The sequence below is a fragment of the Dryobates pubescens genome, chromosome 7 (genome assembly GCF_014839835.1).
Source record: "Dryobates pubescens isolate bDryPub1 chromosome 7, bDryPub1.pri, whole genome shotgun sequence".
NCBI classification, from domain to species: Eukaryota; Metazoa; Chordata; class Aves; order Piciformes; family Picidae; genus Dryobates; species Dryobates pubescens.
The window spans coordinates 36,132,617-36,276,795 of record NC_071618.1 but is presented as its reverse complement, the minus strand read 5'-3'; the positions used below and the strand labels follow the sequence as shown (position 1 = coordinate 36,276,795).

Genomic DNA, 144,179 nt, shown 5'->3' with positions numbered 1-144,179 from the left:
CTTGCAACTAGATCTTTATAAATATTACAAAAACAATAATTTTGCATCAGTATGGTGAGCAAGTAGCAAAGTGCCTGAAGAATATAAATGGAATGTTCTCTAGAAGAATCGGCAAAGGTTAAAATTCATCATTTTAACTGATAGGCTTTCTTTGGGAAATAACTGATGCAGTGAATACAAAACACTATGATAATGTTGTGTTTCTCCTCAGTTTGTTTTTTTTTTCCTTGAAAAACAATATCTCTTCAATAATAAAGAACACCTTTTGCCATTTATTCTACAACAAAAGTTTCCTACACTGCTCATCTACATACACAATTAATAGTGTGGGGTTTTCACTTTAAATGAAAAACTTTTATCTGAATGAACACTTCTGTCCATTTCAGGAGAGGCTGAAGTCCTATAGGAAATACACTGTGACTTAGATCTTCTTAGGAAAACATTTAACCTAGATATGGTATGATGATGAAACATGATGGTAGAACATGGGTTTGAGGGGTGGACCACTAGATGGATAAAGAACTGGCTTGATGGCTGCACGCAAAGAGTGGCTGTCAATGGGTCCATGTCCCACTGGAGGCCAGTGACAAGCGGAGTCCCTCAGGGATCAGTCCTGGGACCAGTCTTGTTCAACATCTTTGTCAGTACCATGGACAGTGGCATTGAGTGCACCCTCAGCAAGTTTGCTGATGACACCAAGCTGTGTGGTGCAGCAGACACACTGGAGGGAAGGGATGCCATCCAGAGGGACCTGGACAGGCTGGAGAGGTGGGCACAAGCCAGCCTCATGAGGTTCAACAAGACCAAGTGCAGGGTCCTGCATCTGGGTCGAGGCAATCCCCCACAAGGATGATCAGAGGGCTGCAACACCTCTCCTATGAGGACAGACTGAAGGAGTTGGGGCTGTTCAGTCTGGAGAAGAGAAGGCTCCGAGGTGACCTAATTGTGGCCTTCCAGTATCTGAAGAGGGCCTACAAGAAGGCTGGGGAGGGACTTCTCAGGTAGTGGTAGGACTAGGGGGAATGGAATGAAGCTGGAGGTGGGGAGATTCAGACTGGACGTGAGGAATAGGTTCTTCACCACGATAGTGGTGAAGCCCTGGAATGGGTTGTCCAGGGAGGTGGTTGAGGCCCCATCCCTGGAGGTGTTTAAGACCAGGTTGGATGAGGCTCTGGCCAGCCTGATCTAGTGTGAGGTGTCCCTGCCCATGGCAGGGGAGTTGAAACTAGATGATCTTTGTAGTCCCTTCCAACCCTGACTGATACTATGATAAATACCACATTTACTACCACAGTTTCCATAATGATTTTCAGACTGTAGCAGGCTGGAGGCCAAACTAGAAAAACAGGCATAAATACAATTTATGCTAGTTAAAAAAACAGCAGTATTTAGGAGCACCTGTTTGTCTCAGGCACTGCACCAATGCTAGTAGCAGATTATCTTTCCTTTTCAAGGAATTGCTGTCTACTAAGTGAAGCAGAAAGGTACTGCCACCTTTCTATAGTGAGGAAACTGAATTACGGTGAAATTGAATGACATATTTTTCACAGTCATATAGGAAGACTGTCAAAGAAACAACCCAGGTATGTCAAATTTCAGTCCTGGTTATAAAATAGACTTCAGTTTTCCATCAAGTAACTTTATTCCCTTTAACTATTATTCAAACTACAGATTAGACTTCTGTGCTGGTAACCTTTGAGCTCCTGACTTGCAGGTAAATTAAGTATTAATTTGTAAAAATTAGTTAATTCCAAGCAACATTCTTTCTGCCATGTCAGCAATTCTGCTCAGAAAAGACTGTCAGTACATGTGCTTTGTTAGTTTGGAGTGTGAAACAGTTTTTAATTGCTTTACCAATTTAAATGTTACTAGTATGATTAGAATGTGGTAAAATAGGGGCATACAGGGTTCAGTTCTGTAGTAAGCATTGCTGGCAGTCTGACTAATAGTAGTTTGAACATTTCCAAACTTACTCCATTATATGTTTGTCCCCCATTCTGAGTGTCAAGCATCCCCAAGAACATGATCTGTGGCAGACAGACCCCAAAGCTTGGCCTGGACCACTGTTTCAGTGCATTACAAGAGGAGCTACAGCTACATGTACCCAAGGCACATGTGCAGAAACCGCACTGTAGTGCTGTAGGTTAGGAATGGATATTGCATTCTTAATTCACCTTCAGACACATCCCCACTCCCTTCAAATCTCCCTAAAAGTTCACCACAAAAGGCACAATGACTCCAAGTGTGTGTTCGTGTGAAGTTCACCCCTAATCTTTGTATGAGCTAAGAATGATTTCTGTTCCTTTATCTCTTTCTCTTTTCCTTTTTTTTTTTCCTTTTTTCCTTTTTGCAGGCTGTTCAGATAAGGATTTCCATTGTCACTGTTCCCACTTTACTCTGAATAAGTGGAGTGTATGAAAAAGCAAAATTCACAAAAGAATAGCTTGCAAACACTGATGCCACCACTGGACTTGAATTTAAATCTATCACACAAGGACACTGTTAACATTTATTCTCCTCTCTGTAGGCCAACAAATTAAAATATTATTTGAATTCTCAGATCAGTTTCTGCTACAGTGCTCCATTTTGACTGATGTCCTCTATTAATACCAGTGATGCTAGTTAGCTTTAAGACACCCCAAAGGGTACTCAACTAGTTACAACTCCAAATGAACCTCATGCCAGCTGTTTAGCCCCCTGAAAGTTTTTCTGAGCATTGACAGAAGACCTTATCAATCATTACAATTAAGTGCTTTCATACTGTCCCTTCCTAGGGAAGTCAGTTGAAGTACCATCTGCTATTTTGCTTTTAAAACCCACCGGTGTCCTTCTCTACGGCAGCCATTTCACTTTTGAAATGATGTTGCTTTTGCAGTAGAGTGATGGGCTGATGAAGAAAACTTTTTGTTTTAATAATCAGCAGTTTCTATGATGTGACATAATTTTTTGCAGTGCTCAGGGCATTTTGCAAATCAAAAGGAACCCAACTAAAACAGTAATTAATGTCAAATGACTAGTCACATACGGTCCTATTTAATTAAAAAGTTCTGATCTTTTATTAAACCTCCTCACAGGTTCTTGTGACTGCAAACTGTTGTCTGAAAAAGGGAAAGTAATTTGGTACATAATCTATTGTGTCTTCCAACTGACACCTGCTAATTGTCTCGGCAGCAAATGGCAACAATTTAATTTAGAAGGTTAGAAAGTGTATCTTAAATATTCTTGAATATTCACTACAGTATTGTTACAGGATGAAAAACAGGAAGCACGAGCCACTGAAATCACCTCCACAGGAATTCTGGCTAATTCAGAATTTCAGCTGGGGAAAAACTGGTGGCTATAACCACCTTTAGCACTACCACGAAGGACTTCGCCCTCTTTCTCATCCATTTGAAACCGTAGCTTCAGTACTAGCAGTACAAAGAAGACTGTTAAGGCAAGAGTGTCTCAGAAGAAAGAATATGCCTTATCAGCTGTTGTTTTTCTTTTTTCTTCTTTAACTTATCAGTGCAGAATCTAAATGTGATTTAGCAGAAATTATAGTCAGTATATTATGTCTGTGATTACTGCTGCAGTGCTCTTCCTTCCTTAACTTATGGCTAATCTTCCAAATACACTTTTTCCTTTGTTAGTTTGTTTTGGGGCTTTTTTAACTCTGTGTGTGTTTGTCTGCTTTATTGTTTGTTTGTTTTAGTCTTCTATGGCATTATTTAAGGGATTGAGAGCACCCCCCTGTGGAGAAGGATTTGGGGGGTTACCTTGACATGAACCAGCTTCACCAAAAATTTAGAAAGTTCTTTCTCATGTTGAATGAATCAGTCCCAGGGAAGGATAAAACTACTGTCTTTTGATAGCATAAGTTTCAAAGCTCTGCATAATCACCCAAATCAACTGGCAGGTGAAGTATGTCTGAATGTCTCAATGGCTTCAGAGACAGCTGAGCTCTCACACCTCCAGTCAAAAATAACCTACTTGGGCACAATCATTTTCAAGTTTTATGTAACTCCCAAAACATTTGGACCTGCTCCAGTATCTGGAACTGGTATGCTGCCACTACAAAGGGACCATCACATTCCAGTGGTGATTGTGAAGGTGTCCATGTGGGACGGCTTGATAGGCTGGGGGCATCTTCTAACAATTCTGCAGAGAATTCTAAATCCACTGAACAGTATCTATCCTTTTTCCTCTACAAATGTGCAAATAAAGAACTGCTTTCACTGTTTTACAGACAGATAAACTGTAGTACAGCAAACAGAAATAACCTGACCAAGATCACAGGGCAAATCAATGGTAAGAGTCAGCAAAATAAACCTGTCACCTGATTTCCATATTGCTTCTCTACAGTCAAAGTAAACCCCCAGTTATTTATAAATACAGGTAGAGACAGATGACAATATAGATTAGCTTTGTGACTTTTATTACAGTAAATTGGCTGCAGCATGGTAATAGAACAGTAAATAACACAGAAGCCTTGGATACTTTTTCCCTACAAACACATTGCCTTTCAAATGTCCAAATTTCGTCTCTTTGGCTGAGTCATATCTTTTCTCCATCTATGGTATCTTTCTATCTATTTATCTTTTTTCTTCCCTGCTTCACTTTCCTATAAACTCTTACCTGCTGTGACCTCTTAGCTACTGCACCACTTCTCTTTAATCTCCCTCCTCTGGTCCACTTCAAACACTGCAGATAAGGTTATCTTCCTTGTTCACCACGATGATCATGTCATGTCTCAGTCCCTCCGGTGGTTTTCTCTCTCATTACACTACAAGGTCCAATTTCTCCTCTGCAATTTCAGGGCTTTGCAAGAGTCTATGTTAGCCTACCACTGGACTGGGTCCTTACTTTTTCCTTTTTCAGATACAGTCCTACATAATGTGTGTATTCATATCATGTGTATTCATACCTCATTCACAAGAGGACACAGTCTCAAGCTGTGCCAGGGGAGTTTTAGACTGGACGCTAGGAGGAGATTCTTCTTAGTGATTGCCCATTGGAATGGGCTGCCCGGGGAGGTGATGGAGTCACCAGCACTGGAGGTGTTTAGGAGGAGACTTGATGGGGTGCTTGGAGCCATGGTTTAGTTGATTACATGGTGTTGGATGATGGGATGGACACGATAATCTCAAAGGTCTCTTCCAACCTGGTCTGGTCTGGTCTGGTCTGGTCTATTCTATTCTATTCTATTCTATTCTATTCTATTCCCAAACTGTTTTCGGTGCGTCAAATATCCTCTCTGCTCTATCTTGCCAACCAGCTTCACTTCTCTGTTTTAGGTCTCTCTATGTATTCTGGGTAAATTTGCTTATGAGTGATTTAGGGAGAGAGTCTTGTATTTCAGGTGTAACAATGAGGTTGAAGAAGTAGTAATTATGCAAATTATTCTATTATCTTGCATCACATAGAATCATAGAATCAATAAGGTTGGAAAAGACCCCAGAGATCATCAAGTCCAAGTTGCCACCCAAGACCTCATGACTACTAGACCATGGCTTCAAGTGCCATGTCCAATCCCTTTTTGAATACCTCCAGTGATGGTGACTCCACCACCTCCCTGGGCAGCACATTCCAATGACCAACAACTCTTTCTGTGAAGAACTTTCTCCTCAACTCAAGCCTAAAATCACACTGTAAATAAACATAGCTTTATTAGATAAACATAGGAATAGAATAGAATAGAATAGAATAGAATAGATACATTTAAAAGTATTTGGACTAACCAAGCAATGGAAATGTCTCAAATTCTCTTTTCCTCCAGGTTTATACTCAAGCAAAGGAATTGGAATAGTGGTTACTTTGTGTGAATCAGACATACCTGACAAATCTGAGTCACTCATCAAATTGCCTTTCCTTTGAAGGTTGACCACAACCAGGTGACATATATTTAAGCCACAGCTTGAACTTTATGATGGACTAAACCATACTTCTCATTCTCATTAAAACAAGACCCCTGACAGCATGATATGAGCTGTGTGGCTTCCTCAAAAAAGGCTTGAGCCATACTTAATATTGAAACGAATATGCTGCCTTTCAACCAAACAGTTCCTACTGCAAAAATACAGGTACACCTAAATCTGTACACCAAAAAAGAGGAAAGTGGATAATGAAAAGAAATCATAAGCAAGGTCTGTATCAATTAAAAATGCTGGAAAAAGTTTATGACAAGTTTGAACTTTCTCCTCTCTCAAAAAAGGCAAGGAAAGAAAACCAAAACACAGAAAAAAGTGAACCAGTGACACAACAGATTCTTGTATTCCCAGGAGTTCCCTCAGGAAAGGGGCATTTCAGTTTATTTATCATACATATCCTTCCCATAATTCAGCTATCAGGCAACAATATTCTATAATTTATTGTCAGTTAAATGAATGTCTGCAAATCTTTACTCCTGGTCTTACTATCATACCAGAAGCATCTAAAGGTAATTGTTTTCAGTTTTACTCACAGAAGCTTTTAGAAATGGAAGCAAAAACTTGCCACAGTATCTCAGTAACTCCTTCTAAATCAAATGTGATATATATGATCCACAAATTAGCTATGAAAAGAACTAACAGAAGAAATAAAATAATAGTAAAAAACCCCACCTGGTCACACCAGATTTGCATCTTGGTATGTAATTAACTTGATTAATTAACAGCATGTTTCTTAAACTGTAACATGTATATGAGTTACGTGATGAAAAAAAGTCTACTCAAACTGTCTGCATCTGATGCTACTATGGGAAAACAATCCTTCTTCCCAATTTATCAAATTAATTGAAACCACAAAAGAGAGAAAAATGTGTCATCACGAAATGATATAGAAATTAATCTGCTTGAGAGCTCAACATGTTACACTGATCATGAGCTGCCTGAATTCAAATACACTTTCACATTATTTGCGACATATACTCCACACGTCTGGAGACTTAATCTACAATGAATGCCAGCTCTCCATCTCATAATGTTGAGAGAAGTTTGCTTATAGTTCTTTCTTCGAAGCACATTACCAATACTAGAAACACTGCCATATACAATTAAAACACATCTTGTCAAACTTGGTCACGTCAGCAAATGCTAGGTGTGATGGCACTAGAGACTCCACTCTCCACTTTGTGGTGCTAGTGAGTCAGTGTTGACAAAGAGTGTGCCTAAATATTTTGATTGAAAGTATCTTATCTGAAAAAAAAAATAAAATCAAAATCCACTGGAACAGACTATTTTTCTCTTTTCAGCTTCTCTCTGAACCAAATTAGAGCAGTATTTCAGTGTGGCAGCCCAGTATATTTACATACTTAATTTTAAATAATTTATACTACCTTTTACTGGTATAGTCTTAACTCTGGCTGGTATAGTAGAAATCTTATCAATTATTGATTGCAAAATAAATCATTGCTGTGCTCACCTATAGTACTATTTTTTTTTAAAGCATTTTCAGTATTACAGTGTGTACTTTTGCTGTCACAGTAATCAGTGGCAAAATTCTATCTGATCGTAAAGGATGAAGATAATTCTCCATGTTTAAATGCAGCTATCCATCTCCCAGACTTTCCTTTCTAATGAACTGAAAGCATTTATTTCATGCAAATTACTCAAAGTTGTTTATTTGTCTGCAAATAAACAATGTGCAATTGGAAGTGAATTCTCATTTACGCTTTTGCAAAAAGGGTGGTATGGACAGAACAGAGATTCTGGTAGTTTTACTTACAAAATGGGGAGGGAGAAAGAAAATAGCTATGTGCCATCGGTTTAAGATGTGCCAACAGTCACCACTGGTTTAGCTCACAGGTCTCAGTTTCCTTCAGTTTCCTTCTTTCTCAGTTTCCTTCCTTCTCCTTCCTTGCCTGCATCAAGAATAGTGTGGCCAGCAGGAGCAGGGAAGTCATTGTGCCCCTGGACTCTGCACTGGTTAGGCCACGCCTTGAGTCCTGTGTCCAGTTCTGGGCCCCTCAGTTTAAGAAGGACATTGAGACACTTGAATGTGTCCAGAGAAGGGCAACAAGGCTGGTGAGAGGCCTTGAGCACAAGCCCTATGAGGAGAGGCTGAGGGAGCTGGGATTGTTCAGCCTGGAGAAGAGGAGGCTCAGGAGAGCCTTATTGCTTACGTTATTGCAACCTTATTGCTCTCTACAACTACCTGAAGGGTGGGTTTAGCCAGGAAGGAGTTGGTCTCTTCTCTCAAGCAACCAGCACCGGAGCAAGAGGATACAGTCTCAAGCTGTGCCAGGGGAAGTTTAGGCTCAAGGTGAGGAGAAAGTTCTTCACTGAAAGAGTTGTTCACCATTGGAATGGGCTGCCCAGGGAGGTGGTAGAGTCACCATCCCTGGAGGTGTTCAAGAGGGGATTTGACGCGGCACTTGGTGCCATGGTTTAGTCATAGGGTCTGTGGTGATAGGTTAGACTTGATGATCTTTGTGGTCTCTTCCAACCTTGGTGATTCTGTGATTCTTGTTGTGTAACACAGCATCTTCCCTTTTAACATTCAGATATGGTCTCTGTGTGATTTTTAGGTCTGTGGCATTTAGAAAGACTGACAAAACCTCAATACTTTTTGATTCTGCAGGTCAGTACTAATAATTGCCCTGATATATTAGAAATGTTAGCTGCCTTGTTGTTAGTCTTGACAGATGCTATTTGCTCCACAGAAGGAAAGCAGCCCATTTTTATCATCTTTTTTTTCCTAATTGATTGCATAAAAGTGCTTCATACCAGGAAGGGCCTGTTAAACCCAATGAGAATTTGTTTTACAGTTCAGTAGGGTAGAAGTTAAGCCTTGGTTACACTGTAGCCAACTATGAAGCGATTTTATCATTTTAAATTCATGCCAGTCATACACAATAGAAAGTCTCCCAGAGTATTAGTATTTGCCTAATTCTGTTTTTTAACTACCTCTGTTTCTTTCATGTCATCAGGTGGGAACTCTATTGTCATTTTGCTTTTTGGTTCACTGGCTGGAAGCAGTGCATGCACTGGAATCTACCACAAAGTATCCACAGCTTCAATTGTAAATGAGTATACTGAAAAAGAATACTTTCACCAAGCAGAATAAGGAGATTAAATATTAATCTACAAATGAACTTTCATTTCTTCATAGAGACTATACATTTTGTGTATGTGGACATTTAATGCTCTGTGGCTTGGGTCTGTCATCTGTAACTTTGTATAATATCTTATTTTAAATTCCCCGAGTTAGACAGCAGAGACAACAATCTGGTCTCTTTGAGGTCCTTCAAAATCCCACTGTGAATCAACTCTGTATCTTTTACAATGTTTGTTTTATGTTCTTACTGTATGATAAGTGGCTTTTCAGAAGTTTAGGACCAATTCCCAGTGTATTTTAGCCAGTTTTTTTGAGACAGTTGCTGTTTACAACAAGACAATAAACAATGGTCCCTGTTTGTGGACTCTCTCCCATAAAGTCCATAAACAGAAGAAGCTGCTGTATGAAATGCTTAAGAATAGTCACAAGGTTAAATCTAGAGTTCTCACTCATTGGTTAGGAGAAACAGATAAAAACACTGAAAGAAATTGTGATTCAAAATTAAGTCATTAATTAAATGTGCTTACAACCTTAGTTGCTTGGGGAATTACTTGATTTTCCACATCACACAAGCCAAAGGACAAAAAGTTTATCATGTAGGTGAAGGCTTAAATCTGACTGTGCCTTGGTGAGCATTTAGTAGGAAAACTCAACAGGGTAGCTACTTGGTAAAGCTCTGCAAGAGAGTAAAATCAGGAGTACAAACCGTAACACCGCAGAGACAATTTATGTCTGCTGAACAAGTGAATGCTATACTAACATGACTACAGCCTTTAAAGGGGAGAGACAATGATCAGGAATACCACTTTCTCTTAGAGAAGAAAATAGCAAAGCAATTTAAAATGCACTTCTTCAGCAGTTTTCCGTATGATTATATCTTGCAATAAGAGCTCAATAATATCTGAATTCAGACATTTTGGTGACCTAATACATTTCATACAGCTTAGGTCCCTGACACCACATACTAGCAGTGATTTTATCTTACTTCTGGTCATATGCGGTCTCCTCTTCTCCAATATGCAGGTTTTTGATAGATATTCATCACTGCTGTATGAGAACATCTAATATTACTGTAACAATCAGTACAGTATTTGAATGTTGTTCTGCTATCTGTGCTTAAAACAAGTAAGTATGAGCTGCTTCATCTTAATAAATTAGAATAGAATAGAATAGAATAGAATAGAATAGAATAGAATAGAATAGAATAGAATAGAATAGAACAAACCAGGTTGGAAGATACCTTCAAGATCATCGCGTTCAACCTATCATCCAACACCACTAAATCAACTAAACCATGCGACCAAGCATCCTATCAAGCCTCCTCCTGAACACCTCCAATGATGGTGACTCCACCACCTCCCTGGGCAGTCCATTCCAATGGGCAATCACTCTCTCTGTGTAGAATTTCTTCCTAACCTCCAGCCTAAACCTCCCCCGGCGCAGCTTGAGACTGTGCCCTCTTGTTCTGGTGCTGCTTGCCTGGGAGAAGAGACCAACCTCCACCTGTCCACAACCTCCCTTAAGGTAGTTGTAGAGAGCAATAAGGTCACCCCTGAGTCTCCTCCTCTCCAGACTAAAAACCCCAGCTCCCTCAGTCTCTCCTCATAGGGCTTGTGCTCCAAAACCCTCATCAACTTTGTTGCCCTTCTCTGGACATGTTCCAGCAACTCAACTGAGGGGCCCAGAACTGGACCCAGTACTCAAGGTGTGGCCTAACCAGTGCAGAGTCCAGGGGCACAATGATCTCCCTGCTCCTGCTGGCCACACTGTTCCTGATGCAGACCAGGATGCTATTGGCCCTCCTGGCTGCCTGGGCACACTGAAGGCTCATGTTCAGCCTACCATCGACCAGTACCCCCAAGTCCCTCTCTGCCTGGCAATAATTAAAGTTACCAACATATCAATTTTGCTATACATATCCATTAAGGCCAACCAAGTAAAGAGAAAAGCTTTGCACCAAAAGACGCAGCTTTCCAAGGTATAAAATGGTCATTGTTTCTCATGGGATTTCATTCTACTGTATTGAGTCAGTCCACTGAAGGTGTCAGCTCTTTGTCCAGATAAACTATATGGCAGACTGCTCTGCTGGGACAAAAAAACCCCAAACTGTTAGTCACAGTCTTCATGAAGAACTCAGTCTCTTTGGTAATCCTGAATCATTAAGCACCTTCAGATAAGGGTGAGATACTGAATTTGACTGATACACCATGAGACAAGCTTTGTGCTCTCACACATCAGATGGCAGGCACTGCAGCACCCTGTCAGCTGGAGTTTCCCACGCAGTGAGGGTGTATGGCCTTGCCATTACAGAAATTGAGGTATAACCAATGCTGGGCAATCATTCAGCATAACATAATGTCATGTTCTTATGCACCAGAGATGTTTCCATATCCTTAATTTAGGGTGTAAATTAAGTAACCAATTAAAAAGTAAATTTTACTTCTTTGGCAAAATTTTAAACAGCAATCCTCCTAAAAGCATTTAATTTAGGCTTGATAGGAGTTGCAACACATTAAACAGGAACAAGTTGTTAAGAGATACAGAATAATAAAAATCAATTATTTCCTACATCTGTATAAATATCTTTAAAACAACTGTCCAATTTTAGTAACATAACTGACTCATTAGATCAAAATTAAACACCTGTAGTGTAAACCAAATCTTAACTCAAATATTACCCATCTTAATATAGTACATTTGCCTTTACATACTACAGTGGACCCATTTAGTGTAACAGGCAAATGGCAGAAGTTAGCCAATTACATCCCTAATGATTGTGCACATATAAATACAAACTGTCTGCAACATGTATTTTGTAGTGATTTATTTGCAATTCAGATGTTATCTCCAGATGCATGTAAAGACATTAAGTTTGCCAACAGTTTAAGATATGATAATAAAAGAGAAAAACTATAGCAATTCATTCATGTTAATTTATTGACATCATAAATTCTTCAGGGCAGTATCCATGAAGACAAATTCCTGTATAAAACTATATACTATTTTGGTACCTAACATGTAAAACGTAACAGCAGAAATACTACCTAGGATTTATATTTGCATGGATTTTTCTTTTCTGATTCTCTTTATTTTTTTTACATAGGGAATCTAACAATGTGTACTTTATTTGTTTATTTATTTTCCATTTATATTGTCAAGACTTTCAGAGTACCAAGTGATTTTATGTACTCATCCAGAAGATGCCTTGAAAGATCTAATTTCCAGGATATGGACACTATGCAACTAAAAACTAAACTAAACTAAAATAAATCAAGCCTCTTTAAAACATCTTTCATAGAGACAAATAAACTCACTAAGCATTTTTAGTGGTCTCAAAAATACAGTATTTCATAGTTTATTGTTTATAAAAAGTTTTTTTGCTCTGCAGCAGGTTATAGAATTTTGTAAATGTTAATTTTGCACCTTGGTTATTACATTGGGTCCTGGGGTCTTCATAGCAGTGCGTTCTGACTAATGACTTGTGACAAGGCTGTAAGACAACAGTTTGCCTGCAGAAAGTGGGATGCGTAGCAGCACCATCCCAGGAGCAAATGGAGAAGTGAATTATGACTTTTAAAAACATGATTTCCTCTCTTGCTTGCCCCTGGCTGTAAGTGGGGCACAAACTCCTACTTCTCTGTGCTAGTAGCCAACTGTCAGGTCAGCTTATCTCAGATGGCCAGTGTGTTGAGGGGATGAAGCCAAAGCACTGTATGCCCTTGAGTGCTGGCTGCCAACGCCCCATCAAGACAGAGATCAGTGGCCCCTCGCAGGCAGCTGTCATCACTCCACAGCTTTCACTGTGACCAGCAGTCCCACTAGCTCATGCCAGGAAGCAAGCCCTCAAGGCTGCCTTAGATTTTTGCACACTAGGGATAAGAGCATTTCACAACCCTATTTGGCAATTATGCCACTGAAACCAGTATTGAAGCCTCAATTTGGTAGGCAAACAAAGCAAAGCAATCATCTGATCAGGCAAAGAACCCCATCTTGTAATTTCTGTGAGCACTTGCACATTCATCAGAGGTTTGGCCCTCCCTGGATCCTCACTCACCATCAGAAAAGGAAAGGGAGCTTCATACAAATAAATGGGCTATGTAGCAACTACAGATGTGTCAAACTTTTAAAACCTCATGCTCTAGACAGCCTTGCCTTGCTGCTAATTGGTATGTTTTTCTTTAAAAAGTGAAGATTCTAACCTTTTACTTGACAGATAAGTGGGTAAAATGACACATAACATTTTGAAAGCTTATCTATAGTCTTGCTGTTTACGAGTCTTGTTTACGTTGGAGCTCACACAGGAGTACACAAATGAAAAGGGTTAGCAGAAACAAAACTGAATGGTTGGTTTCAAACAGATGTGTAAACTAGTGAAGAAAGGTTTTCACCTACAGAAAGTCTGAAGATGTTGCTCCCTTTTAAAAGGCAATTGTATAAATATGGCACTTGACTCAACAGACTTGCTTTTATTACCATTATTTATTCCTAGACACAACTAGAGCATAGTGTATTTTCATTACCTGAGGTCTTTCTTTCCTTTTTGCCTCCTTTTCTTTTCTCTTTTTTCGTCTTTTCTTTTCTTTTAATTTCTTTTTTCTTTTCTTTTCTCTTTTCTTTTTTTCTCTTATTTTCTTTCCTTTTCTTTCCTTTCCTTTTTTTTCTTTTCTTTTTTCTTTTCTTTTCTTTTTTCTCTTTTCTTTCTTCTTTTATGTTCTTTTCTATTTTCTTTCCTTTCTACTTTCTTTTTTCTCATTTTTACTTTTGTATTTCATTTTTCCCCTTTCCTTTTCCTTTTCTCTTTTTCCTTTCCTTTTTTTTTTCTTTTCTCTTTTTCCTTTTCTTTTTTTTTTTTTTTCCTTTTCCATCTCATTCCTTTCTCTCTCCTTTCTTATGAAATTGCAACTAGGAGAGAATAAATGGGATTTAGCAACAGAACTGTTTACAGCGTTGCAATCAGTCATGTTTAAAGTAGATCTACTAACTGCATGACTGAATGAGGAAACACTTTAGAAACAAAAGGGTTGCATAACAGGCAAATTTAGCCTGTAGAATCTTGGTATGCATTGTATAAGAAGTTCTGTAAACCCTAGGGACAGTGCAATTTTGTCAGTGGGTGCAAAATGCTAGCTTAAGAGAAATAAAATGACAAATTTATGGAAATAACTGACAATGAGAAAGCTGGCTTAATTCCTTTGTCGTTGTTGTTGTTGTTTGGTTTGTTTCCAGTAGTAACTTATCTCCTGCAAATTTATACACAAAAAAGACTTAGTGTTTATTGCTCAGGCTTATTCTCTTCAAGAAACTAAGCACTGCACTTTGACATAAAAAGTTTCAAAGACTATCGCACCTGGGGAACAACTGTAAGAAAAGAGGCAGAGGTGAATTTTTGTGTTCAGGAATAGGTAGTATTTTACACCTAAATTGCTTTGGAGCCTTCCTCAATCCTGTTTCCTGCCAATATATGGAGGTGGTGCACCAGCTCTGAATTTCCACAAAGACACTGGTCTTGACTTCACAAGCAAGTTGCTGATCTGTCTGAAACTAAAGCCTACAACTTCTAAACAGTGCTTTGAGAGGAAGAAGTGATGCATTGAACTCTAATGCAATTCCTTGGCTACTGACAATAAACATTAGCACTGAAGGATTGTAATACTGAAATACTAGAAGAGGGGGAATAATAAAAACCTCTCATTCCCTAAGAAGCAATAATTGGATGCTTAAAAATTGGGAAAATGTTTTGAGTAAGTGACTCAAACCTACTGCAGCTTGAAGGTGTGAAATGTGCAAAGCCTGCAATGTTCAAGTTAAAAAAAAACACAACCTTTTTGGTTCTGCTACTAGTCAGAAATTCAATTTGACTCAACAACAGTATCAGTCTGCTTTCAATAATATTGTAAATTAGAAGGTGCAGGCTTTTTCTTCTTGAAAGACATCCAGTGACACACTATACTGAAATTTCAGTGCATTACAAATTAATAATTTGATTAATACAGTATCTTAATAAGAAATGTGAGAAATATCTATCAGCTTCCTCAGACTCTGATGGGCCAGTAATCTTGTTTGTTTAGTCTCTTTGGTTTTCTTTTTAATGAGGAGCAGGAAACAGATTAACTGCATACCTAACCTCACTGAACATAACCTTAGTTTACTTGGTAGACCATCTTTTTTGCAGTTCCATGCAGCACATGCTTTTACCCTTAGACTGCTCTCATTAAATGCATTTGTCAAGCCTTTCATCAGGGCCCCTTTTTCTTTGGCTTTCCTGACCTTTCATACCATCAGATGTGTTCTTCTTGAAATGTTACTTGAATTTTGGCTTCTCCAACTCTGTCCTCTATCAGCACTCAACCCAGTACTTCTACCTACACAATATATGTCACTTAGCTGGGTCTTTGAGCTGGATCTGCTTCTATCTTTTCCTTAAATTGTGCACTACCACTGTAGTGAATGGTGCTTATGGCCAGGATTGTGCCCCAAATATTTCCAGAACATGCTTCTGTGTGTCTCAAACCCCCTTCACCACAACCACACTCCCAGAAATGTTTAAACCCCCAAAGATCATATTATACTCCAAAACATTCAAGGTGAGAATAGAAAAGGTGTAGATGGACATTCTCTGGCTCATGATGCTGAGGGACATCAGGTCTGCCTGGCTGTGTGCAATTTCAGTACCAGCAGCCCCACAGGTTTGCAGAGTATTACACACAGCAACCTCCCCAAGTTCAAGAGAACATTTTCTTTCCTTCCCATTTGAGACCTGAGTAGCAGCTCTGTTCCCTGCTTTCCTCAGCACTTTCAGGAGTTTCTGCTCACTCTTGTCTTTTTGTTTCCCCCTCCTCTTTCTCCTTTTTTATCCTGCAATTCTCTAAGTTTCTTCACTTCTATATTCTCAGGGAAGGCACAATCTCACCCCTTTCAAGGGTGCAGCCAAACCCAGAGCAGGAAAAGACAACCACCTGTCCTGCCACATCACCTTTAAAAGACATTTGGGACGTTAAGCTACAATAACTTCAGACAAACTTAACACAATCTGCCAAGCCAAGTATATATATTAAAAATAAATTAAAAATATTTAAATCATTATAATAATAAAGAGTGGACATGCTCTAATCTTTAACACACTTGTAACAATTAAAAAAAAATAGATTTTAACCAGTAAAACACTTATTCAGTGAAACAAAACATATTGTTGACTTCTATAGAATTTAACACAATTTACAATGAAAGCCAAAGTGGCTCAGGTTTAAGAAAAATCCATAAACTATTTGCTTCAGAAAAACAAATTCTAAATGCTTCCAAAAATGCATATATTTTCTATCCTATGTTAAAAAATCTAATATCTATATTTAGACAGTATATTTCTATCTCACTGGCAGTATCAGTGCATGCATTGTGACAACATGTCAAATCAGATGATAAGATCATACTACTGTGCCATATTGTATCCCCAGGATCAGCATAATGCTATGAAAAAAAAAAAAAGGCTAACGTTTTAATTTTGTCCTGTTCTAGGCTTTGTAAAAAGTAAGCAAAATATGTAAGTAAACAAACAGGTCACTTCACCATTACTTGACTGTCTCTCTGGTTTTCTGCCTAGAGAATTTCAATTAAATTTGCAAGAGGGATAGACAGTTCAAAGATGGTCACAGCTTAAAGTTCATTCCAGTTGGTGAGCATCTGTGGGAGATGAATTCACACCCTGAGAGAAGGAAAAGTAGCTGTTGTACCTTTCCAGGCAGTTGCTGCCTGGCCTAGCAGCATGTTCCTCTCAGCCAGCCACTCATATCTGCAGGATAACCATCACTGAACACACAAGAGGATACTGGTAGTAGTGGCAGTGGGAATACTGAAAGACACACTTGTAAGAAATAATTTTTCATTAGTTTGATTGCTCTTAAATAAATTGCTTTAGGGTTTTTTGGGTTTTTTTAATCATTAAGAAAACTTCTACTTAGTCTGTTAGAAACATGGTGTGTTTGAGCTGTGTGTTGTTTTCACTGTAATAAAAGAAAAACTGTTTTCTGTATTCTGTGCTAAATAGTCACTATAACATGCCTGAAAAGAAGCATGAGAATTCAAGTCCCAAGCCACTTATTTGTGGCCTAACAAGTCACCCTTCCTGTTAGCCTAATGAATCTTTGTGTGTTTGTTTCTTTGTCTCCAAAATGACACAGATACCACTCTATATGTAATACTTTCCAGATAAATTGAAGTAGGTCTCAGCTGTTTCAGTAACAATCTCAGGCTTATCTCCTGCTTGCTAATTTCCTCTGCCTGAAGTCTTTTTCCATAGCCTTATGCCCCATTTCGGCACCCTTTTCCCTATTTCTCTTTTCTTAGCTACCACCCCCTCCATTAGTCCACTAACATCACTTGCAGACACCTTCTCTTGCCATTAGTGCACTGTTACTCCTTGTTCCCTTTCTCAGCAACTATCCTTTTCACCAAGCCTTGCTGGTGTGGATTCACATTTACATTTCCATAAAACTTTTTATATGTTGAGTGACTAAAGTAAATTTATCTGTTTTCTGTTCAACTTCAAATAAACACTAATAAATGGAAGAAATATCCTTTTAAATCTATGCAACTTGTAATACTTTGCTATTATGGGATCAAATGAAATCAGTGGAAATGTTTCTGGACAGTTCTTCTCTTACATTTCCCTAGATGCCATACAATTTCTATTTTTAATTATAATTGTAATTACTTTTTCTTAGTACTAAATATAAAGCTTGCCACATCATACTTCTTTGATCATGCTTTTTAGTCATTTTAAAAGACAAACAGATTTTGTACCTTTTAATCCTCACACACAGTAACCTACCCTAATGACTGAATATTTTTAACAGATCATTTACTTCCTTTTCAGATTCTGTAGGAAGGCTGATGACTACCATTTAGTTAGATGCTTTAAGAATCTCCCTGTTGACACCTCAGTACACACCCACTTCACATCTCTGTTACTAAAAAAAAGTGGACCTGAGGAAATGTCTTCATTTGGTATGGGTACCAGAGCACAGATTTGTTTTATCTGCAACACTTTTTCTTTTACAGCTGGCTGTGGGAGAACTATATTATAACAGCTGGCCAACTAACAGGCTAGCCAGTTCTGTCATAGATTCCTCATATGAGGAAAGCATATGCCTGGGTTTTATTTTAAACAGGTAGCTCATCCTCTTACATATGGATTCTTTGTTCCTCAGATTTCCTTCTTGCTTTTCCTGATTTTATGTCTTCCTGTCAATTTCAAGATGATTACACTTGGGCTTTCCCAATGATACATTTTAGGCTCAAATAAATATTGAACCTTTAAATTTAAACTTAAATATTTCCCTTGTCTTGCCATCCTGTTTTATTCGTTTAGGTATATTTGTTCTGAGATTTTTGTGCTATGCTTAAACACCCTCCTCACTGAGACTGAATATTGCCATTTCAACACTACTAATTGAGGATTATTTTTTTTTAAAGTAGAATTATTTGCTTGGGTTTTTTTTCTGAAGTGAGAAAGATAGATTATTAGATTTCATTATGAACACTTCCCCCCCACAAATCTGCATACTGTTGTATTACATTCCTGATTAATCACCACTTTCCAAAAAGCTGGGTTTGAGTTGCATCCTGTTACCACCTGCTCTTGGGGTTGATGTCATACTGCAATTTTCCACAAACAAACATTTCAAGTCAATTTTCTAATTCATAATTTAACCCCTCCATATATAGGTTAGTGTTATAATGTTACATTTGACTTCGCTCCTTTGTTGAGCTTCTCCCCTACAATACATTTAAGGTTTGTCTTGATCCATCAGATAACGTAACCCTATGTTTATTCTTATTATTATCAACATTTTGTCCATGTATTAGCCTCCTCACAGTAGTTTTTTCACCAAGCTGTTGATAAGCATTTTAAAGTTTTACTTTTGTTTTATTTTTTAGCAGTAAATATACACTGTATATTTGATACACAGTGACATGGCACAGCATATAATTGACACTCATTGGCATTACCTTAGTACATTTTACTTCTGATACTCCTGTGTTGAAAAATACTGCAAATTCCTGATGAATATATAGAAAATTATGATGCTAGTCAAAGCTAGCAAATATGTAGTGTGCTACAAATTTGACAGAAAAAGTATTTTTGATATACTGCAAAATTATCGAACAAATAAAATATTCATTACTTGCACAGGTGGATTAAAATCAATAAATGCCATTTTGTTGTTATAAACTGTCTGATGTAACAAACATCAGCCTGGCAGAGGCATATACTCACATGCAGATAAAATTTTTTATCTGGCTTCTTAAAGTTAGGCACCTAAGTCCCTACTGGGCTTAAAACACACAGCTTTTAAAGATGTCAAGATTATATGATTTCCAATAAACCATTAGAAATTGCTTGTAATCAGCCATGCCTGAAAATGAATATTAAGGAATAGCTCTGTTGCAGCCAACACTAAAAAACACAGTGACTTGCAGAGCAAGGGGTAAGTGTTTCATTTATGATTGTCACCTGGTAGTCAGCCATAGATCTGAGGATCTAGAGCTAGGGATTCTGATTTTATTTTTCCTCTAAGCATTCCATGCATGTGTAGTCGTTTGGGCCGGCTGCCCCAACCCATTACAGCATGTCACTGGCATCAATGGAATATTGTAAGCTGCAAATGTTTGATAAAAAAAAAAAAAAAAGAAAGCAGATTTTACAAGCAAATACTCCAGTTACTTGGATAAAGGTTTATATAGTGTTCTCCTTATTCCAGAGTCCTGAGTATATGTTTTACAAACTGCAGAGTGCCCTCAAATCTATCGCCTTCATTGTGGAGTCAGAGTATTTATTGTGTAATGCTGAGTCATATAAAAAAAGAAAGGCATTCACTAGGCTAGAGGGGGGGAAAAAATGGAGACACTAGCCTCCTCAAAGAGAAAAAAAAAAAAAAAGAAAGAAAAGAGAAAAAAAAGTCAAATTCATCTTAGATTTTGTGGCTCTTTTTTTTTTTTTTTAACACGAGTAAACCATAAGCAACATTGTCAAAAATATGTTACACAGCATATGCCACTGTAATAGTGAAATTACCGGGTTATCCTGCTGGTGCTCTTCTGCACCCTCAAGAAAGGAAACTTGAGCGACGCTGCGTATGCAGCGACAAACGCGGGGTATATACCCCACATGCAGAAGTACCTTGAGCACGCTAGAGGGAGCCAGCACATAATTGCAATGTCCCTTTTCTTCACCCCACCCCACCTCCCCTTTGCAGAAGTCAGCACAGAAAAGCCCTGGACATCCTGCAGGTCTGAGACAGGCTACGGCGTAAGGAGAGGAAGGCACGGGACTCAAGTTACAGTGAAACTAGGTGTCCTAATAGCTCAGGGGCTTATTCTGGTGTTTGTTCCCTTTTTAAGATCGTGGGGACTTCTCCAAATAAGTGACTTAGCTGAATACGACGATTTTTATCAGCCAATCTGAAGCCCTCATTCAGAAAGCAAAGCCCATTTTGTAAACATATCCTTTACTTCGTCTGTCACGCTCACACTGAAAGTTGTCACGTTTCAGAGTAGTGATTTTACGCTGCCACTAATGTATGTACAGTTTATATGTTTCATTTTAACACAGCATTAGTTTTACAATGGCTACTAGCAGACTCGTTCTGCATGGCAAACTAGCTGTTTCAAAGCTACAAAGGGGTCTTCAGGACGGAAAGATGGGTCCAGAAAGAAGAGTTATTTGAATTTATAAATTTGTACGACTTTCTTTAAGTCAAATGATATTTATGGACATAATAGCTGAGAAAGGGCTGAAGGTTATCCTATTGAGCGAGGCGAAAAAGCTGCTTCCTTAACTGAACCTTTTAACAGCCCCTCCTCAATCGTCAGGAGCGTCTTATAATTGCTCCAAAGTTGATTTTTTCTTTCCCTTTTTATTTTCTTTTTTTTTTTTTTATTTTTCTTTCCCCCCTAAATGATTCATGTTACTTACACGCTCGTCACTCACAGCTCACAAATGGCAGCTTCATTTCGGTACGCACGGGTCGGCTCCGGCATTCCCAGCACTCACCTTTCCAGCTTTCGTCCTCTCCCCGCGCCCGCCGCCCCCGACCGAAAGCCTCCCGCCGCGGCGGGGGGGCGGAGGAGGGCGCCGCGCCGGGAGGAGAGGGAAGGGGAGAGAAGCGCAAGGCGAGGCGCTGCTGCAGCCGCGAGCCCCGCACCGCGGGGCTGCCGCAGGGTCCGCCGCTGCGCCCGCCCCGGCTCCCCCGCATCGCGGCCCCGCGGGCAGTGGGGATGCTACTGCACCTCGAAGAGGGCGAGACCCGCTCGGGGAGGCTCTCGCAAGGCCGGGGCGCGGGTACCTGGGGAGGCGTGTCCCCATCCACATGTGTCCCCCCTGCCATACCTCCCTGAGGCGGCGGGAGGGGTACACTGGGACCCCGGGGGACTTGGGGATCGTACCGCGGAGTCAGGTCCTCTCCCTCCCCATGTTTTGAGGGAGAGGGGGAGTGTCGCATGCCCCTGTCTTCCCCACCCCTCATCATGGAAGACCTGTTAATATGTTTAAAAAATAAATGTACAAAGGGAAGGGTATGTGATAAATAAATATATAACGCATGAACGGGGTGGGGGGAAGGCCAGGGGCGCGGCGCTGCGATGCAAGGCGACGAGACACCGCAAACCAGCCGCCCGTCCGCCCGCCCGAACCCTTCGCACGTTGCGCGTCTACCACCGAACCGATCTAATCAATGACACCCAGCGCCGGCCGCAGCCCCGCCCCCTCTGCCCGCCCGCCTTCTCCCATTGGCGGGTCGGCGTCGGGGCCGGTCGCAACCGCTGCCGACGATTGGCTGGCGGGGAATCCGTATCAATGTTTAAGCCGCGGCGTGAGGTGAATAGAGGCAGTCGGCGAGCGGCGCTGGGTGAGCGCGGCGCGGCAGCCCCGCGAGTGCTGCAGTGAGGGAGGCGAGGCGGAGAGGAGGGGGGGAGAGAGGCAAAGAGCGGCTCCAACTGTTGAATTTTCACTGAATTCTCCACTTACCTGCGGGCGGCTGGTGAAATGGATCTGTTTTATCGGGGATCGGCGTTCATTTCGCGTGCTGTCTGGCTAAGACTGGAGACCGTCTGTTTGAAAGGGGCCACCCATCAATGAGGCAGAGAAGAAATTTTTTTTTTGCTTTTGCTTTTGCAAGCCTCTCCACCACAGGTTGCAGAATTAACTGTGTACTTTGGGTCCGGACTCAAATAAAGGAGAAAAAACAGTGCAGAACTGAGACTTGGAACTAGATCTGTGAGATATGTATTGGGAACCTATGTTTTTGTTGGTTTTGTTGTTTTTTGTTGGTTTTTTTTTCTTTTAATATGAAAGATTTCTGATTTATTTCACACATAACACTGAGGAAAGGTGGTTAAAAACACTCAGCAAAGCAGGAGACAGACGCGCCTCTGTGCCAGTGAGTGGATAACAGCCTTGTTTTCCTGATCCTCAGTCTCCCGGAGAAAGAGGTATAGTAAAAGTGTAGCTGGATCAGCCACCCCCTCACCCTCTCTTACCTTTTTTTTTTTTCTCCCCCTCCCCCCCTTCAGGATACAAATCTGATTAATTTTTCCCCCTGTCTATAGAGTAAGTCAGAGAAGCGTTAGGAAGGAGCTGCAACTAATGTCTGTGAAGGAAGGAACATGAGGCGATAGTGAATGTGATTTGTTCCGCTGGATCTGACTCATCCAGCAGATTGAAACACTTGCATTTCTGGCTGTGCCATTCATTTATTTCTGGTTGTTGAAAAAACCTGAAATAAAATTTAGTTACCCTTCCCCAGTATTTGCCCATACACTGTTTTGCTGGAAAATGTATATCAAAGAGGGGGAACGCATCTGACTTTGCTACCGCTCTTCTCCCCTGTACCAAGATGCCCAGAGAGACTGGTAAAGCTTGAAAAGACTGCAAAAAATGCATCGCACCAATCGCTTTACTGCATATGTTTTGATATAAGTGAATTAGTCGATTAAAAGATTTCCCACTTTTTTCATAGCCAGGATTGTTTTTCCTCTTCTCCCCTCCCCTAAATGAAGAGGACTGGGCGGCAGTGTCATTGGAAGGAGATGCTGAATAGAAAGAAAAGAGAGGCACTTGATAGCGCAGCCCTGTGAATACAGAGACTGTTTCCCTTTTAGCGAGAGACTAAGAGAGAGAGAGTGTGTGTGTGGTGGCTTTTCTTTTTCTTCCCCCCCCCCCCCCGCCCCCCCCCTTCCACCCTGCCAGCCCTCCCTTCTCTCTCTCTTGCTCTCTTTTTTCTTAATCTATGCGTCCAGCCATGGGTTGCCTGTTGATTTCCTCTCGGCTGGAGAGAAAAGCAAACTGGAATTAAACTGCATCGAGAAAAGTGCAGCTCCTTAGACACGCATATGCACACACACATAGATAAACGGAGAGAAAGGATGTGGTGGTGGCGGCGGCTACTGGCCTGTCTTAAGGAAACCCAAGTGTGCATCTGATTGAGTACAGCCTCTGATTTCTCTCAAAAGAAATTACTGCTAATGATGACAGTTAAATGGTGGGTTTCTTAATTCTTCCCCCCTCCCCCCCCCCCCAAGAAAAAAAAAAAAGACGAGTGGGAGGCTGGTAGTAGAGGGAGAGAAAGGAAACTACACATCCGGACACTAGTATTTGCTGGGTTTTTTTGGTGTGCTTTGCCTTCCCCTCTTGCCCTGCAATCCCCATTCCCTTTCCTGATTCAGGAAGGAAACAGTGAGGGTGTACGAGACAGAGAGGAGGGGAAATACCGATGGCAGCGAGATGCAGCTCTCCGCCGCAAGCAATGCAAGATTAGATCTCTAAATGCAGCAAAACACTCCCCGAAAACCAACAACCCCGCGGTGCAATCAGACATTTCACTGCCTCTCACTGCACACGAAGAGGGCTTCAACAACAAGCCGAGACTTTTTTTTCCCCTTCTGTCTCTCTCGTACCCTTCCACTCCATCAGTCGCCTCACAAGCGATGAGTAGCTAACAAGCTTTTCTATCCCTGCTTACAGACCTGTGACCACCCTCTTTTCCTATGTATATATAAATACACATATTTTTTTAAAATCTTTTTGATAATTTTTAGAAAAAAACCAGCCACTGCCGCCGATTTTTTATTATTATTATTATTTTTATTATCCTTTGTACATCTGCGGGGATTCAAGGACCGGGAACGCTTCGCCTGCCCGGAGGAGAGGATCTTTTGCAATTTTCTGATTTTTGAAACCCTCCCGCTGCCGAAGTTGGACAGCCGAAGTAACTGCGAGGGGACTGCAAACACGGCAAGCGCTTGTTAAAACGTTGCCAAAGCTACTCCCCCCATTCCCCTCCCGACCCCCCCGATCGCTCCCTCCCTCTGAGCTACATGGTCTATTTGCTGCCTCTCATCCTGTGTCTCTGCAGATGTTTTAAAGCAACAGGTTCAGGAACTTAAAATACAGGGGTGGGGAGAGAGAAGAACAAAAAAAAAAAAACAAAACAAAACACAAAAAAAACGGAGAAAGGAGAGAGCCGACAGGGGAGGAGGAGGAGGAGGGAGAAGAACAAACCCAGCGCAGGAGGCAGAGAAGACGGGGACAACCCTGGTCGACGCCGCCGCTGCTGCCACCCCCACCCCTGCTCGGGGATGTACCTTTCCATTTGTTGCTTCTTCCTCTGTTGGGCTCCCGCCCTGTCGCTGAAGAACCTGAATTACTCGGTGCCGGAGGAGCAGGGAGCAGGCACGGTGATCGGGAACATCGGCCGCGATGCGCGCTTGGCGGCGGGCACGGCGGGAGGCGGGGTGCTGCCCGCGGAGCGCGGCGCTCCCGGCGGCAGCTCCGGCCGCGGCCCCAAGTCCACCTTCCGGGTGCTGGAGAACTCAGCCCCACACCTCCTGGACGTGGACGGAGAGAGCGGGCTGCTCTACACCAAGCAGCGCATCGACCGGGAGGCGCTGTGCCGGCGCAGCGCCAAGTGCCAGCTGTCCCTCGAGGTGTTTGCCAACGACCAGGAGATCTGCATGATCAAAGTGGAGATCCAGGACCTGAATGACAACGCACCAGCGTTCCCCTCTGACCAAGTGGACATGGACATCTCAGAAAATGCTGCACCGGGCACCCGCTTCCCCCTCACCAGCGCCCATGATCCAGACGCTGGGGACAACGGGCTGCGCACCTACCTGCTCACCCGTGATGACTACGGCCTCTTCTCCCTTGATGTGAAGTCTCGTGGTGATGGCACAAAGTTTCCAGAGCTGGTCATCCAGAAACCATTAGACCGTGAGGAGCAGAGTCACCACACCCTGGTGCTGACAGCTCTGGATGGTGGTGACCCACCACGCTCAGGCACAGTGCAAATCAATGTGCGCCTCATTGACTCCAATGACAACAGTCCCATCTTTGAGGCAGCCTCCTACGTGGTAGAGCTGCCAGAAAATGCACCACTGGGCACTGCTGTCATCGATCTTAATGCCACTGATGCCGATGAGGGTACCAATGGAGAGGTGCTCTACTCCTTCAGTGGCTATGCACCTGAGCGTGTCCGTGACCTGTTTAGCATTGATCCTCAGAGTGGCCTCATCCGTGTCAAGGGCAACTTGGACTATGAGGAGAGTGGCCTCATTGAGATTGATGTCCAGGCTCGAGACCTGGGCCCTAATCCTATTCCTGCTCACTGCAAGGTCACCGTCCGCCTCATCGACCGCAATGACAATGCGCCCACCATTGGTTTTGTCTCCGTTCGCCAGGGAGCACTGAGTGAGGCTGCCCCACCAGGCACTGTCATTGCCCTGGTGCGGGTCACTGACCGTGACTCAGGCAAGAATGGGCAGCTCCAGTGCCGGGTGCTGGGTGGTGGTGGTGGGCCCGGAGCAGTCCCTTTCACCCTGGAAGAGAACTATGACAACTTCTACACTGTAGTCACTGACCGGCCCCTGGACCGCGAGGCACAGGATGAGTACAATGTGACCATTGTGGCACGTGATGGGGGCAATCCCCCACTCAACTCCACCAAATCGTTTTCCGTCCGTATTCTTGATGAAAATGACAATCCACCCCGCTTCAGCAAGAACCTTTATGTGTTACAGGTGCCCGAGAACAACATCCCTGGAGAGTACCTAGGCTCCGTCTTGGCCCAGGACCCTGACCTGGGCCAAAATGGGACAGTCTCCTACTCCATTTTGCCCAGCCATGTGGGTGATGTCTCCATCTACACCTATGTCTCCGTCAACCCCACCAATGGTGCTATCTATGCCCTGAGGAGCTTCAACTATGAGCAGACAAAGCACTTTGAGTTTCGTGTTCTGGCCAAAGACTCGGGTTCGCCCCACCGTGAAAGCAATGCCACGGTGCGCGTCACTGTGCTCGATGTCAATGACAATGCACCCCTCATCGTCCTGCCCGCTCTCATCAATGACACTGCGGAGCTGCAGGTGCCACGCAATGCTGGGGTGGGCTACCCTGTGGGCACTGTACGTGCCCTGGACAGTGACTTTGGGGAGAGTGGTCGCCTCACATATGAAATTGTGGAAGGCAACGAGGAGCACCTCTTTGAGATGGACCCCACTAGTGGTGAGATACGCACCTTACACCCCTATTGGGAGGAGCTCAGCCCTGTGGCTGAACTGGTAGTAAAAGTCAGTGACCACGGCAAGCCCAGCCTCTCAGCAGTGGCCAAGCTCATTGTCAGGGCCTTGGCGGGGCCCCTCCCTGAGGCTGGGGAGCCACAGGTGAATGGCGAGCAGCATCGGCGACCACACTGGGACTTGTCGCTGCCCCTGATCGTGACACTGAGTACTGTCTCCATCATCTTGCTGGCTGCCATGATCACTATTGCAGTGAAGTGCAAGCGAGAGAACAAGGAGATCCGCACCTATAATTGTCGCATTGCCGAGTATAGCCACCCTCAGCTGGGAGGAGGGGGAGGCAATGGCGGGGGAGGAGGAGGCAGTGGCAGTGGAGGGAGCAAGGGCAAGAAGAAGAAGATCAGCAAGAATGACATTATGCTGGTGCCCAGTGAGGGTGAGGACAGCCGGGGCCCCCTCAATGTCATGAACGTGGTGAGCAGCCCATCCCTGGCCACCTCACCCATGTACTTTGACTACCAGACCCGCCTGCCCCTCAGCTCTCCCAGGTCAGAGGTGATGTACCTGAAGCCCGCCTCCAACAACCTGACTGTACCCCAGGGACATGTGGGTTGCCACACCAGCTTCACAGGGCAAGGGACTAACGCCACCGAGGCTCCCCCGAGCCGGATGTCCATAATTCAGGTAGGAGACTTTTAGAAATACCCTGAACCTCACTTTAGACACTGGTTTAACTCTACCTTTTGTCTGCAGTGAAATCTACTGTAAGGCATCACTGAAGGGACCAACATAACTCACTAAAGAGAGGTGGACTTAGGCAAAGTGGGACCAGACTGCATCTGGTGGGTCAGGTTCTGCTGTAACACTGGTGTTTCCTGTGTGATTCAAACATAAATGTCCACCGAAACAGACAGAGTTATGGCAGTGCAAATGAGGTGCATGCAACAGTGCAGGCAGGCATTTAGTACATTTGGGGCACACTGGGGTATTTTCCCAGGAGATCATCCGAGAGTGCTGGGCGCTGCCACAGGTTTCACTTCACTTAGGTTTGGGATGGAGAAGGGGGAGGGTGTTTCTGAAGTAGCTACATCATTTATAGTAACTAACAGGATGCGGGAGAAACTCTACACACTGAGGACATCTATTGCAGCAGTGTATTATAGCCCTCCAAACCTATCTGTAAATATGGACTTTCATTCCAAGATGTATGTTTTTATATATTTTTTTTCTTAAATTTCCTTCTTTAGAATATATATGCATAAATATTTATTTTGTTTTTACACAGAACAGTATCATTGGGTCCCCATTGCCTCCTCCTCTCCCTATAAAAAAAGCAAACCTTCAGCGATGAAATTTCTGCTTAGTCAAACAGAAAGAAAATGTATGTGGTGAATCCCTTCTCCCCTTAAATGTTAACAAAACTCACATCCTGTCATAAAACAGTGAAACAACTAGTCAGATTTCCAGTAGCCTGAGTCAATATTGATGATTGCATTATAGTGAGAGACATACATGCTCTGTCTTCTCAAAATGACCAAAGCTCATATAGAAATTACGGCTGGGCTGCATTCTTCTGCCAGTCATATCCACACTGTCCTCTACCAACTTTTGTGAATGTGAGAAATAGCAGAATTTGGACCATTGGAAATAGGGTGCTAATCAAAGAAAGAATTAATTTTTAGCAGGCAGTTTAAAGTCCAAACTCAGAAGATGTATGCCAGAGTGGTGAACTTGCAGAGTGAAGGGGACGGCAGAATTTGGCTGCAGTTGATTGGCTCCAGTTGATTTAAAGTATTACTTGATGATTAATGCAGCTTAATGCTCGAATGCTACAGGTATGTTCCAAAGTGATTTTTCACGTTTGGATTGAAAGCAGGCTCTGGATAATGACTATTAAATATATTTGAAATGTCATATCTGCTTTGTCCTGTGGTTCTCCTAATATGCTGTTCTGAGTCATAGGGGAATGAGCTGAGTGTATCAGAAGTGACACAGACTCATTTTGTGTATGCAGCAAGTGGAACAGAAGTTGCACTGTAGACACTTGATGTACCAAAAGAAAATTCACAGTACCTTGGAGTTATCATACCCTGCGGTCTGTGAACACTGAATGTTCTAGCTGCCAGCTGCATTTAATGTTTTAAGCTAAATAGAAGTGGCCATTGGTAACTGACAGGTTAAGTAACCAAAATTCCTGTAACTAATGGCCTGTAAATGGAGTATTTATAACTGGGAAATAAAATTAAAAAAAAAAAAGAAAAAAGAAAAGATAAGAAAAGAAAAGGAGAAAACCCCAGACTGTCTGTGCAAGGTCACTGCTGTGAACTAATCCTCAAGCTACTATTGAGCTGTGTCATGGAAACAGTTTCATTTTATGCCTATCATGAATTTGTGTTGCTATCAATTAGGTGAGTGGAGCAATACTTAAAACCTGAAATTGATTCTAACAAAAAGTGACGCTTCAGGAAAGAGTTTAGGTTAGGGCACAACTGGAAATAATTGGATTTATAATTCATGCTTTAAAAGACAAATAACTTTCAATGACACTTGTTTAAGTAATGTCAACTTTTTTTTACTGTAAAATGGAGTTGTCAGAATGCTAAAAAAACCACCCCCAAACAAAACACACACACATTTTTTTTTTCCTACTAACAGGTGTAATAGCTACTAAAAGACAGAAAATTATACTTTTTTAAAGCTATGTAATGTCTATATAAAGCAATTATTAATTCATGTATTGGTGCTACTGAGTAGTAAAGATTCAATTGTAGTATAAAATCCCTATGGAAAATATGATTTATTTATTTTTTTTTACAGTGTTTACTGTATAATATCAGTCATGATTTTTTTTTTTCTCCTGAGATCTATATAAAGTTAAAAGAGGAATTTCCTCCCTTAAAAAAGTGTGTTGTGGTTTCTGTAAGAGTTTTTATTTCGATAACTGTGGGAAATGTTAACCATAACTCCTCATAGCACATACTGCTATATCTAATCTTGTTTTTGCTTTCTTTGCCAACACAGACTGTTTTGGATGTTTAGATGGTCCAGCCAGAAGATGAGGAAAGATTAATTTTCCCCTAGTGAACAACCTGTTCAAACATACTTATTGATGCTATATTTTGTAGTTGCATTGACAAAACAAATGCACTGTATGAAACCAAGTAGTTGGTTTCTACTTAAGAAAGGCACAAACACGGAATAGCTAGATAGGAAAATCTGATCCTCTTCACTGTAATTCTGCATTATTAAAATACATTTTGTGCTCTCCATTCCCACATCCTTGGAGTAAATTTTATACAAAAGTTTTCATTTTGAATATAGATACTACTTTGTGTCTGGTCCTACACTCTGACTCATGTAAAAGTCAGACTGCAGACAGGGAGAAATAGTAAAGGGTCAGCCCTTTCTCTGGGTTTACTGCATCCTTAATCACTTCAGGAAACCTGTGTCTGGAAAAGTAAATTGCACAGTTAGGAATCAAAGCTCCAGCCAGTGGAAAATACCCATACAGAATCCAAACAGTTCCTTCATCATCTCCTTTTATTAGTCAATTCAGAAAAGCAGTTTTCTTTATTGCCTCAGTAAGGAAAAGGTAAATGATGGTGGAAATGTTCTCTAGTGAATATTCACTTTAGTTTTTCTAGATGTATTACTGAACCATGATAATCTCACAGTGTACTATTCACACAACAGAACTCCTTTCCTTCACTCTCATTTTCTCAACAAGTGTTGAATGACAGAGTTCTCTAGTAGGACCCTTTCATTAAAACTTTATGTGTGTGTGTATATATATGTCAACTCTTACATATCTATGGATATGTATATTTATATATACACCTTAAAATTATATTATTAATAAGAACATTCAATGGAATGTATAAATATTTAATATCAAATAAATAACTTCCTTACCAGCAAGATCCAAATTTTCTCACTCTTATTAAGAGTGCCTGACAAGTTCTGTTGGTTTGCTTTGCTTACTAGTAAGAGCTAGAAAAGTCAGCAGGCTTTATGATTCCTTTATTTCTCATTAATAGTATTTTGTTCTACAGATAGCCCAATTTGTAACAAGTAATACTTGTGGAGTAAAATGTTATTTAGAGACTGTGGGCTTCAGACTGACCCAAAATGACCAGCAGTTGAATAAAACACTGCCTAATTTGTGTAAGAGCAATGCAGTCCTGCCTCCTTTTAAGTGACTGGTGTTACACATTAGTCACAGTTTAACAACTTCTGTGTTTACTCACTACTTTCTAGCATCCAGCTGTGTGCTATGATTGTGTGTGTAACACATATGAATCAATGAACCTCTTCACTACCCTAAAAATGAAATTGTTTAAACATATATGCATGCACATATGTATAAAGTTTCAGATGGACAGCCATGGATGCCATGTATTGACACAAGAGTCATAAGGCCTCTGAAATTCTTGGGGCCTCTAAAAATAGACCATTTGTGACATGAGGTTGATGTGTATGAAGAACAGTGCTTAATAGCATACTGGGAAATTACAACAGCTACACTTTAATGTGTTTCCTTGCTTTTAACTTCAGCATTCATATTCTCAATGTACATTGGAAACAGTGCTTTTGAATGCAAGTCTGTTAAAAACTTTGAAATGTAGTCCAGTGATACACAATTGTCATTGCTAGATTCAAAATTCCATGTAATCTTTGAAGCACTTAAGGTCCAAACTGTTATTTTTCACTGGGGAGAAAAAAAGTGGAACGCAGGAGAAAATACAAACTCTACATGGCTGAAAGAAGATTTCTGTTCATTCCAGACCAAATTCTTAAAGACCAAATTCTGTTCCTTTCATTCTGTTGAGTAAATCAAGCTGACCTACTCATCTGACTAAGAGAAGCAAAGTTCAGCTTTATTTTGAGAATCAGAGGTTGAAAAAAGAACTATCATGTGCAAGCATACACATATGCATTCAGGTCTCTCCTAACAAAAAGTTTTGAGTTGATGAGTTTGCTTTTCCTGTAATGTGCAAGTCACAGTATCTTCTTGGAGGTTTCTAATAGATAGAGGTGGATAAAAGGAAATACAAGTAGTGTTGATCATCCTAGAGGTTACTTATTACTATATTTGTGATGCAGCTTGGAGAGGTTTGTAAATGTTTCAGGAATAAGGCAGGCACGAATAAAGGAAACAGTGATCCCAGCTTTTGCTGAAGAGCAAGTAAAAATGAATTACTGTGTTGCGAGAACATCTCAGCCTGGGAATCACTGTAGCTGCTATACTATGCAGTCCTATAGCATTTCAATATAAAGTACAGATCATTCTTAATACTTCAGACACCTGGTGTTTATGATGTGTGAACAGTCAAGTCCCAGTGCAACTTCATTGCCAGGTGTCTAGTAGTACCTAAGAGTCTTCAGGGGAAATATAAAAACATAAGCTGTATTAGTGCTACACTGTCTTTAGATATGTCCATGCTTTGCTCTGAGAAACTTAGCCAAGATTGCAAATAGAAGTCTGAGGCTGCTGCTGTATAAGGAAAAGCATTTTTCCTCACTGCAGTTGCATTCATTTTCAGTGAAGAAAATCCCTGTCTGAAAACTGAGGTATTCAGGGTTTTTATTTTATTGTTATGTTTTCTGCTGCAAATGAAACAATATACTTTCTCACTAGAATGTAGCAGAAGTTGAGATTTTGCTCTAAGAGGATACTGGGGCAGTTCTACACTTTTGCAGTTTGCATAGTCTGTCATTCCCAAAATGTTGTGGCTGCATATTCTAAGGTTGTATCTAAAGATAATAAATTGTCATCAGATGAAACTGCAGAATTACCTGGCTAAGATGCATTATAGTAGTTTTTACAGTGTTTTACAAGGTTAGATATCTTTCACCATATCTCCTGTGAATGTGAATATGTAAATACAGTCTGCAGTTAGCAATATTTTGTGTTACATCACTCTGTAGCTTCAGTTTTACTTAATCAATTAACTCAATACCAGGGTCAACTGTGTAAGAATTTGAGGACAGGTTATTTTTTTTTTCCCCTGTTGTTGTTTTGAAGCTTTTTTTTGGTCAGGATCACTGCATAATACTGTGACATAAAGTACTTGTATTTAGGACTGGATTCGACAACATACTGCTCACTATGGCATATACTCTGGCTGCTGAAGTAAGCAGAGGAAGTAGAATCAGTCTCCTGTTTTCTGTTACATTTGCTCTGGTCTTGAACTGCAGCTCCTTGCCAATATTGGTTATAGCAGCACTATATCAAAAGGATCATTCCCTAAATATAAGTCTATATGAGATCTAAAGAACTTTCCAAGATGAAACACTGTCATATAGAACAGTAAAATTAATGAGTTTGAAGTAGAATATTGATATTATGAGAAAGAAAATGATATTGCCAGAACAGAAATTCTTGCTAACCAAGAATAATAGTCAGGGTAGAACCTGCTTTTTTTTTTTTTTATAAAGTACAAGAGCTGAAGACACTTAATTTAGCAGTTAAAATATATGACATGAAGCAAATCATGCAGGATTTACTGGATCACAGTTCTTGACAACTCAGAGTTTTCCGAGCTTTCCTCATCTTGATGCTCAGTGTCACTGCTAAATGGGAAAATCCACACATATTTGTGATTACCAGTGCAATTTTGATGACTAATCCTTTGAAGAGATATTTTTTTAACAATAAATTTGTTCACATTTCTGTTATCCTTGCACTGATGAAAAGACCTATTCTTACTCGTATTTCAATCAATATAATTTTGACTTCATCAATGATTTCAGTGATTCAAGAGTAAATTGTGGCTAAGAGCCTTAGAGAGTGCAGCTAAAAATAGTATTATTTGGTGCTTTGTTTTTATATTTCACCATTTGGTGATATTTTCTTACAACCCCTTTTCAAACAATTAAGGGTACTTTAATTTAGATGCTCTATAATTTGAACTGCAACATAAAACCATCAAATTATTTAGATTGGAAAAGACCTGCAAGATCATCAAGTCCTACTGTTAGCCTACTATAATCAGGTGTGCAGATGAAAGAAGAAATCAAAGACCCGACTGAACCTATTGTGGAACAAATATTTTCAAGTCTTCATATATTTTTGAAAGTGTGCATAATATAGCATTATCTTAAAACTAAGCAAATAATGTTACATGGGAAACGATCATAGAATCCTAGAATGGTCTGGGTTGGAAGTGACCTCCAAAAGTCATCTAATTCAACCCTCTCTGCAGTAAGCAGGGTCATCCTCAACTAGATCAGGTTGCCCAGAGCCCAGCTGAGCCTCATCTTGAATATCTCTAGGGATGGGGCCTCAATACCACCCTGGGAAATCTGTTCCAGTGTTCCACTACGCTCATGGTAGTGAGGGATGTGTGAAAGATTCACAAATATCACTTGGTATTAAGAAAGCATAGATTCAACTCAGCTTCTCTAGTCAGGCAAAAATGTAATTATAAAAAATAAAATTTCTTCCCAAGTTTTATTTGCCTGTAAGCAAGTTGGGATTTTGTTTTCAAATTAAACAAACAAACCACACAAACCAAACCCAAACCAAACCCTCCAAACAAACAAAAATGCCAAACAAACACACAAGAAGTTTCCCCAATAAACGTTAATGCATTTGATAAGATTTACACATATGGGTTTAAAGATCCTCCTTGGCTTCTCTTTCTTTTGCTGTTTCTCCAAAAGTTAAAATGCCGTCTCATATTAGTTTTAGGTTTCACTATGCAAGACACTTATTCTACCTATATGAGTGTATGTGTAGCTATTGTTTTCTTTCTGAAGAAAACATAGGGTGCATGACAGAGCTCTTGGGCTATCCCTTCAAGACCAAGAGTGCCTGCATGTGTAAGGGAAAGACATTTTGACATAAAACTAGTGTTTTTCAACAGGTAAGAATGTCCTGTGGAAAGAACTTAAACAATGATTTGTTGACTGGAGCAGAAACACCGTTCTGTTTTTATCTTTAAAAGTACAGAAGTGGTCTTTTGATGACAAAAGGTCAGAGCAGAGCGGTTGGGACAAATTTTTCAGCAGATAGCCTGAGAGCTTTATGCTTTCAATTGTACCTCAACTGTGAGAAGTGATGAAATTAATGCTAAAGGGTTCAAAAGTATAGGAAACAAGTGAAAAATCTCAGGGGACTGCAGGCTCTTAACTAAATAGGGGAAAAAAAAAAAGAAACAACAACAACAAAAGGCATCAGAAAGAGAGTGGCAAAATCATTTTGGGGAAAAGTTCCTTGAGTTCAAGTGTTTCATTTGTTACGTTTTTAAGGGGGCAACAAGGAGATTAACTAGTTGCTGCTTTTGCTGATATGGTGAGATGAAATGGAGTAGTCTACAGCCGGCCATAAATCTTAGCCAGGATGTGTTCTAAGCCCTGGTAATATGTTTGTCATGATCTTTTTAGTTCAACCTTTTTTTCTCTGTCTGCTGTAGACATTTTATTTTATTTTTAAATTTTCTTTTCACAGAAGATGATTCTGGATTAATTACTGTAAATCCTAAGAGAAAGAAAAAATAGCTAAATTATGAAGCATTTTAGATAAAATACTCAGTATTAAATACTACATTAAAGAATAACCAAATTCCTATGAACGTCCCTCTTAATTAGAATATTAGGCAGTGCTTTAAATAACCTCCTTGAGCAGTCATATATTTTTCTAGCTAAATTGCAAAGGCTGATGATACAGTTCCTGCTTATTAAGATCACATGAGAACCATCTCTCTCTTCTACTGAATTGCTTCTAATAGTTAATGGTGCTACCTGTAAAGGATAGCAGAAGATCAGTTCATCTCACTTGCTTGAGATGAGAAGATAGCTATTTTCACCTAGTGATGTGTTCTCAAAATTGAGGAGTCCCTCTACATATAAAGATGTAGCTGCATAGTTTCAGCCAATTATTAGTGTTACTTGCACAGAGGGACAGCATAAAGATCAATTTGCATCTCGCTTTTGTAGAGTGAGAGCATATCTCCTCTTTCAGCCCTCAAGACAACCCGTCCCATGCTGATCTATTTTCAATTTAGTACGCTGTAAGCGATCTAGGTGAGCAAAAGCCTTCAAATGAACAGTATTTTATTTTAGCCTTGGACCTTTCAACTGACTTTGTGATGTATGTATCAGATCACAGTTTCTCTGGTTTGTGGAATACTTTTACCAGTAATGGAAAAGTTTCTAATCACATCCTGTTCCCTGCTGGGTGGCTGTGTGCTGCCATCTCTATGGCACGCCAAAGGAGGACTGCAAAGGGGAAAGGAAAAGTCGTGTTACAAGATATAAATGCATAATTTCAGCTGTGTGGGTGGGACCTTTGATCGATGCATTGTAAGTTCTTGCAGTGATAGACATACAAAATTAGTTTCAGGCAGTGTTTCAGACCATCTATTGATATATGTGTGACACGCTTGTATTTGCCTGTACCAGTTCCAGTGACACCATGATTACTGGTATTTTCAGTCCTTGCTCTGGAACACTTCCAGGCAGTTTTATTGTATTGAAATGGCTCTTACAGTTCATTGAACACCCAGCATAACATTGCTGAATATGATTGGCGCGTTTGCATATATTTATTAAAAAAAAATCAAGCAGTTAAACTGCATAATTATGGGAAAACGAATCATAACAATAAAAGACCATTTGAGTTAACAAGCTTTGTGATCAAAGGATAAATACAGGTTGGATAAATGAGACTCTAGATGTAACTAATCTACATAAATAAGCTTTGGTCTGATTAGAGGAAAGGAATATATTAAAATAATCTAAAGGTATTAAGAAAAAAAAAAGTGTTTTACTTCAGTACTTTTATAATGTCAAGTTTTATTTCCTTGCATTTTGAACATTTCTACTCAGCAGAAATAGCTGTGTTCAGCGATAAACTACTTTTATGTTTTTATTCCTTGATTAACAATGTTTACAGCGCAAGGAAAGTCTAAAATAACACAACTAAAAGTAACATCACGGGCTTTCATTCTAGTTTGAATGCATCATGTGTCGAGACCCCTAAACATTTTTTTAATGTCTTAATTTTAACATTTTTAATATTGAAATGTTTTTGATTGATTTTTAATTAAAGAAAAACATTAAAGGGAACATTTAAAGGACAATTTCTTGTTTACTGTCTTTATCAGCAGAGAGCAGCCTTTGTAGTGTTTGAAAGCTGGTGCATTAAAAATCAATTTCAAGTCTTCAAAGCCATAAACTCTTGCTTGCTTTGTAGATATACACCGGTTTTAAAAAGCATTGGAGGCACACTTGACAAATGAATTAAAAACAAAAGGTAAATAATGCCTTCCTCAAAACTTGAAGGATTTTAATGTATTTGTAATAATAGCTAAAGGAATTGTTTAGTTTTTTGTTGTTTTTTTTTACAGACAGCAGACATGTGAATCACAATTTGCAGCCTTTAAATGCATAATTTGTTCCTAATGACAGTTATAGGTATTCTTTTATTAATAGAATTTTGTTTTAATCTTTGGTTGGTGCTATTCTGTTGTTTGCAAGGAATGCCATGATTCAGACACAGAACATGTCAGTCAGTGTCTTTACTTACTATATTTCTGTCTTGTTCTCTGCTGATTGCTAAGCAACCACTTATAATTAAGATTGTTTTGCTACAACTCAGCTTAAAAAAAACAGGTGAGCTGTAGTGTGCTAAACACGTTTTCATTAATTCTTAATGAAAATGTTAAAAAATCTATAAAAGGTAAAGGTGGCAACAGAAAAAAACACCCTCGAATTATTTTAATAATGCACCTCAGATTCAGGACTTGAGTTTTGTTCCTGCCAGTATTCAGGATAAGGCTGCTTTTCCACAAATTTAGAAAGAACAGGATCATGTGTGGTGTCCCTGCCATGGCAGGGGGGTTGGAACTAGATGATCCATGTGGTCCCTTCCAACCCTGACTGATTCTATGCTTCTATGTTTTTAAATCAGTACATAAGTACTTTTGAGGCCTATGGAAACGAACTTATACTATATTCCTGTTATGTCTTTCAAGGCATGATCCTTAAAACTTTTATTCAGTGAGTATTTTAAATTAGGTCAATAGCTCCAATGAATTAAGTAGATCACTTACAGGAGTGGAGCTGCTGATGTGCACAAGCACGTGAGGAATTCAGACCAGGATTTTTCTTAGCTGAACTGCTCCCTGTTGCTTCTCTCCTTTGCTTTAAAAACACTGTAATGCTGCAAAGGCCCTTCGTTTCACTCAGCCTCCAACTGTATTCTCTAGTACTCTATTGAGAGAGTCCTGATGACTGAATATTTTATATTTTTGGTTATTATTTTTTTTTTGGTTGTGTAGACTTACATAATTTGATGTGCAGATTTGAAGATCATCAAAACAATTAGGCTTTGATGATTGTGAGCAAGATTATCCAGCCACAGCTGTAAAGTGCCAAGTGTGGTCTTTTCTGATCTTTTCATCATTTCAGTGGATCAAGTGACTCTGAGAATACAGTGGTATTTAGAGTGCTTGGGAAATAATGAATTTTAAAGCCTTTAAAAAATGGCAGACATGAGGCCTCAGCAACTATTTGAATTTTTAAACTACATGGCAAGTAATATAACCACATGTATGAATCCGTGTGTGGCGATACATGGATGAGTGAGCATCATGACTTGAAAAGCACTATCTGAATGAAAGGCATTATTGACAACCAATATTTTTATATTGAGTATGATCCACACAGGGCTGTGTAACCATGTTTTGGAAGATGTTGTCAGTCTGCACCTTTTTCTGCAACCTAGAAAGCATTGAGTTTAGAGACAAATTCTGTTGTCTTTTTTATTATTATTTTTTTGTCTCCTGAGGCAAGAGTATAGGTAAGGAAAGACCTCATTTTCTGCTTGACGGTAGAAGTTATACATCTTGCTTAAAACTGTGTATCCTGTTTTCAGACTTCAGGATTAAGAGTGATGATGAAAAGGAGGCATAAGTCATGTGACTTGCAATAATCATCACTCAATTGCTTCCATCAGCTGTGTAAGGTATTAAAAAGCACATGATAATTTGCATCTCATAGCTCCAAGGCAGGGAATGCAGCAGTCAGTTTTATAGCCATGGGGTGGCTATAAATGGTTTATGTTATTTCTTTCAATGCATAGTCTTCATTTTGCCTGAATGTGTAAATGTGCTTTGTCTGTTTCAACCACCTGTGACTTCCTTTCAGGTCCAACAGGATATAGTATTGCAAGGTGCAGAAGTATCTGGATTAATTTATTTTATTATTTAGTCACTGGCCTTCATATGCTCTTTCCCAACTGCATACATCATATTATCACAATAATACAACAATAATGAAATAATAATTCCTTCAAGCATGAAATAACTAGTTTTAAATACTTTTCTGTGCTCATTTCTATCAAACAGGCTTCCATAATTTCAAAGAAAACTTTAATTTCAGTTCAATTTTAAACATATGTAGACCACACAGAGGCTTTTTTCTTTGTCCTCTTACACTGTGAAAGGAAACTTGGGAAAGAATGGCTGGATTTCTAGTTTTTGACCTACTTAGCCTATTTGAATGAAAGTAAAGCAAGAAAAAGCTGTTCACATTAAGTAAATATAAGCTTCAGGAGTTGTATTTAGCACTGGCAAAGATCTTTAGATAAAGATAAATTATTTGCAGTCATAGTGGTCTTGCTGATACCAGTTAATGAAGAAACAGACATGTGTATTGAACAGCCATGGGAGAAAATTACTTTATTTAAATGAAAGGTTTTGTCCTGATTTAAATTTTGGGCCATAGGTTTTCTATAGTATTTTATAATAAAGACAATTACACAGTAATTTGGGTTATAATGCATGTCCAGTTCCCCATCTCAAAACCCAATTTGTTACTACCTGTGGCTATTTCTATTAAAAAAGAAACATAATTACTATGAGTCTCAGCAGTCTAAGAGTAAATTTTTGCAATTACAATACCTCCCTTGGGCAGATGTGTGAAAATGGCAGATTAATTCCTGCCAGTATCTGTCTATTCCTTGCACATTCTTAAGATTGCCAGTAGCTTGGATTATCATTATATTGGTCCTGTTTGTTATGCTGTGGTTAAGGGTAAAGTAGCAATTTTATTATAAATCTTTAGTAATAGGGCTCTACAGCATTACCTTGGAAAGTCTCTAGACTGAAGTTTGATATAAAATGTCCCAGCAATAGGATTCTTATTCTATTTTCATCGTAAGCGAATTTGCTCTTATACTATTTCAGAAGGGTACTTCCCTTCCCCCCTTCCCCCCCCCCCCCCCATCATTTTATGCCTGTAAAGATGTAAAGAAAACCAACTAAGACAGTGAAGTTTCTCATTCTTAGGAATTTGTAATGAAAGTAATACTGTTGCATGTGAACTGAAGGATGTATATGAGTTCCTTAGTACTGTATGGCTTTTGGTTTAGTCCCAATGGCACAATGGTGTGTTTATTTAGAAAGAAGCCTCAGCAACTTAAGATGGACCTGAAATTATGTAAATAACTTTCCTTGAAAATAATATAACTGATATCCTTATGAGTTTTTCCACCTGAAAATAGGTTTTGATGACATATATGCAGGAGAGTTGCATGCAAATGCTCTGCAGCTTATGATCACTCTCTGGAGCTGAGATCCTAACTCCATATTGAATTCCAGTGCAGTTGGAACATGGTGTGGCTTCATGTGGACTCATGATCCACCTGCAGAGAGCAGCATTAGTCTGTGTTACACATTATGTAGTTTAAATATTCAGGAAGAACAGTATGAACAATCTGAACTAGTCATTTTCATTTCCCTCCCCTCCCCCCCCCCCCCGCCTTGCATGAATTTCTATTTGGAACTTCTTGTGTTCTACTTCTTTCATTTTTATTTCTTTTCCCATTTTGAAGGAAACTTTCTTCCTCCCCTCCCCAATTCTTCTGAATGTTGTCTTGGGGACCTCTATGACGTGGACATTATTTAGAGGAAGTTGCATTAACTATTGTCTTTGAAAAGTCAGGACTGAAATAAATACATAAACTAAAATATAAGCATAAACAAACAAACAAACAAACAAATCAAAATGCATCCTTCAGTTGCCATAGCATGCATTCTCTCTTGTGAAAAATGCTCACATAGTCGGTGAGCATTCTGCTAATTAGATACAGAGGTAAATCCATAATATAATCACTTTATTCTAGCTAGCCCCTCAGTCAAATATTAACATTCTCGGTCAATCTCTCTATCCTTGGTAAAACTTGCAGCAGTGTCCTAGGGGTTTGGAGCAGAAAGAGGACTTTTCACAATCTTGGAATCTTTGCAAAGAACATTTCTTATGTGGATCTACTTTGTTTTAACAGCAAATCTGATTTCAGAGTCTCAGTAGAGCAAGATGTAATGAGAGGGGTAATCCAGAGCCTTGTTTTTCCCCAGGATGTTAAGAATTTACTGGTCGACGTCGATCCTTAAACACCCGTGAGTTTATAGTTTACCTGTGGCATGCACCATACATAAGCGTGTGCTGCGTTCTAGATGAATTGATCCTATTGAGAAAGATAGCTAATTTTTTTCTCACTTGTTCTCAATTAATATATAGAGTCCTGTATGAAGACATTGTGGTAGGTTAACATAGCAGTGACGGAGTTGTGGATGGTTATACACAAACCTATAGCTGAAAGGCTTTATTTTTTTTTCTATCCAAGCTTTCTTGACCACTGTCACTCTATTCATGGTGCATTTGATCAAATTTTCCTTTTTATGAGGTACCTCATCACAGGCACATGACTGTCATGACTTTAAAATATATTTAGGGACAGAACCTCTTGCTAAATTTGTGCAAGCCTAAATTATTTATCTTATGTCACAAATAATAAATCAACTCATCACATTTTACAGTTGAAAATCTCCTTGCACAGGCATTTGAGGCTGTAACATTTGATGATCTACTATGCTGTCATAAATTCAGCCACTATTTTGGCAGCATATTTAGTGGTGTGTCTTTTTCTAGTGCTAAGGGGAAATAATTATGCCAAGGTATTTCTGTGAAAGTAGGGCTTTGTATCCTGATGCAAAATGTTGAATACTTATTGGGGATTTTTAACAAACTGTTGAAATAAAGATTTACACAAACTAAATAGGAAATTAGACAGAAGGTAATCATTTTCGTTTTAACAATTGTGATTTTCTTCCTGAGGAATTCAAGGGAAGCATTGCTTTTCTAGGGAATGATTTTAGGAAGAAAAAGGGGATAAAGTTGCAGCTTTAAAGGGAAGGAGGTGATCTAGATTTACCTTGGTTCTGACCGTGTCCTAAGAAGAAAACTTAAGTGTTCCTGTGTGTGTTTGCTGTGCAGGCAGTGTGGATCCAGAACCAAGTCCTGCTTTATCTTTAGCTCATGTTTTTTGTTTTGTTTTTCCACTCTGCAGTGAGGAAATGTAGAATGGAGTTCTGTGTCACATAGAGGTTTTGTTGGCTTTTTCTGCCTAGCTAATCACCTTTCCCTGTAACTGCCATTACAATTCTGTTTAAGTGCTGTCCATAGAGAAGACCTTATGTTGGGATAAAGCAATATTACGCTTAAGAGTTTTTTTCTCATTTTCTATCACTGCTGTAATCTTCCTGCTCCTTTGCAGCTTTCTTCAGCATACAACATATGTATCTGTGAGAATGTTGCATGCTATGTGATTGAAGTTAGCAGACTGATCCCAGGTCTATTGAAACCAATTTGAAAACATCCATTGATTTCAGTGGACCTCAGGTCATGGCTTGTGGGAATTTTATTGTTGCCTTTAGTTAGGGTACGGGTTGAACAGAAGAAAGGTAAACATAGTGGATAGATGTTAACAGAAACTTAACAGATTTAACACATCCAGTGTCTCTACTTCCCTTTACTAAATATCATGACTACGAAACAGTTTGTCAGTGTTAAAAGGATGTAATTTGATCTCCTCCACCATATAGTACTTGCAGTGCTTATAAGCTTTTATCTCTTCAGAAAACATTTCTGATATGTTGCTCTTAGAAACAGGAAAACAGCAGTGGTAAGAGTAGGACAAATTCTATGTTTAATGGCTTCACTGAGAACTCCTGATGAGTAAGATCTTTCCTAGATGTCTCAAAATTAAAAATAAAGTGCCAGGAGCTCACAACTGCACTGTAGAATCTGTATCTGTGTGCATGAAAAGAAAGGAAGAAAAGATAAGGTTGTTTTCATGTGGAAAAAAAGGAGTGCTAAACATAAGGGAAGAAAATAATTTTTGAAATTACAATAAATACTTTGATTATCCCTTTAAATTTCAAGGCACTGTTGTTTGTTTGCTTTGTCTTTTGTTTTGTTTTGGTTTGAAGTTTCCTTCTGATTTGAATGTCTCAATTTCTAGGCTGCATGTAGATTAAAATGGAAAATCAAAACTCCACAAATGCTATGATGTTCTTAGAATAACCTGAATGTTGTGATAAGTGTGGACCTTATTTTAGTTAGCTAATTGTAGTTGAGTCTGTTAGGCAGTCAACATAATATCTGTTAGGAATACTAAGGTAGATTCAATGTAGTGGGAGCCATAGATAAAAGGTGCACTAAAGCATTTCAAAAGAGTCACCATCACTGGAGGTGTTTAGGAAGAGACTGGATGGGTCTCTTGGTGCCATGGTTTAGTTGATTAGATAGTGTTGGATGATAGGTTGGACTCGATGATTGCCAAGGTATTTTCCAACCTGTTCTGTTCTGTTCTATTCTATTCTATTCTATCCTATCCTATCCTATCCTATCCTATCCTATCCTATCCTATCCTATCCTATCCTATCCTATCCTATCCTATTCTATTCATATAGAAAATAATGAGATCCCCAAAGAAATTCAATCATTAGGTTTCATTGTACCTATCTGCTACCAGAAAATATAAATTGGCAACTTGATTCATTGACCTTTAACTGTCATTTTGGACCATGTTGGTTTTTTGTTTGCTTGTTTGTTTGTTTGTTTCAATCTGTAGTTCTAAATTAGTCCTAGAGAGTTAATAAGGGAATACCAAGTACATTTTAATAAAATTACCTATTTCTTTCTTTTGTTTTTCCCTGACTTTCTTTTTTTTTAAAGCAAAATATAATTTTTAAAAATATAATCAGGTTTAATGGTCTCTTGTATGTTCTGCTAATCCAAAGTAGTTATTTAATAATGAATGTGTTTAAAAGCAAGTGATGTTCAACTTCATTGCTGAACTTCAAGTGTTTTTTAATGCATGAACAACTGCCTCTTATTAATTGTTTCCAGAGGTTTCTGTTACACTGGGATTATACAAGCTGCAGCCCCACCAAGATTATACAGCACAGTACAAGGGCTAAATAAGCACTGAAATTGTGGAATGCTTCATATTTTGTTCCTAAAATGTCTTGAATCTCTTTTGGTATTTGGACCAGATATTGTCTTGTGAAGGTGGAATGGTGTTCATATACGTTTTCTATATGTGTGGCGCACAGGTAGATTGTCTTATAGAATAACAATGTTAGAGCAAGCACAAAACATAACATGATAAATGAGGATGAGTTAATGTTTTCTCAGCAGTGGTGGACAATTATACTGTCCTGTGATCTCAAGTTTGTGTAACGGGAAAAAAAGCGATTACATGTTTCTTCACACAACAGGATACAATCCCTGAAATATTTATGTAATATAGAGACAGATGTATGCAACTTAACCTTATAATCCCATTTCACAGCTTTTCCAAGTACTGGGGAGCTCGATAAATAGGGAGCTGATTATATTGGCAGTATAACTCCATTAATAGGATTCAGATTTGCCTTATTGACAAGCCGGTACTGTTAATATGATCCAGTATATTAAATTGACAGGAAAACTGGAGGGATAGAATGTATCTGCAGCCTAATTGACAGGGAGGCTCTTTCAAAAGGTTCTTAATGTGTTTTTTATTGACAGAGTAGCTTCAGTTAAGTACATATCATTGGTGAACAGTGTAAATATATTGGATACAACTATACTAGCAGATTCAGGTGAAGTGGTTATTGTTCTGTTTTGCCAAACTTCCGTCTTTACTTTGATATAAGTTGCATCATGCGCTCTTGTAACATCTTCACAAATGTCTCTTAAAGAAACAGTGTAACTGTACTGCTCAGCTTTTTGACAAGTTGTGAATGATTTTAAAAGTGTTCATCATTTTTAAATTAATAGAGGCAATACAGAGCAATGCAATAATGTGTCATGAATTTCATTATGTTTATTTATTGGCGCTGTGATAGCAGAAGCAGAGCTATTGTACTTTCAGCTCAAACTCTTTATGTGGTGTGATGTTTGGTGCCTCTTTCTCTGTTCAGATCTTTCACCTTCTCTACAATGTAGTTCATCTCAAGAGCTCACGTTATAAATACTTTTTCCTAGTTCCATTTCACAGATTCTATATTACCTTGGTCTGGCCATGCTAATTTCATTAGATGCTTACATTTCATGTTTCTTCTCCATTGCAAAACAAAACGAAGCCCAGAAACCTGAAACCACTGTCAAAGAAAGAACATTTTGAGTTTGGTCAAGAAAGTATTTTTGTTTCCTATTTCAATGAGGTGAGAAGAAACTTGTCTGGGCCTTGTGACTCCTAATACTTGCAGCATGTTAAATACCTGGATTCTAGGCTTTTGTCTTTAGTGTTTTGGGCATTGCAGAGTAAACTCTTCTAAATATTTAAGCAATAATGGTTTTCATTAAGACAGTAGTACAAACACAACTGAAATGTCTGCAGAGGGTTAATATGAAAGATTAAGCAATAATATTAAAAAAAATAATAACAATTATGATACCCACTAACAGAAAATAGTGCATGGACTAAGCCTTTTTGTGATTCTGTGATTTATATGGGGAGAAGCTCCATTCCTTCTCTTAGAAGAAAAGATGGTAGTCTCTGTCCCAGAGTTCCAGTTTTCAGAAGTCAGTCTGTGCATTTAACTGAAAAGCTCAGGACCTCTTTCTCTCACAATTCTGCTTTTCTCATTCAAGATAAAGAGAATACAGGATCCACCAACACTCGTCAGTAAAGAACACAGCAGCCTGGTGAACAATATTGTCTTGTTCATCTGACTGGTTCCGCTGTCCTGTCTTTTTAATGTGCCTTTGAATAGTGTTATATATGTTGGAAATTAACATAAACACACTGCAGGTTTTTTAACACAAAAATACACATTTTGCAGCAAGTGTGAACAACTTATTAGGAGTTTATACCCGGGTGGTTTTGCCCTTTTTTTTTTGTTTGTTTTGCTATTAGGCTAACACATATTCTTAATGATGTTAAGTTTTGTGAAATCAAAACCTGCTATTTCAGGTTAAACACATACACTTCCTGGCACCCTAATACTGAGGAGTCTTTTTGAAAAATTCTGTTAGGTTGAACCTGAAACTGCGCTTAACAAAATGAAGACAATTGTCTGCTCTTTCAAAAATAGATTGGGCAGAACACAATTCTTTTGTCTTCAAACGCGATTACCATTTCATGGGGGAAGGGTGAATCCTTGAAATTCAGCTTTTCCTTGAAAAGTTACAGAAGATGCTCGAGTTAGGTATTAAATGGCAGTCTGATAAAAGGGGAGAGATGTTTCATTTCAATGCATTTAATATTTAATTGAAAAGAAGTTAGAGTCAGCAAGGACATTTTTCTTTATTATCGTTCAGGTATGAACACCTGTATAAAATGGAAGTTCCATTGAATCATTGCTGAAAATGTGATACTTGTTCTTGTAATTCTGAGAAAAAATTATTAATATTCTAGTAGTCTAATCCTCATAAATCTGATTAATGCCCAAGTTCTTTTTTCCCCCCTACATTTTAGAATACATCTTTCCCTAACATGACAATTATTTCTGAGCATAATTTATCAAGAATACCTAACTATTGCATTTTGCTCTCTTGCTCTCCCCTCCACTCTTTCTCTCTCACTTTCTCCATATTTTCCTTTGCAGTCATGTTGACTTTAAGTTTTGCTTGTTTGTTTGCCTGGGTATTTTTAATAGTTAGTTTGTTAGGGTTTTTTAAGGAAAGACACCTGTTGGAAAAATGTTTTATTTTTCTCTAATTTTATTAAAACAATATGGAATGCACCAAAGATGACTGAAAATCTTTAGATTTTTATTAAAGAAACCCCACCAACAGCAAGAACTACAACAACAAAAACCCCACAACCAAAACCAAACCAGAAAATAGGTAGGAACCTTTAATTTGTGCTAGATACTCTGATTTTTATAGGAATTCTTAAAACCAGCAGCTTCATCAAGTCCTCTGTATTTGTCTTACTGAGGAACAGTAGAAACCCTGAGAACATTTATAGAGAAATAAATACATATACCTTGTGAACATGAACTTATGGGGGGAAAAAAAGGATTAATGTGGCTCATTGCTAAAAATAATCCCCATAAATCATTGTGCAATGCTTTGCCCAGTCTGGTTCAAACTGTCTTCAGTCATGAAGATTTCAATTTTTATTTTTTTTTCCTTCTGATATGTTTAAGGTTAACGAATCCCATGAGGAATTTGTTTCTCATGCTATAAATGAAACTTTTGGAAATCACAGTTATTCTAGAATGGCCAGTAGAATCTTAAAGTCTTTCAAACTTCTCAGTGTTTCCATTTTGGATTTATCCAATTCAGTATTCCACATTCACCATATGAGAGCAATCCTTAGCAACAGTTACAGTTTACCTAGTCCCCTGTGTGGTCTTAATACACAAGGCTTAACACATGTGCTAGAATGAATAGAATAGAATAGAATAGAATAGAATAGAATAGAATAGAATAGAATAGAATAGAATAGAATAGACCAGGTTGGAAGAGACCTTTGAGATCATTGAGTCCAACCTATCATCCAACAGTATCTAATCAACTGAACCATGGCACCAAGCACCCCATCCAGTCTCTTCCTGAACACCTCCAGTGATGGTGACTCCACCACCTCCTTGGGCAGCCCATTCCAATGGCCAGTCACTCTTTCTAAGAAGAACTTTTTCCTATCATCCAGTCTAAGCCTCCCCTGGCACAGCTTGAGACTGTGTCCTCTTGTTCTGGTGCTGGTTGCCTGGGAGAAGAGACCATTCCCCACCTGGCTACAAACCCCCTTCAGGTAGTTGTAGAGAGCAATGTCTCCCCTGAGCCTCCTCTTCTCCAGGCTAATCAACCTTAGCTCCCTCAGCCTCTCCTCATAGGGCTTGAGCTCCAAACCCCTCACCAGCTCTGTTGCCCTTCTCTGGACACATTCCAGCAAGTCAACATCCTTCCTAAACTGAGGGGCCCAGAACTGGACACAGGACTCAAGGTGTGGCCTGACCAGTGCTGAGTACAGGGGCAGAATGACCTCCCTGCGCCTCCTGGCCACACTGTTCCTGATGCAAACCAGGATGCCAATAGCACTTGGAGGGTGTACTACCTGGTGTTCATGGAAACACTGGCCAGCAAGTGATTCCTCAAGTCACATTATTAGACTGTTATATTGTCACATCTGAAACTCCATACCAGTAGAAGTGTATTTTGCACAGGTTTAATTTGTCTGTTCTTTCACTTTCCTTCTCCTCAATTACCTGATGAAAAAGGTAACATAATCAAATTGTAAGGTACTCCCTAAAAAGTAGTAACCTTCTTTTTTGGTGTTTTGGGTTTTGTTTGTTTGTTTGTTTTATTTTGGCAGCTTTTGAGGGATTTATCTGCATTCTGATCTCTTTCAAAATGGCGTGTTCTATGGCTTCAGCCTTCTGAGAAACCTATATTAAACTTGTGTACAGAAATCCTGGGGAATTTTTCTGTAACACTGCAGTAACGGCTGTGTTCCTAAAAGTTCTGATTTACTCTAATGTCATATATTAGGACAGCTAGATGAAAATTTGTAGGGTTTAATAGCATACTCTCATTGGAAATGAACTAGCTCCACTAATCTGTGAAAATGAGTCATAAAAACAGGACCTCATCTCTAGCAGGGTTGTGGACAGTTAGGTTAACATTGCAGACTCTAATTCTCAAGATTCTAACCAGGGTGGAAGACAGTTTTGCTTTTTCTTTAGTTTTAGAGACCATTTGTTTAGTATATTTTCTTCCTATTGAAGAACTTGTGTCTTAGTATTTGGTGACCTAATTGTTACTCCAACCTTGCATCACAGTGACAGAAAATGTCTTTATTATTTAACTGTGATGACTTTTAACAGCAGATAGTTTTTCATAGGGGAGGGTGATTTTCATAGGGGAGGGTGGAACTTATTTTAATTTATTTTTAAGGACATTATTGGTGCTACTATTTGGATAATTATTTATCAGGATTGGAATAATCAGATTAGAATTCCATGTAATTCACTCCTGATTCCATGCATCTTAGCTTTATCTATTACATTGAGCATTGTGCTGCTCATCTACATTTGCCTGTAGTTATTAGTGAAAGTCATTTCCAGGAGCAGTATGTACCTAAAGCTCAGTGTCCAGTATGGGATGAATTATCTTGTATGTCTCTAATGCTTATAGAGGGATTTTAGCTGATTAGCTTAGAGTAGGTGATTAGCTTTTAGATGGTTATCTGCATGTGAACTGAAACCTAGCTTAAAACTGGAGGCAAACAAAGAGACACAGAGGTCCTGATTTCCTCGGAAGGGCTGTATACCAGTGAAGAACAAAGAGTTTGTTTGCTTTTGATAGATATTTAAAGTAGCACTCATATCTTAGTGTTATGCAATGTACAGAGGTATGATTAATGGATGAGCTGAAATGTATAATACCACTTCTGTAGACATTAAGGTGTAAAAATTCTAAAAATATGACCTTTCACTTCAACTGGAATTAATTTTTTTATGGAAGTGTTTAAGGAAGTTAGATATTCATACGTCTTTGTAATCCATTTTTAAGTGGGTGCTTACCTTTCTAAGACTCCTCTATACTGCCTAGCCTTAGAATTAAGTGTTTATTTATTTGCTTATTTGTTTGCTTGCTTGCTTATTATTTATTTGCTTATTTATTTGTTTATTTGCTTATTATTTTTGCAGATATTCTCATATGGGAAGCATCTCTTTCTTTGCTGCCTGTATCTCAGAGTGCTCTGTTACAGTTCAACACAAGCATCATGCTTTCATAGTTCATAGAAGTAGGTCTAACGCTTTTAAAGCAGAAGACAAAGAATTTGAGTGCTCTGGCTGTGTATGGTTATCGGGTATTTATGTTTGTTCTTTTGCAGCAATGAATTCCCTGTAAAATAGCATCCAACTGTTTGTATTGCTGCAAAATACAATATGAAGGAAATTGGTCAAATTATTATAGAGGTAAAGGTTATTAATGATTCCCATTAACACAGAATTTCTCAGAAGCTGCTCCCATTTTTAGAATGGCAGCTAAGATGTGGTCATAACTTCTACTTTAAAGTTTATATCTTGGCTAGTCCAGGGCTTTCTAGTTATTTATTTTGCTATGAAAAATCAGAAACAAAAAGTATGACCAATTCTTACTGTGGTCCAGATTATAGATTTGTAATCTTTAAGGAGATGCCATCATTAATTTCAGAGGGAAAATCTGAGTTATCTAATAGCAGAGAAGTGATGAAAAGTCAGTTTATAGGAGGCATTTTGCCTGACAATGACATTAAAAATTGAAATGTTGATTCTAGTGGCAGCTGTGTTTAGGAGGAGGCAGATGTCTTACATAAGTAAAAGCATAAGGTCAGTTTTCCTGGGTATCTACAGATGAGATATTAGACCTAGGAAATAGATGTGAGCTTTGTAATTGTAAAGATTTATTTGAGTGGAGAGTCATTGGGCTCTGTGGGTGTCATAATGATTATATGTGTGTGTATATATATATATATATATGTGGGGTGGATCAAGAATGCTGAAATATTTCTCTTTATGTTTCCATTCCTTCTTTTTTCATTACACACACACCCCTGCCTTTAATGTTTGTTTTCATAAATTGAAACATGTTAAGACAAACTTTTATTCTAATTGCATATATTAAATCAAGGATCTTGTCTGTTTTCAAGTGCAAAGCACCGAACTACGCCCTAATTGAATTAGCCAGGTTTTGAAAAGGTTTTGGTACCTATAGCTGAAATCATCAGCTTCAGAAATGCTGACTTGGAAAAGCAATGACACAACGCTGAGTTTGATGTCCCAGATCTTAAGATTTCTTATTCTGTAATAAAGTGTATTGTTTGCATTTCTTAGGCAGCATTTGAGAACTTTTATAAGCCCATCTTTCAATAATGCCGCAGGAAACCAAGTCCCTAACTGGACACAAACACCCACATTTCCAAATTATGTGTAATTTTGATATGATAAAAAATAATTTAGAAGTGCTGTAGTTTGAAAACAGATGAGTAAAACCTGATTCTGTCATGCAGTTGATCATCAAAGTCACTGATAAAACCTTAGATTATTTTTGTAATGACATGTGCAATGCTATGTACTGCACAGTCTAAATCAGAAACATCTTCGAACTGTGAACATCTGTATTAGAATCTTAATTTTGAACCAGAGGTTTTAACTAGAAAGAAGAAGAAAGTACCATGTAAATCGGGTTCATACATGCCAAACAGAAGATAATTCTTAATCTTCTGTCTCTTCCCTAAATAACACAATATATGCATGGTATATAAGTGCATCTATTTCACGTGTACCTTGATAGTGGCAGATGGCTATCTATTTTCTGTTGCAAATGGCAATGACACTTAAATTTCATACGTAACTTCACACATGTTTTACAAGCTCCAACATTCCACCCATAAGAGTAGCAAATATTTGTAATTACCACCTACCTACAAAAACCAAAACAAAGCTGAAAAAATGTGTGGGGAGTGGCTGGGAAAACCAAATATCTAAGAGACTAGTCACTGGTGTAAACACTTGTGCAACATTAAACCTTACCTTGGGCCTTCTGCTCCATTAATTGAGCGCTGCCTGTGTTACTGATGCTGATACACTAAATGCTCTTACAAAACTCATAGCTGTTGCGAAGCACAGTGGTGTGATATGAAGTGATGCAGAAAACAGTAGAAGCTTTGTCATTAGGTCAGCTGCAAGAAGAAATGACGTGTGTGAATGTACAGTATATGGAGTTTTGTGAAAGATGCAGTCTCTCTCCCAAAAAACTTCAGCTGATGATACAAGGGGAACTCAGTTCCCTTTGGCAGGACTCCATGCTGGTCTGGATGCTGTAAATACTTCTGCTTTTACAGTTACTTAGCTCATGCTGCTAAAAATATACTCATGGCAGACTTAATGAAAGTATCTTTTAAAAACTACTTGTCTACAACAATAATTTAATGTTCTGGTTTGCATGTGTGGTTCTCATTGTTCTGACACAGCTATTAATACTGATGAAAACTAAAGAGAGAAAATCCAAATATTTTCATATTTGTACTTCTCCAGCAGCATTTAAAAGCACCTCACAACTAATCAGCCACAATTTTTTGGTTGGTTTTCTTTTCTTTTCTTCCTTTTTTTTTTTTTTTTTCTTTTCAAGAGTAATATAGCAATATATGAAATTGCATTGAAGCAGTAAAGGCTTCAGAATCCCAGTAGATGATGTAATTATGGTTAAAAATTAGCATTATTGAATAACTCACTTTTGTAATATGCCGAAGTAATTTTTTCTCTCATTTTCAATAACCATCAGTCTTAATATCTAACTAATGAAAAAACATAAACAGTGTCATCTGTCAGGTTGCTAACAGAGAATGCCACTGATTGGAGCCTCATTGTTTACTTTAGCAGGTAATTTGTGGACCGGAATCATTTAATTGTTCTGAGCACATAATTACATGCCGGCATTTTCCAATTTAATTAAAATGTACAAATCTGAAGATTAAGGGAATTTTTGAATTATTAATCATTTCTCCTCTAGGAAATCTTGTTGCTCTGCAGGAGATTTGTCCAGTGTACAACTATACGTATTTTTTTCCTTCTCTTTCACAGACAGACAATTTTCCCGCAGAGCCCAATTACATGGGCAGCAGGCAGCAGTTTGTTCAAAGGTAAGGCCTATTAAATAACTTTCTCGGCTTCCCCATTTGCATTCTTGTCAAAATTGCTTTGCCACAGAGTACAATTCTACTTAGAACAAGTAAATACAACTCTCTCTTTTTTCTTTTTTTTTCTTTTCTTTTTTTTTTTTTTTTTTTTCTTCCCAATATATATTTCAGTAGCTCCACGTTCAAGGATCCAGAAAGAGCCAGCTTGAGGGACAGCGGGCATGGGGACAGTGATCAGGCTGACAGTGACCAAGACACTAACAAAGGCTCCTGCTGTGACATGTCTGTTAGGGAGGCACTCAAGATGAAAACTACTTCAACTAAAAGCCAGCCACTTGAACAAGGTGAGTGAAGCCTCCAATGCTTAAAAGTGTAGAGTTTCAGCCATCATTATAAACCTATTAGTGCTGCAGTTGTTGTTTATCAGGGTGGAATAGCCCACTGGTAATACTATCACAGAAAGCGGTAAATCTGGTAGCTAGCCTAGAGCAAAGAATGTTGAGTATCTTTTGGAATGAACATGAAATGAAACCACAAGTATCAAAAGTAGATTAAAGAAAAAAAACAACAAAAAAAGGAAAGAAAAAAAATTAGTAGTCTTCACAAATGATTAGAATATACTTTATCTCTGCTGGCATTGCCTGTGATATGTTATGTACAGTTCTGCTGAAGGATGATTTAGAAACTCAAAGTAGACATGGCTGCAACAAATGAAAGAATGCCAGTCATTTACATTTTTCACACAGTTTGGAGGAAGGAGAAAGAAAAGATGTTTGGCATATCAGACTAGAGTGAAAGCAGACCAGAAGATGTTCTCATTTCATTGCTGTATTTTCCTAATTTTTTCACAAGTGTCAGATAATAACACAATTTGATTGTCAGCATAATTACCTTCACATCCTGTGGAGATACCAAAGATGGAGGTACCTGTGGAGGTACCAAAGGTGCCAGTCATTTACATGTTTCACATAGTTTGGAGAAAAGAGAAAGAAAAGCCGTATGGCATATCAGACTATAGTGAAAACAGACCAGAAGATATTCTCATTTCATTGCTGTATTTTCCTAATTTTTTCACAAGTGTCAGATAATAACAGAATTTGACCTTCAGTATAATTTCATTCACATCCTGTGGAGGTACCAAAGATGGGTGCCTGTGAGACAGATAAAATGACTTGTATCTGGACAATGACAGTGCTCCCTGCAAGCATTCATTGTGACAAATAAGCGTGTTTATTTCCTCAAACTCTGTGTCAAATTGTTGTTTACCAGATTTGTTTTATCTAAGAGACAGGGTTTTGTTTGTTTGCTTTCTTGCTTGCTTGCTTGTTTGTTTGTTGTTTTAAAGCATGAGAGGGAGTACTCCAGAATTGTGTGTTTGTGTTTTAGTGTAAGCAATAAGGAAGGGCACCACTGAATTATTTTTAAAGAGTTTGTACCTTCGCTGTTATTTTAGTTTGTTGTGAGGAAGCTGTTCCCATGTTAATGAAAGTTGAAAGACTGTGAGATAACTCTGCCTTAATAAGAAGCTATATTTATAATAAAGCAAAATGTATTTTGCAAAGCAGAAAGCTTTTGTGCCTTTTAGCCTAGGCTCATCTGCAGTACAGTCATGAAGAAACACACGTTCAACTTCATTTTACTGATTATGTCGAGGCTGCAATATAAATTTTGCTGCGTAGAATATTTAGAATGATGCAATATAATTTATTCTGTATATATATTTGAGGTTTGACCTCATATATGACCCTATTTTCCAAGTAATAAATGCCAGAAAGATTGTTTTTTTTTCTGACCTTTTGCCACAGTAACTCTGCGCTTATAATTGGACATTGATCTGTATAAAGATGCAGTATTAGACTTTTTTTTCCCTTCTTTTTTAGTTTCCTTTTTTTCCTCCTTTTTTTCCTTTTCTTTCTTTCTTTTTTTCTTCTTTTTTTTCTTTCTTCTTCCTTCCTTTCTTCCTTTCTTCCTTCCTTTCTTCCTTTCTTCCTTTCTTCCTTTCTTCCTTTCTTCCTTCCTTTCTTCCTTTCTTCCTTTCTTCCTTTCTTTCTTTCTTTCTTTCTTTCTTTCTTTCTTTCTTTCTTTCTTTCTTTCTTTCTTTCTTTCTTTCTTTCTTTCTTTCTTTCTTTCCTTCTTTCTTTCCTTCTTTCCTTCTTTCCTTCTTTCTTTCCTTCTTTCTTTTCTTCTTTCCTTCTTTCTTTCCTTCTTTCTTTCCTTCTTTATTTTTTTTAAAGAAGCTGTTCCAGTGTGTGCCTAATTTTATAAGTTTTGTGTCAGAACAAGACAAAATCTCTGGAGTACTATCTGTCAAGTATAGCCACAAAAAAAGTTCTACACTTTTACAGTGTAGAAAATGATTAGGAAAATCATTTACTACTTACATTAAAAATGTCTGGTCTTTTAGAAAAGGATGATATGGCCAGAGTTTGTAATGCAGTTTGGCCAACAGCATCAAGCCCAATATGGGTCAAAAGACAATAAATCTGGTAAGCAGATTAAGCCAACCATTCCTGTTGCTTATTTTCATTGTAATGCAAATAGTTTAATGGAAGTTTATTTACACTTGGCATTTTATCTAGGTGGAGGGCCACATTCATCAAGAAAGGACTTATCACAGAGGCTCCTATAAATTCCTCACATTTTGATCAAACGCATTACAAATTGTGCATACTGAGTACAGTTGGCCCCTGAACTGCAGTACCAGGAGTTCAAGTAAATTTTCAATAGACTCATAGAACAGTTTGAGTTGGAAGGAATCTTAAAGACCATCTAGTTCCAAACACTGCCATGGGTTAGAACACCTTCCATTAGACAAGGTTGTTTAAAGCCCCAACCAACCCGGCCTTGAACTTTTCCAGGGATGAAAGGTCCCCAGCTTCTCTTTGATAACCTGTTCCAGTGCCTCACCAATTTCACAGTGAAGGACTTCTTCATATCTGAGCTAAATCTAGCCCATTTCAATTTAAAGCCACTAACCCTTGTCATATGATTACATGGCCTTGAAAAAAAGTACTTCTCTAGCTTTCTTGTAGGCTCCCTTTGGGTACTGGAATGCTGCAATAAGGTCCCCTCAGGACCAGCTCCTCTCCATGTTGAAAAACCGCAGCTTTCTCAGCCTGTCTTCATAGTAGAGGTTCTTCAGCCCTCTGATGATTTTCATGACTTTCCTCTGGACATGTTCCAACAAGTCAATATCATTCTTATGTTGGGGGCCCCAGAACTGGATACAGTACTCCGTGTGGGGTTTTATGAGATCAGAGTAGATGGTGACAATCACTTCCCTTAACCTGCTGGTCACAATCCTTTTGATGCAGTCCAGGACTGCTTGTCTTTCTGGGTTGCAAACACACATTGCTGGGTCACGCTGAGCTTCATAGCAGCCAACATCCCCAAGTCCTTCTCCAAAAAGCTGCTCTCAGTCCAATCTCTGACCAGCCTGTATTTGTGCTTGTGATTGCCCTGGCCCATGTGCAGGACCTTACACTTGGCCTTGTTGAACCTCTTGAGGTTTGCACAGGCCTAGCTCCCAAGCCTGTCAAGGTCCCTCTAGATGGCATTCTTTCCCTCCAGCTTGACAACTGCATCAAACAGCTTGGTGTCATCAGTAAACTTACTGAGTGCATTTGATCCTGCTGTCCATGTCACTGATAAAGATGTTAAATAGTGCTGGTCCTAATGGACACAGTCTCAAGCTGCGCCAGGGGAAGTTTAGGCTCAAGGTGAGGAGAAAGTTCTTCACTGAGTTATTAGGCATTGGAATGGGCTGACCAGGGAGGTGGTGGAGTCACCGTCCTTGGAGGTGTTCAAGAGGGGACTGGACATGGCACTTGGTGCCATGGTTTAGCCATGAGGTCTGTGGTGACAGGTTGGACTTGGTGATCTTTGAGGTCTCTTCCAACCTTGGTGATTCTGTGATTCTGTGATTCTGTGGATACTGACCCTTGAGGAGTGCCACTCATTGCTGCTCTCCACCTGGACATCAAGTGCTTCACCACAGCTCTTGGAATGCTATCATCCATCTAGTTCCATATTCACTGAGTGGTCCACCCATCAAATCTCCAATGATATCCCTGTGCATATTTGTACAAACTCATAGCAATTGTGTTGTAATAAAATCATTGACCTATTATGAAAATTGAACCTGCAGCGAGCACCTGCAGTAACAAATGGGGTGCAATGTGTTGTTCCCAATGAAATCAATGATTTCTTGTCACGTTAGTGCTCTTAGCCCAAAGTAACTTTCCTCTTTTGAAAGAAAATAAACAAAATTACTCTCTCAAGTCAAAGTTGAAGGAGGGTGAGAAATATGATAAATGTGATTAGGATAGAAAAAGGATTGCATTTTCTTTAGAAGAAAAAATGTTTTCTGGGAAAAGGAAATGGATAGCTTGCTAAAAACAATTGTCTGTGGCAGTGCCTGAAGCACTATCAGAAGCTGTGGTTCTGTGCTTATTTTAGGCTGTGCACAGATATCAGAATTCATTATTTCACAGCAAAGTTTCAGGCTTGATTACTGTTCTTTAAAAATATTCTGCTTTTGGAACAGTAATAATTATTAAATCTCCTGTCATTTTGGAAATATGATCAGGAGCAACTGAATTCAAGATCTTGATCTGAAAATGTGAAAATGAGTCAAATTAGAGTCTGACATCCTCTATGTGTAATTCCAAACACTGTTGTCGCGGGTCCAGTAATGAAAGTGCTATCAGCTCCAGTAGTTTAACTACAGTTTTGAGTAACTCTAGCCTAGACAGCTTGAAAATTAAATGGTCATACTGAGACAAAAAATGTGTCAATAACACTACAGCAATTGTGCTTTCTATCAGTAATAAAGTAGGGAATTTTATGAAAAAATAATTTTTGTAGACAAGTTATCTGATTTCAGCATGGGATGAGGGCAATCAATCTTGCTTTATGATATGAATAAAAATAGTGGATAGTAAAGCCTCAGTAAGTTTACTATTAAAATAGCTGATTTCAAGGAAATATATCCAGACAGCAAGTTTTGTCTGGGGGTGATTGCAAACAAAGTAGGAAAGATAATGAAAATTAGGTATCATTATAAAATGCTTATGAAAGGTCATCTCTCGGCAAGAAAGGGGAGAAACTCAACCCAACAGAAATTATCACAGTATATCCTCTTCCTGTGAATTCCAAGCCACTTTCTGTGTGAAAATACCTACCTGTCTCTTAAGCTTACGTACCCAACCTGAATCAGCTGTCTTACTAAGCAGCTTGTTCCGTGTGCCTGCTACTCTTTCAACAGAATGATTTCAGACAGATTTGCTTTGTTTATCTCTCTTTTCTTTTTCACTTGTGTTGCTCAGACTTGAATTCCCATCACTAGTTTGGACAGTTTGAGATCATCCCACTCAGAAGTCTTACAAAAATTAAGTTTTGACTACATCTGGCAAGTTGCCTGTTTGTTTCACAAAGTAGAATGCATTTTGTATTTATATTTAAGTAATTGGGTTTTGTTGTGTTTTGGTTTGGTGGTGGATTTTTTATGGTTTGGGTATAAAATCAAGAATCTGTATTTCTTGGAAAAAAATATCCAAAGCTGAAACAAATGTATCAGAAACTATAAAACTACAAAGAAGTAGTGTAACAGCAAGATGTGCATTTTATACTTTTCTTAGTGAAGCTTGAATATATTTACCTTATCATTAGTAAAACAATATAGAGTTATGGATTTTTCTGTAGTTACTCATAAATCATTTTCTTTATTAGATTTTCCTGGAAATTTTTTCCTTCCCCCCACCCCCTTTCCTGTCTGTGTTTTCTTGCTGTAACATAAATCTGCATTTTCATGTCAGTGTCAAAAATACCCAAGGTATATAAATATCTCTAAATTTGGTTGCTTTGTTGTTCGGTTTTTGTTTTATCACTGTGCATTTTCTCTTTCCACACGTTTGCTTGCCATTCACACCTGCATCCCACAGACAAGGTATTTCTGCATGTGCTGTTGCCTTGTTAGCAGTAGCACAGATCCTGAGAATAAAGGAAAAGCAGAAGCACCTTCTTGGAGGAAGGGTGAAACAAAACTCTGTATGATTGGTGTCAGAATTTCCTCTAGGACTCTAGCTCACCAGGTTTTTTCTGTAGAACAACACTGTTTTGATCTAAGTGACTATTACTGTTTTTGTAAATGACGATAATGTAGCTTCAGAGAGGGAAAATAAAGGGGGGGAGGAGGAAAAAAGAGAAGATATTGTATATAACTTTAAAGTATACTTCTTCCTTCATCATCACAACAAAAACACATTTTCACCACAGCTGATGCAATCCTGCATGCAAGTGTCTTAGGAATTAAAACTATCCTTATGAATATTCATCTCTTAGAGTTTGCCCACTGAACACATTCACAGAACAAGTTTGAAGTAACTTGTATACTCGTATCTTCAATTTCCAAATGAGAATGATCCCTTAAGTCAAGTAACCCGTATTATCTATCTGCAGCAGAGCAGAAATTATGAGACTTTCTAACCAAGATTTTTTCCTGAACTATCCATCGATTTTCCTGCCATAATCTTGCTGGTGTCTGTAGGATAATTAAAATCCATTCTGTTTAACTGAGTGAGAATCAGTCTAGACTGATAAGTGCGGAAAGTTCATCAAGCATATTTCTGTTGTCTGACATCATCACCAGTGCTTTCCATGCCATTGGGGATGATGGATTATTTTATGAATTCATCAGCTTAGTGAGATAATGGAAAATGAATATTGTGAAGAAATATTTCTATTCAAAGTTCTCACAGCTAGTGCTGGCCACTGCTGAGGCAATGATGGAGTCTGGGAGGCAGAGCTGACAAAACCTGTGAAATATTTTGTTCAGTGTTGCTTCCTTCCATAGGATTTTTTCCCCTAGAGAGACCATCTCCTATCACATTCTTTCTGTGCCCAGAATGTGAATAGCTTTCAGACTGCGCTACTTGTTCTGACGCCACTTAAGACTCTTCATGTCCGGGACTATCATCCCTTCCAACTCACTTACCCTTAACATGGTCAGATAAGATGCTAACTTGCTGTTTCATGTCAGGACTTGCACGCAGTACCCATTCGTCACTTTCATCTGATTTATTGTTATCCAGGCAAGCCACAATATAATTTAATTGTACTGAGAGTCTCTGTCCTTTCCGTAGTCTGACTTAGTAGTAGTATATATTTCTAGAACTGTAAATTCTGGAAACTGTAAGGTGAAGCCCATGCACAGTAAGAAAAAAATAAATAGTTTCTTCCCTTTCATTTGTTATTTGTTTTCCTTCCCCCCCACACTTTTTTTTTCTCCTTCCTTTTTTTTGCTTATCTTCTTATGCAAGCATGTGTGATTCTAAATGAAAACTAGCATAGGTCAAACACAGATTTCTCTAATCTGTAGCTGATTCTGACTGACCAAATTTATTGTTATCCCTGAAGTTCTGGGCGCCTCAGTTTAGGAAAGATGTTGACTTGCTGGAATGTGTCCAGAGAAGGGCAACAAAGCTGGGGAGGGGTTTGGAGCACAAGCCCTATGAGAGCATGAGGGAGGTGGGGCTCCTTAGCCTGGAGAAGAGGAGGCTCAGGGGAGACCTTATTGCTCTCTACAACTACCTGAAGAGAGGTTGTAGACAGGTGGGGGGCTGGTCTCTTCTCCCAGGCAACCAGCACCAGAACAAGAAGACACAGTCTCAAGCTGTGCCAGGGGAGGTTTAGGCTGCATGTTAGGAAGAAGTTCTTCACAGAGAGAGTGATTGCCCATTGGAATGGGCTGCCTGGGGAGGTGGTGGAGTCACCATCACTGGAGGTATTTAGGAAGAGACTGGATGGGGCGCTTGGTGCCATGGTTCAGTTGATTAGATAGTGTTGGATGATAGGTTGGACTTGATGATCTCAAAGGTCTCTTCCAACCTGGTGTATTCTATTCTTGTCTAGTCTAGTCTATAGTATATTATAAGATTATATTATATAAAATATTATACTCTGAAGATATTCCATTTTGGCCTAATTCTAATTGGAACATTTTTTTTATTTTAGAAAAAAAAAAAAAAGGCATGTAGAATTACAGGCTTTTAGGAAGAATAAGACCTTATTTATATTTGTTTGATGTCTATTCCAGTGTGAGTAGCAAATTCATTATTATATTTAATTCACTGCCAGTACTTTCTGCTTTTCTTCTGTGAGTAATTTTTCAGTGAAACAGCACTTCTAAATTTAAAGAGAATTAGCAGCGTTATTATTGGTATCATCCTTCTTATGATCTTGGTGAATGGTAATATTGAAACTTCTATTGGTATTAAACTTTTAAATTAATATATTACACTTTTAGTCAGAGGAGTACTCATAAAAATTTCAAATGTTCTAAGTGCCTTGATCTCAAACATTCATTTAAATGTGATCTAGGTAATACTTCTGCAAGAGTTCCTCACCTAGGCTGAGGTAGGCTATGTGGATGTTCTCTAATGCCCTTTTTTGGAGATATCTGAATAATATTCTCCCTCTGAGCCTAAGTTAATGGACTAGAAATACAGGTCAGTTACCTTTGCTGTGTAGATCAGTGTCATAATCTTTTTCATGTTAATACCCAGTAATCCATGACGTATCTGTCCCTGTATTTTATGTTGAGTGAATTTTATGATGGATTTGGGTGAAAGAAAGACAAAACTTTTATATCTCATTTATTTACTCAGAGTATTAAAGATTTTGGGTTTTTTTTTTCCTCTGTTGCAGTTATGATGAGTAACTTTCTTCTTTTAAGTTTCATTTTTAGATTACTAGGCTACTAGTCAATTTAGGTTGACTTTTTGCATTTCAATTATTTCAATTCCAGGCCTAGAGTCACGAGTGACATTTTGTGACATCAGGTGGAACAATAATTAGGTGTGCATGGAAGAGGAGACCAGTTCATCTGTATAGAAGAGGGAGTGGCTCCTAGGTGCAGCTTCCCTCTGTAGTGTGGTCTTCTCACATATATGAGCAGCTTTGGAGAAGTTTCAGGAAGCAGGTATTTGTCAAAAGAAAAAGAAGTCAGAAAAGGAAGCAAAGTGGCATCTTAATGGAGAAGGGATTATCTTAATTCCTTAACTACTTACTTTTCTGCCTTCATTGATACAGAATAGGAAAGCAGTGCAAACATTCTGACAGCTGAAATGACAGTGAGTACACTTTGCATCCAAGTATCTTAACCTATTATTGCTGCTTGTTATTGCTTTCAACTGAAGCCAACTTCTGCCCAACCATTTCTACTATCAGGCACATGTTTTAGCATCTGGCAGATTATTACCTTCATGTATCTCATAGCAGTGAAGTATTGTGAGTAGCATATTCTGCATTTAATTAATGTATTTAGCCATAAACTAAGGGGGAAATTTCTATAACTGACTTACAAAAAAAGTTCTTTCTGCATGTGTACACACACAAAAAACCCATATATGAGGTGTTTAGGAAGAGACTGGATGGGATGCTTGGTGCCATGGTTTAGTTGATTAGATATTGTTTGCTGACAGGTTGGAATCAGTGATCAAAAAGGTGTTTTCCAACCTGGTTAATTCTATTCTATTCTATTCTATTCTATTCTATTCTATTCTATTCTATTCTATTCTATTCTATTCTATTCTATTCTATTCTATTCTATTCCATTCCATTCCATTCCATTCCATCATTGTGACACAAAGAAAGGAATATAACCACTCAGCACAGCTTCACCTCTGCACCATTTGGTGTGTTATGCTACATTTTTCAGGTAATTTAATTTCTCCTCCTCATTATTTCCATTTATTTTATAATTACAAAATAATTCAGTAGTTGAAAACTATCTATATTTTTGTCTTGTATTTTGTTTTCATCAGAAGCTTCATCAGCAAATAAATTTAGATATATTATTACTAGCACATTGAAAGTTTGAGACTATAATAAGAGACAATAAAAGTATTAATAAATTTCAGAGGAGTTTTCTTTGATTAGCTTATTTGAAAATTAATGAATAACATAAACTTCAAGATCACAAGTCTGTTACCACAAACCTCATATCTGAGATGTGCATAAATTCTACTATTTGAATGCTGTAGCTGTGGGTGCTCATTTCTTCATGCTTTACTTTAGAGGCAACAAAGTAGAATATCCCTCCCTTGTCGCTAGTGCAAATCTCTTTACTTCCTTTCTGCACTCTCTGTTTTGACACTGCCTTTCCTGAGGCTGAGCACAATCATCGTACTGCAGTTTGTTCTTGGAAGGCTTAGAATCCGTGAGTTATCTTTTTGCTTTATTCCCACTAGAAAAGCAAGAGAAGGATTTGCAGTTCTCAGTAAGATGAGGCTCTTCTATGTCAAAATCATTATCTTCAGCTAACATTTCCTCTTTTCAGATTCCTTTTCTAAATTGAAAGAAAAGTGGGGGCATAGAAAGATCAACAACTTTTAAAACAAGGAAATCAGAGAATAGAGAGTTTTCATTGTTCCAGCCTTTAAGCATTTCCCTAGGTGGTAAATGGATATTCTCTGCCTGTGCTTACTTTTGTTAATGAAAATCTTAGGGCACATATTCATATATTGGATGGATACTTAATATCATGAAAACTGTTGTAATGAGACTAGAGAGTCTATTCCTGACTCTTAGACTGTGTCTGAAAATGTTCTTCTGTGATGTACTTATAGTTTTCTTTTAATTAAACTTGCACAGAATTACAGTTTAATAATCATAAATATGTGATAGGGTGTGTATTTAATCAGTTATATAAAGGAGATGATTAAAATAAATACATCTTCTCTCCTTCTTGTTTTAAATCATCATTGTATGAATCTATCTCCTCTTACTGACTCAGCAGAAACTACAGAGGGGATAAACACCAATAGCAGTCAAGTTTTAACACAGTGTCATTGCATATTCCAGCCATATTCTTGGTATGAAAAGGAAGGAATATTCTGCAGACGAAATTACTATAAGGCTGATGCATATTAGTTGGAAAGATGAACTTGCACTGTAGCTATCAAAGTTCTGTGTCTAGCTGGGTCAGAAAACACAGAAGTGCCTTAAATAAGAGATGAGAGTTAATTATTCCATTCAGCAGTGCTTCAACTGGAATAATAGTTATTTGTATTTTGTTCTGTCAGAACAAAGTATATCTCCTAATTTCTGTATACAGTAATCTAGTATGACCCTTCTCTTGGTTCTCTTCCTGTGTACATACAAGTCTCCTATGCCCTGGTTTCTAGAGGGAGCAAAGCGGTGGTGTTCAGTTTTGGGCAGAGTTACAGCACACTAATTAGTGACACAGCTACTGTACTCAGTTTGTAGACACACTTTCAAGGACGATCTGGACAAATTCAAAATCAAGAAAGAGGTAGAATAACAGCAAAAAATAGAAGTTTATGGAACATGGCCTGTGGGTGAAGTTTGAAAGAAGTAGTTGTTTAGAATTTGTGTTGCTTTAAATGAACAAAGACATAATAGAAGTATTTGTGTACATGAAGTTGTTTAATTTGTTGGGAGAGCTATTTTGGTTATATGGGAGGGACAAACTTGCATTAAAGATAGCTAGGCACTGAAGCAGGCTGCCCATGTAAGTTAAAGAGTAACCCTTCCTGTCAGTTTTTGAAACAGGTTGAATATACACTTTTCAGTGATAACCTAGATTTATTTTAACCTACCCAGGACAAGACGATCCACTCTAGCCCTGCTTTTTATGATGCCATAATTAAATGTGAGGATGTGATAGACTATCTAGTCCAGAGTAAAATAAAGTGAAAGGTAACACTGTCACTGAGCCATTCAGTTTCTTGTCTACCAGCACATTTATTTATGGGAAGAGATCACTGTGTTAAGAATCACAAGGAATGTGGATTATCTAATGCTTCAGAACAAGAATTCCTTATATAATATCACAGTATCACAGTAGCACTTCATATTTAACATGGACTTTGCTTAAAGACAGAGCTGCATCATGATTAACTAATAACTGCTTAGTAAAATATTGTCAAGTCTCTGTACATCAGTGACACATGTATGCTGTGTATCAGCTTCTGTGCACCTACTACCCATCCTGATTTCCAGAATGGCAGAACAGCTGGTTTCCATTCCCTGCTGCTGCTTTCTCCTACCCCAGCTGCCACACTCAAGTAACCTCCCTTCCCCAAGTGGGCTTCACTTGGTTTGAAAGGGACTTAATGTACCTCAGTGCATACGGAACTTTTGATGCATATTTCATCATGTTTCAGTTCTTTCTACAGGGAACACTGCATGTATAACAGATGTTCCCCTACTACTACTCTTTCCTGAAGGTGACATGCTCTTTTTTGTGTTTCATCTCTAATGTATATGGGCTGGTAGTGCCTGGGTGATACTAAAAAATACTGTTCCATGGCTGCCCCTGTGCTGCGTGCCAAGCTATATTTAATTCCATCTGCTCCCCTCTGCAGAATGGAATAAAGAGGAGCATATGCCCAGTATAGCCAAATCATACTATGCCACAGAAAAAACAAACCATTATTTAAGACAAGCAAATATTTTGTTTTAATTTAGGACCCTATTCTTCCAACTTCTTATATATAAATCATCTCATATAAATAAGTGAGGATGTTCATGTGATTTCATGTCAAAAGTTCTTTTATCATTTCTTTCAATGTTATAAATACTATGTACATATTTATTTTAATATTGTAAATACTATGAGTATATGTATAAACACACATCTAATATGCACTGCAAATATGCATATATATATGTACAGTACACCTCGAGTACTGTGTCCAGTTCCGGGCTCCTCAGTTTAGGAAGGATGTTGACTTGCTGGACTGTGTCCAGAGAAGGGAAACAAAGTTGATGAGGGGCTTGGAACACAAGCCCTATGAGGAAAGGCTGAGGGAGGTGGGATTGCTTAGCCTGGAGAAGAGGAAGCTCAGGTAAGACCTTATTGCTCTCTACAACTACCTTAAGGGAAGTTGTAGACAGGCAGAGGTTGTTCTGTTCTCCCAGGCAACCAGCACCAAAACAAGAGGACACAGTCTCAAGCTGCACCAGGGGAGGTTTAGGCTGGAGGTTAGGAAGAAATTCTACACAGAGAGAGTGATTGCCCATTGGAATGGGCTGCCTGAGGAGGTGGCAGAGTCACTATCACTGGAGGTGTTCAGGAGGAGACTTGATAGGGTGCTTGGTTGCATGGTCTAGTTGATTGGGTGGTGTTGGATGATAGATTGGACACGATGATCTTGAAGGTCTCTTCCAACCTGGTTTATTCTATTCTATTCTATTCTAAATACAGAAATAAGACATCATTAACTGATTTGGTAATAGATGTAAAACTCTGTCCTAACAGAATGGAAAATGTAAAGCTTTAAAACATTTTGTGTTTACCTAAAAACTGCAACCATGAGAGCAATTCACAAATTTGTTTATATAAATCACTATATTTTCATCATACTTCTTTGGAGAAAGTCTAATACTATTGCAGGAAAAGCTACCAATGTAAAATATAATATTCAGTTGAAAAAAACAAAAGGTTTATATATATATGGTTACTATTGTATAGTGCTATGCATATAACATACATATGTGTATATATACATATTTAACATTATTTATATAATATTAGTGACTGCTTAAATATTATAGGGGTGTGCACCTTGTGGTTTTAGAGGACAGCCTATCAGGTACACTGCACTGGTTAGGCCACACCTTGAGTCCTGTGTCCAGTTCTGGGCCCCTCAGTTTAGGAAGGATGTTGACTTGTGGAATGTGTCCAGAGAAGGGCAACAAAGCTGGTGAGGGGTTTGGAACACAAGCCCTATGAAGAGAGGCTGAGGGAGCTGGGGTTGATTAGCCTGGAGAAGAGGAGACTCAGAAGAGACCTCCTTGCTGTCTACAGCTCCCTGAAGGGAAGTTGTAGACAGGTGGGGGCTGGTCTCTTCTCCCAGGCAACCAGCACCAGAACAAGAGGACACAGACTCAGGCTGCACCAGGGGAGGTTTAGGTTGGATGTTATGAAGAAATTCTACACAGACTGCGTGATTGCTCTTTGGAATGTGCTGCCCAGGGAGGTCGTGGAGTCACCATCATTGGAGGTGTTTAGGAGGAGACTTGATAGAGTGCTTGGTTTAGTTGATTATATGGTGTTGGATGTTGGGTTGGATGCGATGATCTTGAAGGTCTCTTCCAACCTGGCCTGGTCTATTCTATTCTATTCCATTCTATTCCATTCTATTCTATTCTATTCTATTCTATTCTATTCTATTCTATTCTATTCTATTCTATTCTATAATATTCTATAATATTCTATAATATTCTATTCTATAATATTCTATTCTATAATATTCTATTCTATAATATTCTATAATATTCTACTTCTGAGAGTATTGAATTAAATTCTTTATATAGAATTTTATTATGTGACCTAGTTTCTGATTGAACAAATTAATGTAGCTTTTAGATACAAAGTGCAATTTAGGTTGCACATTGGGCATGATCTTTAGGCAGTTACATAGCCCAAATAACCTTACAGGCTCTGAATCAAACTTACAGACTAAGACCAACAGAGATTCGAGTGGAATTGTGTCTGTTCTACTGTGAAGAGACTTTTGCAGCACATCTGTAATAGCATATATTGGATCTGTGTGCACTACTGAACATGAACGGTCCACACATCATGTTTGTGATTAGTTTTTGCATGTGGTATTTCATTTCTACTTTACCAATAGAATTGAAGTGAGAATTCTGGTCCTTATCCCTATGTTATTTTGTGGAATTTATATGAGAGCAAAGTTTATTTGTGAGAAAGGTGAATAGAATAGAATAGAATAGAATAGAATAGAATAGAATAGAATAGAATAGAATAGAATAGAATAGATCAGGCTGGAAGAGACCTTCAAGATCATCGTGTCCAACCTATCATCCAACACTATCTAATCAACTAAACCATGGCACCAAGCACCCCATCCAGTCTCTTCCTAAACACCTCCAGGGATGGCAACACCACCACCTTCCTGGGCAGCCCATTCCAATGGGCAATCACTCTCTCTGTGAAGAACTTCTTCCTGACATGCAGCCTAAACCTCCCCTGGTACAGCTTGAGACTGTGTCCTCTTGTTCTGGTGCTGGTTGCCTGGGAGAAGAGACCAGCCCCCACCTGTCTACAACTTCCCTTCAGGTAGTTGTAGAGAGCAATAAGGTCTCCCCTGAGCCTCCTTTTCTCCAGGCTAAGCTATATGTTTATCCAAAGTTATTTCAAATTTAAAGAAGAAATGGGTTTTTTTTGTTTGTTTTATTTTGTATATTCCTCCCTTCCCCCCTCAAGATACATAAAAGGTGATTTGCACCTTCATAATAATTTTACAAAGTACTAGTTTCATATATCATTTTAGGAATATTTTATTTAGAGTAGACATTTGGAACATGTAATGTGGGAAATCATACCGTATGGCACTTCTGATATGGTTGGATACTCCTGAAAAGGGCCAATATTTATGGAAAAGGTGCAAACTAGTCTATGAAATCAACTTCTGTCAAATTCTCACTGTTATTTCTCTTATTGACTTGGTATTTGCCCAGAGGCAAATAGTTTTAAAAAAAAAGGTAAATTAAACAATGCCTGGCTGTCACCCAAGTAGGAAAACCCAGGTGCATAGGAAAGGCAAATGTTTTTGGGAAAGCACATCAAGAGCTTAATTTGGCAGTGCACTGTGGCTGCTTTTTGCTTCTCAGGAGTACCACAGAGTAGCCAGAATACACTACTGAATTGGACCATAAAAGTTAATATAAAATGATTGTGGATAGTTGACACTGCATATCCTTAAATCACTGGAAATACCATATAATGGCCTTAAATATTTTGCTTTTTCCTTTGGAATTCAGGCTTATAATAAATGAGTAAGGAAATTCACAAAATGTTTATTTGGATAAAGTGACACTGGAAAGTTCCCATAGTAATAAAAGGCAAAATATAGTACAGCTTGCAACTGTCCCCAAAGCAAGCACTGCTATTAACTCAGAACATTAACATTTATTTAATTTTTCAAAGAATAAATAAATAAATAAGTAAAAAAGAAACACAGAATCACAGAATGTTAGGGGTTAGAAGGGACCTCGAAAGATGATCTAGTCCAACCCTCCCTGCCTGAGCAGGATCACCCATACCAGATCAGACAGGAACACATGCAGGTGGGCTTTGAAAATCTCCAGAGAGAGAGACTCCACGACCCACTTTGGGCAGCATGTTCCAATGTTTGTCACTCTCACAGTGAAAAAACTTTTTCCTCATGTTTATGTGGTAGTTCCTCTGCCTCATCTTCCACCCATTGCCCCATGCCCTGTCATTGGGCATCACTGAGAAGAGCCTGGCTCCATCCTTTTGCCACTCACTCCTTATATATTTATAAACATTGATGGGGTCACCCCTTACTCTCTTCCATGCTAAAGAGCCCCAGCTCGCTCAGTCTCTCCTTGTAAGGAAGATGTTCCACTCCCTTAATTTTTAAACAGAAGTATCAAAAATGCTGAAGCATGTGCTAAAATAGTCTCAGAGGGGGGTTTATTTATTTTTTTCTCTTTCCTTTCTTTTTTTTTTTTAATATAAAAATAGAATTTAAATGATTTGGACTTCTGAAATTAATCTTATCTTCAAATTTTTTGGCTTTGTGATGCTTATTGTGAAAACAAAATCCCACGAGATGTTTCAACACCTTAAACAAGATGTTTAAGCCTTGTTTTTGCTATATAGTTATGAAAGCTGTGAATTTTGCCTATGAGTACCATATCTTTATACAGAACTATTTATAATATCCATACTTTGTTACATTCAGAGCCTGGTTATTAATTCTTTAATATTCTTTGAAGAATTCTTTAATTATTTAAACAATAAATTGTTTATTTTTATTCCTTTATTTTCACTTTTGTTTCTTCTGTGCACATCCACATTTTTTCTTAGGCTAAGTTCTTAGGATAAGTGGGTGAGGGGTTTGGAACACAAGCCCTATGAAGAAAGGCTGAGGGAGCTGGGGTTGCTTAGCCTGGAGAGGAGGAGACTCAGGGGTGACCTTATTGCTCTCTACAGTTACCTGAAGGGAGGTTGTAGACAGGTGGAAGTTGGTCTCTTCTCCCAGGCAACCAGCACCAGAAGAAGAGGACACAGTCTCATGCTGTGCCAGAGGAGGATTAGGCTGGAGGTTAGGGAAGAAGTTCTGCACAGAGAGAGTGATTGCCCATTGGAATGGGTTTCCTGTGGAGGTGGTGGAGTCGCCATTGTTGGAGGTGTTCAGGAGGAGACTTGGTAGGGTGCTTGGTGCCATGGTTTAGTTGCTTAGGTGGGTTGGATTGGTTGATGGGTTGGACACGATGATCTTGAAGGTCTGTTCCAACCTGGTCTATTCTATTCTATTCTATATGGGCAACAGCAGAAATATATGTATTGCTATAATTGTGACACAAGAAAACTGTCACTCAAAATCACATTAATTGATCGGTGAAAATTGGGAACTCACATTCCTCTTATTTTTCAAGAAATCTTAGCCCGTTGCTAATTCACCATTATTTCCCAGTGATTTCAGCAGATGTGCAACCTCTTTCAATAAGGCAAAATAAGCTACTATTTAAAGGCTAAAAATATCTTTGCTATTTCAAACCTAAAAATTTCTTTAATTTCTCTGAAGACATAGCTTCAGAGACCCGTAGAATTACTGCTCAATGTAAATGTATTTTATTTCTCCAGCTTTTCACAGGTATAGATGATAATAGTAGCTGGCTCATCATTTATCAAAAAGAGGATTCATAGATTTAAGCTTTTTACAAACATATTTGAAAAAGAAGTACCATGCAGCTGCTTTCCTTATTGATTTTTGTTTTCTGACATGCAGAAGTATGGAAAGACAGATGAAGAGAAAGAAAAAAATTACAGGTTTAAGGTGTGGGAAGATAACATGTAATACAGGGATTTAAAAAAAGCAAGCAATCAAAACACACTCAGATTTCTTAAGAAAGAAGAAACTGCCCTATTGTTAGAAGTTCTGTGCTCTTATTGAGTTTAATTCTCTGTCAAAAGTGATCTAACCCTGTATTTTTCCTAGACACCAGCTGCAATTAAATAGTCCTAAACTGGAATACATTCAGTATCAGACAGGCGCTTGCAGTTCATCAAAGTCGGCAGAGTGGAACCACCTTGCCCATTCTGAACCAACATGATATTCTATTTGTTTCCTGCTATAAATTAACAAAACATAACTTTTTATTTTTAAGACAGAGGTAACATCATGCTTTTGCATAAGCTTTTGTAGTTGGACAAAAATGCAACACTTCCTCACAGTATAGATGATGATGCTTTTATTTCAGTACCTTTAGTGGCAAAAGTTGGGCACAGAGTACTCTGGAAAACAGTGAAAATATAAAACTTGTTAAATTCAGGATGGCTGAAATGCTCTTAACATTCTTATTGGAATTCAAGAAGTACAAGTTTGTGGCATCTTCATTTACTGTGAATTTTACTTTTCCACAATATGTTCAAAACTAAGGCTCAGATTGTTTCCTACATATTCAGTCCATTATTAAGTACAAGGAAACTGGAAAACCTGGACTTTGTTTTGTTAGTTAAGAAAAGAAAAAGAAAGATTAACATCCTAAACCTCTATGCAGTTCACAAGTTATCAGTAATCTTGTCCCTACCATTTCACCTACTATCTTATCTTTAGGCTGGAGGTTAGGAAGAAGTTCTACACAGAGAGAGTGATTGCCCATTGGAATGGGATGCCCAGGGAGGTGATGGAGTCACCATCATTGGAGGTGTTTAGGAGGAGACTTGATAGGGTGCTTGGTTGCATGGTTTAGTTGATTAGGTGGATTGGATGATAGGTTGAACATGATGATCTTGAAGGTCTCTTCCAACCTGGTCTGGTCTATTCTATTCTATTCTATTCTATTCTATTCTATTCTATTCTATTCTGTTCTATGTATTTCTGAGCTAATTAAGCTGATTCTTTATAGTTAATGAGTGGATGACCACTTTGGAATTAATGAGGAGCACAATAAGTATTTCTGGACCTATTTAAGATTAATCACACCCTCAACTGCTCATTCCTCTCTACTGTCAGTAAAAGATTAGTAACTCAGATGTAGTTCAATAATTGTAGATAGCTACAATTGATGAAAGATCAATTGAAGTTTAGTGTTTTTGCAGAGCAAACTTTTGGCACACTGGCTCTTATTTATACAATCTTTCTGGCTCCCATGACTCTTACTCATCTTGTATAGATGTGAATGGTTCTGGCTTACGTTTATTCTGGAAACATCGTCACTGATTTATTCAGAAAATCCTTCTCATTTCATCAGAGTCATAATGTGGAGGTGGTGAATCTCTCTTCCATGTGAGAAATATGATTTATCTGTTTGCACAGCTGTTGTTGCCTCTTACATGTAATTGCAATTGGGAACCCATTTCTTCCCTCACAGAATTTGGTGCCTGTGTAAGGTTTATAGTTTTCAGTGCTTTCCTTAAGTACTCATCTATTTGGCATTTCTTGTGAATTCTTATGGCCAAATTGCTGGTACTAGAAGCAATAAAGAATAGTGTGTTGGAGGTTTAAAATTAGAGTCTGAGATCAATCCGTACTTTGGCTTCTAAAAAGCCATATATGCTGAGATGCTTTACTGTAATGACTCACATAAAAGGATGGCCTTAGATTGCATGGACCTCTACTTAAAATCAAAATAAATCAATATATTTATCTGACTGCTGGAACTATTATAATTTATGTTAATTAAATACCACAGAATGACTAAAATGATATTAATTTAAGGATTAACCTTTACAGAAGATGTCTGTACCTTACATAGCATTAATCATAAGTAAATTTTTATCATTTGTTGAGTTGAAGTAATTAATAATCTTATTAAACTTAACTTCTTATTACATCTAAGACAGTATTGCATGTTCATTAAATAGCAGTGTATTCTGGAATAGCTGTTAATCCTTGGCAAATATATTCAAGAATCAAGTGGCATTTCATAAACATACAGTAGCAATCCCATTAAGTCTGAGTAAATATCTATTTAAGATACTTGGGGTTTATCCTGTTATATCATACCCACTGTAGCATGTGCCATAATTGGTTGCAAGGTGAGGTTTGTCTGCAGGAGTACAACACCTGCAATTGTCATCTCAACTTCATCAGTAGAGCCAGCTTCTGGAGATGTTGCACAAGCTGGCAAAGAGATCTCCTAACGTTTCTGCACTGTATCCCCAAAATAGATAAACTCAACCAATTATATATTCATATATCCACAAGAGTGCCAGATTTTTTTGCCTAATAACTGTATGAACTGGGCTCGTCAGTTTTGGTTGTTTTTTCACACTTCCAGATGACATAGCTTTGCCAGCAATACTTCACCATATAGATCTGGTCTTACAAGCTGCTATTCAGCTGCAGGGTTGTTAATAGTGAACACAGTCTGCTTTCTCACAAGGCTTACACAGATAAAGATTGAACTGCATTTTTGGCAGATTGAACCAGATTGTCAACAATGTGCTGTGTACCTTCTCAAGTTCTGAGTAACCTTAACAACAACTAGTAGCATTGAAAGTGCTCCTCAGAAGCAGCTCAGAGAATGAGTCATATGTATACATCAGTCAACATACCTTTGTCTTTGCTTTTCTATTTGCTCCTTCAATTTTATTAACTGATAAACATGTAATGGACTAAACTTCTCATCTAAATTTTTTCTTTTCACCTCAAGGTAGTCAGTTTACTTTTGGATGTTTGACCACTTCCTTCTGATGGTTTAGTTTCATTAAAAATAGAAAAGTAAAGTTTAACTACTTACACAGACAAAACAAGCAAACAAACCCACACACTTAATAACTGAAAACCTCCAGATTTTTTATGAAACACTTAAGTAGACAGATTTAACGTCTATAAATTTCTATTTGCAATTCAATATAGTTAAATGTAGCTCAGATTAAGATCCTATTATACTAATTTATGCGTTGCTATTCACAGTTAATCTACAGTTTGCAAAATATTCTGTGTTTATCTAGTTTACAGAATGCAAAAGCAAAATGTGCATTGCTGGGAATAGTATCAAGCTTACTTTAATGTACACTTCTTTTCTTTTAAACTTTGTCTTCTACTATTACTCATCAACAGAGTTGGACTCCAATATTTTAAAGTTGTTTTTTTTTTCCTTTAATAAAAAATAATCAGTAGACTTAATTCCAATTAAGGATACTAAATACTATGGTTATTCTATTGCTGAAAACAAAGGAAAAGTACATATCAGATTTTGAGAAGGAAAAAAGTTGCAACCGTAATTTAGTAATAATAGTGACCATGTTTTCTAATTGGGCATTTGAAACTTTTAACTTCATCCTTTTTTTGACTTCTCATAATCCTTGTCCTGTCTTTTCCTGTATCACTATTCTAGCACAGACTGTAAGATGGTGCTCCTCTGAAATATATCTTGTCTGGAGCAGACGTGCAGTTAGCTACAAATGCATTTGCTTTTAGAAATTAAATTCTTAGTAAGGAATTATTTTCGTTTTTCTGGTGAAGATATTTTAATATCTTTTATTAAAGTAAACGAATCTGGTACTTAAAAATAGCTCCCTGACATTCAGAATAATGGATATGAAAGTAACAGTAATATCAATTGCTGGGAAGGTGCAGTGCAAGCAGTGATTCAGCAGCTTCCACACTGATTTAAACATTTTCTTTAGTACGTAAGATATTAATCTGTGGGAATATAAAAACATATGAAAACAACTGTGTCTTGTAGAGGTTGAGACATCAAAGTTACTGTGAAGTAAAAAACTACATTCATCATGCATATGTATGCCTTATGCCAGCTGAAGTTAATTCGATCATACAGATAAATGGAACATGTGAGTCACCTTGTGGAATCTCCTGTCACTCCAGGGATTGCACAAAGACTTCAAGACATTTGCACCTCTCTGCAATTAAGATTCTTAAGAAAAGAATGCAAGAAATTAAAAAAGGACATTTTTTTCCATCAAACCTGGGTGGATTTTTTGTTCCATGAATTTGTCTAGTTGTATTATGGACTCTTTGCATCCATAATGTCCTGAGGAATGATCTCTACAGCTTATTTCTCTGTGTGTGTGTGTGCAATCATACCTCTGCTGACTGAAACCTGCCACCTAGAAGAAACAGCAAATAATTGTTTTCTGTTAGTCTTCTCAGTGGTAATCACTATTCAAAAATCTTTTCATATTTTCCCTTTGTTGTGTTTCCTCCAAGCTAAAAAAAAATATATCTTGGTCTATTTAATCTTTTCTCTTATGAAAGCCTTTCCGTTACTTTGATCATCTTTGCTGCCCCTTTTTATCTTTTTGTTCTGTTATAATCTTTTAAACATGGAATGAACAGAACCATATACAGAAGTCTAGACACTGCAGTATGGGTTTAAGCAGAGTAATGTTTTGTGTTTTAATCTATGCTTCTTATCTATGATTTCTTATTTAAACCGGTCTCTTGATGAGCTAAATGCTGAAGTCTTCCTTTTGCTGTCCAGAATAATACTGGGTTAGAGCTGGTTTAGAATCTGTTTTTAGAGTTTGTGTATTGAGAGTGCTTACTGGTTTTCATCATGTACATTGCCTGCACTTGTTGACACCAAATCTCAGGGGCCATTTTATTGTAGTCATTCAACAGCATGACATCTAGCTGCAGCTTTTCAGAACCACTCTGATTTTACTACTCGCTTTTGTTTAGTACGAAGGCTAATTTAAGTAAGAGTGTTACGGTGTCCCAATTTGATATTTGAGTTTCATATGGTCTGCTGGTTTCTTAAGAGCCATTTTATCCAGTTTCTCTAACAGTTTCTCTATTAATCTTACAGTCGAAGGCAGTTTTTATGACTCACTTCTATCCCCAAAATAACCGCATTGTGGGAATCTCCCCAGGCTCCTTCTTGTCAAACCTTTCCCCCCGCTTTTTTTAGTTTTTATTATTATTATATGCTGATTTTCTGTCATCTGTACTGATCCACCAATTCTCTTGCAGGTTTTCATTTTTTTTCTGGTGTGTTTTTTTTTCTTGGTAAAAATTCTCTTCATTACTTACTATGCCATGAACAAATTGTCTTCAAAACATTTTCCATCCTTCCCTACAATATTAGAACATTTCATTTGTTTGACTTTATGCATTTTTCTCTTCCTAATTTGCACCTAATTCCCATTTAATTAAGACGACCATTTTCCTTCTAATGATCTTCTTTACTCTGCTGTTTCACCCTGCTGGCTGTTTTCTGCCCTTTAAAAGTCTTTTTGACAAGTAGTATACAGTTACTCTGAACTCCCAATACAGAATCTTTGTGCAGTCTGTGATACTATCTGCAATCTGTCGTTTCAAATTCCTTGTAAAAAGCTTTGTCATGTTCAGGTAGTTCCCATTAAAAAAAAAAGGAAATAAATTCTATTATAGTATTTTATTTATTATATATTATTTTCTTTTTATTTCAGTTTTTCTACAGTCACTGAATTTGAATGCTTTATAGCCAGCATTACAGCGTAGCACATAGATAATTGCATTTTCATTATGGTTTGTTGAATGCTAAAAAGTAAATCAAGAAAGTGATGTTTATCCTCTTATGAACTCTTCTATTAGTTGTTTTAAGTGCAAGGTGCTTCATCATTCCTATATAATTTGGCATTATATTTGCACTATCTTCCACTGGGTGTTTTCCTTTTGCTGCCTGTGTGAGGCATATGTTACATCACATTCCTTACTTTTTAAATCAGCTGCTGCAGTTCTTATTTTTTAGACTTGCAAAATGTATAGATTCAAATAAATGCTGTGTTTTAGTCTGGTTACCAATTTTTATGTGCCCTGTTCTATTGGGATCTTATTTACTGAAGCTTTTCTTTGCTATTGCCTCTCCAAAAATTGTTATCTTTTAATTATCCTGTTTGATTTGCTTTTTGGTTGGTTTTGTTTGTTTGTTTGAATGTACAGTTTGTGATTTCACTCTAGCTGACAAATTATCTGAGATTACATGCATGTCCCTTGTCTTTAATTTAAAAACATCCTATAAACAATTCAGATGTCAACAGCCTTTTTTCTGCGCTGGCTTGCATGATGCCTACCCTTCTTGTATGTGTTCCATTCAATACAAGCTTTTTCCTTGGTTACTGTTTAGAATAGAAAGAAGAAGTAGAAAAATTGCATAAATGTGGAAATGTGATATTTCCAATTTTCTGTTAGGTCATAGCAGAAAGATGGGGGGAGGGTGTGTGGAGAGAAAACAAAAGAAGACATAGTTGTTCCAAATCTATTCTAGAGAGATCCATAGCTATCTCATTTGCATCTTGAATGTTCTTTTGCACTTATGATTCAGTTGACTCAAGTCTGCCTCTTCATAATGAATTTTTATGAGAGAAAGACTTGATAGTTATACTTGTTACTAATATTCAAGTAAAAATGCTTCCTTTTCCCCACATTATAGAGGCAGTCTACTATAACTGCCATCAATTTCTTATTTTCAAGTCCTTCTCATTTTTATTCTCACGCATCATGTTTGTTTTTGGCAAATGGGAATAACTTTTTTAAGTACATGTAGTAGCAGTGTTCCATTCTCAGGGTATATCAGTAGTAATAATTCTCAAAGACAGTAATTTAATTATATTTTTATTATTCCTTTGTTATATAATTAGCCAAATGCCTAATTTAGAATCATTCCTTACTCTGTTGTCATTTTGACTTTCCTCACCCTTGGAAAAATACTTGAGGAGATATTTCATAAGTTGTTGCAGAATTCCACTCTGGAATGCAAACTTCTGTTATTATTGCTATCTTTGATTTTCTAGCACAAGCCTTTATGTTTTTACCTTTTTCTACACTGAGGAAGCAGTGAAAATGTGTCCAAATTACTATTAAAGGTGGATTAATCAAATAATTTTAACTCTGCAGCAAAAAGCTCAAGAAATATGGCATTGATGTCTGTTAGGTAGATTGAAAACTGGTTCGACAACAGAGTTCAGAGGGTTGTCATCAGGGGCACAGAGTCAGCTTGGAAGCCTGTGGCTAGTGGTGTTCACCAGGACTCAGTACTGGATCCAGTTTTGTTCAATATCTTTATCAATTACGTGGATGAGGGGATTGAGAGTACCCTCAGCAAGTTCACTCATGATACAAAACTGGGAGGGTGGCTGACACCCCATCGGGCTGTGCTGCCATCCAACATCACCTGGACAGGCTGAAGAGCTGGGTGCAGGCAAATCTCGTGAAGTTCAATAAGGACAAGTGCAGGGTCCTGCATCTGGGGAGGAATGGTTAGGGGCTGGTTAGGGGTTGCCCTGTTGGAAACCAGCTCCACAGAGAAAGACCTTGGAGTACTTGTGGACAGCAAGTTCTCCATGGGACAACAATGTGCCCTTGTGGCTAAGAGGGCCGATGGTACCCTGGGGTGCATCAAGAAGGGTGTGTCCAGCAGTTCTAGGGAAGCTCTTCTCCCCTTCTACTCTGCCCTGGTGAGACCACATCTGGAATATTGTGTCCAGTTTTGGGCTCCCCAGTTCAAGAGAGACAGAGAACTGCTGGAGAGAATGCAATGGAGAGCCAGGAGGATGATTAGGGCACTTGGGCATCCCCCCTATGAAGAGAGACTGAGAGATCTGGGGCTATTTAGTCTTGAGAGGACTGAGAGGGGATCTCATCAATGTGCATAAATATCTGAGGCATGGGTGTGAAGTGAAGGGGGCCAAGCTCTTTTCAGTGATGCAGAGTAATAAGACAAGAAACAATGGCTTCAAACTTGAAAACTGAAGATTTCACTATGGAGACATCCAAAACCCACCTGGATGCACTGCTGTGCAGACTACCTTAAGTGACCCTGCTTTGGCAGGGGTGTTGGACCTGAGGATCTCTTGAGTCCCTTCTAACCTCTAATGTACTGTGATACTGTGTGATATCTTTGCTTGGGTTTAAAATACAGTTACTTTGGCAGAGCTTAAATCAGTTCCAAAGTCAATGAGTAAAGTGAATCAGGAGCATTTGATTCTGAGTAGGAGTAAGAATAGAAATCAGTAAAAGAATAAATGTAGAACAATAAGAATATCCACACAGTGGTTTAATGTTATTAAACAAATCTTTAAATTCTCCTGTTTAATTGCTAAGGATGTTGCAGTGTAGCCTCAGACAGAAGTAAATAGAATCTTATATGCTCTGGTGTTGATTGATGCTCCATGGAAGTCTTTCATCAAATACCTCAGGCTGCTTGTCCACTTGTTGTCCAGACTGTGGTGGGATCTCTTTGGCTTGCTGTGTCTCCTAATTAGGCTGAATAGTGTCATGGGGTTTGCTGAAACTTCATGTCTGGATCTGGTAAAAGGGAAGTCACAAGACATGAAGGAAGTATTTTAGCAATCCATCTTTATTCATCATTGCTCAGATCTTTACTTTGTACAAACAAACCACAGGGACTCTGAATGCCAGGGTTCCCTGGCCTTGAAACTTAGCTCCATGGTCTGGTCACTGACATATTTGTAGTCTCTTTACTCTGCAGTACAGAAAAATCATCTGCTCTTGTAATTACCAAAGCTCTTTTTCACATAAAATTTTGGGAAATGTCCAAGTTAAAATTCAGAAAGAGCATTATGCTAAGCAGAGGGATCACACATCCATGATTCCTGACTAGGCTGACTTTTGAATCATGTCTGAAACAGCCTGAGATAATAATACATGGTACAGGCCAAAGGTCTGCCTGATATCATTCCAGCTGCATGTGTATTATAGGTAGAGTAGCTGAACAGCATAGACAGTTTCCTGCTGTGGCATCTACAAACCTACATTCTGCCAAAGAATCCATAGAGGAGGAGTCAACATTTGGAGCTCTGTAGAGTGTCACTCACATCTTTTATTTATTTATTTATTTATTTATTTATTTATTTATTTATTTATTTATTTATTGACAAGGCTAGGCTGTTTTAATCTTTTTTTTTCTTAGATTCTCATTCAATTACGATAGGTGACTACTTTAGGTTCCTTCATCTGGAACAGCCTGCTTTGTCTCTGCCTCTGTGTGCCTTCTCCAAAGTCACTATGTACTTGTCACGCCAAGCCTTTCCATCCCTGGGCAGCCTTCTACACTGTGCTTTGGTCCTGCCCTGCTGAAGAGGGGAGGATATTGAGGGTGTGAAACAGCTGCTTTGCTGGGCAGTAAGTGGAGGGGGCCAAGCTCTTTTCAGTGGTGCACATTAATAAGACAAGAAACAACAGGCTTGAACATCAACATGAGGACAAACTTCTTTACAGTGAGGGTGACAGGAACAGGCTGCGGAGGCTCTTTCTCTGGAGACTTGCAAAACCCATCTGGATGCATTCCTGTGCGGACTACTCAAAGTGATCCTCCTTTAGCTGGGGGGTTGGACTTGATGATCTCTGGAGGTCCCTTCCAACCTCTAATGTACTATGATACTATGACACTACTAACCTTAGGAAGATCAAACTTCTTTCCATTTTTTGTTTCAAAAAGATGTTACAATAAAACCTAGAGCTTGTGGAATATTTAACTCAGTTGTGTCCCATTAATAGCTTGCTTACTGATTCAGATGAGCAATGCCATGAATCTTATATTCAGGATTTTTTTACTGGAAAGAGCAAACCAGGTCTGAATGTAAAGCCATGGTACACTGCACTGTCAGGGTGAACAGCTCAGAGGTAGACAAGGATACCTGCAACTCTGTTCAGCTGAGCTTGAATTCCACCCTGATTCATGCTGAGAATTAGCATTATATGTTTTATTCTCAGTGTTGACTGCCAGCCATATAACTCTTCAAGCATACCCTGCCATTTGTTCTATCCAACAGAAATGGGTTTGATTCCAAGCTAGCTTTTCCATCTATTTTGTGGGAATAGCATGCAAGGAGTGGTTTGGGGCAAAAATAATAAATAAAAATCGACATTAATGTTATATGAAGGGGAAAATATTTCTTCCATTTCCTTGTAAAACACATGAGGTTGTGAAAAATGTTAAAGTTGCATTTCTAGTGAAAAGACAAAGAAAGTTACAGCACATTTATTTTAAGTACAGTATGCTAAAATGCATGGGATTCAGATCTTAACTACCCCTTAATCACACTTCCAGATGCCTCTTATCACAACATGTGAGAATCAACAACCTCAATCATTTAGACCAAACTGTGAGACCTGCTTGTGCTCAACTGTTTACTGGGCCAAAATCCAAGACAGAACCACACACACCACTGTTGAGTTAATTTTTGTCTCAAGGCACCCTGGTTTCCATTAGGAGAATGAAAATTAGGTATTAGTATGTGGATTTGGAGAAAATGTGTCTATTCTAAGACATGGCAGTTTCTATTTACTATTGTTTATCTTCTGGATTGTTTTGTTGTTGTTTTTTTTTTTCCTACTTTTGTTATTATTTCTGTCTTTGATTACTTCCTCAATGTAGAGGAATCTGATTGGAGTCCCGGTTCATTTCTTGTGATGTGTCTTTTCCATCAAATGACAACCATCAACTGAGAACATTTTATTTCTAGTCTTGAGAGCTTCACACTCATGAGAGTGGCCTAGAGGGACACAGCTGTCTCATTGTGCAGTGAACAGAGAATTATTTTCAGATGCATCCTGTTCAGCAAAGCCTTAAATAGTATAGCCAGGTTCTTGAACTGGCATTGAAAGTACATTGAGAATCAGTGAAAAATATTAATTGTTGATATGTTATGGTAACTCATCATTTTAAACAACTACTTTTCTTGTTCTGTATATATTATGCATGTGTCCTTAACTCTGATTTCTGCATAATGCTAATTACATCGTTAAGAGCAGGAAGAGATTATCACAATAACAGTTTCTATCAAACCCAACTCAAAATTAAGAAACAAAAAATATTTTGAGGACAAAAGAAGAGGAATTCCTATTTCTTTTAATGAGATCTTGAGACTTTGTACTACCTGAGTAAGCATATGGTACATAATTTAAGGAAACACAAGAAATTTCTAGCATATAGATAGTAAAAATGTTCCTTTTTCTGCCATTATCACATCCTCCTTCATCTGGTTGGCCTTAAGATCAGTTTATACCCTTTAGACTTTGTGAAACCCTTGTGATGACATTACTTAAGAAGCAGATGTAGTGCTACTATCTATTAGTTTGTGACTCAGCAGCTATTTTAATGCATGTGGCTAGCATGTGACTTGTGGTCCCATTTTCAATGGAGACTGTGAAGAATTCTCATGCTAGAAGTGCCCTCATTGGTAGCAGAAGCAGCTGGGGCCTAGGAAGGACAATTCCAAGGATTGCATTAAATATGTTTAAAATGAGAAAGAAACTTTTGATATTAAAGGGAGAGATAAAAATGTGACTGTCCATAGCAAGTGTTATCTCCAGACGAGCATACAGTCTGCCACTATCTCTCCACTGTTATAAAGTGACTTTCTGTTAAAGCACAGTCTTCCAATTAACTGGTCTATATCAGTTAAACAGCCCTGGCTCCATCAACATGGAATGGGCTGCCCAGAGAGGTGCTGTAGTCATCTTCTCTGGAAATATTCAAAATCCACCGAGATGCATTCCTCTCTGACCTACTCTAGGTGATCCTGCCCTGGCAGTGGGGGTTGGATTAAATGATCTTTCAAGGCCCCTTCCAACCCCTGATTTTCTGTGATTCTGTGGTTCTGTAACATTGTATATTCTTCATCTGGGGGGTTTCAAGAAGAAATATCTCACATGATTCTTCAGCAAGCCAGTGCAGGAAGGTGACCTAGCAGAAAACTATTTGCTCTTTTTGTAATTTGTTAGTTTGTTTGTTTAACCTCTTGAACCTACTCACCATTAAAACGGAATAGAAACAAATTCAGAGTGGGTGCCAGGCAGGACTAACCTCTCTTAGCTTTACATATTATGACTCCACAGCCTAAAAAAAGGAGAAACATTCTTCTGCCAAAACTGGGTCTTGTCTAATGATGTTTGCTGGATGAGGAGATTGAGTCCATCATCAGTAAATTTGCAGATGACACCAAGTTGGGAGCAGGCGTTGGTCTGTTAGAGGGTAGAAGGGCTAGAGGGACCTTGACAGGCTGGACAGATGGGCAGAATCCAGCATGATGGCATTTGACAAGTCCAAGTGGCGGGTGCTGCACTTTGGTCACAACAACCCCATGCAGCGCTGCAGGCTGGGGTCAGAGTGGCTGAAGAGCAGCCAGGCAGAAAGGCACCTGGGGGTGCTGATTGACAGCTGGCTGGACATGAGCCAGCAGTGTGCCCAGGTGGCCAAGAAGGCCAATGGCATCCTAGCCTGCATCAAGAATAGTGTGTCCAGCAGGAGCAGGGAAGTCATTGTGCCCCTCTACTCAGTGCTAGTTAGGCCACACCTTGAGTCCTGTGTCCAGTTCTGGGCCCCTCAATTTAAGAAGGACATTAAGATTCTTGAACGTGCCCAGAGAAGAGCAACGAGGCTGGTGAGAGGCCTTGAGCACAAGTCCTATGAGGAGAGGGTGAAGGAGTTCAGATTATTTAGCCTGGAGAAGAGGAGGCTCAGGGGACACCTAATTGCTGTCTAAAACTACCTGAAGGGTGGTTGTAGCCAGGAGGGGATTGGTTTCTTCTCCCAGGCAACCAGCACCAAAACAAGCAAACACAATCTCAAACTGTGCCAGGGGAAGTTTAAGCTTGAAGTGAGGAGAAATCTCTTCACAGAAAGAGTGATTGCCCATTGGAATGGGCTGCCCAGGGAGGTGGTGGAGCCACCGTCCCTGGAGGTGTTCAAAAAGGGATTGGATGTGGCACTTGGTGCCGTGGTTTAGTAGTCATGAGGTCTGTGGTGACAGGTTGGACTTGATGATCTTTGAGGTCCTTTCCAACCTTATTGATTCTATGATTCTATGAATCAGAACTGCAAAGTGGCTTAAAACAAAACAAAACTACAGCCACTCTTGTGTTTTTTTGTTTTACACCTGTGGGTAAAAATCATGGCTTTGTCCAAACGAAGAGGTGGAACCCTACTTTAGACAGCTGCAATTTATACAGTTTTCTGGAAGTGTACAGAATTTTTAAGTACTGGCAGTCTTCATGCTTGATTTTTTTTTTTCATGTACATTTAAGCACAGAATTTTTAATGTACATTCTCACAGATGCTGCAAGAGAATTAAAACAAAAAAAAAAAAGGTCTTTATTCATCATCTGAAAAATCACATCCTTTGAATAAGTGTTCCTGCTAGATATAGGCCAGATGTTGCACGATAGTCTCAAACTATTTACAATATCTGTTCCTGCAATTTTGTCCTACTTTATTTTAGCTTTTTAATGTGAGGCACTCATTTTGCATGCAACATAAATGTGTCTGCTTTGAGTATGAAAAAATGTAGGTCTTAAAAGTTTAAGCAGTGGGTTAGATATTTTCACACTACCAAACCAGAATTACGGTAAGGTGGAAACTATCATTGTGTAAAATATGAGACATCAAAGTCTTAAACTGAATGGATTCATATGGAATACATATGGCTGGAGAGTGGCCAGGCAGAGGGATGTAGGGGCACTGGTTGATGGTAGGCTGAACATGAGCCTGCAGTGTGCCCAGGTGGCCAAGAGGGCCAATGGCATCCTGGCATGTATCAGGAACAGCGTGGCCACCAGGAGCAGGGAGGTCATTCTGCCCCTGTACACTGCACTGGTTAGGCCACACCTTGAGTCCTGTGTCCAGTTCTGGGCCCCACAGTTTAGGAAAGATGTTGAGTTGCTGGAACGTGTCCAGAGAAGGGCAACAAGGTTGATGAGGGGTTTGGAGCACAAGCCCTATGAAGAGAGGCTGAGGAAGCTGGGGTTGATTAACTTGGAGAAGAGGAGGCTCAGGGGAGACCTTATTGTTGTCTACAACTACCTGAAGGGAGGTTGTAGACAGGCAGAGGTTGGTCTCTTCTCCCAGGCACCCAGCACCAGAACAAGAGAACACAGTCTCAAGGTGTGCCAGGGATGGTTCAGACTGGATGTTAGGAAGAAGTTCTTCACAGAGAGAGTGATTGCCCATTGGAATGGGCTGCCTGGGGAGGTGGTGGAGTCGTCATTGTTGGAGGTGTTTGGGAGGAGACTTGATGGGGTGCTTGGTTGCATGGTTTAGTTGATTAGGTGGTGTTGGGTGATGAGTTGGACGTGATGATCTTGAAATTCTCTTCCAACCTTGTCTGGTCTATTCTATTCTATTCTATTCTATTCTATTCTATTCTATTCTATTCTATTCTATTCTATTCATATTACATCATATTTTAGAGGAGACATCTTAATTATAAGTCGTAGTTACAGATAAGAGTGTAAAAGTTGCAGTATTACTCATTTTTTGTTCTTTTACATTTGTACTACAGGTCTAATATTGTGTCCCATTTTGCTAGTAACTACCCAAGCAAATGCATACTTTCCTCACTCTGGACTGAACAAATGGTACGGATTTCTGTTCAGTTTTTGCTTTTATTTAGAGAACGGACTTCATGCTCTTTTGTCTTAAATTGGGCAGTTATAAGAAGGATATCAAAGAATAATGCCTTTTTCTTGATACCATGAATGGCTACTGTGAAATATTTTTTGTTTTTTTCCTCAAGAGAAAGTTCAAACTTGTACCAAAACAAATTTAGAACTATTTAAAAGATTCCAACATTTATGGCAGTCAGATTTTGGAAATGTTTTCTATGTGGAGATCCAGTGCACCTAGTTAAATGTGTTAATAATCCCAAGGTGCTAATATCAAACTTTATTTTTATTTAATTAGTCTAGAGAAAGAAGGTAAACAGCCCACTTCTACAGCATGTGGGTTCCTAATCTTTCTAGTATGAGAGGAGACATTTTATGAAAGAATTCTAAATGGAAATATACATTGGAAAGAGTTTCTACTTCCAATAAAGGTGCAAGACCAAAAAAAAGTCAGGCATGAGGACTGCCAGTACTTAAATGAATTTTAATTATTCCCATATCTCTAGCTGATTGACATCTTCAGTAAGTTGGTAATGATCCACTCCATTTGCTTTAAATGAGCCTTAAATTTTTAGATCTGGTGTATTTTTGTAGGAAGCAGGAATTTAGTAGATGTCATTGCCTTTTTCAGGTTTTGTTTTTGTTTTTTGTAATTCATCATTCAAAGGAGTGGTACTCGTTGCCATCATAACAGAGTTTCACAGTAGTTTTTGATTTGAGTTCTACATGTAAACCTGTGTACTGCTTAAAATGAATCAGTATTCTTACTCAGGCTGCACTGTGTGTTAGGTAGCAGTTGTTCATAAGAGCTTCTTTCATGCTGACTTTCAGTGTTTTAAAGTAGTAATTTAGTAGCTGTCTCGGATAGGGCTGTGAGCACATTCGAAATCAAAGATGACTCTGGTTGTGTTCATGAGATGGCTTGGTACTGCATTTTTATTAGGGTATTTGCTTTCCTTGTACTTTGATAGTTTTATTTCCTGGGGCACAGAGCTGAGAAATATAGATTGTAGCTATCGTGCCAGATAAGGAAAACAACGTAAGTGATGATGCAAAATGTATTGTCTCTGACAGTGAGCAATCAGAGACTGACTTGGGTAAAACAGATTTTTACAGTCTGCCTGTAATGGGCTATTCTCACCAGACTGATACCTGCTGAGAAGCTGTGTCATGTTTAGTTGTATTGTAATAGCAATTCTTTGAAGAAATGAATTGCACATCTGTAGAGAAGTGGTGGTACAGGTGACCATGGCTGTTAGTATGCAGTCAGCATTTTGTATTCAGGCATGAACAACAATATTGGTGCCAGACACTGGCTAATTGGCTGTGATGGAAGAACTATATTGGCAAGAGGAATGGGAAGAGGGGAGCAGGACATCAAAATGCCTATCAGCATAAGACTTTATTGCTTCAAAATGAATAGCATTTGATTGTTCCCCTGTAGGAATGAATAAAAACTTAGAGGATATCGTAAGTGAAAAGCTATTCTACTTCTGTTCATGTTGGACACCTCTTTGGGAAGTACTTCACAATATGAAATCTGAACTCAATATTCTGATCCAGGCTTATAAATAATACAGTCCCTGAATCCATATGCAATCAGCTTTCTGCAGATATTTATGTTGGTCATATTTACATAAGGTGGAGTACATACAACTGTTTTTTACATATGAAATATGGCAAATGGTGCTGTATAAAATCTTCAGCCTTGAGCAGAGAAGAGATTCTCTCTGCCCATCTGCATAACCTCTGCAGTTTGTACCTCCTTTCAGAAGGAGGATAGCTGTGGATTGCACTTATCTGGTAGACCACAGTTTAGCCATTGCACTTTGGAGAGAAGGGACTACACTGTTAGCTGAGTTAAAATGAAATACAATACCTGGTAAAAGTAGTCACTGTGCTCTCGGTGACCTCATCCCTGCAAGACAGCAGCTAATGGGCATTATCTGGTGGGGTCTTTCTATTATGTCCCCTCTCTTACAGTTTGTATCTGCTCAACAAATGACAGGATACTTCATCTGCCTTCATGCCGCCAATAAGCAGAAAATCTGATGGTGGGGAAGGGGAGGGGGGGCAGGGATGGAGGAGAAGGAGACTAACCTTTTCAGCTCGATTAAAGAGAGAACAATTTGGTTTTGTAATTAGAGCTCAGCAGTGATCTCTGTTTATTTCACTGATACTCAGCTCGGTGTAAACAGAACTCAATTTTGACAACTGTTTAGCTCACGGCACAGTTTTAAAGTATTAAAGGATAATGCAAGGCTTATTAGATTAGCTTTTGCCATGATCTTTTAGTGTCCCAGATAATTATTATTTGTGATACAGCTGAATAGTTTAGGCTTGTATTATTATTATTATCCATGCATTTCTGTGTAATACTTTATGTACTGTTGATGGGTGCTAAAATATGCATTAGGAAATATATGTTTAGTCACATGTCACAGATATTGGTGATATTTTCAAGTGGCTCAGATTGCTCTTCTTGTGAAAACTATTTCATCTGCATTAATAAGGGGAGACCTTATTGCTGTCTACAACTACCTGAAGGGAGGTTGTAGCCAGGTGGGGGTTGGTCTCTTCTCCCAGGCAGCCAATACCAAAACAAGAAACAGTCTCAAGCTGCACCAGGGGTGGTTTAGGCTGAATGTTAGGAAGAAGTTCTTCATAGAAAGTGTGATTGGCTATTGGAATGGGCTGCCCAGGGAGGCAGTGGAGTCACCATCACTGGAGGTGTTTAGGAAGAGACTGGATGGGGTGCTTGGTGCCATGGTTTATTTGATCAGATAGTGTTGGATGATAGGTTGGACGTGATGATCTCAAAGGTCTCTTCCAACCTGGTCAATACTATTCTATTCTATTCTATTCTATTCTATTCACCATTCTTATTTCCTTACTTTTTGTTTTAAAATAAATCAGTTCAATCATCTTCTTCATCATTATTATTAACCTTAATCACTCTGAGTAGCACTTGTGTGACTCCTACCACACTTCTTTGATCCAGTCATTATATTACAATTTCTCCCTCAGCATTTTACTTTTAACATTTCCTCCGTTTCATGTGTTTTGGTGTTCTTGCAAATTTTTTCCTTGCATTATCACATTTTCTATCTTTCTTCTTTAGTATTTTAGATCATTCCTGCTAGTCACATACTGTTTTTCACCTTACTATTTGATTTTCCCTTTTATTACCTCTTAATTACAGTATGTTGCTTCTATCTATGATCTTATAATTAGGTTTTTACCTTTTGATCACTTTTTTTCCTATTTTGGGTAAGGCATGCCTTTTTAATCTTTTTGCCACTTTCCCCTACCTAATTTTCCTTTTTTTTTTTTTCCTGCCTAATCTCATTCCATTAGTTTGACACTCTCTGATCAGAAAAAATGCTTCTATTTTTTATTTTTCTTTTAATTTCTAAAAAGAATTTTGTGTACTCTTTTCTTCTTGTTTAGAGCTATGATTTCTTTTTTTTCCACCTTTTTTTCTATCTTTTTTTTAAGAAGTCAAAGTTTCCAACTTATTGGCAGTTTGCCATATTTCAGACAGCACATTTAAAGGTGATAACATAGCCATCCTGGACATTCCCTCTCCCCCTGTACTGGTTAGGCCACACCTTGAGTACTGTGCCCAGTTCTGGGCCCCTCAGTTTAGGAAAGACGTTGACTTGTTGGAACGTGTCCAGAGAAAGGGAACAAAGCTGGTGAGGGGTTTGGAGCACAAGCCCTATGAAGAGAGGATGAGGGAGCTGGTGTTGCTTAGCCTGAAGAAGAGGAGGCTCAGAGGAGACCTTCTGGCTCTCTGCAACTACCTGAAGGAGGTTGTAGACAGGTGGGGGCTGGTCTCTTCTCCCAGACAACCTGTAACACAACAAGAGGACACAGTCTTAAGTTGTGCCCGGGGAGATATAGATTGGATGTTAGGAAGAAATTCTTCATAGAAAGAGTGATTGGCCATTGGAATGGGCTGCCCAGGGAGGTGGTGAAGTCTCCATCACTGGAGGTGTTTAGGAGGAGACTTGATGGGGTGCTTGGTGCCATGGTTTAGTTGATTAGATGGAGTTGGATGATGGGTTGGACATGATGATCTCGAAGATCTCTTCCAACCTGGTCTGGTCTATTCTATTCTATTCTATTCTATTCTATTCTATTCTATTCTATTCTATTCTATTCTATTCTATTCCATTCCATTCCATTCCATTCCATTCCATTCCATTCCATTCCATTCCATTCCATTCCACCTAAATAAGTGGAGTACATGGGAAAACAAGCAAAAAATCCCAAAAAAGAGCAACAACAAAACCCCAACAACAGCAACAAAACCAAAGCCAACCAACAACAACAACAAACCCCCCTAAAAAAACAAAAACCTAACACCAAACCAAAACAACAAGAAAAGGGCTATTCACATTTGAATAATTGCAGTCTCTCTTAAGGTGCATTGAGAAAGTGAGTTTATGTCAGTGACTGAGTGGGTGCATTTAACAAAACATGAGTACTAGTCCATGAGTAAAATATAGTTGTATTTTCATCTCAGTCTCCAAATGAACATTGGTGGTTATGAAAGCACAAAGATTGCTTAGGGCAAAGAGAGCTCTGTCAAGGTTAATGGCCCCAAATCCTTCCTGCCCTAAACATCTTTTAGTGTTGGAGGGTTTTTTTGCATATAATTTTTAAAATGTGCTCTTCAAAACAAGAGTCCAATGGGAAAGAAGTGTTATAATAATTGCCCTCTGTGATCCCCCTCGCCGTTTATCTTTTATGTATTAATCTTCATGCTGCACTCATTCTAGTGTACTACCATCTAGCAGGATGGTTTGTTGCTGGTTTTGTTCATGTTAGCTATTTCATGCTTATGATTAATATTCTTGTTTGTTCAGGCAAAATGCAGTCACTTAAAAGCATCCAGGCCTTTCAATTATATTTTCAATTTGAAAGAGAAAGGCATGTATCTCTTCCTGAAAATACAAGCTTGTCAAATGGGCATAACACCAAAGAGGAGATTGCTATCATCACTGTGTAATAGGAGAAAAAAAAGGATTATAAATATATATGTAGGCCTTGCATATATGCTGCCAAGTGATCATGAAAAGAGCATGTAGTTCTCTGGAAGTCAACCTTTTCCCACATTGCTTTTATTATGTATTAGATATTGCTATTCATTCTGTTGATACTAATCACAGCAGTATCTGAGTACCTCCCAGTGGTGTATTAAGCTCTTGACTTAAGATCTCTCATTTTCTCTCCAGAAGGAGGGAACAGCTGAGTATCTCAAATTTAAATTAATGCATTTTTAGTAGCCTGTGTCCCCAAAGACTCCAATTCTAGTTAAAATTTTTAATTCTAGTTCAACTATGAAATGTCATACTGAAATATGTGACATTTCATCTGAGAAGTGAAAACCCAAGCAAGGACAGATCATTTTCTGCTTGGCTGAAACAGTTTTGTAGCCAACTATCAAAAAGGGAAAATACTATTTATGGATTGTATTTTGTGACAATTTCATACTAGCAAAGAACACAAAAGTTAATATACATGCAGGACCGTGTGCTTGACCTTGTTAAACCTCATGAGGTTATATGATTTTTTTCCTCATTTTTCATAGCCAGGTGTAAGAGTGATTAGTCAAAAAAGTATGTTAGTCTGTAAACTAAGTACTTAACCTGAATTCTCCTCTGAAAGAGCCTCTACTTTTCCATTTAGGAAAAGGTAGGGTGCATAAAAAAGCTAACTTCTTAATTTACATATGTTCCCTTCCCAGAACATAGATTATTTTATTCTTTATGCTGGCACAATTTCAGCCCCAGGAGACTACAGTATAGTCATGAGAGCTTCACAATACTTCTGTGAGTCTTTTAGAAGCATTTACTCTGCTAACAAGTTAAGTCTTTCTTTATGAGTTGATTTGGTCCAAGTATCAACCAGGCAAAGGTAGCATCATTGTCCTGAGATAAAGAGAGGTAAAACCGTATGCTGCATGGCAGCTGATATATATGCTATATCATCCAGTCATGATGGATGGGTGTGGTGGTGAGAGATGGGACACTGATAATTATGCTGTTCACCACAAGTGCAGGTTTCATTTGTGGAGGGGAGGCTCTGTTATGGTACATTTCCGACCAAATTGTACAGTGCATTTTCTCTAGATCAAACAAGCTAGACAGATCTTGTGGTTGACAGTATCAAATACTGCATAGATACAGTAATATAAAAACAAGAAATGTCTTATCTTGCTCTCTAGATCAACTACTATGAAATGATCCAGGTCCATACAGAATTTCCAAAAAGTTGCTTAGATTTTTCTGTTAACATCTTCCTGAGCTTGCTCAGGATTTAGATGATTGGATAGTGAATGTCAGTTTGTTGCAGTTGGTGCATCTCTTGCCATTTATTAGAACACTGTTATTGCAAACAATGATTACTTATGTGACTGTTTTAGTGATGATCAGTACCAGCCACCTCTAGCTGTCATTGATAGTCTTCCTAAGATGTAAAGTTCATAATGCATTTGGATCACCATTTTCTTATGGTGATTTCTTTTGTGGTGAATACTTACATTGAATTTTGGGACTTTTGGTAGATGCCAAGCTTTCAGTTATTGATGAAATATATCAAACAGTCTAGGAAACAAAATTTTGACCCGTGTTTTTAACAGAAGGTCATTATAGTTCTTTGGATCACTGACTACAATTCAGTTATGTATTGTAGGCATTGGATTGATTATGGAGTTCATCACTTTGATTGGTGACTTGAGGCCTGGTAAATAATGGTGGAAAAAAAAAATATTCCTAGTCAGCCAAAAAAATACCAAAAGCAATCTTAAGAGTGTGGTGGTTTGAGCCTTAACTGGGATTTAAGAGCTCAGATGGGGGCAAGGCTGAGAATCCCTTCCCCGCTCCCCACTCCTCTCTCCCAATAGAGAGGAAAAAGAAACAGAAGGAGCAAATCCACCAAGAAGTAATTTGGAGTCGGCTTGGATGTAGAGGAGTAAAGAATTTTCTTTAAACAATATATATATGTAACAATAACAGGTAGGGTTCACAAGGGTAAGGAACAAGGATTGATGGGAGAGAAAATACGAATACAAAACCAGTCTCTTTGAAGAAGTGTGGAGGCAGCAGGGAGAAGGATGAGGCCTGACCATGTGGCAGAGAAGCAGAGAGCCACCAGCAGTCCTCATCCAAGCAAAGGCAGGGGCCAAGAGACCTAATGGCTGCAGTGTCCTCCTTTTTATAGCCTTGCTGGACAGGGACAAGGAGTGGAACAGACTAACTTAGTTTCCCAGGGGGAAACCCCCTGCAGGGAGGGCAATACTCTCACAAGCCCTCCCCTCCCTGCTTCCAGGATGGGCGTTAACCCATCACAGAGAGCTAATACAAGTGAGATTTTTGGAAGTATAGGCTGTCAGTGGCTGAGGCTCAGGTACAAAGGTTAGCTATGTCTTCATCTGGTGACCAACCACCTTTTATTTTTTCTTTCTGCATTAGACTATGGCACTTCTTAGAGAGTCATAGATTTTTATTTTACTTTTTTAAAATCAATTTAATTTGGTTTTGTTTGTTATTACTGTTTTGGGTTTTGGTTTTATGTGGGTTTTTTATTTGTTTGTTTGTTTCTCCCTGTTTGCTGAGAAGTATTTGTTCACTACCATAATACGTATAGTCAATCCAAGTCATATATAGGTTAATATCCTCCAGCTTGATATGTAGGGCCAAAGATCAGATCACGATAATCTGTAATGAAATGGTTCATGAAAGGTGGCAAAACTAATGCTGGACTCTGACCATATTCACAGCAAAATGTCCCAAACCCATGAATTTTGCATTCCATTATAAACTCCTTTTTCAGTCCTTTAATAAAATACCTGCAGAGAGGTGCTATTATTTTAAATGAAATTATTGTTCCTAAAATATGTGTTTTATAACATTAACATCATGGATGCAGAGCTTCACAGAACTGTATGTTTACAAGACTACAGATTCAAGCATCAGATACTAGGTAAAACTTTTTCCTGAGAACTTTGGCAACAATGTCTGAAGACTCTGGGGTGATGACATCTTGCAATAAAAATAGAAATCAGATCTCCTGGTGAGGAAGACAATTATCACACTACATAGAAGAGCACAAATGCTGAAAGAAGGGGAAAAAAAAACCAACACCAAAACCAACTTTAAAAATGAACCAGAAAATAAAGGAAGTGAGAAAAATAAAGAATTTTATGATAGTTCAGGAGGAGTTTCATCATGTGAAATATCAGTCTGCAAGTGCATGTCATGTGGGTATCCAAGAAAAGAAATCTTTGTTTTAGATTCCTCTAGTGAACCACAAGCTTAGTATAGGGCACACTGGCAGATGGAAGAAGAAACAAAAAAATATTGTTCTGTCTAATTGAGGCTTGTCAACTTTGTAAGTAATATATTTTATAGCAAGGTATATTTCCCTCTGCAAAGATATGAGGACATTACTTTCTTCTGACAGCTATCCTGTCTTGGTAGTGATGTCTTGAAGTGATGTTGTGTATACAAAATAATCACATCTTTACTACTGCACATGAAAAAATATTGAACAGCTACTACAAAATCTCTGTTGTTGAATAATATGAAAAAAAAAATGTTGAATTTCATGTGCAAAAGATATTTGTCCTTCTAACAAGAAATACTTTTTCTCTGCTCTAGTGCTTTAAGGCTAAGAATTAATTTTGCATGAAATAAATTCCCCCAAAATAGCCTAACATACAAGCAAAGAATATATAAAGTTTAACAAGTGGACATCCACTCTCAGTAGCAGCACCGTGCATTGCTCCTTCTGATATTGTGAAGTCATGTCCTTGTGATCTCTTGAAGTCATCATCCTGGTGGTATTATTCATTTTAAGAAGATATAATTGTGCATGTGATTCAGATAAGCATAGTAAGCAGTGGGCCAAATACAAAACTGTAAGTTAAGTCACTGTAGCCACATACTATAGTACTCTGTTTAGTAGAATCCATGTCAGCAAATGTAACACTGAAGAAAGGTGCATGATGCTTGGAAGGGGTTATATGAAGCTAGCTGAGGAGTATCTAATTTGCAATACAACAATACAGTATTGCATTACTCTTTTCTTCATATAGATGATGATGGTGTGCAGAAAAGCTCTTGACATAAATCATAGCATAGTAAGAGATTTTTAAGATAGTATTGAAGATGCTGTTCTATTTTTTTCCTTCTCCCCCCTTCCCCCCAATAATTAATAAATTTCACTTTAAATTCTGGTCTGGCTGAATTACTTCCAAAAATCCTAATTTCTTATGCTTACGTAAGTCCACAGTAAGAAGCAATACACTACATGGCAGGTAGTTCTAAGCAGACTTCCAGGATAATTTGGGGGTATACCAGATGCAGGATGTCATTCAGGTTCTTCTCACAGTCTTTAGCATTTCCTGCCTGCTTCCAAAGTTTCTCTTCTGCTTTGATTTCTTTGCTGGGAGCAGGTGAAGACAGCGTGGAGCAGAAAGAGTTTTCTGCAACTTCAATAATATAAAAGTGAAGCTATAAAGACAACCTTTTCAAGCATATAGTGAAGAATTTGTCTATGTAAATAGGATTTTTTCCCCAAGTAAAATTTTGCATTACAAAAGAATCTCTGATACATATGCACATATTTACAGCTAACTTGACTGGGCACATTACAAAAGCTATCCATGTAATCTTTCCTTATTAAAGCATCTTCTAGCATTGGATAATGTTGAAAAAACAACCCACACAATGCTTTATATTGCCTTATCACAAATGGAGATTTGGTCTAGATTGATGCTTTTTATTGTTTTGTTTTGTTTTGTTTTGTTTTCTTTTTATTCTTCATTTGAAAATTATTTTTAACCTTCTGCCTGGGAGTGAAACCAAAGGAAAATGAAATAATCTTATAATCTGTTACTATCCTGCACGTAACTTTGCCCAAAGAGAAGATATTAATCTTCAAGTTGTTTTTTTTAATGATTATTTAGTTAAGAAATTTTTTTTTTTTATTCATCTGTGTCCAACATACTGCAATGGCATAATTTCTCCTTTACTTTAAAACCTACAGGTTAGAAGCTGCAGTTTTGTGACCCTCAGAACAAATGTTTTATAGATAAAGTAGGAATTTCCATGTGCCTTCTGTGCTAATTTTTAACTATTCATCACCGCTTGTGAGACAAATAACAGACAATACTTCTCCTCCAGCAGGAGCCATCAGATTATGTGGTGTCTCATTAATAACAGGTAGTATCGTATCCAATCCTAATGCAATAAATCTGTGAGTGAAACTCTGCCTAAATGTAAAAATTTCATGCAAAGGCAGGTTGTAAAAATACTAAAATCATCATTTTTTTTGCACAAGTCTGCCAGCAAATACAGAAATATATACAATAGATGCCTAGCATACTAAGAATATAAAAATATACCCATGACAATTTGAATAAAGACTAGATTATTCTGCCCTCAGAATGCAAATGCAAGGAGTTATACATTATTAAACCCATGGAGAAAACATTGACCCTCATCAAGCTTGTTTGGATTTGTCCTTTAAAAACCAATTCATTATTCATGCAATAATTGCTGTTAAGGTATTTATGCAAACCTGAAGATAGAATCCTTTAATTACAATAGGTTGTACATCAAACTGCAGTTACTGTGCTTTGCTTGTTTACATGGCCCACATAAACCAAAATCCATTCTGCTTCTGCATAGTATTGTCTTTTGTAATTTTTATCTTCCTTTTTTTTTTCCTAGTAGGAACAACAGTTAAGATTTGTGGACTTTTAGTACTTTTGTTATTTTTTCCCCCCAGTCAATGATGGCTGTTTTAAACATTCTTTTTCCAGATGACTTAGGATCCTTTATCTTAATCAGTGAACTCTTTGGGAATTCAGGGGAAAGCAACATCTTGAACTTGTTTCTGCATGAAGCAGCTCCTATATTTTAGTGGACCTTTTGAACACCTGTCAGTAAAACATTTTTCCATCTCTTTTAGGCTAAATGTCAAGTGCTAATTACTGAAATGAAGTATTGCAAGATTAGGAGTGTTTATCATGGAGGCAGGATTACATTTGAGATGTGTAGTGAGTTTATGTCAAATGTAGAAAAGTAAAGTGAATTTATTTTGGAGGAAAGAGAACACATACATAGGTGTACATTGAAAGACAGTCAACCTTTATGTTTATAAAGGTCTGGAAGTCTGTCTGGAAGTCTTTGAATTCCTCCTGCATTTAACTGAATAAATAGTGAATTTCACTCTGCCCCTTCAAATGCACTACCTATCACAACAAAATAGAGTAGAATAGAATAGAATAGAATAGAATAGAATAGAATAGACCAGGTTGGAATAAAAGCCATGTGAATTATGAATTATTTTCAGGTGCTTTTATATGTTGTGAAAGTGCACTTCAAGATTAGGAAGGAAATTTATACAAATTAAATGAGAAGCCAAAGGGGGGAAAAAAATAGAGAAAGAAAGAAAAAAAGAAAGAAACATCTGCAGGGCATCAGTGTGAAAAAAAAATTTAAGCTGCCTGTTATTAACTGCTCAACCTGCTTTATACTGGTTTTCTGCATAATTATGTTACAGTGAAGGGGGAAAAGAACAGATGTCAAATAAAGATTGAAAATAAGAAAACAAGACTGCTAAAACAACAACAACAACAACAACATAACCCAAGTAGTTGTGGTTGCTCTCAGCTAGACATTTTTTGGCAAGAATTTTAGACAGCAATCCATTTCTCAAATTCATTGCCCATTTCGGCAAGATTAATGTAAAACAAAACATTTCTTTTTAAGTCTGTTCAGATGAACAATTATACAGCTCCAATAATCCCCAAGTCAGTCTTTCAGAAAGCAGTTGAATGTTTCCTCAAGCAGTTTCATAAATTAGATTAAATGAATATGATATCAGGTCAGAAACCCTATGAGCTCTTTTCATGGGAAGTTGTTGGTAGCTTATGTAGTTAGCTGTTTTTCCCATGCTTTGCAAATATCCAAATAATCCATAGGAGCTAAATGTTTCACAACCTTAATGGAAAAAAATATAAACATGCTTGTATCTTTTTCTGCCTCCTTTTCTCGCATTTGCATAATACTCTAAAGCGAACTGAACTGTCATTTTTAAAGAACAGCTCTATATTTCTCTCCACTTAGTTGATGTTTTCTGACATTGGGTTTGAAAACATTATGATATCACTGTCAGGAAAGAGCTATCTAAAAAAGGGGGCTAAAACAGCATGCAGACTTCCTACACTAAACTATGTGCATCGCCACTCCACTGTACAGCCTATTTTACCCTGAGCATAATATTTACCTCAGTGGGAGTTACTTCTGAATACGCTCTGGAATGGCCCTAACTGAAAGAATCATGCACTTCAATGCAACTGCTAGCTTACTTTTTCAGAGCTGGCTATTCATAAAGTTTAGTTGAAATCAGAGGCCGTTTTGGGATTCAGATGTGAAACGAATCCTGTCCCCAACATTTTATTTTTCCTCTTGTTAACTAAAAATATTATATTTTTCAACCATTCCCGACTTTGCCTTCCTTTGCTATCCTCACCCTACATACCATCACAAGTAGACTTCAGTCTGTTGAACTGCTTCTTTCAGGTGAGCAAATACTTCATCTGCTAGCTGTCTTCTCGTGTGATCCAAACTTTACATGTGGGATTATGAAGCTGTATAGACTTGTTTTTTTGAGAAGTCTCAGCTTAAAATGTCACATCTCAGAACTGGATAGACTATGTTATTTCCTGAAGAGCTTACAAATAATTTGACGAGGAAAGCACATATTTCTACACATATTTTATTCAAAGGATTTGGACAGACATTTCCTTTGAAAAAAAGTATTCAAAATTATATCACTATCTTACTCAATTTGCTTTGGTCCTATAGAGCTTCTAAACCAAAGTATATCATTTGGAAGAGGTACAGATATGAAATCACAGAATCGCTAAGGTTGGAAGAGACATCAAAGATCACCAAGTCCAAACTATCACCACAGACCTCATGACTAAACCATGGCACCAAGTGCCACATCCAATCCCCTCTTGAACACCTCCAGGGATGGTGACTCCACCATCTCACTGGGCAGCACATTCCCAATGGCTAACAACTCTCTCAGTGAAGAACTTTCTCCTCTCCTTAACCTCCCCTGGTGCAGCTTGAGACTGTGTCCTTTTGTTCTGGTGCTGATTGCCTGGGAGAAGAGATCAACTCCCTCCTGGCTACAACCACCCTTCAGGTAGTCGTAGAGAGCAGTAAAGTCTCCCCTGAGCCTCCTCTTCTCCAGGCTAAACAATCCCAGCTCCCTCAGCCTCTCCCCATAGGGCTTGTGCTCGAGGCCTCTCCCCAGCCTCATTGCTCTTCTCTGGACACGTTCAAGTGTCTCAATGTCCTTCTTAAACTGAGGGTTCCAGAACTGGACACAGTACTCAAGGTGTGGCCTAACCAGTGCTGAGTCCAGGGGCACAATGACTTCCCTGCTCCTGCTGGCCACACTATTCTTGATGCATGCCAGGATGCCATTGACCATGTTAATTTTTGTTGTAGTGTGATGTTGCCTAAACTGTCACAACTGGTATTATTTTGAGTGTGTGGTGTGTGCACATTTCTAGATACATTCTTATTAAGGATCCTTACTGCAACTGCAAGTGAATAGCGGTAGCTCAGTGGTGTAGAATGTTGAATATTGCAACTACACCATTATGACCAATCACTCTAGGAAAGCATGGTTCACAGCTACCACCAGGTTGATGGATCTGTCTGTGGAATCAGAACAAATCTTTCTTATGATACTTATTTTTTCTTTTTTTTTGGCCACAGATAAGCCATAAAATGCAGACAGGAGATTGATGGAGGTTTAGTTTTCCTGCTCTTGTTTTAAACAGTAGATGTAGAACAGGTTCTTCTGTTTTATAGCCTGGAGCTGAACTGTCAACATAAAAGATGTACAGACTTAATACCTGTGAGCTGGGCAGAAGAATTACTTCCCGCTTTTTAGAGCAGATTAAATACCGTACAATATAGCTCATTACTACCTAGTGTAAATTTAGTGAAAAAGCAGTTTTTGCTAAAGCATGAAATACTTTGTCTTATTATTATGTGCTTTACTGCAAGACACAGATTTCAGCTGAGAATGAAAAAGTTTTTCATTTATAATCTTGCCTGTCTATATCGGGAGAAATTCTAGACCAAAAGCATAAAACTTGAAATATGATTTCTGCTTTTTGTCTATGTGAGTGCACATAACTGACTCCATGGCTCACTTGGTGTCATGTAACTGCAGTCAGTATAGAGTTATGAGTTTATTAAATCTCTACTTCATGAAGAAAATAACCAGAACTGATTACAATATAATGATGAAAATAACTAAAGGCAGTAATAGTTCAGGTTTTGTTTAGCCTTGGAGATTAATTCTGTGGCTTATTTTTAGTTCTGGATACTTTTATTTAATGAAAAAGTAAAATTGTGAACAATTCAGAAAACTGTATGCCAGCTATCTAAAGAGAATTGTATTACATGTTTTGAAGGAGGAAGACAAACAAAGATGAGAAACAAATTATTGAGGAAAAATATTAAATAATATTTCTTTTACCTGTGAGAAAAAGAAACTGTTTTAGCAGAAGAACTGGAAGTATTTTTATAATTGCTGATTTTAGAACAGAATCGGATAGGATAGGATAGGATAGGATAGGATAGGATAGGATAGGATAGGATAGAATACAATACAATACAATACAATACAATACAATACAATACAATACAATTAACCAGATTGGAAAACACCTTCAAGATCATCAAGTCCAACCTATCATCCAACATTATCTACTCAAATAAACCATGGCACCAAGTGCCCCATCCAGTCTTTTCTTAAACACCTCCAGTGATGGTGACTCCACCACCTCTCTGGGCAGCCCATTCCAATGGACAATCACTCTTTCTGGGAAGAACTTCTTCCTAACATCCAGCCTAAACCTCCCATGGCACAGCTTGAGACTGTGTCCTCTTGTTCTGGTGCTGGTTGCCTGGGAGAAGAGACCAACCCCCACCTGGCTACAACCTCCCTTCAGGTAGTTCTAGACAGCAACAAGGTCTCCCCTGAGCCTCCTCTTCTCCAGGTTAAGCAACCCCAGCTCACTCAGCCTCTCCTCACAGGGCTTGTGCTCCAGACATCTCACCAGCTTTAATTTTATTTTATTTTGCTTATAGTAAGATTTTGTCTTTAAGGAAAACAGGAATAACTATATCCAGGTGATATTTGTTGTGAGCTGAAGGTTTATACTTTAGAGCATGCAGAAGAATGGTAAGTCTAAACTCGTCATTCTGATTCAGAGAAACAGTCCTCAGCAGATATATTATAACATATTGCCTCAGCTTTTTGCCTTTTTTCCATTCATCTTTATATTTTGATGTGATAGAAATATGTTGGCCTCCCACAGTTAATTTTGTCCTTTAATTTCTTGAAACTTCTTCTTTCTTGTCCTTTACTCAAAGTGTTAAAAGTTAAGCTGTTAGATTTTTTTGAAGTCACACTAGGAGATCTTTATCCTCATGAAAGAGATTGGAGTATATGCAAGTTAAAATAGTTCTTTCTTGAGTGATGTAGGACGATATGATTTTCATTAATCATGTGTGAGCATGTTGTTGCGTGACGTAACGCAGCTGGGCACAACAAGCTGGAGCATGTCTTCCAAGAAGTTTCAAAACAGCTTTCTTGAAAAATGCTGTGAAAGAAATAACATGTTTTGGTAGCAAGAATGATTATTCAAAATAGGCCTTTCCTAACAGAGAACAAAAGGAATCCAATTAGATGTCAGTTCTGCAGCTCTGCTCCTAATCACTGCCAAAAATTCCATGTAAAGTGTCTTGTTATAGAAGGCTAATAATGCTGTGTTTAGGGTAGGGAACCAAGTGTTTTCAAATATTTCTCCCTAAAGATGATAACCTACATCTTTATTTAGACATTTGGCGTGCAATTTTTATCCACATTCATACAGTTAATTAGCGATGGGATTCAGATCAACTGTAAATATTTACATTAGGCTGCACATTGTGTTCACTCTCTTTAGTAGGTCTCCATGTACTAACTATAATGGGAAGTTAGACACCTATGTGGCACATGGACTCCTTCCTTGGAGGCACACAAGTGTCAAAACCTGGGGCTATATCCTGCAAACATTCCTTAGTTAGCTGTAAAAGTATACACCTGTCTCTGTGAACACCCATAATGTTCAGTACAGCATGCCAAGTAGAACTGTCTGGGGTAGTTCACTGTCAGAATCAATCTGGACACATTAGGGAATCTTTTTAATCAGGATAATCTGTTTCTCAACAAGAAGTTATTTAAACATATTTTACATTGATTGGGTCAGAAATTGGTATCTGACAAACCCATAGGTAATTCATAGTAACGTTCATATCTCCTAGGTACCTTTCATGTATTCAAGAAAACAAAAGATCCTATGTAGGGAGCTCAGTCTTTCAACAATACTTACAGAAAAAAAAATAATTACTTTCAGATACAATTTCAAGGGTTGTTTTTTTTTAATCACTCATGAAATTGCAATCTTTGTTATCCCTGATTACCTGTGACTTCTGAACACATATCTATGCAAGGATATAGGCCTCGAAAAGAGGCTTCCACCAATGTTGTGGATATAGGCAGATGTAATAGAATATGTAAGTGCATGATAAAAGTGAAAAACTGATGTCATAGATTATTAGACACTGAAGAGTGAAAGACACTTGACTGAAAAAAGTCATTAATAATACCTCAGCTACTGAGACAGCTTCAGGCAGCCTGTGCCTTCCAAGATGTCTTAATAATGATAGAAAAAATTTGCAAAAACCCAAACGGTAATTAGAATAGAATAGAATAGAATAGAATAGAATAGAATAGAATAGAATAAACCAGGTTGGAAGAGACCTTCAAGATCATCAAGTCCAACCTATCACCCAACACCATCTAGTCAACTAAACCATGGCAAAAAGTGCCCCATCCAGTCTCTTCCTAAACACCTCCAGTGATGGTGACTCCACCACCTCTCTGGGCTGCCCATTCCAATGGGCTATCACTCTTTCTATGAAGAACTTCTTCCTAACATCCAGCCTAAATCTCCCCTGGTAAAGCGTCAGACTGTGTCCTCTTGTTCTGGTGCTGGTTGCCTGGGAGAAGAGACCAACCCCCACCTGGCTACAACCTTCCTTCAAGTAGTTGTAGAGAGCAAGAAGGTCTGCCCTGAGCCTTCTCTTCTCCAGGCTAAGCAACCCCAGCTCCCTCAGCCTCTCCTCCCAGGGCTTGTGCTCCAAACCCCTCACCATCTTTGTTGCCCTTAGTTCTGTTGCTCATGGAACTATGTATTATATTTAGCATATTATCATTGCATACAGTGCAGGATCTAGTGAACAAAAGTGGGTAAACTGAACAGAATTAAGTACAGGGAGACCAATAGCCATGTGGAGAAGCTTAAGGAGGACAATTCTGTCATGAGGGGAAGTATTAGTGGAACAAAGATGATGGAAATCTGGTGGATGTGCAATACTATTCAGTTTTGAAAAAAGTTAAAATTCCCTTTGGTGGCAGTTGGAAAGTCAAAAGATGGAACTGTCAGGGAAATGTCACACCAAAAATCAAGGACAATCAGTTTGATTTCTGATAGTCTTGAAAGGCTAGCTGGACGTTTGATTTGCAAATAACAAAAGAATGTGCATGCTTTTAAACAAGGGGGAGTTGCCTTTTTCTTTTCCTTCTCATATTCTTTAAGCAGAATAAATTAGAGACTACTAATAGCTCCTCAGTGGCTTCTATCTGTTCCCAGGTTCACCAACAATTCAATCTACATACTTCTGGGAGGTCTCCATAAGAGAGAAAATGCAAATACCACCAGTATGTTTTGAGAATGCTACAGATTTTGCTCTGTGCATGCAAGATAAGCAGGTGGTTTCTGGTTAAATTATAAATTACAATTATCACTAGCTATATTCTTGGGACAGCATACACTTCTACAATAGAGCAAGATTACAATATATGTTCTTTAGGATGCTTTATAGCATCTTATTAAATTATCTTCTGTTGGTGGTGCTTTACCTGCTTGTGCTCAAGTATATCTAAAGCTGCTTATTAAGACAAAGCAATTTAACAGATGTCCTTGCACTCAGGGATGAATGCATAAAGGCTATAGAATTATCTTCACACTTCTTCCAATCACCTCTTTTCACCTCTTCATGCAGTGAACACCTCCAGCTTGTTGTCACGGCACTTGATTGCGACATAGAAGGTTTACAGGGGCAAAGCTAGTCTTGTATCTTTTGTCATACAAGCCTTGGGAGCTCTGCTCTCCTACTTTCAACTATAGCTTTTATTCCTCCTTTTTTTTTCGTTTTTTTTTTTTCTTTATTTCTTTTTTTTCTTTTTTTCCTTTTTTTCTTTTTTTTTCCTTTTTTAATTTTTTTATTTTTATTTTTCCTTTTTCCTTTTTTTTTTCCTTTCCCTTTTTTCTTTTTTTTTTTTTTGTCCTTTTTTATTTCCTTTTAAATCTTTTTTACTTTCCTTTTTTTTTGTTCTTTCTTTTTTTGTTCTTTTTTTTTTTTTTACTTTTAGGATTATTTCAATAATTATTAATAGGATAAGTAAGTATTTTCTTACATTTGTGCAACAAGTGTATGAAAATGTATGTATCATAGACACATCTCTGTCTCCATACTATATATTCAACAACATCCTTGTGAATTTGAATGTTCATGTTGGTGATCTCCAAAGAACCATCACTGGGCTACAATAAATTACCACTGTCCTGTAACTTTGCCAGACTCATCCCCCGCCCCAGCTCACTAGTCCCTTTTGTCAGCGTCTGTTCTGCAATTATAAAATATATGTGTACACCAAAGAGACACAATTAAAAATAATTAAACAAAAATGTCAGATAGTTATGCTGCAAAAATGTGGGAAAGGTTGGATTTTCACAGATGAAATTAATGTCAGCAGTAATAGCATCTTTCCTGTGTAAGCATGTGTCACTATTATATTCCCTAGTTAAAAATGATGGTGCATTCATATTTGATTTAATCGTGTGTGATCCTACTGAAAATAAGGGAAGTTGGATATTCTTCCTGAAAACCTATCAAAATTGAAAGATTAAAATAAATGCCTTAAACATTCAAGCAACAAACTTAATTTACCCTAGTGAGTAGCCAGCACACTTGAAGGCATTGAAAAAAAGACACAGAATAAACACCATGTTTTAAAGTGATATTGTCTTTTTTTCTCCTGTCCCAAACATTTAAAACTTCCCATAATTTTTGTGGGTAAAGAAAGGCTTTAAATTCATCTGTGTTTTAGCACCCAGATTATTACTACATTTTAAGATAATGATATGGCACAAGTTAAGGATTTTATCTGTATTACAGATCTGTTCTCAGATGGCTTTACATTCCCCATAGCAGCCTTTGATAATTCAATTAGTCTCTCCAAAAGTTGGGAATAGCTGATAAATTCACTTTAATGTTAAATCAAGTACCCCAGCAGGTTTCTCTTAATATTATCACTTCTCAGGGAGCTTAGCTGTAGACATGAAACCTCCCAAATACAACTTTCTTTAAGGAATATATGGGCCTTTGGAGCAGATTAAAAGAACTGCCTGTACCAACATAGCTTTTCACCATTAATAAAGTTACTTCACATTCTGACAGCATTCTCATTCACTCAATGACTGTCCATCTAGTTTAATTTATTTTAATTGGTAGCCTTAGGTCCCTCCATGGAACAGATTCCATGAATATGGCGAATGATCTCAGGAACAGAGAACGTCGTTAAACAAGGTGATTTTAACCCTTCCCTTTAAACACTGTCTTCTGGGATTGCCAAATCCTGCCAGAAGACACTGATTGCTGAATAACAAGTAGGAGGGGATTAGCTAGATCTGCACTGGCAATGTCTTTGGAGAGTACTAACAATAACACCAGTTCTGTTTGTCTTCCTCTAGGAAATGAACAAAGAATATGTTAGATGCAAAAGATGAACAACAGGATTTAATGTTGTAAATAGCTGCACATCCTTGCAGTAATCAGATAGAAAAGCAGAGAGAAAAGTCCTAGAAAGAAAATACTTCTTAGTACTTACAAACAGTTTGCTTTAATGCTCAGATTGTCTATGACCTTCTGTAGAGGATTAGTTTTGCTAGAAGGAAGACTTGAATTTTAGATGAATTTATCCATGTCATCAAAGATGCATGTTGTCATCATAGTCAGAGCAGGCTAACTGTGACACTGAAAGCTCACAGAAAAGACCGTATTTTCCTCTCCAAAGATAGAAGATAAAAAGTGAGAGAAATATACATTCTCTCTGCCTGAAATGTTTTATTCTATATTTTCACTCCACTTTGCTTTCCTGTTTCAAATTAAATAAGCAATTATAGTAAAGGATTGCTGATTGTTTTATCACAGTATCATGGTATAACTAAGGTTGGAAGAGACCCCAAGGATCATCAAGTCCAACCTTATAAAACAGTTTCTCATGGTAAGCAAAATAAATAAATTACTATAACCAGGATTTTATTTTATTTTTTTAATTGCATAATTTCTAATTGATCTTAGGAAACTTTAGGGAAGACATTTCATACAAACATTTAGATTTAATATATGATTTCTTCATTGTGGTTTTGGACTTGAAAACCAGACTTAATTAGATGAAAAAGCTCTTCATTTTTTTATTCATAGTAACTAACCTGTTAAACAGTTGCCCTTTAGTTGTATATTTGTAATATAATTTTAGAAATATTTCTTTAATAGCCCATATCTTTTTATCTACCAAAATTAATAAAAAAGCATACTCTAAACCTGATAATATCTATCCCAATATATGTTGTATCTATCTCTCTCTGTATATATATATACACACACACACATATATATGCACGCACATATATACATATATATACATGTACATATATACACACGCACACACACATATATATATATATACACACACACAGTGACTATTAGTCTTACTGCTCTGTCCAGTAATGACTGTGGAATGCTTCTTGAAAGTATGCAAACGCAATGAACTGTGGACGAAAATGTTGAAGGCACTTTGGAACATTAAGCTGCAATTGAGTGTATTTCTATATCGTGTTGACCAGTAGGCTGTAGCGGCTAAAGGCAGTTGTGGTAACATATCATGGGAACATTTGATAATGAAAATACTCTCCATGGGAGCACTGTCATTTGTTTTCCACATGATTATATTGAAAGAAAAATTACCTGTGAAATAGGTGTGTTGGCTTTTCAGAGAACTGTGACAGATGCTTTATGAAGAAAGTTGTTGAAAATTGTTTATCATCCTAGTCTGACTCTGAGCAATACCCATTCAACATTATGGAATCAAAAAGCATATGCCAAATTTAAACTGAGAATTTATTTTAAAAAGGGATGTTTGGGTTGATGTTGAAAGCCACAGACATAACCAAAGGAAGAACTCAGTCATACTAAGCCTTAGACATTAGAATGTTGAGACCAGAATTGTTTCTGAGAATTAAATCAGTGCCTAGTGGGAATTCCAGGTATGCTGCTCTGTATCAACACATTTTATTTTGTCCTTGGAAAGGACAGAAGTGACACACTATACTTTACTTTTGGACATCTCAGATAACTAAACATCCAGCTCCAAACTCCAAGGCTAGGAATTCTGTACTTTCAGGACAGGCAGGTAGGCCTAAACATTCTGGTACATAAATATGAGCTACAATTCATGAATGTCTCTTACTAGTTAAGTAAAATCTAAACATATGCTTTGGTAATACTTGCAGCAGATCTGTAGTTTTGAACTGTAGATGAAAGGGAAAACTAGAATTTAGTGCCTTTGCAAGGTATCCTGTACTCTGCTGTTTCATCTAGGTTTCTGAGCCAACAGAGCCTTGTCTGCAAAAGCAAGGACAGAAGAATCGTTAAGAAAGAGTCACTCAGTTCTAACAAGAATTTATTTGCAGCCAGAGCTGCAGCTGCTAGAAAGGAGAGGATCAGCTACCATTTGTTTCAATGAAGAGCAGTAGATCCCAATGTGTTCCTTCAGGCATTCAAAATGCAACACTCACCCCGACAAAAATTTTAGTTCTGTAAAAAAATGTAGCAGCTTGGTATAAGCATGGGAGAAGAGTATTAGGGGAGAAGGAAAGTTGATTTATTCCCAAATAAAAGTAGTTCAGTGAAAACATCCCAGGAATAATGATATTGAATTAATATTCAGTGGAAATCCCAGAAGTTGCATGTAGTCACTAAGTTACTAGTTTGCTAGGGAGGACAGTGTGCATTTGAAGCATATCTTGGAAAAAGGAACTCATGATGCTAAGTTACATACCTAAATCCCATCTACATTAAATTAGAGAATATTGGGCCCTTAAGCTCAAAACAATTTTCTTAGTGCTGAAAAGCTTAAGATAACTAACAGAAACAGCTAAATCAATGGGTATGTGTCTCTAAGAGCTAGATAACTTCAGGACATCAGCTCCATGCATATTCTATGAAGACAGACAGGCCTATCTGGGAAATGTTTTCAATGTGGAGCCAATCACCAGTACTCTGAATGGTTTGCTGAAGCCTTCTTTATGGCCTGTAGAGACAGCATAAGAATCCTAGACTAACATTAATTGTCAGAAATTACATTATGTGGCTATCACTGCTTCCTGAATGAAACTATTCTCTCTCTTGCAGCTGCTGTTAGGCATTTTATGAAACTAATATTCAGCATCTCAGCCTACCTCTTGAGGAGTTTTTTTCAGTCCCTTTCTTGACAAGAACTCGTAGATTATATGGAAGTTCTTTTTGGTTTGCTTCCCTAATGCATGATAATTAAAAACAACTCTGGCCTATCTTCCTGCTTACTAGGATTTAGTGAACATGGTAGGAGGAAATCAGGCTTTTCAGAAAACCTCATCTGTAGGGATACCTTTTCCCTGAGTCCTAAATAGGCTTAGGTAGGTACAGTTGTCTTAGGAAAAACTGTGTTTTATAGTCTTGCTCAAAGAAAACAAGTGTCTTGCTTTGGTAAAGGAGGCATCTTGAGCTATAGTGAATGACGTCAGATGTTGAGTCACCAGCATTTTTTATCTTGCATTACAAGAAGAACTCATTTTTGTATGTTTTCCCAATTAGAAACTTTCCTTTTTCTTTTTTGTTTCTTCTTTTTTTGTAGCACTGCTAAGAATTTGTGGGTGGGGTTTTTTTGAGATGAACATTGACACAAAGGTTAAAATAACTTCAAAAGGCCTTCATTTTAGTGTTAGTTCTATGCAGCTCCTTCCATCTTTTAGAGTATTACTGTTCTGCACGGTTTGTTTAACCAAAGAACAAGATTTGCCATGCTCTTTGATCTTTTAAAATATATTGAAATCTGAAATCAAGTGCTTTGCCCAAGTCTTGACTTCACTGGCAACAGTGAGCTGAATAATGTACTCACATATGGAGTCCCCCTCTTATCACTTAAAATAATAAATCACATACCTTGAGAATCAGTCCGGCTGTGTCTGGCAAATGATGAAGTGCTCTGAAGTCTGATGTGGGTAAAACAAGGAGAATAAACAATCAAAATATGGAAAAGAAAAAGAAAAAGAAAAAAAAAAGAAAGGAAAAAAAAAAAAGGGAAAGGAAAAAAAAATAAAGAAAAAAGAGAAGAGAATAAATGGGGAAAAAAAGAGAAAGATTTCCAGCTAAAGCAATTTGGCTTGATTAAGAGACTGTGCAAAGTGACGAATGTCATACTAAGAAAAGAACATAGTCTCTATTGGAAGTTATTCAGAAGGCAGAGCTAAAATATTTTGTTGATAGCCACAGTGAAAATCTCTTTGCATAGCTTGACAATAATGCAAAAGTAATTCCACCAAAATCATACATATCCTTTCATTTATTTCTTTTCCATTAACCATCTAGCTTAGAGGATTTTTGCATAGCAGTACTAGGGACAATTAAGTATGTTTAGCACATAGACAGGTGCCAGATGTATGCATGTAACAGTTACAGCGGAAGCATATGCATAGAATCAACTCTGCAAATAGCTGGGTTCCCTAGGCATTCAACACTTTTGAAGCTAAGGGAGGGAATGTTTTTATGTTATAACATTTTCCCTTGGTGGTAGCAAATTAGCGGCCTTGTATCCATCTTCAGCTGGAACCACAGAGAGTCTCTTGAGAGCTTACAAATAAGTTTAGAGCTGTAGCAAACTGTTTCTTAGATACATGAGAAGTGGGATACATACCATGCTTGTACTGTAACAGGTGGACTTAAAAATAAGTTTGATTTTTTTCCCCGTAAGACTTTTTGGTCTTACTTTACTTCCTTGCAGAACTTGTTCAAGGTCGGACTGAGCCATAAGGTACTGCATGCACACACAGATTTTGTCTCCTTGGGAATGAAAAAAAGTTCTTTTTCTTAAAAAAAATAATAATTTAAAATATATATTAAAGCTACATTTTTATTAGAAAACCCAGAGGCTGGTTTTGGAAAACCATGCAGTAAATATCGGGGCTTAGTTTTCTCTGCTTTGCATTACCTGTGATACTGAGAATTCAAGCCAATAACTGTATAGGCCACTTGGCTTTTCTTACCAATAGCACAAAAAGGCTGGGAGGAGAACAACCCATTAAAAGCAAGTCATGATGGAAAGCATGCATGGGACTCTAAATCAAGTAAATATTATAGTGATAAGTTCCAATAAATGAAAAGGTCTTTTTAAATATCTCCCCAAAATTGATCATGATTCATGTCTAGAATAGGCTTTACTGCATTTTATGGCACGTCTGCTCCAATTCTACAGGCGTAATATCTTCATCATCTTTACAGACTAAAGTCCTTCATAAAAGAAGTCAATAGATTGACACTGACTGACATATTCTGAATCCTTCAGCACCTTTTAAAGTGGCAGCTGCATCTCTTACTTGGTTTGCCAGAAGAGTGTTTATCTTATCTAATGACTCACTGCTGGATTTCCTTTGTAGGGTTTTCAGACAAGTAAGAGGGCACAGCTAAGAGAAATTACCCTGGCTGCACCTTACTTGGCAATGATGTTTGTAACCAGCCTTTAAGTCTATCTCCAGGACTAAAATACACTTTTTGTAAGAACATGGCTCTGATAAGGAGTTGCAGAGACCAGGAAAAAATAGCTTCTATTAGTTAGCAGGCTTAAAAAGAGAAGGTATTAGTGAAAACAACGAGCACATAACAACAACATCTTTGAAAATAGTTCCCAAACTACCAATTTTTCTTAAAGATAGATTTTGTCACATCTCAGTACTCTGGCATCAGTACAAAAGTTGAAACTATAACAAATGCAAAGATGACAAGTAAAAAGGTGACTATCAGTTGAGCAACTCAGTCGCTGCAAATCAAAGTAATAAGCAGGAGAGATTTTCTGTAGTAGTAATCTCCTCAATCCTCGAAATATAAGAAAATTATCTGGAATTTAGGGTTCTAGGGATAGGATGATGAGAATATTCTGAAGTTATCTTAAGTAAGTGTCTTTCAGATATTCAGTTACAGTTTATGGGGAACCTGAAAATGCATTGCTTAATCTGTTTACATGTGCAATTCTTTTTGCCACACTAGTTGCATTTAAAGAGTCAGATTTGTGGGGGAAAGAAAAGCATCCTTAATTATTCTTTCTGACTGGTTTATTTGGGGCACTATCCTGATACAAAGCTAAGCAGAATAATATTACAAAACACACATTCCTAAGAGAATACAGGTGCTTTATAAATTGGCATAAGGATAGTCCCATTCTGCAAATTTCTTTTGAAGGTGGTAATAAAACACCACATCAGCAATATGCTGATGTCTTGGGCGCTATCTAATGAAACACTAATGAATACATTATTTAGCATAGGGGAAATTCTATATGAAGCTCTTAGACAATTTCTTGTCCTAAGAAAATAATTTTCACAGAATCATAAAATCACCAAGATTGGAAGAGACCTGAAAGATCATCAAGTTCAGCGCATCACCACAGACCTCATGACTAAACCATGGCAGGGTCCCAGTGGACAGAGAGCTCCAAACCACTTTATACAGCAATACAATTCCATGAGAGGGAAGCTTAGCCTTCGATTTTATACTTGCCACCAACATAGGGAACGTACTGAAGGATCAGTTTCCAGTCTGTGAACCATATCAACCCATTAACACCTACCCCAGCCCAGGTGACCAGGGTGGGAGTCCAGTTCCAGAGGAGCCCCAGGAGCTTCTTCAGCATGGCGCTGCCGGCCATGCTCAAAGTATCTGTATGTCCAATTGAGCGTCCCTTAGGATGCCAGGACAACTTCAGGGTTTTTCTGAGAACAGCATCATGAAAAGTGTTTTTTTCTTCCTGTTCTGTCAGATGCATTGTACCTCCCATAAGGTCCAAAGTATATGACCCATATACAACCTTTTGAAGCAGAGAACGATACCCAATGGCATTTTCCATCTATCAGTATAAACCAGACATGGTCTCATTTTGTCTGGTAATGGACATTGTGAATGTAAATCCAGGCATGCTGTGGAGGAACTGCGGAGGAAACTTCTCTTTTTCACCAAAGTGAACAGATTTTAAATGGTTCAGCATCTATGCAGCCTTAGGTGTTTGTTTGTTTGGGGTTTTTTTGGTGTTGTTTTTTTCTTTGTTGGTTTGGTTTGGTTATGTTTGCTGTTTTGTTGTTTGTTTTGTTTTGTTTTGTTTTTCTTTCTTTTTGGTGAGATTTTGTAAAGGAAAACATATAGCATTTGAAAAGCTTTACTATGCTGATTGTTTTTTTGGACAAAAATCATGCTCCTATACAGAACCTGACAGACTTCCACTCAAGAGAGTCTACCTATAGTCAGGATGTAAATGGAGCCATCAAAACAACGTAGAGACAGATTTCTTCAGAAGCCTTTCATGTCTGTCTCCTCAATGACACTCTCATCAGTTAACATCTCTAAACAAGTTGTCACAACTGAATTTGAGACAGGCTTGAAAGCAAAAAGCTTGGTGCCTTCTAAATAAAGATTTTTATACTGAGATAATTGGCAGCCGGTGAGGAAGACTGAGTAGTGCAACATATAGCTAATTGTTGGTGTTTTGATAGTGTGACAGACTGGGATAGCTTCTTTATATTATGGAGCTTTTATGTTGGTATCATCAGGAAATCTCAACAGCATGTTAATATTTTCATTAATGTTAACTTTTCATTCCTTGCTTTTGTTAGTCCTAATCACTTGTTACCTCTTGTCTCTAACTGTACAATCTATTAATATTTGCGTAGGGTGCCTCAAAATGGGCCTAGTTAATAAATGGGTACCAAAACATTGCCACAGTATAATACACAGTGCTAGCATTTACTAAGCATTACAAATTAGATATGGAAAATATTGGTATTGTAATTATGACCAGATCACAGTAAAGTTAGTAAAAAGAACGTGAATATCATGTAAATTCTTCAGATCATCACACAAATTAAGTTAGCTTTCAGATTTAAGAATCCTTGTGGGTTTAGGTGCTAGCACTGAAACAAATCCCACTCTACAATCTGTGGAAATGCCTTGATCAAGAGTAGGAAAATGTGTTATATTAAAAATGTTTTTTCTAACAGATCCACAAGCCTGTTCTTTTCTGTTAATTGCTGCAGGGTTGTTTTTTTTTTTATTGCCTTTTTTTCTTTTCTCTTCCAGGAAACAGCTTTTGGGCTCTACAACAAAGATTGCTGTTTAAAACTATCATTTTGTCAGATTATTAAGGTTTCCCTGTAGCTTTTCAGCTAAGTGTAGGGCTGGCATAACTAGCCCTTTTATGTTTTCTCCCTGCAGGCCTGGGCTAGGAAGAGAGTTTCATGGTGGGATGGGGAAGAACCCAAAATAGCTTTTCATGACTTTCATATTATCTTCTTACTGCAAATTAGTGCAAATTGCAGGCAAACACTGGAAATCAGAACCGGGTATCCATTCTCAGCCTTTCCACTTTCTTCTCTGATAGGAAGAAATGAGAGACCCTTTTTCAGTTGACTGCCAAATCTAAACCTAAGTGTGTGTACCTTTGAGAAGTATAGTGAAAAATTTCAAGGACCATGAACTATGCCTAGGCCACAGAAAGAAATTGCTTGTCTCCTGTAGAAGTTTTGACATTGTTGTGAATTTTGGAAGCAGAGCCTATTCCTGTCTGTGACTCACAGGTCTGATTTGCCTCCAGAACAGCAAGGCAGAGGCCAAAGACCCATTGTTGGGATCTGTGGACCAGCCCGCTGTGAGGATGGAAAATTTGCAGGTAATAGAAATGTTTTCTTGCTCTTACACTGTCTTTAAATGAAAATATAAGATTGTCATTAAATAATAAGCATTAATTTAAAACATACACCTGTAAGAAAAATGTCAAATGTTCTGTAGTGCTCCATGACATACTGAAATATTTCTCTACTATTTATGATTTGGGACAAATGTGAACTGAAATGAAGTCCATAATGTCACCATCTTTTTATTACTTTAGAAATGTTTGATGCCATGGCAATCTAAAAACAAAGAAAGAAAGAAAGAAACAAAGCAAACACTTCCTTGTTGTGTCCAGAAAACAAGCAAGCAAGCAAGCAAGCAAACAAACACAAAAGCAGATAAACAAAACAAACAAACACAAACAACCAAGAGTGGGGAAACTGTGGAAGGATTATTTCAGAGCCTTCTAGTTATAATATCATAAAAAGACCACGAGATCCAAGTGGATTTAAAAAAGTGGCAGTCCATTCTCATTTTACTGCCAGTCAGCTTGCTAATCTGAGCTGCTTAATTGCTTTGCCTGACTGAAAGGAGCCTTTAAACAGACAAGCCAATATAAATACTCAGAGTGGAGACAGCTCTGTTTAATAACAGCAAGCATGTGTATAGAAGTATTTGTTTACCTCTGCTCATTTATGTCAAAATCAATTGTAATTAAACAGGACTCCAGCCACAGAAGTAGTACTTTAGATGATTGTTCTCATCAGAAGTGTCATATAGCCCCAGTGTTTAGGACATGTCAGGGCAGCCCCTTATTTTTCTCCTATATTAAATTCCTGCTTAAAGTCTTTCAGTTCTTCAGTGAAGCCAATTGCCAGTCTCAAAAAAAAACCACATAAAAAAAAACCCAAAACAAATAACAGCAAACCAAACCCAAAAAGCAAACAAAACAAGAAATCCTCAAAAGAACAACACCACCCCACAAAAAAATGAATAAATCCAACCACAGAAAAAGGGCAAAACCCCAAAACTAAGTAAAACCATTTCATATCAATTCTTTTTTTTACTTCTTCTTTTTTTCAGTCATATCAGAGGAATTACTGAAGTTCAGAAAAGCAGAGTTATTTATATTCTCTAGACATTAGATGCCATTTATTGACCATCTGTTTATACATATGTACAGAAAATACAGGCTTTCCCTAATTGTTCATGGTATTAAACTACATTGAAAAAAATAGTGTGTTTTTTTTTAATATCTCTTTTACATAGTGCCTGTGTGGCTGGACCTGAAAAATATAATCTACAGAGGATTTTACACCTTGTTTTAAAGTTCAGTGAATTCTAAGTGGAAATATTTTCAACAACAAACACAAATTTACAATATAAAAAAATGAAATGAATCAATCTCCTAGGAAAACCAATGTGAACTCCAGACAGATCTTTTTTCTTTGGGATGTGAAACAAGAGTCAGGCAAAATGTGCATTGCCATTCACTCTATAATGCAAGAAGAACAGAGCATTTCAAAAGTGAAGGTAAATTGTTAACAGCACTGTGAAGCTGCATGCTTCAAAAAGAAGAATGGGTCCTCCATTGTATTTTTCATTTGGAGCTGTTAGTTGATAGCCATTACAGTCAAATGAGTCAGCCAGTGAACCATCACTGACAATTAATCATTATATTTTTGGTTTCATATTTATAGAGAAGAAGTCAGTTAGAAGAGGGTATTTATACAGTAGGTAAAGATTAGATGACACTTGTTGAAAGAGAAAAAAGTAAATTAATAAGCTATCTGAAAGACAGACTAGTATTTCATAGGACAATAAAATATTACAAAAGTTATGGACCTTTTAACCATATTGGGGTTTTTGCCTTCACTGATGATCATAATGTAACAAAAAGCTACTTCTATATATTTTTTTACATTTTTTGAGTAAAAAAATCTTAGAAAAGAATGCACATGAGTGAACATTTTAGCTGGTCAAATCTTACAAATTACAGTTATCCAAGTGCTGTTTGCCTTGTTTAGCTTAAAAATGCAGTTTGATAACATCATTTAAAAGTTTTGGAAGGAGTTCCTAATTCTATAGATTTAGAATGGAATGGAATGGAATGGAATGGAATGGAATGGAATGGAATAGAATAGAATAGAATAGAATAGAATAGAATAGAATAGAATAGAATAAACCAGGTTGGAAGAGACCTTTGAAATCATCGAGTCCAACCTATCTGATCAACTAAACCATGGCACCAAGCACCCCATCAAGTCTCCTCCTGAACACCTCCAATGATGGTGACTCCACCACCTCGCTGGGCAGCACATTCCAATGGGCAGTAGTGACTCTCTGTATAGAACTTCTTCCTAACATCCAGCCTAACATCAGCATATGCAGAGGAGACTGTACAACCTCTCTGTGAGCCTGTTCCAGTGTTTTGTCACCCTCACAGAGATAAAGATTTTCCTTATGTTCATGCGGAACCTCCTATGCTCCAGCTTGCCCCTTGTCCTGTCACTGGACATCACTGAGAAGAGCCTGGCTCTGTCGTCCTGATACTTGCCCTTCAAATATTTGTAAACATTAATGAGATCACCTCTCAGTCTCCTCTTCACCAGGCTAAAGAGACCCAGCTCCCTCAGCCTTTACTCATATGGGAAATGTGTATGTGCATGTACAGATATATAAAAAGTTTACTTTCCCCTATACACAAGCCTGGACATTTATGATTATATTATATGGAGTACTATGTTACAGGGAATAGTATTATTCATCATCTTATAAACATGGTATAAAATATTTGTCAACAATATTTGTATGATGATGTTTTATGCACATGGATTGTTTACTTTTCATTTGGTTTTTTGCTTTGTGCATGTATGAGATTTAAATAATTAGAGTCCAGTTAAACTAGGGGAAAAAAAGGTATTTATCAACTCAAATTTGCTACATTGAGCCACTGTTTAAAGAAATATAATTATTGAGTTTCTTTGTTATTGTTATGCAAATTTCATGTAATTAGTGATTCAAACTGAGATATCTCAGTTTTAGCCATTGAAAGAAGCCAACTATCTTAAGCATTAATTAATTAACTTTATAGTACAAAACATTTAGAATGGGATCAGTACTCAAAATTAAATCTGCTCACAATATTTATGGGTAGGAAATTAAAAATGGCACAGTAGAAATATCTTTTTCTATAAGCTTGCTACAGGATGCAGATGTTTAATATGCTTCCTCTGGTAATATAGAATAAAATATTTAAGTATGTCTTAAGTTGCACCAAAACACATCTCTTGCATTGCATTTTGTATGCTGTGAACGTAAGTTTCATCCTACACCATCTTAAATTTCTATCCAGTGTACATTTTCTAGGTAGGTGATTGTTGTTTCCAGATATCTTGTTTCCTTTTCTTTCTATGGCTGATAATTTAACAGTTCTATTTTAGTCTCTATTCTCCCCTAAGTGCATAAAGCACTTCTGACTGTTTTCCCTTAAAGCTCCAGAGAGTTAGGAAAACCTCTAGGCTGCTTCTGTTTATTGTACACACTTGCACTGTTAAGGGTTTATTTTCAACAGAAGGGAGACAAGTATAAAGACTGATGGTGCATATCACTCTACCAGCACATCTTGCTGTAGAGCACAGTGCATGACCTATTTTACATATATATATATTTATATATTTGTCTTTAAATAGATTCTTTTTTTTTTTTTCATATATACTGATTCAGCCCTTGGTGGTGATCGTTTGCTTTGTGTTTATAGTTCCTCCTGCTAATACAAAACTGCCTGTTCGATTTTCTTCACTGTCTGCTAGCTGTAGCAGACAAAATTACAAGCTAATGGGGAGATGAGAAGCCTATAATGTATGATAATCAATACTCAACATCAGTTTCACATGATGTGGCATGAAAGAGTGAAGGGAAAGGACAGAGGTTTTTCAAGACTAGAGCACCAAACCTCATGCAGTGCTGCTCATTTTCACTTCAAGGTCATTCAGTATTTGGTTTTTTATTCCTTTTGGCCCCATAATTAATTCAGTCTCTGCTAGGATACCCAAGGAGGAGAAACAAAAAGTTAGTCAATACTGTGAGTATGAAGCAAGTATAAAAACTGTTTTAGCAAATGAAGAAAATGAGTAAATATGTAACACTAAATATATCTCTTAGAAATGGCCAGCAACCTTTGTATTTTTATTGACAACAATGAATAATCACAGAATCACCAAGGTTGGAAGAGACCTCAAAGATCATCAAGTCCAACCTGTCCACAGAGCTCATGACTAAATCATGGCACCAAGTGCCACATCCAATCCCCTCTTGAACATCTCCAGGGATGGTGACTCCGCTTCCTCCCTGGGCAGCACATTCCAATGGCTAACGACTCTCTCAGTGAAGAACTTTCTCCTCACCTCGAGCCTAAACTTCCCCTGGTGCAGTTTGAGACTGTGTCCTCTTGTTCTGGTGCTGGTTGCCTGGGAGAATGTACACACTCTAAGAGTTATGCTCATTCACAGTGTATGTGTATGCACATCCATAAGAGCTAAGCATTTAAAAACTTAGAACTTAATTTGGTTGCAAAAAATTAACCAGATCAGTCTCAAAAATCTTAAATCTGGTGTAGTTAAATTGTTTTCAGCATCAGAGAACTTATCTGACCTTTATCTTTCATCTGACGTTTATTCATTTTATTGTCAGTTGTGGTGGTTTTAGATTAAATCTAAATCTACCTTCTTTCAGTTTATGTAGCCCATGATACAATTTCTTTTCTGGTCTGCAAGCACACATTACTGGCTAATGCTGAATTTCTCATCCACTAATATCCCCAACCCTTCCACAGGGCTACTCTCAATCCATTCATCTCCCAGTGTTTATTGATACTGGTAATTTCCCCTTTGGTGAAGCCATGTTATCTGTCTCTAATTACCTCCCTGTCTTTTACACGTTTTGATATATCTTTCAGAAGATCTGCTCCATGATCTTACCAGGCACAGAGGTGAGGCTGACTCATCTGTCCAAATTTTACTTTAAAAACTCTTACATTCTTTTCCTCAAAGATCACTCTGTGTTCTCTTCTCCCTGCACCTCATTCTCTCTTGATTTTGATATCTTTTTAGGGCTCACACCAGTCCTAGATTTTAAACTCTTCAGGGGAAAATGACACTTTTTCACAGAACTGTGTCACCCACCAGTGAGGTGGGTATCGGTCTCTCCTCCCAAGTAAGAAATAATAGATTGAGAGAAAATGGCCTCAAGCTGTGCCAAGGGAAGTTTTGATGAGACATTGCAAAAAAGTTCTTCACCTAAGGCTGTTAAGCATTGGAACAGGCTGTCCAGGGTAGTGGTAGAGTCACCATTCCTGTAACCATTTAAAAGGTGTGTAGATGTTTAGTGACATCACTTAGTGGTAGACTTCATAGTGTTAACAGTGGCACTCAAGGATATTAAAGGTTTTTTCCAATGTAAACTATTCTATAATTCTAAGATTAACTAGTATCAGTCCTGAGTAAATCATCTCACCTTGATTTAACTGACACAACACAATTTTATTTAAATTTAAGTCACACACTAATTTCTTTTTAGAAATGTGAATAGACAAAGATAGATTCTCCTAGATCACCTTTGGTGTTTCTTCTGTGTCAGGTTTCAGCAATGAAACTGTCTGGGAATCTAGTAGTGATATTATAAGATTAGCAGGAATTTATTTTCTAATTTACAAAGATGATAGAATAGAATAGAATAGAATAGAATAGATTAGGACCAGGTTGGAAGAGACCTCCAAGATCATCACGTCCAACCCATCATTCAACACCATCTAATCAACTAACCATGGCACAAAGCACTCCATCAAGTCTCCTCCTAAACACCTCCAGTGATGGCGACTCCACCACCTCCCCAGGCAGCCCATTCCAATGGGCAATCTCTCTTTATGAAGAATTTCTTCCTAACATCCAGTCTAAACCTCCTCTGGTGCAGCTTGAGATTGTGTCCTTTTGTTCTGGTGCTGGTTGCCAGGGAGAAGAGACCAGCCCCTGCCTGTCTAAAACCTCCCTTCAGGGAGTTGTAGAGAGCAAGAAGGTCTGCCTTGAGCCTCTTCTTCTCCAGGCTAAGCAACCCCAGCTCACTCAAACTCTACTCATAGGGCTTGTGCTCCAAACCCCTCCCCAGCTTTGTTGCCCTTCTTTTTACACTTTACAGCAAGTCAACATCTTTCCTAAACTGAGTGGAATAGAATAGAATAGAATAGAATAGAATAGAATAGAATAGAATAGAATAGACCAGGTTGGATGAGATCATCAAGATCATCGTGTCCAACCCATCATCCAACACCATCTAATCAACTAAACCATGATCCCTTAAGGGTCTTGTCCAACCAAAATAATTCTGTGATTCCAAACTTTCTCTGTCTATGAGTCAACAAGTTTGTTCTGCTCTTCTGAAAAACTGTTGTGAATGTCTCTGTGCATGTATTTCACCCTTACATTTAAAGAAATACTTGCAATTTTTTTTGGTCTAACTGGAATGATGGCATTTTATGTCCAGTCTGTGAGATAACATGCTTAATAGCTAAAGACCAGTGTATATCTGATTGAAACCTAGAAGTGCTAAAGAGATTTATTCTATCAATATTTACTAGAAACTAGTGAGAAGGAGAAAAAGAAATGAACTTGTATAACTGCTGTGATTGTCTAAAAACAGATTTAAGAGATATTTCTAGAATATTTCCTTGTCCCTGACATTGAGTTAGATTCCTGTGTATGATTATAAAATGGTAAATGGTGGCCCAAACATAATCTGTTAGAGTAAAATCACAGACAGACTGAGAGTTTTAAAGTAGATTTTTAATCTGAACTGTAGAACAGGTGTTGATGGAGAAAAGAAGGTTCCAAGGTGAGCTAATTGTGGCCTTCCAGTATCTGAAGGGGGCCTACAAGAAGGCTGAGGAGGGACTTCTCAGGATCTTAGGTAGTGATAGGACTAGGGGGAATGGAATGAAGCTGGAGGTGGGGAGATTCAGACTGGATGTGAGGAAGAAGTACTTCACCATGAGAGTGGTGAAGCCCTGGAATGGGTTGTCCAGGGAGGTGGTTGAGGCCCCACCCCTGGAGGTGTTTAAGACCAGGCTGGATGAGGCTCTGGCCAGCCTGATCTAGTGTGAGGTGTCCCTGCCCATGGCAGGGGGAGTTGGAACTAGATGATCCTTGTGGTCCCTTCCAACCCTGACTGATTCTATGACTCTAAGTATGAAATTTATGTTTTAAAAAAATGTAATGAACAAAAAAGTCTTATTTGACTAGATTATTAGAAAGATTTAAGACTATAGAAATCCTATCTGAAAAGATTGTCTGTTCAAATAATATGTCATGGTTTGTCATTCTTGCAAATTGTATATATTGAGCAAATCCATTTTCACTTACTTGCACTAAAACAAAAAAAAGAGAAAACTGATTACATGATCCATACTCACGTCTAATAAAATTGCAATGTGCACTTTTTGACAAGCTTCTGTTTAATGCACCCTGATGGAAAATTCTAGTTCTCTACTCTTGGCAGGAAAAGCAGGCTTTTCAAAGAAAATCTTTTTATTTTTTGACTGTCACACAACATAACAATTATACATGGAATGGAGGTGACAAAAATGAAAAGCCAGCTTGCTGATTTTTATGAAGTGCTTGTATTACTAGGAGGGCAGTCACTGCTCAGTTACTTGATTTGAAAAATTAATCCTGATAATGCCTTCTGAGTTCTTTAAGTACTGTTCACTCTTTTCTAGGATGAGTTCTACAGAACAAAGCCTAACAGATTTCTACAGCAGATTAGTTTACAGATGAAACTCAATTCCACTGAGAATGATTCTCTAATGACCCCTTTATACTTCCATTGCGCCGTGTGAATGCTTTAATGTATAAAGAATGGAGTTAAATAAATGTATTGTCTCAACTAACAGGTTTATGCAGTCCTTCTGAAATATTTTAATTATAGCTTCTTCTTTTTTCTCCATAATTAAACAGATGTCAAGTAAGCCCATCATGTCTAGATCATAGCCTATCCATTAGTTTAAAGAAATCCACTTGTAATTAGAGTTTTTCTCTTTCTCCTTTGTTTTACAGAGCAAGAAGAATGTGTTAACTGCACAGATGAATGCAGAGTGCTTGGTCATTCTGACAGGTGTTGGATGCCACAGTTCCCTGCAGCCAGTCAGGCTGAGAATGCAGATTATCGCACAAATCTCTTTGTACCCACAGTTGAAGCTAATGTTGAGACTGAGACATATGAAACTGTGAATCCCACTGGGAAAAAGACTTTTTGTACATTTGGGAAAGACAAGAGAGAGCACACTATTCTCATTGCCAATGTTAAACCTTACTTAAAAGCCAAACGTGCCCTGAGTCCTCTGCTTCAGGAGGTTCCCTCAGCATCGAGCAGCCCAACCAAGACATGCATTGAGCCTTGCACCTCAACAAAAGGACCGTTGGATGGTTGTGAAGTGAAATCAGGAGCCTTGGCTGAACCAAACAGCCAGTACTTGTCAACTGACAGTCAGTATCTATCGCCTAGTAAACAGTCAAAAGACGCTCCCTTCATTGCATCAGATCAGATGGCTAGGGCCTTTGCAGATGTGCATTCCCGAGTGAGCCGAGACTCAAGTGAGATGGACTCTGTTCTGGAGCAGTTAGACCGTTCAGCCCGGGATCTAGGCAGGGAGTCGGTGGATGCGGAGGAAGTTGTGAGAGAAATAGACAAGCTCTTGCAGGACTGTCGGGGAAGTGACCCTGTGGCCGTCAGAAAGTGAGGGGGAAAATAAGGACAGGCTGGCAGTTACATTCCTCTTCTGCTGATTAAAAGTAAATAAATAAATCAATCCCCTGGTTGTAACAGTTTTACAGGAATGAAGGAAGACCAATGCTGCTTTAAGGCTTTTAGTGAACATCTGAAGTGCCCACAAGTATGTTCTTTTCACTGCTCTTTCTTTTTGACAGATAACACTGGTTTCTTTTTGACCTAACTTTCATTAGGACAGAGTCAAGTACACTAAGAACAAAACAAAAGAAGGAAAGACGGTGCCATTTTGACAATCTGACAGGAAGGTGTGAGAAAGATGGAGTGGAAATACACCTGATACTTTAAGACTGTCCTCAATAGCTGATGCTAACTTTACTGTTTACGTATAAACCCCAAGAAAAACAGGGTTGAATAATTCTGATCTGTGGCGGATTTCCAGCAGTCACCACAGGCATCTACTGAAAAGTCCTAAAAAGAGTTCTTGTAGTAGTCCAAGTGACACCAAACATTGACATTCATTTGTGGTAAACATTTATGTACAAAGTTACCTGCCACAAATAGGAGAAAAAAACAAAAAAAGGAAAAAAAAAACAAAAAAAGAAAAAAAAAAGGAACAAGAAAACAAACAAAAAACCCCATTCCAGATCATTATTCAATAAAACATATCCTGATCATTAATAAAACACTTCATATCATATTAAGGTTAAATGTAAAATGATAGAGTCCATCTTGTCCTGTACACACATAAGCTAATTCACTTGGTAAAAGAGGAAAAAAAAAAAAGGATTTTACTATATGTTTAGCATTTTAGTGTCCAACAAACCCATAAATACTTAGCAGTAAGTTTAAACAAAAACTAAAAAAAAAAATAATAAAGTTTGATAAAAAAAAAAAAGTTACCTTTAAGGGTAATACACAAAAGAAATTAACATTATTAACACTTTTTTTATTCATTTGTGGACACTAAAATAGCTCAGGAAAGTCAAAATGTCTTAGACATCCACAAAAAAAAAAAAAATCACATGATCATTTAAATGTGCAAATGTAAGAAGATTCAGTGTGTTTACATCAAATGACATATTTTTATTGATTTATTGCAGATTCAGTGCATATGAGCCAAATTGTTGAGTGTATAAGAGCTATATTGTGTATTTTATTAAATTAATATATAGTTGTGTTGCAAAAATATTTGGGCTTATATTGTAAATGGCAAGTGTTGCCTCGGTAGCTGTCGAACTCTATGAGTTTTGTTTTTTCCTGCTTCCTTTTCCCCATGGATTGTGGGAAGCAGCGCCTCAGAGCAAAGTCTCTTGTTTAATGTATGGTCTACGAAGTACTGCAGTACATAATCTGTTCAAAATGTGTTTGAGTGAGCTGATGGAGCTAACTGAACAGCCTACAAATACATCCATCAGTCACCCTTAAGTGCAAGTCCTTTTAGAAGATTTTATTACAAACCCGTGTTTAGTAACAAAAATTACACTTGAACCAACATCTGGAATCTCCTGGGCTGTTGCTTTGTTTTGTTTTGTTTTGTTTTGTTTTGTTTTGTTTTGTTTTGTTTTGTTTTGTTTTCCAAATACATGCAGCCAGACTGTTTAATGTAGGGTATTTGATTAACTTCTTAAGAGATGCCACCTTTTCAAAGTTTTACTGTTAAGTTCATAAAGCTGAGAAACACTTCAGTGCCAATGTGACATGGGCAGTATTTTATCAGATTCTTTAGGATGTGCAATTGCTTACTGTAATTCTAGATGTACACTGCTCATTTTGCAGAGTGTTCTTAGTTTGGTTTTCGTCAGTTCTGAAGCATATTTTAAGAATAACCTGGGATGAAGTTTCTACTTTATTTTTTTTTTTCCTAAGGGTGTTTTTATTCCATTTGAAAAATTCAAAATTGCCATCAGAAGAAGGTTAAAAAAATAGCTCAGATTCGAGATGAACTTGCACAGAACAAGAAGAAGCAGAAAAAACAAAATGTTTAGCTCAGGATTTTTCCCTGGGAAAATACCACTCTGGGAAATACCACTATGGCACATTGTTTTCAAATGGTGTATTTGGTTTATTAAATGTAATGTGTATTATAGAAAAACATATATAGAAGAGGCTGGCAATCTCAAATCTCACAAAACCCTAGTTTTCATTAGTTGAGGAGAGAAAGTTGACCCAACAGCCTATTTTAATGTTGGGATTGAGGTTAAATTATGATTTTAGCTAGTCAGTCCTACAGTGAATTTTCTTTGGGAGACAACCATTCTAACAGTTTGCTTCTGGCTTGTCCTGTTAAAAAAGTCTATGTGTGGGGAAAAAAAAACAAGAAAAAGAAAGAAAAAAGGGATCTTGTACGTGTTTTATCAAGCTACTCTCCATGTTTTGGACAATTTATGTATCTAAAATGTGGTGTTGTCTGTGTTATATAATTAATTACATTTCTTTTGGCCAGGAGACTCAAGATTGGTTTTGCTTGATAGCTTGATAGCTTGAAATTCCATAGTGGAGAGGATTTCTTATTGTTTGATCAGTCTCTTATACGTATTTCCATGGTGCCCATCACTTCAATGTCTGTGCACCAAGTCTTTAGCTCTGCCGGTGAGATCCATTATTCAGCAAAATCTAAGCCAGTATGTAAATGCAGTCAAGTGATGGAGATTTGTGTATTTTATAGATGATCTTAACACTGAGTAACCAATTGTACAATTCATTGTATGTTTCTGAAGACATAAACCCACAACATTCTGAGAAAGGGCTGTGCCAATGTAAGAGGAATTTACCTTAAGGCTCTCTGTCACTAGTGATTTACTAGCTTTAGCTGTTTAACACATTATCTGTACTTAGTAGTGATTATTTATTTACCACTCTGAGGTAATTCAGGATTCATGACTCACAGCTTTATAGAAGAGTTTAGGAAATCTTGCTTTTATTTAATTTGGCTGACAACTGCCTTGTGTTTTAGATCTCTGGCGTACTGCTTCCAATAAGGATATCCCAAGTTAAAAGATCTGTTTCACAATTTAGAAATGATACATAATGAACCAACAAACCAGCGGAGCTTATGTAATGTCAGTTTTGCTGGTTCAGTCAAAATTGACGTGATTGTGTGTGAAGGAAGTACTACACAAACAAATTCATGAAAAAGGATTACTTTTTTTTTTCCTCCATGATATCTCTACTGTCACAACTAGAGAAAGAGGCAGCAATGAAAGACACAGGTGATGAGTTTCTCTCATTCCTTACATATTTTATGAAACTGAAAAAAATACATATCTGTGCACTGTGAATAGCAAATAAGGCATTATCTCTCTCTCTCTCTCTCTATCTATATATATATGTTAATAATGAAAGCCAGCATCTGGAAGTTCCTTAAACAACAGGCCAATGAAATTAAGAGTCAAAATCAGACTTTTTTTTTTCCTCCTGTGTGCTTTTACTTGGCGTATTTATCAGGGAAGAGATTGTCCTGAAGTGTGATTTGCCACTTGAAAATATGTTTCCCAAGACGAGTTACCCCAAGAAGTGAAACATTGCTCACAGTAGAGCAAGATATGTTATTCAAACAAACTTTCGAGCTGCTTGATGCCTGATGGAAGGGAAATTGCTGAGGTCAACAAGGAGTCAAAGCCTAGCATAATATATGCCCACTCATTATTGTTTAATTACTTTCTTTTGACATCAGGCAGTGATATTATTGCATTAATTCAAATGGGAGTTTTAGCTATCAAGATTTGTTGATCTGAAGTGTAAATGAATGAAATCTGGTTAAGGTTTTGACTTCTCTGGCCCGATCGTGATACAGGTTAGCATTCACATTTATCAGCCCCTGTCTACCCATATGGCTCAAAGTTGCACCAATGACTGGTGAATGACACAAGAAACCCCAAACAAAAGCAGCATACATTGTATGGATTATCTCAACCGCTATTGTTTAATGGCTGTGTTTAATGTGACCTATCTGGAAAATGAGGACTACGAATAAAAAGCAATTACTAATAGTGATGTTGCCTGCTTTTGCATTCATTAACACAGAAGAAATGTGTTAAACACTGCATACCACAGGGAGCTTGATGGTAATTACTTTGGAAAAGCAACTTGTGGCAATGCAACTGTTGCAGCTAGTTATCAGTTTGCCAAAAAAATGACAGTCCCTGCTTCATTTATTAGAAATGTGTAACTGTTTTCTCTCAACAGGAAGGTGGTAAAGATTTTCCACCAAGCTGGGTAGGTTTATATTCTAAGCAGCTGATATGCTGAATCCCTACAAGCTGTTATTTGCTTATAGAAATATAGAACCGAATAAAGGATAGTTTACTCTGATACACTGGTGTGAGTTCACCAGAAGCACTATAAATGTACCAGTTCTGATAGTCTGTCAGCCAACATGAAAGATAAAAACATGGCTTCAGCATACAAGTGGAGAAAAAAAATAATATAATACATGTAAAGGGTTAGGATTATTTGATGGTTTTGGTTTTTTTTCTTCTTTTAAATGTGTCTTTTTTAAAAGCCCGAGTCAATAATTTTATTCATGTTGATGTAAACAACATGATAAAATGCTGGGAAAATGTGAGTAAATTCTGTCTCATTGTTTGAGCTTGTTGTTCTAATTTAACACTCTCTCTTCTTTTTTTGTCTGTTTGTGTTTGCTCCACTTGAGCATCATAATCGATCCCTCAGAATATATGGCCCTGTAGCACTGGCATACCAAATAGCACAAAGCCTTCACAAGAGATTTTATTTGGTTTTAGGCAGGATTTCTTTGGAGGGTTTTTTAATTTGCTTTGGTTGGTTGGGATTTTTTACTAGTAATTAAGTAAATAGGCATTGCTTTTGACAGCTAACTATAGAGTTTTAGCTTGTTCAGAATAGTACAGGTATTACGAAGACATGTTGACAGTGCTGCAAGAGAATTGCCTTTTAACTATTGCATGTTTACTGCAAGTCTCATTGCCAGAAACAAAACCAGCCTACATCTGTCTAGCTGGCTGTCTTAGTCACAGAAACCCCCTGTTGTTTTCTTCCCCTTTTTTGCCATTCTGTGAGCTGAATTCCAAAATCTAGCGAGCCACTGTCTGTTCAGAGTCCTGCCAGGAGACACCGTCTGCTACTGAAGGCCTCACTGGACATGGGATGTTGCTCTTAATAACGTTTTCAACTGTGTGTAATTCAGGGCTTGGCTGGATCCACAGTATATGTAGAACAAGTCATAAACTATCCTGGCTTTTCTTTGCCTAGAATACAGAGTCATTGATTTCTCATTTGGAAAGTGGTCAGTCTGTCAAGCAGAGATTCTTAGATCTCCTGTAAGCCAACCACGTATAACTGCTTCAGTGTGTTCACTCATGGGATAAATACCCTATCCTTATCCTTTATTGAGTCTAAGACATGAAAGCAGCTGAAAGTTTATTTCTTCAGTTAGTAATGTTTCCCTAAAAATTAAATTTCTCCAGAGGAAAGAAGGAATGACTGCTCTATGTATAGCTTGATTTGTGAAAGGTCACCTTAGTATCAGTAGTGCATGCAAAATGGAACAGGGAATTAATGAGCCATCTAAGAATTTTCTGAGATGTATATTCCATAATGCATATGTTATGACTCAGGGAAGAGAACACAGTTTCTTGGTTTATTTATTGCTGATGGTTCCTGATTATGCCTGAGTCGCAAAACCATTTAGTTCAAGATTTGGTTAACTATTTTTCTTGTGGGCCCTTTGTTACTCTGAAAATGAAGACAGTATTTTGACATGGTTCTTTCCCTATGGTTTTTTGGGTTAAGATATAATATGTTTTATTTGGACAGTACTTGAAAATGTCCACAAACATCCTGTGATTTATTTGGATAAGAAGCAAGAGTATGGGTATGGCTCCAAACATGGATTATTGAGCAACAGATTTAGATTTTGACCTACTGAGAAGTGAAATAATTAAAATTCCATTTCTGAAAAGGCATTGTATACAGTGCCTTGAACACTAACTCTATGGAAATCTTATTAAAGTGCACCTATTGAACTGCTGCCAGAGAACTAGGGAATCAGTCGGCTACCTTCAACTTTTTCCAAGTCAAAACCAACACTGAAGTCAATTGCTTGTTCGGTACAGAAACCATATTTGTAATATGCCTGCAAGAAGAAATACTCCTTAACAAGCTTGCAATTACATTTTGAAATAGCTGCAAATTTTCCACCTTTTTAGGCACAATTATAGATGGAACTCTTTTCAGTGTTTTGATTTGAAAGTGATAAAAAAATGGGTTGCTGTGCTGGCATCAACATTAAAATAGAAACACCGTGTCTCCTTGACCATTATAAAATGGCATTTACTTATTTATTTCCATTATTAGGAAATAACATTTCCTAATAACATTAGGAATATATTCCATGCACCTATGTTTTAAACTCTTTTATGACAGCCATGTTCTATAATGCTACATGTTATGATTTCTGCATGTGTCCCTTTTATTAGTCACCATTCTATCCTTTCCATAAGTCCACTTAAAATGTTTTGCTTTGCAAATTTGTCTCGTGTGGAACATATAGAGCAGGCTTCTCATCTATTTTCAACTGTGTTTCACACTTCACACTATACAGTTAAAAAAAATATGAATCATAATTTATTTCCTATAATTATTAGGGTTAAAATTTTGAACGTATTAAAGTTGCTAAAATATTTCAAAATGTTTTGTTTGTTTGTTTACCAGTTAAAATACTTTTAATGAACAAATTATTCATTCACTGTAATGAGTTCTGTAGGAGATCATGTTAAAAGGAATATCACAGTATACCAATCAGCTCTAAATCATGATGTTTCTTTGATAACTAGATTTATAACTGTTTACTCTTTAATTAAGATTATTTTTGAACTTCTTTCTAACTGAAATTATCAGAAAAAAATCAGAGATGTATATTTTTTTAATAACTAATACATTTACTATCTTCTAACTATATTCCATAACAATGTATTTCACTATGTGTAAATGTTAGTGACTGTCTTAGACTTGATGAGAAACTGTGTTTACTCTGAATACTACAGAGACAGTATGTGTCTATTCTTAAAGCACTACTGGCTATATGAATGATTTTCTATTCCTGTGTCTCATTTTAGGTTGAGAACAAAATTAATATAAGCCACTGCTATATCATTTAATAAGGATTTGTGTAACATCAAGAGAACATAGTAAATACACCAGAAAATATTATGGTGCTATAAAAGATTTAAAACAGAGATTAGCAACTGTTACTAAGCCTTTATCACTGACCACAACACGAGCCACTTAAAAACATTGAGGCTTTGCCTCAGTTCAATGTCTGTAGTAGTGGAAAGCTCCAGAGTAAAAGTGCTGTCTGGGCTCTGGGCTTCTTTCACAGTATTGTCTTCTGGAAGAGGTTGGTAATTCTGTTTCATAATAACGTTTTTACTTTCATACACCAGTGTTACTAAGTGAACCAACACCCTGGTATACACCGACTCAGTGCTCCAACTGTACCTTAGCGGAGTCTGTTTAGATGACTCATTTTTAGGGCTGCAAGGTGAATAGCAAGTGAATTTGTTCAGTTGGCTCAGTCTTTTGGTATATGTCAAAGTAAGACCCAGTAATCCTTTAAAAGGAAAAGAACAATTACCTCTTGAAAAAGTAATAGTCTTTGAAAAGTGGACTCCAGAACCCAAAAGAAGAAAAGGAAAAAGAAAAAAAAAGAAAAAAAGGGGAGTGAGAAGAAGAAGCAAAACAAACAGTAAAAATGGCAAATATAACCTTGTTCATGGACACTTGTTCCTCCACAACTCAGTCCAGTACAGCTGTTGATGACTATAAATAAACCACCACTCTAAATCCACCTTTCCAATGGACTAAAATAGCAGAGAGGAGTGTAAGATACAGAAACTCAGGTAAAGCCTGTAGAATTCTAGTAATTCAGTGTTTTACTTTCCAAATGCATCACCCTTTAAAAAAGACTCCTTCTCCAGCATTTATTAATAAGTTTCCCTGGTCTGCTATTATGTAAAACCACTGCAAATGCTGAAGTTATTGTTGGTGAAAGTAAAAATCAAGAGAGAGGAGGAAAGAATATGATGCTTTGGGCAGACTCTCAGTTGCTATTGCTTCTTATCCCTTTGGCAGAGGGAGCCACCATACTACTACAACAGCAGAAGTAGGAACAATTGGAGGGCGCCTGAATTAAGCACTCCTATTTCAAGAAACTTTCATGGAGATTTGCCAAGCTTACTGTGGGATCAAGAATGTAAACATGAGACAGCTCTGCTGATAAACAGTAAATCCTAAGCCTAGGTGCTGTTCACACCACCTCTTGCCTGGAATAAATTCAAGATTCTATGGGCAATGACAACACTCCACTGCAAGAAGCCACCAGGTGCTACTGCCAAATTTTTAATCCCATAGCTTCTTGAAAGTGGATGCCAGCTCGCCTCTTTCACTTTATTTCTTTCATCCTGAGTGCTTGTAAGGCATACCAGCAAATGCTAATCCACTTTTCCAAGTCTTGAAGGGTGGTCTGGAGAAAGACCAATGTTTATTCAATGTATGTGTTGGTTAACACAGGATGCATTTTTGCAGCCAGATAAAACTCAGTTAGAATTACATTTGAAGAACCACCTATTTGCTAGGTTTGCAAATTTCTTTAACTTTTTTTTCCTGTTTCATTTTATAAATAATGCAGAAAATCTTCAACATCAATGAAGCTAAAAGCATGTTCATTTTTAACAGCAGCATAAATATTAATCATAATCACTAGCCCAGGCTGAGGATTTTATTTGGCATAACATGTACAACTGTGCAACAATTATGTAAAAGTGGAAGTTATTATGAGCTGTAATTAATATACTGTGTTACTAGCCAACTCAAAGCACTTTGCTAAGCATCCTTAGCTTTATAACTGCATAAGAGCGATGGCAAAATGTATACTAGATTCAGTAAAGCACATTAGCAGCCCTAGAATTTATCTTCTAGTGGTGACTAGTATTGCCATCTACAACATGTATTACCGAATTGTTGGATTTTATTTGTGTTGGAATCCTGCTATTTAAACAAACAAAGAAACAAACAAAACCACCAAAAAACCTGAGCATATAATTGCTGATTTACCACCATTGCTTAATCTAATTCAGTTGTTAATGGTCCATTTGCATAGCAGTATTTGCATACTATTTCACAGGAAATGTTATGACTCCACCTGCTGTAGTTCAGATAATGTATCAGAAAGGAAAAACAATTGTACAGACAAAAGAGTGACATATCACTTACCTTTACTAGACCAAATTAAATATTGTCAGGGAAAGAACATACAAATGCATCACCTTTGCATATGAACCTGAAGTTGACCAACCCCCACCATCCACCTCAGTTCCAAACCTCAGTTTCCACTTTATTTGGTTTCCACAGCTCAGAAGATGTAATTTTCAAATGTGCTGCTGTCACATGCCACTGTCCTCGTAAAATTTTATTGATTGTGATCACTGTGACAGAACCTGCAAAGATACATGCAGACATATAGTGCCTTATAAAACTGTAACATCACTGAACATAACTGTCTTCCTATTGACTTGGATGTAATCCAGACACGAGAGATCACAGACACATCACAGGCTATTACGCTCTGCCCACAGTGAGGTGATCAAAATAATAACAAATTAAGGATATTTTTTTGATCAATGTTTCACATGTATTTCATTATATTTTTTGCACTTCCTCCAAGGCTGAAATCCTATGGGTGACAGCTGTCATTTTAAAGGTGACATTCATTTACAGAGTCCCCTAACAGATGGGAAGGCCTTTGTTTCCCAAGGAACACTGACAGGTTATGATTTGAAGAGCTTTTAATCATTTTCACAAAACTTATACACATCTGTCAATTACTCCATTCAGTTCTGTTAATAATACAGCAATCCCAGAATGACAAAGAACACTTTCCTTTTCCTGAAACCACAACTTTTTCTATTGAGATGGGAAGAGTGGGGCAAAAACACTTTTGAAGAGCGTTTTTCTTCCAAAGAAATGAGTATGAGTACCAGTATTTACAATAACAGTAAAATTTTATTTTTCTGATACCTGTCCACAGAGCTTTTCCCCTCTTTCCACAAGCCGCAGTGAAGCTATAAATCATTAAAACATACAACAGATAAAACATGACAAGCTGGAATCACATGAATAATTAAAACCAAAATCACTGTGCAGAACTGATAATTTTGGTCAGGTACAGAATAAGGGCCTTCACTCTGTTGCCTTTTCTGGGCCTGACAGCAAGCACTTCAAGCTCCCAACGCTTCAGAATTGAGAGAGCAGATGTATATGTACCAGTAGCTGTGGTGGCTCAGCCTCATGACTAAAACACAGCTCATTCATTCATTACAGACCTGAGGCTACAGTTCCCCTATGTAAACCAGATATTTATTTCAAATTATATTACATATTACATTGCTTTACAGAGCAATGACCCTGAGTTTCTTTTTTAGATCTACAATGTTTAATATCAGTAGATAAATAGTAAATAATAAATAACTAGAAAAAATGTTAACAAAGATATTTTCACAACAACTTATACTTTTATTCCTTTTAGAATTAGAGTTGTTGTTGTCGTTGTTTGCTTTGTGTTTGGCTCTTTGTTTTATTCTGCTACCTAGTGCAAAACTAACTCAGCCATAATTCTTTGGAATGTGCTCACAACTTAATGCACCTCAGTAACACAACCCTTCCAGCTTTCAAAGAAGCTGCAGTTCTAAGATGTCTCAATGGAAGATTTTTGTGTCATGAGACAGTGCTTAGAACTATTTAATATCATTGAAATAGAATTTGACGACCCCAGTGAAGGAGTCACATCTTTTTAAGCATTACTGATAAGAGTGAAATAACTTGTATTGCATAGGTAATCACAGAATCACAGTTGGAAAGGACCCTTGAATGTCATCTTGTCCAGCCCCCTGCAGTGAGCAGGGAATTCTCCAGCTAGATCAGGTTGCTCAGAGCCCCATCAAGTTTGACCTTGAATGACTCCAGGGATGATGCTTCAACCACATCTCTGTGCAACTTGTTCCAGTATTTTGCCACTTTCATTATAGAGAACTTCCTCCTTATGTGTAACCTAAATCTGTTCTGCTCCACTTTAAAACGACTGCCCCTTGTCCTATCACTACATGCCTTCTAAACACTCCTTTCCCAGCCTCCCTTTAGGTCCCCTTCAGATACTGACTACATATAATATAGAAGTAATGCAAATAATAAAGAAGGAGCACAGAACAAAAGAACACAGTGTGTTTGAGAGAGAAGAATCTTATTATTTCCAGACCAGTCACGGTTGTAATAATAAGACTGAGAATGTATGGGTTGCAGTCTGCACAGGCAATATGCACTGGAGACAAGAATTTAACTGGGATTTCCCTAGAAGTCTAATCCAGACCTTGAACTACTACAACCACTTTTACATCTTCTTCTGGAAGCCCAGATATATTATGGATCAGAAAGGCAGTTAAAAGAATTTAACTGTGCTCCACTACATTTTAACCCCAGCTTTAACCTCTTTATATAATTCTGTGAAATTTCTCTGCAATTCTTCCAGTGACAGGAAGGATGTTTCCCAGCATTTTCTCAGGGGCCTTCTAATTCTAAGGTCCTTGACATCTCTGTATATATTCTTTTGGAAAGAATGCAGACTACATTCAAATTCTATTCCGTAAAGTAAAATAAGTGGCGGCTGGCACCATACAGTTTTGTTATAATGAAAACATGAGGTGGTTACCATTACACAGTCCTGCACTAATGAGAACAGTAGGAGTCTAGCCTTACAATGGTCTAATGAAAACAGGAAATGGCTGGCATTAGGTTGGTATAATGAAAACAGGAGGTGGCTGGCACTACACTTATGCAATAAATAAATTAAGATTTCTGGCCCTACCAATCTCATCTACATTATATATGATTCCAGCGTGCAAGGGAGAGGTTTATGCAAAGTCAGGGCCGGTGGCAATAAAAGGCAGTCTTTGTTACAACACTCCGGAAGCAGAGGGGCAGCATTTTCTTGAAAATTTTTAGTTTCTTTTTGCTGGTTGCCCATCAGTAAAAGCTACAAGTTTTAAAAAATGATACATAATCTGCACAGATTCTTACTTTTATTTAAAAACTAATAATAAGCAATATACAGTTCCTGTTGCCTGTCCTGCTGGAATGTGAAAAGCTAGAAGTAACTTATTGAAAGTGAAATTCAACATGGAAGAACTTTTTAATTAGCCTCCCACTTACCTCTCCACAATTTGGGCTATGTACCTAATGGATAAAAATACTTTAGGGTATTTCATATAATGTGGAGAGTGAGCTGAAGAGGAAAAATACATACTGGGGAAAAAAGAAAAAAGCACAAAATCAATCATTCAGCTAATGGGCCTTCTCCTAGGAACAGAAGGGTCAGACAGTTTTTGTTCCTTGTTTTTCAAGCTAACCTCTCTAGTTGATCCTTTTTAATTATTATTGCACAAGAGGGTCTTCTGTATAGCTCTTAGACAATAAATGCACAACCATCTTCCCTTTTATTGCAACTTTTAGAGCCATCAGAAACTGATTGATTTTCACTCTCCTTAATCTGTCTGAATTCACCATCAAGTTTGTACAGTTCAAGGCCAGTACATTAAGACACTGCATCAATCCACTTGTACAGTACCTTTCAGCCCCTCAGTCTCCCATTTCTCATCTTCAGACTCAACCACATCGTTTCTGGACGTGTTCCATCAAAACCAAGAAACGAAATGAAGCAAGAAAATGTCTGGAGTATGATTTTCAAAGCAGTAATTAGAGTGCCGGAATGTTCCAGGATAAAGCACTGTGCTTCCTGCAGCCTGGTATTCTGCCGATAGCTTCAGTTTCCATACCCAAATTGCAGTGAAAATATTCCAGTCAGGTAGCTCTGAGTGAAAGAGCACTGTGATGCAAATAAGGAACAGATAATCAAATCAAACTTTCTAATCGAGTTTTGCTATGCTGACTCTCTTATTTCTCTCTAGCCTGCAGTTTGCATGTTGTTTTACAACACTGCAGAATTAGTTTAAAGAGTAAATACTTGTGAGTTTATAGAATCCTGTCATGTCTCACATATACTGAAGAACGAATGAAGGAAAAAATAATCTTCCTGTGCTGCTTCTGTTATTACTTTAATTTCTTTGCATCTTTGGTGTGGTACAGGTTTAATCCTTTGGAAAGAAGGGAATAGGATGTGAAGAAGAAGCCGGAGGGGTAAAACGGGGTGAGCGCTGTTAACAAAGTTTTCCTCTCCTTTCCTCTTTATTATTATTTTTTTAATATTTCTTCATCAAACAACTGAAGGAAAAAAAGAAAAGAAGTAGCCATAGCTTACAGACCAGATTTTAAACTAAGATGTGTGGCACTGGAAGCAGCATATGCCTTAGAAAATCTGCTATTATGCCTTGTGTCTGTGCAAGCCACAGACATGGCTTAATCGAGATAGAAGGCGACACGTGCCATGCATCTGAGATTAGTGCCTGGCCCTCAGCCATTAATGCTGGCATCCCAGGAACCGACTCAAGCCTTTGCCAAACTTCAACTGGGATTTGGATTCACTGAATCCGACTCACAGTCTTTAATTCCCCCAAAGCACTAGCTCTGAATTGTGGACCTTGCAAAAGATGCAGGTGGTGGTGCAGCCATGACAGTCCCTGTATAAACACAAGAAACAGCGTGCTCCAAGTTGCTTAAGAAATGTATCATAGAAACATAAAATTGTTAGGGTTGGAAGGGACCTCAAGGACTATCTAGCTCCAACCCCCCACCATGGGCTGGGATACCTCATGCTACATCAGGCTGCTCAGAGACACATCCAGCCTGGCCTTAAAAACCGCCAGGGATGGGGCTTCTACCACCTCCCTGGGCAACTTGTTTCAGTGTCTCACCAGCCTCCTAGTCAAAAACTTCTTCCTAACATCCAATCTGAATCTACCCATTTCTAGTTTTCTTCCATTCCCCCTAGTCCTATCATTACCTGACTGCCTAAAAAGTCCCTCACCAGCTTTCTTTTAGGCCCCCCTTCAGATACTGGAAGGCCACAATAAGGTCTCCTTGGAGCCTTCTCTTCTCCAGGCTGAACAGCCCCAACTCTCTCAGCCTGTCCTCATAGGAGAGGTGCTCCAGCTCTCTGATCATCCTCGTGGCCCTTCTCTGGACATGTTCCAGCACCTCCAGATCCTTCTTGTAATAGGGGCTCCAGAACTGGATGCAGTACTCCAGGCGGGGTCTCACCAGAGCTGAGTAGAGGGGGAGAATCACCTCCCTCAACCTGCTGGCTATGCTTCTCTTGATGCAGCCCAGGATGTGATTTGATTTCTGGGCTGCAAGTGCACGCTGGTGGCTCATCTTGAGCTTCTCATCCCCCAGCACCCCCAAGTCCTTTTCTTCAGGGCTGCTCTCAAGCCAGTTGCTGCCCAGCCTATATCGGTGCATTGCTCAGGTCCAGGTAAATGACGTCAGTTGCTTGTCCTTCATCTATTAATGTTGTGACCTTGTCATAGAAGGCCAACAGATTTGTCAGGCAGGATTTGCCCTTGGTGAAGCCATGCTGATTGTACCCAATCACCACTTCATTGTTCTTCTGCCTCAGCAGTGCCTCCAGGAGGATCTCCTCCATGATCTTACTGGGCACAGATTTGAGACTGACTGGCCTATAGTTTCCCAGTCATCCTTCTTTCCCTTTTGGAAAATGGGGGTTATGTTTCCCCTTTCACAGTCAGTGGGGACTTCCTTAGACTGCTATGACTTTTGGAATACAATAGAGAGCAGTTTAGTGGTTTAGCAACCTCATGTACTATGCAGAAAGCTTCCATCTCTCTACCATGCGGCTCTGAATGTCAGAGTTCATGCCTCTTCTTTTTCTCATGTTCAATACACTGCAGAGACAACAGTCATATCACTTATTGCATAAGCCTTCCAATCTTTTTGAAGTATTTGAGATCTTGCAAATGTTGTATGCTATAAATCTACTTGATTGGTCTCATCATTCTGTAAGCAATATTTTTCATTACCTTCTCAATATAATGGCATTCTGCCCTGTTTTCAAGCTAACAAATTTTGTTAGGGTTGGCATCTTTATTACATTACCAAATATATCAATCAGTACCACCTGGTGTAATTGTGTCTTGTTATATGATTCAGATAGTTGCTTAAACTATGGATTTTTTTTTTTAAGTCAAATGTTATAGCAGAAAGAATATTGTTTTAATAGAATTTTAGATAAATGGAAAGGAATGGAATGGAATATAATGGAATGGAATGGAATGGAATGGAATGGAATGGAATGGAATAGAATGGAATGGAATAGAATAGAATAGAATAGACCAGTAGACTAGACTAGACTAGACTAGACTAGACTAGACTAGAATAGACTAGAATAGAATAGAATAGGAGTAGAATAGAATAAACCAGATTGGAAGAGACCTTTGAGATCATCATGTCCAACCTATCATCCAATACTATCTAATCAACTAAACCATAAGTAGTCTCTCACTGTAACTACTAGTACTAATTTCAGATAATTAATTGACCTCTCCATGTATAATATTCAAGGTAATTTATAATTGTGGTGCACTGAAAAAAATCTGTATAAAAGCCATCTGATTATGCCTGATTTCTATTTCATGCTGCATACCCAAACTAGCACCTGACACTCACAGCAGAGCATGAATGAGTGTGACAGTGAAGTCCCTATGGAACCCAAGGTTTTTAAGTTGGTTTAAATAATAATAGGGAGTATGGTCCCTTCTGGTTTTCTAAGCAAGTAAGGGAAATGGCATCATGCAAAAGGTGTCTATATTTTAATGGAATGTGGAAATTAAAATTTAAAAAGTCTAGTCACTAACACAGAAGGAGAAAAAAAGGCAGAAAGTAAAAGATTTAAAACTGAGCCACCCAGTTCAACTGAACTACATTCTGAGCCAATTTCCACCACCACCACCCACCCCCCCAGATGTATTAACTTATTACAAAGAAGTAATTCTATGTTACTTCACAGTTAGCTAATTAAAAGGTTTCCATTTTCATGTGCATCTGTAATCTCATTTTGGACAGTCCATTAAATTACAAATATTGAAATGGCAACTAGACATTATTTATTTCCCTCTGTTTCCTGCTTGTATTTGCAGATTAAAAAATTACTTGTAAAATCTAGATAAGTAACAGAAAACACCTTCTGTCTTTTTCTACATTACTACTTCAATTTAATTATATTCTTATAATTTTTCTGCCATTCTCAAGAGAGATGAAATACAAGATTCTGTTCTTTAAGGCAATGTAATTTTTTTCCTGATAGGCACTGAAATTTTATAAATTGTGTATGACCATGAGGGTTTCACACCTTAGGCACATCCTAAATTTTCAGTGTCCACAGAAACTATTTTGCTACAATATGTAGTTGTGCCAGATCCAATCAACTAAGTGGAACACACCCTAGGCAATTTTTGGGACATCTCCAAGAGAAACTACTAAGTAAACTGGACTGCTTACTGGGTGATGCTGTACTTTTCTCCTAAGCCAACATTAAATAAATCAATATTAAGCTAAACCATTTTACCTGCTAAGTTTCTTGCACTTTGAGAGCTTATGGCAGGAGCTTTGGTCTCATTATTCTGCTTCTTATGCTATGATAAATGGATCATTTTATGCTAAGTTTATATGGACCATTTCCAAATGTTCTGTGGTATTCCATGGCCCTAAACATCTACTATGTGGCTGCCAGAGGTATCAGAACCCGAAACTAATGTTCCAAATGGACACATCCAAAGCCACATTTCCATTGCCATCCTGTTTTTTGGCAACAGTGAATAGTTTCTCTTGCCTTCAGATTCCTCTTTTTAGACTGAAGATAAAAAACATGGCATTCAATGGCAGTTTTTTCAGATAAACTGTTTACTCATGGGTAGTTTTGGACCTAGAAGTGATATAGGCAAGCAGAGATGGAGTACCTACAACATCTCTGGGCAGTTTTCTCCAGTGCTTCATAAACCTCATTGTAAAAAATATCTTCATTATGTCTAGCCTGAATCTACCTTCTCTTAGTTTAAAACCTTTACCCCTTGTCTTATCACTAGAGGCTCTACTAAAAAAACTGTCTCCAGTCTATTGTGCTGGAATACTGACAGTTTTGGCAAACTTCTTGCTTGGCTAAGCATGCAAGTCTCCCATAAACTTAAACAAAGAGAATCCACAAAAGCTAAAAAGCATCCAAATAGGCAACAAAACAAGCATAAACAAATAAGAGTATCATAGGACCATTGAGTACACCCATTAAGAGTTACGGAGGAATTGTTCAAGTATCTAGGGACAAGATCAGGCAAGCAGAAGCCCAGCTGGAGCTAAGATTGGTGGTAGACATAAAGGTAGACAGGGAGGGATTGTATGGTTATGCCAGTTGCAAAAAAATGTTAGGGAATATGAAGGAGGCAGATGAAGGGGGAGGAGAGCCTAGTCATGAACAGTACTGAACATACTGAGGAACTCAACTGACCTCTCTGTGTAGCAGCAGTGTTTGGAAAGGAGAAGGAATTCTCATTCTTAGAACAAAAGGTTGTAGAATTTAGGTGTAGCCCATCTCATGGGTTTTATTATCAGATGCTGAATGAGCTGATTGGTGTGTTTGTAAGGCTGCTGCCTATCATGTTGCCTGGACGAACAAAAGCAAACCACATCAAACCAAACCATTAATTGTTAGGACAGACAAAAAGGAGAATTAAAGAAAGTATTTGCTGCCTTTTCTCTCCCCAGTGCTTTGGAAGATCAAGAAGCACATGTTCTTGGAATCCACTTCCAAGCAAGGAAAGACAAGAGAAGTAATCAGGAATACTTGACCTGGACTTTCCAACAGTAAAGTGTGCACAAAATATCTGTTATCTTTGTACAATGTAATGACTGAGTAAATGACAAGAGGAAGTGGTGTGTGGAATTTGCCTTGACTTTAGTGAAGCTTTTAGCCATTCTTTCGCAGATGAGAAAGCACGGGTGGATTAGTTATAGGGGTTGAAAATGAACTGGATTCAGCCACAACAGTAGTTAATGTCCCTCCAAAGGGCAGTGAGACGTTCCATCCTGTAGAATTCCATGCAGAGACCTGGATCCCAGCTGGTTCCCATGCTGGGAACATCTTCAATGACCTGGATAATAGCACATATTGCACTTAGAACATCTGCAGATGAAATAAACTGGAAGGAGTAAATATGGCCATGACAAATGTCACAAGTCTACCCAAAGAGACTGCAATAAACTTTAGCACTAGACCAAAAAACCCTCACAAAACCAACAAACAAAACAACAACAACAAAACCAAAAACCACCTCATGAGGTTCTACATGAAAAAGTGGAAAATTCTGGTCTTAGGGTGAAATGATTCCATGCATCAGCACAGGTCAAGAAGGGACTAGCTGGTTTAAAGCCATACCAATCTATGTTACAAGACACTGGACAGAAGATCAAGGGAATATTTTCTTCCCTTCTGCTTGTCACTGGTGAAGTTATTTGTGAAATACTGCATCCAGTCTGAGACTCCATGGTTTGAGAGAAAAGAAGAAATTAGTGTGGATCCTATGGAATACTATGAAGATGATCAGGGCTACGGAATATTTACTGTGAATGGTACCTAAGGGTACCTGAGGGTATTTAGCCCAGTGAAAAAGAAACTAAGGGGTTCTGCTCATATCTATTTGAAGAAGCTTCCTTGGTAGTGTCTTATGATATAGTAAGGGGCAATGTCCACAAGCTGCAGCTTTGGAAAAGAAAATTGTACATGAAAAAAAAAAATAATCTGGAGGTGGGTAGAGCTGTACTTGCTCTGGTTTTCAAAGGAGGTTGTGGAATTTGTGTCCATGGAGGTATTCAAGATTTACCTAGAGAAAATGAAGGCTGGTTGACCTAATATTGGTGATAGCCCTGCACCAATGAGTAGGTTGGACTAGATGGTCATCTGAGGTCCTCCCCAGCCAACATTTATGCAGTTCTATGAAATCCTCTATGCATTACAGGGAGGAGTTGGCTATCAATGCTGCTGGAGTCAGTGTTGATGAAGTAAGTCTAGAATACTTCTGAGCTAGAGCTGGGATTTGAGGATAGAAATATATAGACAGGTAATTGTTATGCTCTGAGGATCCCCTTAACTTTTGCATTTCATAGGGTTAGTGAGACAGGCCATGTTTGGAGATGTGCTGCTCTGTCAGCTCCCATTGATACTGATGGAGCACTGGGATACATTGTTTTCAGCATACATCTCTGCCATACAAAAAGGTTCAAAAGGGTAATACACTTTCTACTTACTTGTCACCAAAATCACTATCTGGTATCGTCTTGTTTGACAGGACTGTTTATAGCCTTTGGATCTATCTTCTCACCACTACACCTCTGTAGGAAATGTTTGTACAAATTTGTAACAGTTTATCTCCGACTATTACAAATGAACAGCTACATCTTTATAACTTTTTGCTTTGCTGCAGATTTTAGTTGCAAAAATAACCCATGTCAACTTGGCAGAATTGCATTAGAGTCTCGTTGTTAGTAAAGAAAGAGAATAACTGGTAACAGAACCTTTCTGATCCTCCCAATTCTACTACAAAACAAAATTGAGATTAAAAATCATCAGATATTTATTCTAAACCTGAAATAATTAATCATACCTATTTATATTTTAAATTCAATCATCACTCTCAAAAGCTCTGAGCATATGCTCCATTTTTCACTAAGTCTCACTGAATGCAGCCTGATGTTTAGAAACCTGTGGATTTTCTTGAATACATGTGAGTATCCAGCCCTATCTCGGATGTCCTCTAACACTGAGGACATTTAGATACTGTCCTCATTTAGAGGACACAGTCTCAAGCTGCTCCAGGGGAGGTTTAGGATGGATGTTAGGAAGAAATTCTTCATAGAGAGAGTGATTGCCCATTGGAATAGGCTGCCCAGGGAGGTGGTGGAGTCACCATCACTGGAGGTGTTTAGGAAGACCCTGGATGAGGCACTTGGTGCCATGGTTTAGTTGATTAGATGGAGTCGGATGATGGGTTGGACACAATGATCTCAAAGGTCTTTTCCCACCTGGTTAATTCTATTCTATTCTATTCTATTCTATCCTATCCTATCCTATCCTATCCTATCCTATCCTATCCTATCCTATCCTATCCTATCCTATTCTATTTTATCCTATTCTATTCTATTCTATTCTGTTCTGTTCTCTAATGGTTCCTTTTTTCTCTGTCGGTTTTCAGTCCCAGTGTGATTTCCATCAGTTAAGACAATAGGAAGAATGAGGGGAGGTTCCATGGTGAACCAAACCCAAATTTTCTTCCCCCAAAATATATTGTGGTAACTTTTTTGCCTGGTATTTCTAGTTCCAACAGCTAAAAACCTCAGCCAGCTTAACAATTTACCAAGCCACGCCAACTGCAAAAAGAAGAAACAAGATGTGTGGGAGGCCTTGGATTTTTATCTGTATAGGACAAAACCTTTCAATTTTTATTTTTTTTTTGAAAGCTGTTTGTCTCCTTTGCTGACAGAATGAAAGGCAAAACAATTTCCACTCAGTGTATCTCAAAGTGGATCTCTGAGTCTATTATGCTTTCTTGAGATTTATATAAGTTACCTGATAATACATGACCACACTCAACAAGGACCTGTGCATCCTAGGAATGGAATTTACAATCAGTGTAACACAGAGTTCCACACACATTTTGATGAATTATTGTATTTGAATGCATGTGCTTTCTCTGGGTGCCTCCTGTTTAAAGTCCTTCAGTAATTATTGCCATCTGCTTCTTAGCCCCACTCAGCTGTACAGCTTTGGAGCCACCTGCAGCAGAATGCATAGTAAGACGAGCAATCAAAAGACAAAATAAACACTTCTTTCGCTAAGAACAAGAGTTTTTTACAGGCAGGATGTCTCCCCATCCAGGGACACTAAAGGAATGGGAGAGTGTGCATGAGCGATTAACACCTCCCCAGCATGGTTACCATCCAAATGGGCAGATAGGATGCGTGTTTGACCCCTTGGGATTTCACTGGCCAAAATTACCTGGTTCCAGGCATAGTGGGATAATCACGGTGGACTACACAAAGGAGTAACACACGATTCATTTACTGTGTGGATAATTTGGTATCATTATTATGGTAAGAGGAGATCAGCAGGTTTTATGACAAGAATGGTAACTGACTTTTGCATGACCAGGGGCTGGTATTCCAGCTAAACGAAAATCCAGCAACCACACCTTGCTAATGCATCTTGTTAGTGCCAAAGGCAAACTTTTTCAGCTCCTTGAATTGCATAATGACAGAAGAAAGTGAAACTTCATAAGCAGGCAGTTGTTCTGTGATGGTGTTTCTACCAGCTATACAGCATATGCATATGTTGACTAAGTGACTAAGCAACAGCTGCTTTATTGGCAGTATTCAATGTTAAGACATTGATGCTGTGCCTTACAGAGGAAACTTTTCTTATAACAAGCTACAGCTAAATGCAACATCTTATTCTGCATGAACCCTAAAGGAAATGAGGCAGGTATACATGCTGCATTTAAAATTATCAGACTGGAGTAGAGCAGCATATATTAGAGGTTTTAGCATGATTCTTCATCCAAAGCAATATACTTATTCTATTTTTTAATTTTACTTTCTTTTTTCTTCTCTTTTTTTTTTTCTTTTTAATTAACAGGTTAGGTATCTCTAACAAAAAAAAAAAAGGAAAAAGGGAAAAAAAGGAAAAAAAAAGGAAAAAAGAAAAAAGGAAAAAAAGAAAGAAAGAAAAAGAGAAAAAAAAAGAAAAAATAAAAAAGGCAAAAAAGAAAAAAAGGGGAAAAAAGAAAAAGCTGAAAAAAAGGAGAAAAAGGCTGGATTCATACAGCACAAACACTCATAAGAAGGTTAAAGTTAGCAGCTTCTATGTGAACCTCTGAATTGTTCTGGCTTGGCAAAATTCCTAACAAGGATGTACGAAGAGTCATGAAGAGCCTTGTTCTCACCTTGATGAGCACTTAAAATGTAATTTACTGTTTCTCTCAATTATTGTAGATTCCACAAGTGTTTACTATTTTTGGCACCTGGGAACCTCACAGCCAAATGATGATGAATGAATGTAATAATTTGTACTGTTTTAACAGAAATCTGGTGGTAAAGCAAAATAAGATATTTAGGCTAATCTGCATGACTACTTCTTGAAACTTTAATAAACTGTTGAAAAGATTTGCTAACATTACGGTGAAAATGCTTCAGAATGGCAGAAGTTATTTCCTTAAAAAAAGAAGGAAGGATAGATTGGCTTATTTTGCAAATGTATTATTTGAATTAATTACATAGAAGGTCACAGAAGCA

General features: G+C 38.0%; 1 protein-coding gene across 3 annotated transcripts; it reads left to right on the top strand.

Annotated features, from left to right (window-relative positions):
• Positions 1-24,506: 24,506 nt before the first annotated feature.
• PCDH17 (protocadherin 17) lies at positions 24,507-122,412 on the top strand. 3 transcript variants are annotated; one of them, XM_054163060.1, is made up of 5 exons: positions 24,507-27,267; positions 52,440-52,498; positions 52,670-52,839; positions 113,053-113,127; positions 121,175-122,412. In XM_054163060.1, the coding sequence occupies exons 1-5, from the start codon at positions 24,646-24,648 to the stop codon at positions 121,855-121,857; spliced, it is 3,609 nt and encodes a 1,202-aa protein (XP_054019035.1). In that variant the 5' UTR covers positions 24,507-24,645; the 3' UTR covers positions 121,858-122,412. The 3 variants fall into 3 exon arrangements, with proteins under 3 accessions (XP_054019035.1, XP_054019034.1, XP_054019036.1); XM_054163059.1 differs by having other exon boundaries at positions 52,667-52,839; XM_054163061.1 differs by having other exon boundaries at positions 52,667-52,839; positions 113,036-113,127; positions 121,175-121,443.
• Positions 122,413-144,179: the final 21,767 nt, after the last annotated feature.

Bases quoted from the DNA above. Each gene is read 5' to 3' on its own strand.
- PCDH17 (XM_054163059.1), top strand. From the start codon at position 24,646: ATGTACCTTTCCATTTGTTGCTTCTTCCTCTGTTGGGCTCCCGCCCTG. The intron at 52,840-113,052 runs GTGAGTGAAGCC...ATTTGCCTCCAG, and splicing joins AAGCCAGCCACTTGAACAAG to AACAGCAAGGCAGAGGCCAA. The intron at 113,128-121,174 runs GTAATAGAAATG...TTTGTTTTACAG, and splicing joins TGAGGATGGAAAATTTGCAG to AGCAAGAAGAATGTGTTAAC.